At 34.5% G+C, this 144,179-nt stretch overlaps 2 protein-coding genes across 3 annotated transcripts; one reads left to right on the forward strand and one right to left on the reverse strand.

Annotated features, from left to right (window-relative positions):
* Window positions 1-28,219: 28,219 nt before the first annotated feature.
* Window positions 28,220-50,894, reverse strand: LRFN5 (leucine rich repeat and fibronectin type III domain containing 5). Of its 2 annotated transcripts, XM_033188171.1 has the most exons (6): window positions 50,816-50,894; window positions 47,872-47,950; window positions 44,349-45,753; window positions 40,824-41,536; window positions 33,814-33,857; window positions 28,220-28,618 (listed from the first exon to the last, which is right to left on the reverse strand). In XM_033188171.1, the coding sequence occupies exons 3-6, from the start codon at window positions 45,731-45,733 to the stop codon at window positions 28,601-28,603; spliced, it is 2,160 nt and encodes a 719-aa protein (XP_033044062.1). In that variant the 5' UTR covers window positions 45,734-45,753; window positions 47,872-47,950; window positions 50,816-50,894; the 3' UTR covers window positions 28,220-28,600. The 2 variants fall into 2 exon arrangements, with proteins under 2 accessions (XP_033044062.1, XP_033044063.1); XM_033188172.1 differs by lacking the exon at window positions 50,816-50,894 and having other exon boundaries at window positions 47,872-48,077.
* Window positions 50,895-76,321: 25,427 nt separating this feature from the next.
* LOC117069716 (protein FAM183BP) lies at window positions 76,322-78,155 on the forward strand. Its single transcript, XM_033188173.1, has one exon. The coding sequence runs from the start codon at window positions 76,378-76,380 to the stop codon at window positions 76,783-76,785; it is 408 nt and encodes a 135-aa protein (XP_033044064.1). The 5' UTR covers window positions 76,322-76,377; the 3' UTR covers window positions 76,786-78,155.
* Window positions 78,156-144,179: the final 66,024 nt, after the last annotated feature.

The following is a 144,179-nucleotide window of genomic DNA, read 5'->3' on the forward strand; positions in this document are numbered from 1 at the left end:
TAGAATGCAATCACACGTTCTCCTTAAAAAGAGACATACTTTTAAGATACAAAAAGTTAATTGAAATATCATAAACAACAGAATAATACTAAGTAAAAAACCTAAAAGTAAAATCCTGAGCATCACAAAAAGGGACAGGTGACCCTGGACTTTTCTTTATCTATTATTTTCATGCAGTCAATTAAACACTTATTTTTCCTTTTAAATTTTTTCCAAGTGGTTTCTCATTTTCCTCTATGACATGTATAGTCTTCTTCAATAACATATCAGATTTCTTCTTTTACGTAGCATATAATAAAAGGTCTATTAACCATTTAAAAATCCCCAAATAGATTATATTATTTTTATTAGGTTTATTCAATTAGTAGACAGCTGCTATCATTAAAATGGTTTGAAGTATGTCAAAATGCCTTTTGATCCTGAAAAGTCAGAGCAATGGTATGCTTTCCATTTATTTCCCAACTTGACCAAAGCTGACACTAAATGACATGTTGGAAAGAGCACCGTCATTACAGGGACGATTTCCTAATCAGTTGATGGTTAATGGACATTAATGAATAATTCACTGTCACATTTAATATAGGAATATTCTATTCCCATAATTCCTTCCCAAAGTTAAATGTAATTCAACTCTACATTGGCTTTACCAATGGAAAATTGCCCTAAAAATAATAACTTGCTCACTTATGTCAATTTTATTTCAGTAAGAAATTTCAAAGGCATGAGGAGAAAAAGACTCAATGTTGCGGGTAACATTTTTTGAAACATCACTTTGAAGTACATAAGACCATTTCAACACAAAAAGTAGTATATATTTCCAACATTTTAGGGTGGGGTATAAAGCCATAAAAATTTTTCTATCACAAGATTCTAGATATCCTTAGTTATTTTTAACTTATTATTTTGCCATTTACCCAATCAACATAACTGTAATATAACAATTGGAAGAAAGTTTAGACCATCAATTTTTTCCTAACCATCTATTTAAATCCTCAATTAAATTTCCTCAATGTCTCACTATATAAACATCGAACTTTTTCACTACCTTAATATCACCGATTGTTCATATTTATCTGTAGTGAAAAATATTAGAATTTTTTAGAATTCCCTTGAAGGGAAGTGTTTTGTAAGGATTTTATGGATTAAATACTGAAAGTAAAACTTGTTTTGCAATTTATACAGTGGTTCTAATGGTAAGAATGAACACCAAATGACAACGACTTGGGGATACAAAATTCTTATATAATACAGAATTATGGTTTTTATAGCTGACATAAAAGTGTAAATAAATATTAAGGCAAATTTATATCTGTAAGCCAATAATAGTCTCCCTAACTTAAACACACTACCTTTACTATTCCTTAGATTAATCACAATCTTATTTCTAAGGTAAAATCATTTTTTAGTTTTTATTGGTTTATTACTGATGAGAAGTTTTTCTTTATGTGGGACTGAGTCTACTGCACATTATACAACATATTTTAAATAGTGGATGATTTATACATATATTCCACAGTTTAATAGTGTAACTGAGAAAATTAAGTGAAAGGTGCTCTCAAATCAAATAGAAGTGATTTTTTAAAAAAGTGATTGAAACAAAGAGGCATAATTCAAGAGGAGTTTAAGGTGATTTCATTATGGTTATCACTCTTTAAATTTGAAGAGAGAAAACTAGATTCTAAGACTGTATCTTCAAAAGCATTAAGATTCCACTTGACAAATTATACTTGAAATTTACTTAAACTCGCCCTTGACTTAGTGGGTTGCCAGTTGCTTCCACAATAAATTATTTTTTAAATTGATGAGACTGTGCTGAATAACAATATGCATATAGTCAATGTTACCGTAACATACTTACTTAACAGTTTTTAAGACAATAAAGTTTATATGATTTTTAAGTACAATTTTAAAAATTGTACAAGATTTCAATGTTTGAAAATGATTTTAAAGACAGGAACAGTGTCCTGTTATTAATTACAATAATCAAACCAATAAATTCTAGATAAGGGTCATTAATGTATTGTTTAATGAATATAATTACAACACTATCTTAAGAAACACAAATGTAAATATAACCTATAAAATCAATGAGAAGTGTTGTCAATTTTAATGATTTACTTAAAAAAGATACACTCTGGTTTGATTTGAGCTTTGTATTTTATGACCTGAAACATGGAATATTTTAAGGAAAAGGAGTGTTACATTATAAACAGGACTAACAATGCTATCAACACTAATAGAAATATTTAAATTCATTAAACAAATCATAGCTTACTTGAAGATTAACCAATATCAAAATCTTTTCTTACCAAACGCTGACTATATTTATTTTGTTGTTTAGCTGTATTTGTTCACTTTTTTAATATATTGTTCTTATAAGCAGCAAATGTCTTTATTAGTTGAAATAATGTTTCTATAGCATGTTTTGAGTGTTCTGTGTGGAAAAAATACATCCGTTAATAATGACAGTGTGCTGTTTTTGTCTCTTAATGTGTTTTTCTTGGTTTCGTACACAGGCTGGAACTTCTAGTACAAAATTTATTACAGGAAACAGCAGCGAGTATCTATCTGTGTGTTTGCATGTGAGGTTTCTCTTTAAAGAATATATCTGTTCAGGTTTTTGTAATGTCAATATTCACAGTTGAAATTGGTCTGAGTTTTATTCATGTATAGTCTTCTCAGATATTGTTATTAATGTTTAATATTGATAATAATTGTACATATTTATGGGGTACATGGAAATATTTTGATACATGCATACAATGTGTAATTATGACATCAGGGTAATTAGTATAGCCATCAACTCAAGCATGTATTACATCTTTGTGCTGAAAACATTTTAAATCTTCTCTTCTAGGTATTTTTAAAATATGCAATAAATTATTTTTAACTATAGTCATCCTACTGTGCTATTGGAAACTAGAATTTACTCCTTCTCTCCCACCTGTATTTTTGTACCTAATAATAGACCTCAGAGTTACCCTTTGGCTTCATCCTCACCAGCATCTCTTAGTGATTGTCTTTCTAATAATAGCCATTTTAACTGGGGTCTGATGGTATCTCATTGTGGTTTTGATTTACATTTTTCTAATGATTAGTGATATTGAGCATTTTTTCAGATAGCTGTTGGCCATTTTATGTGTTATTTTGAGAAATGTCTATTCAGATCATGGATCCATTTTAAATTGGATTATGTTTTTTTGCTATCAAGATTTTTGTTCCTAATATATTTCGTTTATTAATCCTTTATCAGATGGATAGTTTGCAAATATTTTCTTCATTCTGTAGGCCGTCTCTTCACTTTGCTGATTATTTCCTTTGCTGTGCAGAAGCTTTTTAGCTTGATTTAATCCCATTTGTACATTTTTGCTTGTGCTGCCTAGGCTTTTGAGGCCTTGCTCAAAAATCTTTGCCCAGACCAATGGCATGTAGTGTTTTCCCCAGTGTTTTCTTCTGGTAGTTTCGTAGATTCAGATCTTACATTTAAGTCTTCAATGCATTTTGAGTTGATTTTTTTATACAGTGAGAGATTATTCCTAAATTATAAAAATGAGTGAGTTAGTTCCATTTTGTTCCATCATTTGAAAAAATTTGTATAATATTGATGATTCATTTCCCGAAAATTTGATAGAATTTTCCTAAAAACTGATGTGTGGTTCATGTGTGAAAATAATTACAGGTCTATTTTCTTTTTGTTTTATTTATTGTGTCAGTTTAGATAATTGTATGTTATGAAAGTTGTCTTAAATTAAAATTTCAATTTTAAGAACATATAATTTATTTATAGTATTAATTCATGACATTTTAAATTTCAGATATAAATAAAATTTGTAACGTTCTTCATACTTATTGATCATTCATACCAGAGGAGTTTTTTTTTGGTTGAATTACATTTACAAAGAAAATGGTTTTCTTGTCACTAATATTTTCTACTTTTTAACTTTATTAAATTCAAAATTTACATATAGTAGTCGCCTTCCACAGCTTTCTATCAATTTCTCTTGTTCTTTATGAGATTTAAAGTTGTACACATTAATAGCCATTTTTTCTTCCTTTCTAATATATAAATATATACTAAAGGTTTTCTTCTAAATGCTCTTTTAGCTGAATTTTAGACATACAACAATACTGTGTTTTTGTATTCATGTGACTAATTTGTCATATACACTTCAATGAATTATTTTGCAGTAATTTTTAAATTTCTAAAAGCAAGATGCTGAGTCTTATATCTTCATTATTGAGTTGTGATAATTGCATGTGATTACAGATTCATTTGCTAAGACCCTGCTGAGATTTCTTCTGCGACTTAATACATGGTCAATATTTCCAAGTATTCCATGAATGGCTTTAAAAAGTGTTTCTTCATATGTTCGTTAAGTCAAATTTGCTAAATACGTTAAATACAATATTTCATATCATTGCTTATTTTTGTTTATTCTATTTAACTATTGTGCAAATTACATATTATAATCTCCAATGTGATTGTGAAGCTTTTGTTGTCTACTTGTTAATGTTGAAATGTTTGCTTTATAAATTTAGTAGTTTGTTTCTAGAGATATAAAGGTTTAAAGCAGTTTTTTCTTTCTGTGGAACCACAGAAATAATATCAATAATTATCCTTTTTATTATCAATTTGCATGTATATATGCATATACACTGGTTAGCAGGTAGATATATTTACATGCAAATACATGTTTATATATAATTTTATATGGTCAATATTTTAATTTTCCTCTCCATTCTTTATTTCTAACCATATATATAGTAAATAATATGCAGTGATATATATTACAATTATATATTATAAAAAGCATGTATTATTACACATACATATATACATATATTGATAATTTCTAGTAACTTAGTTTCAACTTTGAATTTGATATACCTGTTGTTTTCCTTTTCAGCTTGCTAGGTTATTTATCATGTTCATTTCATTTTCCATTATTTCCTCTTAAATTTTTGAAAATTTGGCTTACATTTACACAACTTTTTTTGATATTAGACATTTCTTTCTTTTTGTTTGTTTTTTGTTTGTTTGTTTTTAGAGACTGGGTTTACCTCTGTTGCCCAGGCTAGAGTATAGTGGCACAGTCAGAGCTCACTGTAATCTCGAGTGCCTTGGCTTAGGCAATCCTCTCACTTCAACATCCCAAACCCTGGTATTACAGGTGTGAGCCACTGCACTCAGAACTGGAAGTTTCTTAACTTAATTGCTGTCTCTAATAGCCTCTTTCTGAAAAATATTAAGATAGAATATTTTAATTTTCATCAACCCAATCCTATCTTGTTATTATATCTATATATTCCCAATAGGTAATTATCATCATTACTATTTTTCATAGTTTATGACTGTTCAGATTTACTCATATACTTACCAATTACGTTGTGTAATGTTGCTTCTAGCATTCTCTCAACTAGATTTCATTTCACTTTTCTATGAGTGAGTGACAGAATATTTTTTCCTGAAAACAAAAATAAGCTGTTTTTGCCCTTATTCTCACATGTTAGTTGAATGGGATGTAGAAATCAGGTCGACATTTTTTACTGATCTGTTTGATTATATTATTCTATTTTCTTTGGCCTATATTTGAGGTTAAGATACCTAAATATGTATCTGATAAATGTTCTCTTGTTTGAAATTTAGTGAGCTTTTTTCTCCTTTTGTGATTATCTTTTTGCAAATATTGTTCTGTAGTTTTACTAAATGTATAAAAGTATGAGCTTATTTATTTATTTATTTATTTTTCTTTAAAGCCATTTTGTCTTTCCCAAGATTTTGCGCTTGCCTTAGCCAGAAGCTGATATGATAATAGCATCCTGGTACCATTTTTAATATTTTCTGCAGCTGAAAATTTCCCCTCCGCAAGGATTCTGAAACAGAATTTCAGTTTCTCAGGAATATCCACCCCATACCTCATCAACTGTCCCTCAAACCAGGAAGAAACAAAGTTATTTTTTCTTTTGCCTGTAACACATAGGCAGACATGTTCTGGTTCTTCCTTTCATGCTGATGTAGCCTTTCAAGCATTATGGTTCATGCAGTTTCATTTGTTGCTCTGAGTTTGGTTCAGACTCAGTCTTTTAACCTGTGATTGTATGTCTGTGAACAACGAGTTTTTACAGAACATAGTCTCATATTTATTTCACTATCTCTCCCAAAGCAGTTTAAGGTTGCAGTCTCAACAGTGGCTCCTATATTTAACATTCCTTTTTTTTTTTAAATTTGTGCCAACTTTACATTTTCTAATTATTCCTGTTATTAGTGTGAATAATTATATTAATTGTTTTATTTAAGCAAACCTAGGTCTTTTAGCTGAAGGGCATGTAGATTTTCTTAGTCATCTATTTTTGCAGAATCAAGAATAAATATTTATTCATTAAAATCTTTTGTCAGCAATATAATAAATCCCAGATCATTTCACCTTAAAGTTGTTTATGTCATTACTCAAAATACTATCTTTTTAATAAAATACAATTTATGAAGATACATTAAAACATGTGTTCTAATTTGATGTATTACTGAAAAGGCATATGATTTACATTTAACTTATAGAATAGAAATATGTATGAATAATGCAAAAATCCTTATAATCATAATGAATAAACTTTTTAACTTTGCTAAAATAATTGCTATTATAGTTTATGCTTCTTTGGCTGTCATAGATCTTTTTACCAGAATCAAATGATACTTTGACTTGTTTTGACAGGAATATTAACATTCTGAATGTCTCATGGTCTCTGATTACTACATAATTCAGTTAATTAATTTGACTAAACCCAAACACATTGGTTGTATCATTGCTTCATTTCTTCAGTATACTGACTTTCCAATTAATTGAACATTCTCACTTCATTTTAGCAGTATGATATAATGCTATTAATAATAGTTAACATCTTATATTTGAGCACTTTAAAAGATTAGGGATTATAATTGAACACTTAATAATGGTTTGGCGCTTTATAAGGCTTCTACTGTTATTAACTTACTTCTTTTTCTCAAGAAATCTCAGAATTTTTTTTTGTTAATAACTCTGTTTGATAAATGAGGAAACAGAAGTAAAGAAAGCTTAACTATCTTCCTAAGGGCACAGAGATAAGTGGTAAGGTGGGTTTGCAAATTCAGACACGTTGGGCTCCAGAGACAGGAACTTAACCACCATTCACTGCTCTGTAACTGAGAGAAACCCTTGTGGAAATTATCTTGCAATTCAAGTTGAGTGATCACTAAGTTAGAGAGAACACAGAAAAAAATAACAAAAATAATATCCTTTTCATTTTTAAGAGTTGCCCTTAAATTTAATAAGAAATAAGCAAATTTATAAGACAAAGATTATAAATCTTAACTCAGAGACAAAAGAGAAGACTTGAACAAATCATCATCATAAGATTTAAATGAGTAGATACCCTTTCTCCCTCAATTCTTTTATTAGTTCATGAAGAACAATACAAGATAATTTTAACAAATACAAATGGAAAACAAGAGTTCTAGAAGAATGTGCTTTAGTACATATATTGTATAGTTAGATAATGTTGCTTGTTAATAGAAAAATTGGTATAGCATCAGTCTGTTCGATATGATAGATTGTGTGGGAGCACTGTGTGTGTTTTTGTATGCCTGTGTGTAAACAGAATGTACTTTCTAAAGGATGATAAAGAAAATCTATAAAGAATATAAACATTATTCAACAATTAGTGCAAATAAAAAATTAAAAAATTTTAAATATTAAAAATATATTCTAGCATATATCATATAACAAATATGTACTTCAGACAGAGTAGAAATTTAAAACAACAAATAAATTCCAAATAATATAACAAACTTAAAGGAAATATTAGCTACTCTTTATTATCAAAATAGTGAAGAACTTTCTAAACATAAAAGCAACAACAATAAAAAAAAAACAGAAAAGAATCATCTAGAAATTAAAGTATGTATTTAACTACATATAAATTAAAACTCAAATATTTTCAAATATTATATGAAACTAGATAAATAAGAAGCTTGGAAAATATGTCAGTATATATCAGGATGAGTTACTGATATGTTTAATCATCCTTAACGGATAATAATTGATGTCTTTATGAAAATATGGTACTATGTATAAGAACCAACACACATGTAAAAAATGACTAAACTCTATCACTCAAGGATTTACCTACATAATTATGTTATATTTTCAAGACTAGAAATTGATGAGACTTTGTTTTCTTTAATGATAATTCCCCATGTTAGTGACAGTGTTTGGAGAGATAGGCACTTCTATGCAATACTGGTGGTGAGACAACTTAATCCAGCATTTCTCAGTGTCATATTGTTGATATGCACTAAAACCTTCAAAATAGCAGTATGCTTTTATGACTAGAAAGGGTTGTAAGAATTTCTCATAGTTGCGTTTATACCACACACAAAAAGAAAAAAAAAACTTAATATAATAGATAGGAATACAGTTTGATTAATTATAAGGCACTTATATTTTGAAAAATTGATCTTATGTAACTTTTCATATTATATTTTCAGGGTATTTAAAAGCAGAAAATGATAATTATGATTTATTTATCTGAGAGGTGAATAGGGTACTATATTACGTGCAGTAAAAAGAAAAATTTGTTTACATTATATACATATATAATATTTTTGAGAGTGATAAACATTTATTCAGTGGTGTTCACAGTGTCAGGAAGGGAGGGGGAAAACTGGAGAGTGCCTGCGCGGGTGCTGTAGGGACTCCTGAAGGCTTCTTTCTGGTGGCTGGAGGGCATAGGTTGGGGAAGTAGAGTTAAAGTGTTGTCCTGAAAGTTCTGCAGGTTGAGAATGGCTCTCAGGTGACAAGGTTTAAGAAAGACCCAGATGGTGGTGGAGTAGAGGTGCTTCCTTCAGTCAGGCCAAGCAGAGCAAAGGGCAGAGAACAGATATGGGAATGCAGACTGCAATCAAGAATGAAAAGGGTCAATTAGCCCAGTTTGGCCTAAAGGTCACCACTGGGCTTTTTCACCACCAGCTGCACATTCAGCACACTGTAGATGGGCAGCACATGTCAGATGTTCCACTCACAAGTCACTCTTCATGACGATCTTGATTTCAGTAAGTGTTCTGTTCATAACAGAGTTTGTAACAGCAAGCTTGGAAGGTCAGGAAGCCTTCCCTTATGTGTAACAGGGACATCATGATGAAAAATGAAAGAACAGAAAACAGCATCCCATAAATTAGCCGCACCTGTGCATCACCTCCTTGGGATCTCCAATTGTTCCCTGTAGTGCCATTCCTTGTATCACAGACACACTTGATTCCAGAAGGCCAAACAGGTTAAACAGGTACAGATTGTGGACAGTCATTGGAACTGCTCCTAATTGCTCCTAATGCCTATCGTTAGCCACATCTGTTATATGTATATACATGTATACACGCCCACTCAGACATACATGTCTATATACATATATAAGATGATCTGTGTGTGTTTGGGAGTCAAACACCCAAGTTTTGTTTATGACTTTAACACTTACAAACAGACTGACCTGGGCTCTTTCTTAACTGAGCCGAGCTTCAGTTTTATCACCTATAAAATAACAATAATCAAACCTAACTCCAATGTTGGTAAATTAAATAGAAGTGTACATAAAAAACAGTAAGTCCCCAATGCATTTTCATAACCACATAAAGTTATATTAAAACTAATTTTTGAAATAAAATGACTGCTTATTGTGACAAATTGTTTTTCAAAAATTAGATTCTTCACACATTACAGTTACTAGTCAAATAGCATAGTCTCATTGTTCTAACACTATTTTGTCTTGGAGACAGTATATTAATTTTAGTAATAGGGGATATGGATTGAGAGTGACAGGGTGCAGTGAGAGATTTGGAGCTTGAACTGTGCCTCTGAAACTTGTGAGCTGCGCATCCTGTGACAGTTATTTAGGTTGTTAAAACTTTCATTCACCTTTTTAAACTATGTTAACATTTATATCTAACTTATAGGATTTTTATAAGAGTGTGATTCATTAAAGAACTTAAAGTGACAGAAATTGTGCCTTCCATATAGCGACTATGTAATTTTAAATAAATTTATTATGAGTGGTACAATTTTCTGTATTAGTTGTAGTAGAAATAGTAGCAGAAGGAATGGTACTGTTTCATTTCAGTAATAGAATGCCCACCTTTGGATGATGCTGCCTCTTTGCTGTGTTACAGATTTCTGACATATTTTTTGGAGTTATTCTATAGCATTACTATAACAATCCACCTGTAAGAAAAAATGTTGCCAGGGGTTAAGATACATGTTTGGCACTTTCTTAGATTTGCACCTGTATTTAGAGATAATTAAGTAAAATTCTTACCAAGTATGTAGATTTGTGTTTACAAGTAGAATGATGAAGATTTCCATTGGATAGATTATTTAATTTAATCAAAAACCAGGTAAAGTTACTTAAAATGAAAATGCCTAGTATTATCTCATATAAGTAAATTAAGAGCATTAGAATGGTTGATTTTTTTCAATTGGTCTTTAGGCCTGATTAATGTAAGTTAAGTATTTAAGGAGAAAAGCTATTGTGATTATTTAAAAAAATCTACAAATAATAGTCTTGTTATGAATTTAATAGTTTATTTTCAATGTTTGAAATATCCCCCTCATATTTTTATTTATCCAACAAATATTTATGAACTGTGTATTATGCACACATTTATATGAGTTTTTAATCATGTGTTTAGTAAATTATATGCCCTGTTTTGACCATGTAGTGGTCACAAGTTCTCCATATGAGAAAATATGTATGCTTTATTTAAAAGTAAAATAAATAATTGACCATCAGGCTTTTTCTTTCCTCTTCACTTTAGTTAGTAACTTTGAATTCTTAAACCATTTCAGACACTTTTATGGTAGTGAGATTTTGCATTTGGACTTCAGTTTGAAGTTTGTTCAATCTGAAAGCCATTCTCTAGGAGATCCACAAAAGTTCTTGTACATGGATGTCTACTTTCTCCATCCCTTCAGTCTTGGGCTAATTATAAGCAGTTTAATACTTCTAAATTAACATAACAGCTCTTTGCATGAACTGATTGCTTAATATTTGTTGACTAATGAGAAAGTTAAGTTCAGTTAAATCTACCACTGGGATCTAGTCTACGTACAAGTGATGTTAAATGTAATTAAAAACAGTCTTTATAAGGCCACGTAAGTTTGAGTAAAACTTTTACTGAGTTTGCCAGGTAGTTTCATATCTCAAAAGCAAACTTCATAATTATTTGTTTAGGAAAACTAGAGACATTCATCATGTACCTACTAAGTGAGTTTAGTTTTCCAAGGAGATGGCTGTGGAAACAGAATATGGATTTATCTGTATTAGTTCCATCTTTGTTTTTGAGACAATTAAAATAGTCTTAATCTTATGTAATGTTCTATGAAAAACACAGCCTCCTGTCTGTGCTTTCAACAGATTGTAACCTTTGGTTCCCTCCCATAGAGAAATGTTTAATCTGCCAGAGAGCACTGGCAAGATCCTTAGTGAGGTGCCATCCAGTGGGATTTGGGGGATTTTCCAGAGATGAGAGAGCCTCTAAATTAAACTTGTCTACTTAATTTCTAATCAGGACCATGAGTATCAATGAGAATAAGTCTCAACACATCATAATAAGAACTAGATAAATGCATTATTTCCAAGTGAAACGAATATATTATAGAATTATAATGATAGAAATTATAGAAATTTAAATCTGTCTTCTAAACCACATCGTCAGCTATCTAATGCTGAATAAAGCTTTCCATCCAAGCTAGGAAAGATAGTGCTGTGTCAGCTCCTCACAATGAATCTAGAATTTTTAAGTCTTATACAGTGAAACATTCTATTTTTGAAGATGAAGCTTTCAGCTGTAATTTACTACTGAATACATTTAAAGGTGATGCTTAAATAATTCAAGCTAAGTGAATTGGACCACACTTACAACTAAAATCAATTTGTATTTGTTTGATAAAGTAGCTACTGCTCTCATTTACTTGAGTCTTAGATTGAAACCCAAAATACTACCCCATAGTTTTTAAAGTTTTATAAATTATTTCTGCGGTGTCAGGCAAAGGCCACCAAAATATGATGTAGTGGTTACATTGGAGAGTCAGAAGTCTTGAATTATATTCTCGACAATGTTAACAACTCCCCCTTTTTTTTGACACTGAGGAAATAAGTCAATTAACCAATAGCCAAAATAATTAGCTTTGAAACAGTCTGATGATATTACACTGAGGATTTTTAACTAGGGAATTTGCTTCAGCCTAACTTTAATCTTCTTCATTCTAAGGCAGCACACTTTGGCCAAGTACAGGAAAGGAAATGTAAGATTTAACAAAATTTAGAAATATAAAATATCTATTGCCATCTGACTGAGCACCAGAGCCACCTCTAGAAGACCCAGTGATGCATGTGAAATGCATCTCTATTTTAACTTTATAATGCCTTCCTTTTATTGCTTCTACCTCAAAGAACCCTGTACCATTATGCTATTGCCCTTTGGAAATTAATCACCATTCTTTATTCTCTTTCGTACTGTGCTTAGTCTCCTGACTATTAAAAATTGACTCTCTCTTATCAAAACATTAGTGTCATGTGTCATTTACTGAAAGTTATCTTGGATCTAAAAATGCATCTCATTATCTTCCTTATCTTGTTCTTTTTTTTATTAACCAATTTTTCCATTTAGGAAATTCTGACAAGTTTTCCACTCTCCACTTGACCTTAGATTCAACTTTAAATTAGTAAATATTTTCTATAGCTTCAGTCTTCGAAATTTTATTTAAGATAGCATCTCTTCCCATATCTACCTCTCTGGTCCCAGAATTTGTATACTTAACTCCATAGCTCCAATTTCCTGCCAGTCCTCTCACCTAAGGCCTCTATTATAGTTCAATTTGTTTAATTTTGACAGCCAAAATTTTATTTTCATTTATGTTTTCTAGATGACCTTTACATAGTGTCATAACTGTTATTATTTAATGTACTATATTTCATATACTTCCTCTATCTACTATGTTTATTTTTTGGATTATTGTTAAATTAGAAGAAATATTAACAATAGCAAAATAATTAATTATGATGACCATAACACTGATAGAGTTACAAAAGAGTAAACACCAAAAGAGAATCATGTAGACAACTAAGAAACAGAGAATTAAGTAATATGTAATTAGATTAAAGTTAAATATTTTGAGATTAAAATTTGAAAAAGTTGTTGAATATATAAACATAATTCAAGATAAATAGTATAATTTAAAAATAATTTTATAGGCTTTAAGGGTGGTAAAAAGTAAAATTGTAGAACATGAAGACCACACCATGTAAAGAAATAGAATAAGAGTTGAAAAAATGAAAGACAACAAAATAACTAGTGATGGCACAAACTAGATATTTATCAGAATTTAATTACCTAGTACTCCGGGCAAAGATAAGAAGTTTGTTACATTTACCTACATTAAATAATCGATATTGATTAATAATCTAATATTTTATCTTGCGGCTAACTTCAAAGGATCCCTAGAAATAAACTGCCCTGGATAGATTATCATTGTTGCGAATTAAATACATAAAGTCAATACACCAGATGCATTAAAATGTAGATTGGTCAAGCATCTAGTTGCTTCTGGAATGCAACTTGTGGGTGTATATTTTATAAAAACATAGAGGACTGTGTTACATAATAAAGTTAGCATTGCTATAAAGACATTATGTATCTTTATTGATTCAAAAGAAAAATATTAGAATAATTTGACCATTTCAACGAACTAAAAAAAAAAAAAGTTATAATTAAACTATTCCTGAATTTCTAATGAAGATTTGCTCCTTTGCATCAAGTCTTATATTAATCACAATTCTGGCAACATTTTGAGATCTCAGGAAATTTGAAATGGTAAGAAACACAATTATAGTGACTTACTTATTATTTTTTCCTTTAGAAAACTTTAATGCTACTTCCATGTATCCCTATTGTAAGCTAACATTCAGAATTGTGATAGAGGTGCTATAATAAATATCTTTATAGATAAAATAATTTTTGTCAATAGAATTTGTTTAATTTACATGAATACTAAAATTACAGAGCAACTACTTATTCTGACAACATAGATCAATTTAGCATGAGTGATAATGTAAGTAAAAATGATAAGAAAATAACTGCATTTGAAATTATATTTTAAAGATAAAAATAAACAAAAAGAGTATTCTAGTTTTCGAGTACTGTTTATTCCAGCACTTGCCAGTGAGTCAATAGAACAAACAGCAGAATGCTGTAAGGGTGCCAACAAGAAATTATTGGAAAAAAAAAAAAAAAAAACTATTGTTGAGGTTCTAAAAATGAACTTAAATTTATTTACATTTCACAATGATAATTTATTTTTTACTGATTTTAAAGAAAGTAAATAGCAAATCTAGGCTAATAAAAGAAATAAATAAAAAGCACACGATGAAGAAAACCCACAAATAACAAATAACAAAAAGTAAAGAAATGTATATGGCTAATTTTAGCTAATTTTAGCTATTCACAATTGCTAAGGCAATATCAGTTAATTCACTTGACTTGCACTTTAGCTCAGTTAGGGCAGTCATCATAGAGAATAGAGTGTTAAGCAAATTTGAAAACATAATCTAGAAAATTATTTGAATGAATCAATAATAGAGGAGATGCTAGATAAGACTGTGTGTGTGATTACTCTTCAGTACATTCAGGGTAGAAATTAAATTTGTTTCCCAGAGAAGAGCAAGAAAAGGGTGGTTAAGCACCCAAGAATGAAGGTTTAAATTTTAGTTTAATTTATATTTAGAGCTACACACATTTCCCCAGTCTCAAAGCTCTAAGTTCCTATTGCTATCATTATAAAACTTAAAATTATGCATAGTTAAATGGAAAGAACACTTTTTATTACTCATTTTTCCGTTAGTCTTGGTATTAATTACTATCTTCTCAGACACCAAACTCAGAAACATGTAATAATTAATAATCAGTATTTCTCTTTGTTTCACACAGTGTATCTATTAAGCTTACTATTGTGCATATGTTATGTCTTGTATTAAAGTTTCCTATTACTGTATTTACTTATTTTATTCCCATAAAAATTATTACTTAGTCCCATAAAAATAGGCTCTTTTAGTCTAGGAACCAAATTTTCTATGCCCATTACATTGACTACATTGACAAATTTTCTATGCCAAATTTTCTATGCCCATTACATTGACTTGATATGAACTCATGTTAGATATTCAAGAGTCACTTACGCTCACAATTCTGACAAATAAGTGTTACATAAATATGAGTTTGTTAAATATGAAAATGCAGGTTCTGTTTATACTTTCTCTATCTTGTTTCAGCTTTTCTCTATTTGTTAGCTATTACCCTAATGTAATCATAGAAAGACTTGCACATTCTTATAGCTGACTCCTAATTTGTCATTCCTTGGTTCATTCTGTACACAGCTACAGCTACAATGTATTTATATAGCAAATATATATAATCTGTCTTTCATATTTGGAACAACAAACTAAGCACTGTAGGAGATCCAAAATTTAATAAGAAATAATGACTGATATTCACAATGAGATACCATCTCACACCAGTTAGAATGGCAATCATTAAAAAGTCAGGAAACAACAGATGCTGGAGAGGATGTGGAGAAATAGGAACACTTTTACACTGTTGGTGGGACTGTAAACTAGTTCAACAATTGTGGAAGACAGTGTGACGATTCCTCAAGTATCTAGAACTAGAAATACCATTTGACCCAGCCATCCCCTTACTGGGTATACACCCAAAGGATTATAAATCATGCTGCCATAAAGACACATGCACATGTATGTTTATTGTGGCACTATTCACAATAGTAAAGACTTGGAACCACCCAAATGTCCATCAATGATAGACTGGATTAAGAAAATGTGGCACATATACACCGTGGAATACTATGCAGCCATAAAAAACGATGAGTTCATGTCCTTTGTAGGTACATGGATGAAGCTGGAAACCATCATTCCCAGCAAACTATTGCAAGGACAAAAAACTGAACACCGCATGTTCTCACTCATAGGTGGGAATTGAACAATGAGAACACTTGGACACAGGAAGGGGAACATCACACACCAGGGCCTGTTGTGGAGTGGGGGTAGGGGGAGGGATAGCATTCGGAGATATGCCTAATGTAAATGACGAGTTAATGGGTGCAGCACACCAACAGGGCACATGTATACATATGTAACAAACCTGCATGTTGTGCACATGTACCCTAGAACTTAAAGTATAATAAAAAAAGAAAAAGAAAAGAAAATGTAAACGTAGCACATGTGGCTGGTGTTGTATTTCTTCTTTTTTTTTTTTCTCTAGGTACACAGGCAATTTTATTTAAGATTGCCACAAGAATTGGCGTGTTTCCGCTACTTAGAATGGCAATCATTAAAAAGTCAGGAAACAGCAGATGCTGGAGAGAATGTGGAGAAATAGGAATGCTTTTACACTATTGGTAGGAGTATAAATTAGTTCAACCATTGTGGAAGACAGTGTGGCGATTACTCAAGGATCTAGAACTAGAAATACCATTTGACCCAGTGATCTTGTTGCTGGATATATACCCAGAGGATTATAAATCACTCTATGATAAAGACACATGCACATATATGTTTATTGTGGCACTGTTCACAATAGCAAAGACTTGGAACCAACCAAATGTCCAACAATGATAGACTGGATTAAGAAAATATGGCACTGGATTAAGAAAATGTGGCAAATATACACCATGGAATACTATGCAGCCATAAAAAAGGATGAGTTCGTGTCCTTGGTAGGGACATGGATGCAGCTGGAAACCATCATTCTCAGCAAACTATCGCAAGAACAGAAAACCAAACACTGCATGCTCTCACTCATAATTGGGAATTGAACAATGAGATCACTTGGACACTTGGACACAGGAAGGGGAACATCACACATCGGGGCCTATTGTGGGGAGGGGGGAAGGGGGAGGGATAGCATTAGGAGATATACCTAATGTAAATGACGAGTTAATGAGTGCAGCACACCAACATGGCATGTGTATACATATGTAACAAACCTGCACGTTATGCACATGTGCCCTAGAACTTAAGTATAATAATAATAATAATAATAATAATAGCAAAGCCAAAAAAAAAAAAAAGAAAATATGGCATGTATATGCCATGGAATACTATGCAGCCATAAAAAAGGATGAGTTCATGTCCTTTGCAGGGACATGTATGAAGCTGGAAACCATCATTCTAAGCAAACTATCACAAGGACAGAAAACCAAACACTGCATGTTCTCACTCACAGGTGGGAGTTGAACAATGAGAACACATGGACACGGAGCGGGGCATATCACACACCAGGGCCGGTCAGGGGGCAGGGGGCTGGGGGAGGGGTAACATTAGGAGAAATACTTAATGTAAATGATGAGTTGATGGGTGCAGCAAACCAACATGGCACATGTATACCTATGTAACAAACCTGCATGTTGTGCGCATGTACCCCAGAACATTATACTTTAATAAAATTAAAGTATAATTTTAAAAAAAGAAAAAAAATGCCTGATATCAAAGGAATTTTAAGGAGATGAAGATATATATTTCTATAAATAACACAAGGGTACATGGAGTATAGAGCTCAGGAAAAGTAGTTAGAGTTGATGTGGTAAAATACTAAGAGTGGATTCAAAATGCAAATGTAGAATCTCGTGTTTCCATAATTAGAATCATGATTTGAGGATTTTATTAAACCTTACTCATTTTAAGCAGCACCATTGTATAAACGTTTTTTCATCTTTCTTTTTCAGTGGTCATTGGGTTGATCTGTACTCTGTTTGCAAAGAGTTGTGGTCCTAAATGACATAACAATATTAATTCTTATGTAAATATATGGGTTCACACATTTAAATACCATATAGATATCAACATTTGGGAGGTCTTTGGTCTGTTATCTCTGTATTTACAAAAAGAGTATCATACCCAGGCCATATTAAATGCTTAACAAATAGTTATAGAATTGAAAATGTTTGATAAAAGAAGTCATAAATTTTGAAATATTCCGTTTAAAAATACAATAAACAGCTTTTAGGAACTGGAGATTCTTGAGGACATTTTTTAAGGCCACTCCACTCAAAAATTCATTCAAAAAATGATTCAAAAATGTTTCTAAATGTATTTAGTTAAATGTTATGTGTCTAAATTGTTAAATGTGATAACTTAAGACTTTTAATGCACCAACTTTATTAAACTGATCTGGAAAAATAATTCTGATCCACTCTATTGCTTTCATTTTTTCTAGAACTTTGCATGTCTTAAATGCTCTAAGACTTACGAAATGCTATTTTATGTCATAATAGACACACCCAATGCTCCTTTTCCTTAGAACCAACCAAACAAACAAAAAACAGTTTAAAGTAATATATCCATAGATACTTGGTGAGTCCCTATTGACCTGCATGTACGCTATAACAACATAGAGTATTAATTGTTGGCTTGTACATTAATTCACATATAAGCTATTTTACTAAAGTTTGTGAATAATTTATGCATATAGATAAATAATGCATTCTTTAGCAAAGGATTGAAGTTTAAATTTTTTGTGGTCATTTTTAATTTTTAGTCATTAAAGGGCCACTGTCATCATAGGGGCAAATAAACAATGGTCATTAACCTAGATAGAGAAAAATGTATTTACTGGTAATTCGATTACGTGACATTTTGGAATTCTGCTTTGTGGGAGTAAGGTTCCAGAAGTTAGTAATACACTAATTATAGAGAGGCTGGTATATGGGTTGGTTAAGGAGACACAGGTAAGTGATAGACATTAAGTCCTGGAACTGAATTTTAAATGTAAAAAGAGAAATAAAAAATCAGGGTCACTAAAAAATAAAAGATGAGCCATTGATAGTTTGGGCAAGAAGTAAGTGAAACACGTGGGAGAAATCACCTAACAGATAAGGCTAGTGAACTCAAAGTAAATTCATTCACTTAACAATTATGACACTCAGATTTGTGATATTGAAAACATTTTAAAATGAAAACATTCTAAAATTCTATAAACATCCTTGTTCACATCATGACCAAAATGTTTCTTATCAAGAGAGAACAAGAACCGTATAGAATGATACCAGTAGAGTAGGCAGTGCCAAACTCTTGTTATCCCATAGAAATTGTCAGAACCAACTTTGACAGAACTCTGGTAAAGAGTCAAAGATTTACCTCAACCAAATGAATGCTAAATTAAGAAACTGGCAACTTAAGATGGTAGAAAGGCGTTTGCAGCATTTTTACTTGCCTTGTCCAATCTTTCACCAGCATAACAGCAGTCTTAAAGAAGTAGCACCCTGTGTACCCAGTTCAGAATCCTGGTCCTTGACTCTGAAGAAAGTCAAATGGACCTTATTCACAAATTATTGTTTATGTCTGTTCTATTGTGTCTGGGGAATATGTGAAGAAATCATGGAAAGCAGGCATCACTGTTTTGGATCTCAGGCTAAAGAATCAGGTATTGCTCAAAAATGAGCAAGGCAGACAAACAGATGTTTGAGGTAAAAGATTACAGTCGTGACATAAAATAGACTGCTTAAGATATAGGAAGAAATTCTTTGGAAAATCAGGATATTCAAAAGCACTTGTATATACCGGGGGATTTATAAAGCCAAGCACACGACCAAGGCAAGACACATGTTAATAAACGAACAGAGAAAACTGTATTTCCACCCTGAGTTGATGCTTAGGCTCAGTGCAAGTCTGGCTAAATGATGAAAGTGCCACAGCATAGAGACAATCTCCAAATACTAAAGCTTTTTCTTTTTAAAAATATTTTCTAATATTTTATTTGCTGTGTTTTGTACTTTTGTTTTATCTTTGTTTTAGCTCCTAGACGTCAAGGAAATATCTGTCAAAACATTAGTTAGACATTAGCTGAATGAACAGATAACTTAATGGTCACACACACACACACACACACAAAACAAGCAAAAACTCTTGGCAAAAAAATAGTTTGCAGGCCGGGGGCGGTGGCTCAAGCACTTTGGGAGGCCGAGACGGGCGGATCACGAGGTCAGGAGATCGAGACCACCCTGGCTAACACGGTGAAACCCCATCTCTACTAAAAATACAAAAAACTAGCCGGGCGAAGTGGCGGGTGCCTGTAGTCCCAGCTACTTGGGAGGCTGAGGCAGGAGAATGGCGGGAACCCGGGAGGCGGAGCTTGCAGTGAGCTGAGATCCGCCACTGCACTCCAGCCCGGGCGACAGAGCAAGACTCCGTCTCAAAAAAAAAAAAAAAAAAGTTTGCAAAAGTAACTAAACAAATAGACTAGCACAGACTTCAACAATTGAAAACACAGCAAACCTTAGGGAAGGAATAGAGTTTGATTTCCAGAGTCACTGTATTATAATATGTAAATGTCCAATTTTCAGCAAAAACCCACAAGACATATAAAGTAATAGGAATGAGTAAAAAGGAAAAAAAGGTAAATTGAAATAAACCATATCAGAGGAAGTCAGGTATCACACATACTGGAAAAATATTTTTAAACAACTGTTTAAATATGTTTAAAAAGCTAAGGGAAAACATAGAGAACTACAAGAAACAAAAACAGAAAAAAGGATTTATGAAAAAATTATGATATCAGTAAAAACAGAAATTATAATAGAGAATACAACAAAAGTTATTGAAGTGAAATTATAGTAACTGAAATAAAAAATCACTAGAGGTGTTCAACAACAGATTTGATCAGGCAAAGGAAAAACAGCGTGGACTTAAACATAGGACAGGTGAAGTTACTGGGTTTAAAAAAGAAAAAGAAATAGGAAAAGTGAACAGAATGTAAAGGCTCTCTAGAAAACCATCAAGTGGATTAACATATGCATTATCTAAGTTACAGAGAAAACAGAGAAAATGGGGTTGAAATAATATTTAAAGAATATTCAACTTCTCAAACTTACCAACTTTAATGGAATACATGAATCTACAAGTCTAAAAAGCTCAACAAACTTCACGGTGGAAAATTTAATTATACGTTCAGACACATTTCACACACTGAAAAACAAAGGCAAAGAGAGGATCTCGAAAGCAACAAGAGAGAAGAAACTTATCACTAAGAAGATATCTGCAATAAGATTCATAGCCCAAATGTAATCAGAAACTATGGTGGTAAGAAGGCAAGGGAATAGCATAAAATGTTGAAACTCTTTTATTGTAAAAGAATCTTATTTGATTAGAAAAAAAGTCATCCAAAAATTCTATATCTAGCAAGATTGTAGTTAAAATTAAGAGAAGTATTCAGAAATTCTCAGATTAAAAAAAAAAAAAAAAAAAAAGGATGGAAGACTGTATTACCATCAGACCTGGCCTAGAGGAAAAGCTAAAGAGAATCCTTCCAACTGAAATGAAGGGACAGTTTACAGTATTCCAAAATCATGTAAGTAAAGGTCTTAGTAAAGGTAAAAATACACAGAACTATAAAAAACTAGCATTACTTTATTTTTGGTTTCTCACTCTATTTTGTATTTCTTAAAAAATGTGTAAAACAGAAATGCATACAATTTATAAATTTATGTTATTGGATGCACAAGGTATGAAGCTGTAGCTTTTGACGATAACATAGAATGAAGGATTATACCATTTAGGAGTAGAAATTTTGTATGCTATAGAATTTTATTCAGTGTCGATTCAAATTATGTTGTTATGCATTTAGTATGATAAATATAACTCCCATCATAAACACAAAGAAAATATTCATAGAATATACATGGAAGAAATGAAGAGAGTAAAAATGATTTATCATCAAAAATTAACTAAATACAGAAGAAGGCAAAATGAAGGAAATAAGGGACAAACAAGGCGTAAGACATACAAGAAAACACATAGCAAAATGAGAGAAGTAAGTATTTCCTTACCAGTAATTATTTCAGATGTAAATTAAATTCCCTAATCAGAGAAACAGATTGAAGACATCATGAAAACAGAATGTAAAATATCTAGTTAATATTTTATATTTGAACATAAATGTAAAATTTGAGTTTTAAATCTCAACACTATTAATGTTTCTCTGTCCTGCTTACTGATAGCTGCAATAATAGAAGTTATAACTTACTGAAAAGTCCTAATTAAAAATAATTTTTTTCATAATTTGGTGATTACATAAATTCTACTGGTAGTCAATGTCACTTCAAAGTGGAGGTCCTGGATATGTCATTGTTTTTTTGTTTTTCCTCTTTCAAGGTTTCTGAGGTTGCTCATTGATATCAATGCACTGAGTACATTATCCCAAGACATCTTATGGTTCACCAGAGAATGGAAGACTAAGTCCTTCTAGTTTTCACCAAAGAGAATATGACCATGTGGGAAAATGCCAAATATAAACAATATTGTGTGGAATCTTTTCAAGAGTAAACAAATAAACAAACAAAAAACCCAGAGATTGGTAGAATCGGTAAGAAAAATCACCCAATAATATGCTGGACACAAATATTGTGTCCAAAAACATAAATACATAGAAGGATCACTTCATCAAGAACTATAAAAATTGTAAACTTATATACAACAACAAATAAAGGCCCCCCCAAATGAGCAAACATTGACACAATCGAAGGTAAAAACAGACAATTCTACAACAATGGTTGGAGACTTCAGTACACCACAATCAGTAATCAATAGAACTGACCTTAAAGAAACAAAAATAATAAGAAAACATTACACTAGCAAGATAGACAGCCTACATGAAATTCAGAAATTCTAGAAACGCAAAAATTGCCTAACTGACTCAAGAGAAAATAGAAAATATCAGCAGGACTATAACAACAAATACAGTGAGTCACTAATCCAAAATCTTTGAAAAAAGACATGCCAGGACCACATGGCTTCACTGGGGAATTCTACCAAACTCTTAAAGATAATTCTATCAATTCTTCTCAGACAATTTAAGAAAATAAACAGAAGAGAGGAAACAGTTCTTAACCCATTCTATGGAACCAAAATAGTCCTGATACCAAAGGTAGATAAAGACACCACAAGAAAATAAAACTGCACCAATATCTATTTTATACATATTATATATATATAAAACTGTGCCAATAGTCATTATATATGTATGTGTATATATTATACATTATATATTATATATATATTAAATGAAAAAGCTATATATATACAAATCCACAACAGAATACTAGCAAAAGAAGTGCAACAGTATAGTGAAAGGCTAATACACAATGACCATGTAAGATTCATCCCAAGAATGCTATGGTAATTATAGATGAAAAATCAATGAAAACAATACAACACAATATAATAAAGGGCAACAGAGCACATATGATAAATCAAAGCAAAAAGGCATTTGATAAAATCCAACCCCTTCCTGATAAAAACACTAGAAAACCACAATGAAAGGGAACTTCCTTAACATGACAAAGCTTATTTATGAAAACTCTACCACTTACATCATACTCATCATGAAATAGGAAAACGTTTAATATCCATAACCAGACAAGGATGTAAATTTTCACCCCTGCTCTTAAACATTCTACTGGAATTCTAGCCAGAGAAATTAAAAAAGAAAAGGAAATGAAAGGCATCCAAATTGGAAAGGAAGAAGCAAAGTATTTCTATTCACAGATGACATGATTCTACATAGAGAAATTCCCAAAGAATCGACAAGAAAGCTACTAGAGCTAATCAACACAGTCAGCCATGTTAAAGGGTACAAGATCACATACAGAATCAACTATGTTTCTAAATAGCATCTAAACCTTAAAAAAATTAAAAATGGCACAAATAAATGGAAAGATATCCAACATTCATGGATTGGAGGTTTTAATATTGTTGCCATGTTGGTACTACCCAAAGCAATGTACAGGTTCAATACAGTCTCTATAAAACATTCCAACAGATTTATTGCCAAAATGAAAAACCTAAACGTCAAATGAATATGAAATTGCATGGGGCCTTCACGAGACAAAACAATCTTGAAAAAGAACAAAGTTAGTGGACTCACAATTCCTGATTTCAAGACTTACAAAGCTACAATAATCAAAACAGACAAATAGACAAATGGAATACAATAGAGATCCAAAAAATAAACCCATACATCTTTGACCAATTAATTTTTGATAAGACTGACAAATTAAATGAGAAAATAACAGTATCTTCAACAGATGATGCTGAGACAACTGGATTTCCACATCCAAAAAACAAAGTTGGACCTCTACCTCACACTATCTACAAAAATTTACTCTAAACAAATCAATCACCTAAAAATAATCACCATCGGCTTGTGCACTTAAACTGTACAACCCTTAGAGGAAAACACAGGGGTCAATCTTCATGAGCTTGAATTGGGAAACAGGTTCTTAAAATGACACCAAAAACAAGAAACAAAAGAAAAAAAATACAATCAGACACATAAAAATTTTAAAAAATCATCAAAGTATATTATTAAGAATGTGAAAAAGACAATCTACAAAATGGGAAAAATATTTGCTAATTATATATCTGATAAAAGACTAGTATCCTGAATACATAAACAACTACCAAAAGTCAACACAATTTTAAAATGGGCAAAAAGTTGAGTAGACATTTCTTAGAACATATACAAATGATCAATAAGCATATGAAATAATGCTCAGTATCATTCATTATTAGGAAAATGCAAATCAAAACCAAATCACAAAAAATTTAAAACTTGGGAGAAACTGAAACCCTAGCACCCTCAAAAATTAGTGGAAGAAATCTAAAAAAAGTGTAGCTATGGTAGAAAACACGCTGACACTTCCTCAAAAAAGTAACAAAAAACTCAAAATTAAAACTATCATATGACCTAGCAATTCCACTGCTATATATATAACCAGAAGAACTGAAAACACACAGACTCAAACAGATAGCTGTACACTGATGTTCCATGCAGCATTCCAGCATTACTCACAGTGCCCAGAGGTGGAAATAACAAAAGCGTTCACCAAAAGACAAATGGATAAACAAAATACTATATATAAAATATTATTATACCATAAGAGGAGGTGAAGATCTGAGGTGCACTTCAACATGGGTGAGACTTGGAGACATTGTAAGAAGTGGAATAAATTAGACATCAGAGGGCAAATATTTTATGATTCCACTTACATGATATATCTAGAATAGGTATATTGTAGATAAAAGGTAGATCAGAGTCTATTAAAGACAGGGAGAGAGGAGGAATGAGTATTATTTGCTACATGGGTACAGAGTTCGTGTTTGGGTCATACAAAAATCTTTAAGTGCTTTTAAGAAATATTTAAAACAGAGAGTGAGGACTGCACAATATTGTAAATGTAATTAACACTATTAGCTTGTACAGTTAAAATGGTTACAATGTCCAATTTTATGTTATATATTCTCCAAAGTAAAATCTTCTTTAAAAAAATTAGTGTAGATAGCCTCCCTGTATATAGTAATTTTATATTAAATAAAACAATCAGGTGCTGGGGACTTTTACTTGGTGCTATACTTCTACTTTTTTACTTTTACTCTTGTACACAAAAATTTGCATCTCATTTGCATTTTTAAATAATTTCAGGTGACTCAATGCACAAAAGTGCACACAATAATTAATTATTAGATCTATAAAATGTATGTGCGAATATATTTTGGAAATAGAAAAGGAAAAAATAAAACTTGAATAATTTTTTGGAACAAGTACAACAGAGTGATTGAAGAAATAACCTGAGTTTATGAGTACATTTTAGAAAAAATAAAAAAGTCCTAAAACATTCCATTTATATGAAAAGGAATATTTTGTGATTTAACTGACAATTAAAACTTGTTCAAAAACTAGCTACTGAGCTACAAAATTATACATAAAATAAAAAAGAAAAGTTATTTGAGATTTATTTCCGTGTGTTATTCGTTTCAACGTAACAGAACTTTATTTCTACAAATTGTTAGAAATATTAGAACCCTTTAGTTCTACAGATTATTCCAAATTTTAAAAATCATGATTTTAGATTTTCAAAAGAGGAACTTATAGTTTGCAGTCTACTTCCACACCTCATTAAGCTATAACTCTATTGCTATCAAAACACTTTTATTTGAAATTCTTGTGTTTGTTGTGCTTTGATGTGTTATGACACATCTAATTCACAATATACTATGAATTAGATGTGTCATAAGAAGTATGTATTTATACTTCATATTTTTAGCAGCCAGATTACTTCCAAAATTACCCAAGAATGTTGAGTAACAGGAATGATTTAAATGGTTTCCAGTCTATGTCCATTAACATTAGCATTGAGACTTGTTATCGTAGATTAGCGCATTCCTGTACCTTATAATATGTTCAGCTAAAACAAATTGCTCCTGCTTACTTTTAAAATATAATTATGCCACTTTTTGTAGAACTTTATGTTTTTATAGAACTCTATTTGTGAATGATTATTAATTTTATTTAGTTATGGGTATACACCTATGTTCTGTTAATCCTCTTAATATAAGAATTAAATTATCTCATAAAAACAATTGATTCTCACAAACCTTAGGAATCAGGGTCTGTGCCCACTCTTCCTCATAAACATTAAAAAAAAGAAAATGTGTACATTATGGGTGTGTGAGGAACGTTGTTTGATTGAATATATGCATAAATGGAAATTTTGGATTTAGATGTAGGGGATGCAGGGTAAAGACTTGAAGTGATTAACTTTCGTTTTAACTCAGTAACAATTCTGTTCCTTTGAAAACAATCGCATAAATATCCTGAATGAATGAAAAAGTAGATGACAGGACAGGTTATGAACAACACTGTTTTGTTACCACCATCAAGAAAAGAATTAGCCCCAAAAGGGTGGGAGGAGTGTAAGAATAAACACGACGATGTCCTTGAGGAACCAAGATAACTGAAAATGTCACTCTGAGCTGAGATTCAGGAAAGCCATTCCTGCTCTTGACTCTCTCTTTACATATGTACATTAGGAGAAAAGTTGTAAACAACAGCAAAGTATTTGCAGAGGCAATATTCACTCTTCAATCTGTCTCTTTTTAATCATCAAACACATTTATGTATGCATATGCACGCACACCCATAAGCAAAGTTGTTCCAGGGAGTTATAGTTGTCAAACAGAGAATTAGGTAAATTGCCCAATGTCACAACTACAAATTTAACCACGAAAATTCAATTCAAACTTGCAACTTCTGTTTCAGTCTTTCATTGTGTGTCAGGGAGTGTGTGTGTGCACGTGTGTGTACAAACAACTGTATCTAAATTGTCCAGTGTAGTTAGGTTCCTGAGCACGGCTTCCAAGTGTTCTAAATGGCTAACGTCCTGAAACCTCTCCTTGGATGATTGGATATATGTAATAATCCAAATGTGGAATAATTAACAGATTAACCTGAATTTGTTAAAAGGTAAACAGTTTTCTATCTTATTTGGTTTGAACTTAAAAAAAAAAAAACTACATATTGGTCTCAATGATAACTATCAGAATTACCAAAGAATAGAGATATTATCTATAATATCTTAGAGCGTCTGAATTCAATTGGGAGTAACAATGCTCTTACAAATATTTTTATTGAACTCATTGTTTTTGCCATGTATTCTGATAAATGTGTGTGCTTTCAAATTTTACACTAATATCTATTTTATGACAACATGGGAGACTGCTGTGCATAAGTAACCGGCCAAACTCACACAGCTGAGGCCTGCTTCACACCAGAGGCAGCTCTTACATGCTTAGCTTCAATATTGCTTAAATATGACTGCATTCTCCTGTATTAACCATCAAAAATAACTCAGTTCTACATGTGCTGGTATTAAATCAGATGCATATTCTTTGTTCTTACTCTGAACTTGTGCAAAATTGGGGAAATGTGCACTTAAGGCTTGTAATTATTAAAACCTATTTTGCCCTGGCTCTCTAGAAAAGCAATGAATCAATTTGGATTAATTATAGTATTCCTATCTTGATCATTTTGGAAGTTTTACTAGGAGAAGAGAGCCTTTATCACTTTTTATCCTATACTGAGGCATAAAATTAGTATACATTTGCTTAAATAGCTGTCCTGTTCTCCCAAAGAACTGGGTGCACCTAATCATGGAATAATAGTTCCAATATTATAAAGCCGCTTGTAATCTCTTAAGGTTTCCCATGTAAAACAGTATTATTAGTTCTTTTAATAATTATTTCACCACTCGCACTTGAAGCAATGGGTACTTTCACAAATCAGGCAATGTGCAAATTCTGTCATAGTAAAACATTTATTTGTTAAAGTGATATAGATTATTCAAGATTCTACAGTCTGTTAAATCATGGACGGCAATGTAAGATGGATTGATACAGAACTTGATGCCAATGTAGGCTTTTTTTCCTTCTGAAAATAAAAAAAAAAAAATACTTGTAGGCCAGAAGAAAAAAAATTTGGTTTTAAAAGAGGATGAACCATGGTCTGATGGAGCCAGTTCCGCCAGCATCAGAGACTTTCACCTTGGCTCCTGTAGACAGTTTCTTCTAGGACACCAGTTCAACAATTAGCCTTTGTGAATTGAAACATTTTTGAATTTTATCCAGTAAAAATATCAGTGGCAAATTTTTTCAGGAGAGAGAGGAGAAGTGGTGCTCTTCAGATTAACTCCAACCTCTGAAATGAAAGAAAAAGGAAAAGGAAAAAAAGAAAGAAAGAAAACACATAGCTAATAAGATCATTATGTTAGCAAGCTAAAAGTAACTGAAATGTAAGCACCCAAGCAGGAGTTTCTTGCCATGAAATACATCACACACGCATGAAAACTATCTAAACATGCATATTAACATATAAAATGTTGCTTGGTAACTTCAAATTGGTGACTATATAAAAAATCTTATTTTTTTAATCTAAGTATACGAAGTCTAGATAATTATGTAAAGTCAAAGCTACATTGGAAAATGTCATTTTCTCTTGCTTTGTTTTTCACATATATAATTTCAAGGTAAGATAAACAAATAATAATTGCAGCTATTAATGCATGCCACTTATAAATTTAAAAAATTCTGCTAGAAAATGTGTATCATATTAAAATTTTACAAATATTTAATTGTACATATAATGGTAGTAAATTATTCATCTTAACTAATCAGTTTTTCACCCACAAAACAAAATAAACGGAAAACTCACAATAACTCTTAAAGTAATTCCATGTTTGAATTAAATATGATTTTGAAAGAAAATAATGTAAAAGCCATTTTATAAAAATATTTAAACATACAACTGTGAAAATATTTTTCCTCTAATCAGTCTTCATGGATTTAAGATATACCTAATGAAGTCTATTTTTTATGAAAATGGAAAATAACGTTTTGAGAAATATATGCTTTCATATACACAAGCACAACTAATTTTCTCTTTTCCATTAAAAAAAACTGCATGTTTACAATTTTCTATTTGGAAATTTTAAAATGCATGGCATGAATGAATCATGAAATAGAGATTCATTTATTTCGTATTCTATATTAAAATGCTGATGTAGAATATCTTTAGATAATTTTATGTGATAAAGTTATTAAAGTATATTAAAGGTTATTTGGTAACTTTATGTGAAGGTAGGTAAAATGCTGTAAAGATAATTTATTTAAGAAAATATTTCAAAATAATTAATAACCTGAATAGTGAAATTGATTTTAGCAAAAATAATAATTTTGGAAAGCTAAAAAGAAATGCACCGTATATGTGAAGATTGTTAAGGGACTAACGTGTATGTTATTTGTAAAAAAAAGTATTAGTTTTTAAAAAGTTACTGAGATATAGATATCTTTGTCATAATTTACCTGGAATATACTAAGAAAAACATTGCAAAATCACTGTAAAAATGTAACGGTATATATTACTAAGTTCGTCTTTATTTGGTTCATTGCAGAGCTTATATCAGTAAAATTGAATATCAACATGTTTTCTCTTTGTGTATTTCAAGTGATATACTCCCTTTGACACAAAAAAAGGTGTTATGGTACTATATCAAATGTCAAGTTACAAAAAGTAATAACATAATAAAAGTTGCAATATACCTAGGAGGAAAATGACAGTGGACAAAGTAACTAGTTTAAGTTTTTAGGTAATAAATAGTTTCAGGATAGCAAATGTTAATTTAGTATCAAGTTAATGATTTTATAAGTTGACATATCTTAAAGATTTACTTAAATTTCACATTAAATAATGATATTAATGAACTGTGAAATTATGGTTTATATAAATGCTACTAATTTTGAATATTAGGAAATAACAAAAATATTGTGAAGTATAAAGTTTGTCTGCTCTGAAGATGTAGCAGTATTAAAATTATTAAATAATATGGAGCCAAATAAAAACTGCCGTTTAATAGAATATCCAAAATAACACTTTTTAATTTACATATAGGTAGCTCCTATAGTAATTCATAAATATCTATACATAAAACACAAAATTACAAGAGTATCAAACAATACAACTAATGCAGACTAAATATGGTAAAAATGTTATAAAAACTAAAAATAATCAAGTTGTAGTAGGTTTAGGATGTTTTGGTTATTTTCCTCATTTAACAGTGAGTGGATCTCATGCAAAAGTTTGTGGACAGTCTTATTAACAGTACTAAAAGATAAATAAGAAATGCAAGCTCCTTGAACATTAAGAGAAGAAAAAAATGTCCTGACATCGAATGAATTGTGGGAAAACATTTATTACTGCCCCTCTTCTCAATGTAATTAAGAACTGTGAAATATTTTGATCTTTCATAGCTAGGATGTCTAAACAAGGAGATGATTTCTAAAGGTCATTGTTGATACAAAGGCTCTCCTTTTTTTAAATTTGGTAAATGTTCAAATATATATGTTAAAATATGCCTTAATTATTAAAACAAATCCAAATGTTTCCTACATATGTGTTTATTTTATTACTCCTATTTCAGAAAATTTACTTGAAAAGAATTTCATAGGAACCTCCTCCTGCAGAAGCAAATATTTTATATTGATCACTCTCACCTGGAAATATATTGGAAGCATATTTGCATCATGTACAAAATTTGCTTTTCTCTTTGGCTCTTATTTCATGTATTTTCCTAAACCCTATGCTTTCCCATAGTTTTATCAATGTTGTTATGTATTTATAATAAATATTAGCTTTTTATTAATTTGTATATTATTTATCTAAAATAATTGCACTCATCTGGAACAGAGATTTTATTGCAAAGTTTACATTTTTGCTTGTTATTAAACGTGGACTAATGGCAAGTTAAATTTATTAAAATCAGGAAGCAATTATCTTAAAGGCCTGTGCAAGCAATCACAGAATAAGCTATAGCTCTTGTGCAAAGCTACAAACACACACACACGAACACACAATGTGTACATATTTTGTTGGTCAGAATACAGCAAACACTTCTTAAGAAATTTTATTTAAGGCATTTTAAGTATAAATGGAAACTACTCAATTATTTCTTACTTAACTGCCAAACAGCATAACTATTTTTTTACTGTGTTCATTGTAAAGATACAAATCTTGGCCAAACACAACGAAAATTTATACATAAGTGCCAATTTCCACGTAGAGTCATCACCATTAATTTTATACATCATTCCTTTCCCCTTTGCTCTCAATTCATTTTAGTGTGATTAAAATTTTATGATTATATTATAAAAGAATTGTATTATACATTATACATTAAAATATTTCAAGGCCACTCTACTTCTATATACATTCGTAAAGGCTTCTAAAAAAGGAAATTGGCATGGGGCATATTCTGAATAATGGAAATGAAGTAAGTGTTTTAACTCTCTATGCTTAGAAAAAAAATTCACCTTAACAGGTACCTCAGTATGATTGGCTACAGAAAACTCAGAGCTGAAGAGTTGCAATCACAAAGGGTCTCTGCCCGCTCTCCACCTCAGTTCATTCACACACTGACAGTGTGAAAGGCTGTGAGAAAGCTAAGAACACACAGGTCACACACTATCTTCAGTAGGAGCATCACTGTTTGCTCTGCTCACGGTGGTAGACATAGGCCCTGCTATAGCACAAATCATTTACCAAGAATCAAGAATACTTACCTCGGGGTCATACAGTAACTTAAATCTGATAATAGAAAGGTAGCAAGGAGCTGGCTAATAAGTGAATGATGTATTGCCACTGAATTTTGTTAAAACTATTATTTGTCTCTGGATTTGTTTTACTTGATAATATTTATAGAAAGAGGAACAAGGTAGCCTAAGTATGAAGGGAAGTTTTCTATAATGTTATGACAGTCATTTATTTTTAATGATATTTTCTTATTTTTTGTACTACTAATTACCTTAAGATAAAAAGTCATTATTAAAAGCCTTATGTATGTATCACATTTGCAAAATCTCATGCTATGTCTGGTAGTACAAAGACTTTCAAAGAAATTAGCTTTTTCCAAATTCCATTCCTAATAATATATGAAAATAAATACATAAGCAAAATAATATTCAATATGCCATTTCAAATGTGAATCTTTAGAAAATTCTTTAAATTGATAATTGAAAAATTACGTAGACATTTACTCACCTGCTTCCAAATTTTGATACAACCATTTAATACCATTTTGGCTTGTGTTCCTTATAGATTAATCATCTGTTTCCTGATTCTTATATAAAGGTATCCTATCCTAAATTTCAGGTTGGCTGGATATGATTTATTAAAGTTACATGATCAATGAACTTTAAAAATGAAAGAGAGAAAGAAAGAGAGCTAAAGAGGAAGAGAGAGTGGTGGGTAGAGAGAGAGACGGAAAGAGAAATAAGAAGAAAGGTTAAAAATTGAGAGAGAGAACAAAAGGGGTGATGGAGAAACAAGACACCTTCATGCAGGTCAATTCAATGCACACAATAGAACACAGACATGTGCCAGACATTGTGCTCTTGATTGTTTCAGTGTTTCCAATGAGCCATCTACTGTTTTTTGCAACATAAGAATGGGATTCTAAATTCAGTAAAGAAATGATGCACGAAAACATTTTGATTTGTGGATGGAATTCGTTAGGGAAGATCCTGAAAGATTGACAAAGTTGTTTTTCTTTTAAATATAAAATGTTAAAAACCAAGACCCTATTTTTACTACCAGCAAATAAATCAATGGCCTTTTTTTAGAACTGTTAAAAGCAGAGTTTTTTTGTGTGTGCCAAACCTCAAGCAAATGGCTGATGCTTCCAGCTGTTTGAACAGATTGCTAAAGTGCTGTTCTGCTCTGGAAACACACTCCGATCCAATTAAAATTCAAGAATCAAATACTCATTTCAAACATCCCCCCCCCAAAAAAAACACTCAAGAAGAATAATTGGTTGCTGACAAAAGTAATACCATGAATATTTCATATGCAGTCTTTTGCTCCATTTTAAAGAGGCTTCATTCATTTTAGATAACAGCAAAACGCTTCTGTTCATCTGTTTTCAATGAGGCATAATGTGTCATCTCAGCTCTTATTAGGATGTGGAGGTCAAGGATGGGAGTAAATACATTCTTATCAAGGTACTGTCTTCACATTTGGAAATATTTGTAAAAATGCACATTGTATCATGTTTGATTATAAGACTGACTCCAAAGTTGCATGCATCACTATTATTATTAACTTTATTTCTTACAGAACAAAGCAGAGATGTTTAGTTAACCCAAAATATCTCTAAATTTAGAAACTGTGAATTCACTTAAGTAAACTAAACTTCAGTCTGTACTGTTGACAATTATAAGTAAATTTTAAAAGAAAATTTCAGTAAGCTACACAAATTAGCAAACTAATTACTTAAAATTAATTTATAAAATGTGTATACTCATTTAAGTGTTGAAGTATGTTACAGGTAATAAGAATCTCACCTGTGTTTCCTGGCCAATCTGGTCAACATTAGTCAGCAAAGCATCTGGGAATAAAATGTTCAGTGTCATAAACAATTCATTTTTTTAAAGAAATAGACTTAAAAAACTTCTTACTGAAATCTTGGTAAGACTTCATACCAAGAATTAGCAAAGATTTATCTAAAGACTTTTTTTTAAAAAAACTTACCAGTTCATGGGTTAATTGCAATTGACTTTTATAATATTTCAGTTTTCTGTGACTACTTTCTTATTCCTGATGCTTAAAAACATAGTTTTCAAAAATGTTATTCTAATAACCAAAATGAGTGATTTTCAATATGGATTTGGTATTTGTGACAGAGTTCAATAAGATAATCAAGTTTCTGTTCAGTTTCTTTCTCACAGTTGACATTTCATGTTTAAAGATTTATATGAATAATATGCAAAAATACATCAAGGAAAAAAGAATTTAAAGCAGAAAATATAGTTTAACTATATGCACCACGTGGAGTATAAAATAATCATTTACAATATTAACCATCATTCAATATCCACTTCCCAAATAATAGCTAATGTTTTAATGAGTACCTGTTCATCCTTATATAAGATACTAGCAATCTCAATACAAACATCTTTCCTTTAAATGTTTATATGTAGGTTCCAATTGCCTATACAAATTTAATACCATTACATAAACCTGTGCAGCAAACATTCTATTTTTTCCAAAATGCATTATTTTCAAGCAAATACGTCTAATCATTGAGAAGTGACACATGATAGAAAACTTAAGTCCTAAGGTAAAGGTTAAGTCCTTCTTAGGATTCACAGCTGAGTGTCACGAGACTGAGACAAATTGTTTTTTACAAAACTTTCAGCACAAATATTCATGTAAATATACAGTGGCCTTTGGAGATTAGATTTTACATAAAATCAATAGCAGGAGATGTTCACATTATAGATGAAAAAATGATTACAGAATTGTATTATGGTAGAGCCAATAGCCAACATAGTATATTTCATAACCTCCTTGACTTTACTCAGATATTTACTTATTAGACATATGCCAGAGCAGAAACATATGTACATAGCCTATGTGTCAGGAAAGGTTAAATGTTCAACTATTCCAAACACAATTACTTTAAATGAAAGGGCCGTCATGGCTTATTCCTGAATGAATGTGAAAATATTTTGTTTTTGTTTTCAGACATCATGAACATAACAGTCACCAAGTTTGAAATGGATGAAAATAGGTTGTAGAGATGGTTATCATTAAAAAAATGCAGAAAATTAAATTTGTGCTTTATATTCTATTGTCACCTGATAAGTAACAGGTATAATTTTTACAGTTTTTCTGGGAGAAGTTCTCTAGCCAGTCCATTTAAATCTCTGTTTTTCATAGTAATTACAATTGAATCTATATTGTCGGACACAAAATTATGATTTTAGCTGATTGTTATGAATATAAATATTTATATGTCTATATAATACATATATAGACAGATATTTGTTGAGCACATACATATTTATACAAATGTATGTGATGTATATATTTATTCAATGTTAACTTTAGATTCTAAATTTTGACTTTGAAAGTGCTGAACATAATCAGAAGACAATGATTTTATGTGTACCGTTACACTTACCAGAGTAATCAGTGATTATTTTGTTATGTTGAGTATCTGTGTAATTTGATGAAATCCCCAATGCATTAACAGTACCTTAATGAGGTAATTTACTACTTAAATATACTCCTGGTTATACATTGTTACTTTTTATATCCCTCTTCAGATAACACCACATTTTTAGGATGGCTCAATCACAACAATATGTTTACCACTATTTATTTATTTATTTATTTAGATAGAGTCTCACTCTGTCACCAGACTGGAGTGCAGTGGCACAATCTTGGCTCACTGCAACCTCTGACTCCCGAGTTCAAATGATTCTCCTGCCTCAGCCTCCCGAATAGCTGGGATTACAGGTGCACACCACCATGCCCAGTTGATATTTTGTAATTTTAGTAGAGATGGGGGTTTCACCACGTTGGCCAGGATGGTCTCGATATTCTGACCTCGTGATCTGCCTGCCTCGGTGTCCCAAAGTGCTGGGATTACAGGCATAAGCCACTGTGCCCGGCCTACCACTCTTTTTATTTTAAGTGGTCTTCTTTACCCTGCTACATGAATTGATTGTTTCTGTGGAAAAATATAATAATAAATAAATACATAAATAATAAAGATGTGAACAAACTAATTTTATTCATAATCCCAGCATGCATTTATCTAGCATGGGAAGAAAAAGACTGGGCAATCTGTCCTTTGAAAGTAAAAATTCAAACACTAATTTTGATTATTCTTTTCTCAATGCTATTTCAAAAATGACATATTTCTTGTCTATAAATTTACTTAAATATCATTAACATTGTAAGGTAAAGTGTTATTATCAGCAACATAAGAGGATAAGAAAAATATCCTTTTCACATACAATCCACCTCTGTGCAGAAGTCCTTTCCTCAAAACACTTCACACTCACACAGAAGCATACATTGTTAAAGTAAAATCATTGGACTGTTCTTGGAACGAGGGACGGCTGAAAAGGGAAAGATAGTAGATAGTCTCCATTCTGTCTAATATAAACGAATACTGTTTTCTCAGCATTATAATTGGCAATTGGAAATCAACTATGCTGAGAAGACAATGGCTTGTATTTGCTATCTCCTTAAGAAATGTTTCATATGCTTCACAATTCTACCAAAAGATGATACTTTATATTTATGGATTTGTTAAACTGTTGGAATTTAAAAAATCATAAGTTTATTGCTATAATGAAAGAGAAAAAAATTTAAGAACTAAAAGGCAGCTGATGTAAATTTTAGGGCAACTTTTAAAGTTTTTAGCTTTATAAATGATATATTTTATTTTCAAAAATACAAGCAAATAAAATAGTAAAATTTATATTGGATGCAAGTACTTTAAATTGAAGAGAAAATACATTACAAAACTTAAAGAAAAAGATTTCTGGAGACAAATGGAACACATTTATGCTTTGTAATTGTTTACAAATTTGTGGAGAAAAGTATGCATCTTTCGAAGATTAGACTTACTATGTTTAGAGATTTCTTAGAATGGTTCAAAACTTATATTCCAAAATTTTAAGTAAAATATATCTACAAAGCAGGTAAAAACCCACTGTTTTAAAGCATGAAACAACTTACTGAGACCTCCACTGACTCCTTTAATGGTTAGAAAAAAAAAGGGGGGGGGGGAATAAATTGGCCACAGTTTGAGTGTTACTGTGTCTACTTTATTAATTAATTAATTAATTTTTTCTTTCTTTCTTTTTGAGACAGAGTCTCTCTCCATCACCCAGGCTGGAATGCAGTGACGGGATGTTGGTTCACTGCCACCTCCACCTCCCAGGCTCAGGTGATTTTTCCCACCTTTGCCTCCTGAGTAGCTGGAACTACAGACTCCAACCACGCCCCCAACTAATTTTTGTGTGTGTGTTTTTACTAGTAACAGGGTTTCACCACGTTGGCCCGGCTGTTCTCGAACTCTGACCTCAAGTGATCTGCCCATCTTGGGCCCTCAAAGTGCTGGGATTACAGTGTGAGCTACCGTGCCTAGCCACTATGTCTACTTTAAATTGTTGTATTTGATCTTTTTATGTATTTATATATTTGTAGACTAAAATAAATAATATCCATCAAACTAAAATATACTGCTTTTTAAAATGTGGGGCCACGTTAGATGCTTCATTATCCCTTTATGACACTACGGTAATAATAGCTTTGTATTTTCAATTGGGGGACAATTACTCGAAAGGAACAAAAATAACGCAGGAACAGAATTTAAAAAAACGTTTGAAGTAAACATCGTTAATACATGCATAACAGGAAACACATTATTTTGTTTGTTCTCACATTGAACAAGCTGAAACTATAATGTAAAATGACAAAAATAAAAGAAAAATAATTAAAAATGAGGAAGCAAAAATAATATATAAGTATATATAATCTTCATATAGTCAAAAACAACAAACAGCAAACCAGATGCTTCAGATCACATATATATTGACTGTTTAAATGAGAAATAAAATAATGAATGACAGAAAGCAAAACAAGAAAAGGACAGAGAATTTGTTGCTTATGGTAATATAATATTTAGATCACAAATCTGTATTGTACTAACTAATGAAAATTCTTATTTCTACACCTTCCTCCCTGGCCATATTTGTCTATTCATTTAGTCATTTATTCATCTAAGCAACAATTATGTTTCAGACATCAGGATAGGTAATATTATCCCCAACTTTTCCATAGACTTACTTTTCAGTCACTTCACACTGCAATTACTTTAAGCAAAAATTTCTTCATATGTTTATAAACAAATACAAAAAAAAATTGACCTTCTTGATAAGTCAGTCTTTTGTTAATCTCTCCAAATACAGACTTCTTGAAGGGCAAAAGCTCAGGCCAGATACTCACCTTTCTATCATTTTTAAGAACAAGTGTTCAAGCATTTGGTTTAAATATTGTAAAAATGATCATATTACAAATATATTAAATAACATTAAATGATTTTCAATGGTGTTAGTCAAACAAAATAAATCTCATATGATTAAATATCATGGAATTTAAAAAGTCTATGAGAAATGAAAGATACTTAATCAAACTTTCATTAGAAACATAAGTAGGAAATTGATTTTTAAAAATACTGGAAAATACGAAGTTCATCAGTAACTTATAGTACATATGTTAACCTTGCTGATGTTACATTATTTCAGAGCATTCTTATCTTTGATCACAACCTTCAAAATCCCAGAAATTCTTTGAAGATTCATTTCGTCAAGTCTTGAAAACTTTTGTATGTTAAATATTTTTTAATACCATGCTGATAAATCTAAGAAGGGAAAAAGTAGTATGCTTCTGCAAATCAACACCTATTGAGGAATTATGCAATTGATGTTAATTAAAAATATTTAGTTGGAATTAGAGCATTACTACATTAATAGTGCTGAAAATACATTTCACTCTGAGTGCTGTTTTTGACTTCGCAAACTACTACCACATATGATTTCATCTATTCCTTACAAGGAATAAATAACTGAGTAGTGAAGGATAATTAGACTTCGCAAATGTGAAAGGCAAATTTTTTAGAAAAAGAATCAATGCAGTGAAGGGATTTAGCAAACGTCTAAAAAAAAAAAGCCCGTTGGATAATTACTTTGAACACTGGCACTGAAAGTCATCTCTAACTACTTTAATCTTACATACTGTGGAATGGCATCATGATACATTGTGTATGAGAAGATGTGGCTTTGTCGAGTTACCAGTAACTGAAATTGCTGTATATGTTTCTAGCAGAAGGAAATTAACGATTCCACATTCCTCCCTTGTGTCTTAAGTGGTATTTCAAGTGATCTGAAAAAAGTTAATAAACTTTTGCTGTGTGTTTAACTTACTCCCAAAGAGTACTTGACATAAGATAGTAAAGCCCCTATCTTATGATATTATGGCTAAAATGTCATTTCTTTTGTGTAAAGCAATGGGTCTAAGTTCTCATGTGAGCCTTATTCTCAAAACAAAACAAAACAAAACCTCTTTGATGTTAACCTGTTTACAGATCTTTAATAAAACACCCTCAAATTATTATATAATTAAGTTTTTCAAGGAGTGAATAGAAACATTTATCTATAGACCTTAATTTCAGTAAATTGTTAATAATTCCACATTACTCAGGAGCATTATTAGTTTCTATTCAATTTAAAATCCTGTGTTAAAAAATGATGTATTCTCACTAAATGGCATGATTTCTAGTTAAATTTATCACAGTTTTTGGTTAAAATAGCAAATGTATTTACTTTAAAAGGAAAACTTTCAAATGCAAAACTATAGTGCAAAGGGGAAAAAATCCACTGTCTGTTTAATGAGCAATGACTTTATAAGACTTATAAATATAATGAGAACACGATTAGAAGTTTTTCAATTTTACTTGGTGATAAAGATAAACACCTCTTTGATAAAGGCAGTCTTGTATGTCTCCCTCTTTATCTTGCATTAAGACCAACATAAAACTCATTCATTCAGAAAATGTGTATTAAATGAACGAAAACACCTTCATATGTCCATGTAGATGCATAGGAATTTGTAGCCTGTGACTTAAACTTGATTAGAGTTTTCATAAAAGCAAAATAAATTGCACTTTCTTCTCCTTTCCACTGAAAAAGGTGTGTCGTGGAGAAGAAATATCTTACAACCATTAAGGCACCTGCACCAAGGATGTTGTTTAGAAGGGAACTAATTTTAACATTAACTCAGTATACTAATTGAATATTTTATTTTAAATAATTTAGCAACATGAAGTTGTTCTCTACAACATTTCCCTAAAAACAAAGGAAACACTATTACCATTGAAAGAAAATATACAGTCTACTTAAAAAATATCAATTATCCATAGGTGGTCCTTTGTAAAATTAGAGAACATATCACTTTTTATGCAACACTGTCTTTTTTCTACAACAATTTTCATTTTTTAAATCTGCTGTTGCTAGTCCTAGGAGCTGGTCCTAGAATAGGGAAAGGCACTGCTGCTATGTCATGCTTTTTCCCTTATTATTTTATTTATGTTTCCTTCCAGTATACATATACATAAATACATATATATAGTTATATATGTGTATGTATATATATATATATATATACTGTTTCTGAGAAGGTTGATTTATGCACAGCATCGGAATTGCAAATTCCAATTTTCTATGTGAGTTCTCAAAATGATTTTTCGTTAAAAAGAAATAATACATGACACAGAGCTTTTCAGTAGTCCCTCAGAATTTGAGAGTTGCCTTTCCACTATGACCATCAGAACAGTCAGACTGAATAAACATCACATTCATAGACATGCTTCTTTTAGAAAACAGTCCACATGTGTTCGGCGAGTTAATATAACAATAGTATTCCTTTAATTCTCCATCGAGGGAGCACTTGTGCCTTGCTCTGGATCTCTCAGCAGGCAAAGTGAGAAACTTACTTGGCTTTATATGTGCTCTTTTAGATGTGGGCCCCTCTGTGACAGAGTCGGGAGGTCGGCTAGCTAACTGCAAGGCAGTTGAGTTGTTCCTGTTAGTGTTTTGGGACTCAACATTTGTGACAGCTTCATTCTGTGGTTCGGTACTTGGCTTTGTGCCAGTCTTTCTTTTCTGCTTTTGGGACACAGAAGTGCTTGAAGTCCAGGAAGCAGGCAAAGCAGAGGTAGTGGTAGAGGAGTCCTGACTCGAACAAGTTTCTGAAGATTGAATCACATTGTCATTGGTAGCTTTACAACACTGGGCATTCTCTTCGTGTCCCACAGCTTGTTTGGACACGGACTGGGGCAGCGTTACACTACAGCCTTGTATTTGAGCCCCATTAGTTTGAGAATAAACATTGCTAACCTTGGTGACCTTGTGTTGCCCATTATTGTTGCAAACCTTATACCGGATCATCAGAATAATGATAAATACCAGCACAGATGCTACAATGATTCCACCAATAATAATAATCATGGTGCCTCCCAAAAACTGGGACTGCATGAAATGGCAACGCACATAATCCTGTTCCGTAGTAAACTGGATGCAACCCACGACTCTTGTGGCAGTGAGGGAAGTGATGCCATCATCATATATGGCCAAGACACACAAGTCATACATAGTTCCAGCAGCCAGATTATTGACCAGAAAAGTTTTGCTCGTAGGAGGTATCATTCTGAAGGACAATGGAATTTGTGTTAATATTAATAACAAAACAAAACATATACACAGAAAGTCATTATGACTTTAGTTCGGTGTCATTTTAGTATTCATTAAGGTAAGTACATTTATAATACAGGAATTATTGCAAAATGATCTAATCTCATATTTATCGAGTTAAAATGGCTAAAAGTCCTAGTCAGCATCTGCACTATATTAATTGTTCCTATCCCAAGCCTTCACAAGCTTACTAATCACAATGCTTGGCAAAGGAGAACTCCTAATAAAACACACTGCTGAAAAATCACTGATGACAAATTACTTTTGAAAGGTGTGACTGTGACATTATCTGACTGCTAAACAAATCCATTTAGCACTTACAATACCTCTATGACTAAAAGCAAGTTTGAAGGAAGGGAAAATGTTTACAATCACATTAGAAATCTAAATAGATACGCATTTCAGAGCATTTATTTTCCATTTCAGAAAAATGAAATGGCACCAGGTAAACATATATTTAATAACTAAGATTATTACTAAGATTAAAGTATTTTCTTTACAAATCTAATCCTTTTTTAATGCCGTCAACACTTGGACCCCATTATGTTTTTATCTATAAATGAAGATAATGAAAACACATAAGTAATATTATCCTGGAAACATGAACAAGGCAAGTCTGTTGACCAGAGCATAAATCCCTCATTCCATTTTATGCTACTGCAAATTTTCATCGGAGCACAATTTATAAAGTATAAGAGTTTAGGTGGTGCCCAAATCTAATATCACCTAATTCCAGTGATACTTTCACTGCTGTGGCTCATGTCTGTAATCACAGCACTTTGGGAGGCCAATGAGGGTGGATCAGTTGAGGTCAGGAGTTTGAGATCAGCCTGACCAATATGGTGAAACACCATCTCTACTAAAAATATAAAAATTAACTGGGAGTGGTGGCGGGCACCTGTAGTCCCAGCTACTCGGCAGGCTGAGACAGGAGAATTGCTTGAACCTGGGAGGCAGAGGTTGCAGTGAGCTGAGATCGTGCCACTGCACTCAAGCCTGGGCGACAGAGCAAGACCTTACCTTAAAATTAATTAATTAATTAATTAAAGAGTTTATAGACATCTTTGAATCTACTACTTTCTAAAAGTTTCTTGTTGATGTCTATTTTCCTCTGTTCCTTCAGTAGCAACTGAATATAACCTAATTTATAATTAAACAATAGGCATTACTAAGCATTTTGTATACATTAAAATTTAATCTTTACAATGACCTTATGAGACAGGCATTATCACTATTTTACAGATGACGAAAAAGGTCAGGGATTCAAGAAATTTCCTCAAGGTTTAACCAAATTTTACTTGTCATTGCAGGAGTAAAATCCCGGAATTTGGAAAATCAAATCTGGCTTATTTCACAGAGCTAATGTTTAAAATATATATAATATCCAATAGCTACAGAAAAGTGTGGGGTGGGGAGGGGTATTTGTCATCGACAGTAGTCCATGGGTTATGTGAAGAGCCTGGTATGACAAGAGCAAATTACTTAAAGTTAATATACATGTATCATAGTCCACGTCCCCATATATTTAGTGATGAAGGGATAATTTCTCACTTGTAATAATGAGGAATTGAAACTCAGCCAGGTAGAATCCTGCCCCAGGTTGATCACATGGCTAGCCAGGATAGGTTTAATTTTGCCTACTAGTCCATGCTTTAAAAAAAAAATTACTCTCATTTCCATACAGGAATGAAAATCAATTATATTGAATAATTCACCTGGGTACATAGGAACTGATCTCATCTGATTTCTGAATATCTTAAACAGTATATATATATATATATATATGTATATATAATATGTGTGTGTGTGTATATATTATATATATTTCAAAGCCATGGTTTTGCATCATTTCCCAGGGCAGAGTAAGTCTCTCACAAGTGAAATTATATGAAAGGGTAAAAATATGTCTTTTTAACAGAAAATTGGACAAGATGTGACTATAAATCAATGAGGCTGAACTTTAGAAAAACATACCAGAAATTCTTTCGTAGGTGCAAATTCCCCATCATTATCCTTACTTGGATATTACATACCTAATTCCAGTGATACTTTCACTGCTCAAATTATTTATAATGTTTCTTTTTGGAACTCTCTTAGAACCAGTACACATGAGACAACACAACCACACACACAGACACACACACACACCCCTTAATCACTCAAAAAATCAGTCTCATTATTTTATAGTTACATCCTATTTTTGACCAAAAATGGCAATACCCATCTTGATCACCCACCTTATTCACAAGACTTGACTCCAAATGGCTTTTGCTTGTTTCCAAAATTCAAATTCACCCTCAAAAGACGAAGATTTGCCACCACTGAGGATATTCAAAATAGTATGATGAAGGTTCTAAAGATAATTCCAAAAGTGCTTTGAGCAATGGCAGCATCATTGGGATAATGGTATAGCCTCCCAACATGACTTCCTTGAAGGAAAGAACACTCATGTGGATGTGTAAGTTCTGGTATGTTTTTGAATTTTTATTATAAATCAGTCTTGTTCTCTGATAGTCACATCTCTTAGATGAGGGGGAAAAAAAGTAAGTAAGCATAATATTAAATATAAGTTGAACTCTCTAAAAGTAATACCATTCAAAATATCTCCCCACTTGTATTACCACCTTTTCCAAAGCTTACACTATGCACTTTAAAATACGGAATTACAACACAGAACAGCACTGCCAATTAGAAAAAATCAGTAGTACATTAACAAGTTCTACACTAAGATGCATGGTAAGTATATAAATTTGCTTAATTTTTCTTACCTGTAAACAAGGGTGTCATCATAAGTACCATTGTACTGGATTTGAAACATACGTATTCCAGGGATATTTCTTTGAAAATTAAATTTAAGTAGTGCCGTTGATGATGTAGCTTCTGCCACCACAATTTTATCTTGACTCAATTTAGTATCACCATTACTACTGCTTGTATTAGACCCTGACTTGGTAGAAGTTGAGATATCTGAAGAACCAGGATCAGGCTCATGGATATGGTTTGTACTGTTTAGTAAGTGAGGGAGCTTAATTATATGAAGATCAACTATTTGTGTTGCTTCCCCAGCAGGATTGGAAGCAATGCAGGTAAAAGCACCTGTATCCTTTACAGTAGTTATAAGAATGTCAAGTGTTCCGTTATCATACACCAGAGATCTTGTTGCATTTGAAATAAGCTTTCCTTCAGGAGAAATCCAGTGAATTGCAGGCTCAGGGTCTCCCCTGGCTTTGCACCTCAGTGTTGCCCTTTGTCCCTCCAGGACTCTCATCTCATGTGTATGACGAGTAATGAGAGGAGGCTCACACAAAAACTCTTCTTCAGGAATTGACCAAAAGTAGCGGCCAGTTAAAAGTGGAGGAGAAGCACAGGTCTCTAAGTCATCTTCTCTGGACAGACGCCGCAACCACAACAATTCACAATTGCAGTGCAAGGGGTTTCCACCAAAACTTAATGCAAAAGTAGATGGGCTTATGATTCCTGAGGTTGCTAGTACCTGAGCTCGCTGAAAGAGAGGATCAGGTGGTAGCTTCTGCAATTTATTTGATGTCACATCTAACCGAGTCATCTTGTGCAAATGGGAGAAGGTCCCCTTAGGAATGTTATCAATCATATTGTGATCCAAACTAAGGGTATGCAAGCTAACCATCTTCTCAACAGCATCCCAAGGAATGGTTTCTAGATTATTATAGGACAGATCCAGTTCCTCAAGGGCGAAGACATCATCAAATGCTGTAGAGGAAATTAAAGTCAGCTGATTGTTATTGAGTATCAAATGATGAAGATTGGAAAGACCACTGAACATATCATTTGTAATTTTAGTCAATCTGTTGCTATTCAAATGCAAAGCCCTCAAATTTCGTAGGTCAGCGAAAGCATGAGGTGTAATAAAACTTATTGTATTCCTGGATAGAGTCAGGTCCACCAAGCTGGTCATATTGGCAAAATCTTTCCTTTTAATATTTGTAACAAAATTGTCTGCCAACCGCAGTTCCACAGTTCTTCTGTCAATGTTTGGTGGAACAAATAAAAGCCCTTTCTTGGCACAAAGGGTTGCAAGATTAGGAGACAAAATCTGACAGACACAACGCTTTGGACAGATCTGAGCTTTCACTGCTATGCCAATGAAAAACAGATAAAAAAGAATTTTTTCCATTGTAGATCAGATTTAAGAGCCTGTAACAGAAGACACAAAATAGAATGTTAGCATCCAATGATTTAATTCATATTCATATTCCTACTAAAATAATATTTGTATGCAATGTAGAATAGAGAAATAATTTCACTTGTTTGCTTAACAAATATTAATATTTATTCTGTAGTAAAGGCCATAATGGGCAATAGGGATTATTAATACACCATTGACGGTTTCATGGGATTTAAAATCAAGTGAGAAAAGCAAAGCAGTCAAAAGATTATTATAACTCTGCAAACTAAGTGCCATTTTTTAAGTATGTCCAGGGTACTCCATGGGTGAACCAAAATAGATATATGGCTGAGATTCTAGGCCTGGGAGTTTAGGAAAACATACCCTAGACCCTGAAGGACATTTTGTTACATAAAGATATCTAAAAACTTAGAGGCATATTTGAAGATTTGTAAGTAGGTCAATTCAGTAGCCTAAATGGAAACAATAAAAAAACCAATATTTTGTTAGCTTGCAGCATGACCTTGAAGACAACAAATTCTTGATTAATTTTTTTAACTTTACAAACTATCTTGACATAGATCAACCTTCACTTTTTTATTTTTTTATTATTTTATTTTATTTTATTTTATTTTATTTTTTGAGATGAGTCTTGCATTGTTGCCCAGGCTGGAGTGCAGTGGCGTGATCTTGGCTCACTGCAACTTCCACCTCCCAGGTTCAAGCGATTACCCTTCAGCCTCTCTGAGTAGCTAGGATTACAGGTGCCTGCCACCATGCCCAGCTAATTCTTGTATTTTTAGTAGAGACAAGATTTGTCATGTTGGGCAGGCTGGTTTCGAACTCCTGACCTCAGGTGTTCTGCCCACCTCAGCCTCTCAAAGTGCTGAGATTACAGGCATGAGCCACTGTGCCCAGCCAATCTTCACATCTTAACTGAAAATGCAAAAATCTTATGCTCAAAAATAACATAGTTGAATGCTTACCACAATAGCTCTGAGTTCCCTAAATATTAAAATATTTTATTCGTTATAAATGTGGATTTTTAAAGATAATTTCTGGGAAGCAGCCATCAGTGTTTTCACTTAACAGTATGTTCAACAAGATATTATATTCAGTTTTCCTTCTTTTAAAATCTTAACGAATGTATATTTATCCAAATTTAATTTTAAATAAACACTTTGACAATTTTAATTTTTCTGTTTGACCTTGTGTATATGCTATTGAAATCAATCCTCAATAATAATAATAGCATATATGTGATTAAAAGTTCTCATATGTTGCATCAAGTTTTCTTCTCTTTTTTTTTTTTTGAGGCAAAGTTTTTCTCTGTCACCCAACCTGGAGGCTGGAGTACAGTGGTGTGATCATGGCTCACTGCAGCTTCGACCTCCCCAGCTCAAAGGATCCTACCACCTCAGCCTTCTGAGTAGCTGGGACTACAGATAAGTGCCACTACCCTAGGGTAATTTTTTTTGTTTGTTTGTTTTGTTTTGTTTTGAGACAGGGTTCAAACTCCTGAGCTCAAGCAATCTTCCTGCCTCAGCCACCCAAAGTGCTGCGAGTACAGGAAGGAGCTACCTTACTCAGGCTGTTGCATGAAATTTTAAAAACCATGGGTGGCAATAGCTGTAGAAAATCATACATGTTTTCAATTTAATATAAATATGAAATCATCCTGGAAATATCATGCCTAGTTTTCTAATTAAAGCATATTTTATGACTTTTAATTATGTAATGCCTTTTGTAAGGTAAAAGCCTCTGATAGCAATAACTTAAACATATCCTTAGAATGACCCCAGATTGCAGAGGCACCTGAATGTGTGTCCTGAGCCACGGAATCCAGGAGTGGCCAGTCCCGAGATTCATTCCTTGTCTATGAGAAACATCTGAGCCCCCAACCTGTCCAATGGAACACGGGCTGTACAGGGGATTAATGCCCTGAATTTTGGGTTATGGAGGCTGCCAGGTGGAGATCGTTAAGTGGTTGGGGGGAGCTTGTTAAATGCTATATAAATTGCAAGCACTTGTGGTTTTCCTGACCAGCCTGCCACCACTGGACTGTACGTAAGGCAGATATGTTGTCCAGCCTGCGACCACTGGACTCTTCCCTGTATATAATCCCCTAATCAAACCCCATATCTCACTTGCTGGCTCTGGGTCTCTTCTTCCGCTTCTTGAACCTGGATCCTTCCTACTGAGGTTAAGAGGTGTCCGGCACAACACCTATTTGATGCCATATGAAATGTGATCTAGTTAATAAAAATGATCATTATCAACAAATAAAGATATAATCTTCTGTTCATTACTAACTGGTATTAAACTAGCCTTTCCAAAATAAGCATTAACAAATAAAATTACAAAAATATATAAAACAACAAGTTTTAGACATTGGAAATGAATAAATACAGAACCGTGATCCTGGAGATAGTGAGTTAAAAACGAATTCTATAATTATCCCTGGAGACATTTTCCAAATCACAGCACAAGAAGGGGAATCAAGGCAATGTATGAATAGTCTTGTTAAATTGAAAAGACAAAGATTGGAGAGCAGAGAGTCTCAGGTGGCTTGAATTTGTGGAGCAGTGTCCTAGTGAAAAGAGAGTTATTGAAGAAGAGCTCTGGTAATCTATGTAAGTGGAGGCAGGGTAATAGGTACAAACCATGCTGTAATACTGATAAAAAGGGATGAAAGGAAAAGGAACAAAAATCCAATGACCTGTGGAACGATGTTAAGAAGTCAAACATATACGTAATTGCAGTATCAGAAGAATGCTGTTAGTCAGAAATATATTTAAAGAAATAAAAGCAAATAATTTGTTGAATGTTATAAAAAAAATCTATAAATCCAAGCTCAACACAATGAAACGATACCAAGACACATCATCAAATTGCAGATAACCAGAGGAAAAGTAATCTTACATGTAGGCATAGAAATAAGACAGGATTACAATAAGGTAAGGTAAACAAAACAAAAGTAACTGCTGATTCCTCACTGACTTCTCATTGTAAATAAAGTGAGATGGAAGATAATGAAAAACATCTTTAAAGTGCTCCATGAAGAAAGGAAAACCTAGCAACCTAGGTAGGATTATACTTTCATAAAAGATGAAAACAAGGTAAGAAATTTTAAGAGAAACAGTTTCTTCATAAGCAAACCTGCACTTATATGAAAATGTAAAGGATAGTGTCTTTAGGTTGAAGGAAAATTACATATGATGGAAGAAACTTGAAACTTTATAAATGACTAAAGAACAACAGAAATGAACCATCTGTAGATATGTATGCAATATTTTTGTTGCATTTTAATGTGTTTATAAATAGTATTTCTGGAATAAATATAGAAAGTAATAAGAAACCATCACTGTCGTCCTAAGGAAACAAAATAAGCTGGATAAGCTACAAATCATATTTTTAAAAATAGTAACATTATAACCTTTGGAATACAAATAAACTTAAAGAATCTAACTTCCAGAGGTGACAGTCCTTGATAAAAGGGAGGAAATGGCCGGGGGTGGTGGCTCATGCCTGTAATCCCAGCACTTTGGGAAGCCTGGGGGGCGGGGGGCGGGGGTGCAGATCACGAGGTCAGGAGTTCGAGACCATCCTGGCGAATATGGTGAAAACCCGTCTCTACTAAAAATACAAAAATTAGCTGAGCGTGGTAGTGCACACCTGTAGTCCCAGTTACTGGGAAGGCTGAGGCAGGACAAGGGCATGAACCTGGGAGGTGGAGGTTTCAGTGAGTGGAGATCACGCCATTACACTCCAGCCTAGGTGACAGAGCAAGCCTCCATCTCAAAAAAAGAAAAAAAGGAAATACATAGCTGTTCTCTACTTCCCCAACCAACAAAATAGAAACTAGGACATGCTATCTATCTGACATAACTTGGGATAAAAGGAATCCTGCCTACGTTTTACCAAACTTTTAAGAATGCATTTGTGGTTGGATATAACAAAATAGAATCCACAAGAGGCCCAATAGTAACAGTGAGAAAATATTAACACCTATCTCATTCTTGTTACCTTCATGAGTAACAGGAATATTATCTTTTAAAAAATATGGGAATAGAGAGAGGATAGAGATAATTTCTCTCAGATACATGTTATTTTCAGATGAGAAAAAAATGAGGAAGGAAAGGAAAATTGAAAGAAACATTTTGGGCAAACTTGCTTTTCAGCTTGGAAAGAATGGGAAAAATGCAGAGGAACTGGAAGAAAAATACAGTACCTCAGGGATTTCATCTATCAGGATTGATGGAGGGGTGGGAGAGCTCAGTCCCCTTCATCTCCCTACAAATACTCCTGATTTTAACGACAAAATGCCTGGGTGACATTGGGCAGCTGAAAAATCCTTCCTAGAGCTTCCTAGAGGATATCTCCACCTTTTAGACTATGGGTAGCTGTAGCCAAAAGAAAAATAAAAATGCTAGGGGTGAGATTTGAGATAAAAAAGTTCTGCTAGGCCACCAAGAAATCTGGCCCCAGAGCTCTAAAGCAGGGTGGTGAGGCCTCCAGAAATTTGGAGATCAAAAGATTCATCTGTAAAATAGAGATAGATCTCCAAAACCACCGTAGGGCACAGATCTCAGGTCTTACTAAATAGGAAATTCCCAGACATGTAAGAATTCACATAAAAACTTGAAGAAGCAAGAAAAAGTGACCAACATTAAAAAGGAAGTGATTAATAGAAGCAGATCCAGAGACATCGCAGATATTACAATTACCAAAGGAAGCATAAAATTACTATAATAAAAATTCTAACACGGCTACAGGAAAAGATGAACATCACGCATGATTTGATGGGAAATTTTAGCAGAGATGTGAAAAACAATTTTTAAATGTATACGATCTAAAATACGAAAATACCTTCATAACAGAAGATTGGGCAGAGCAGAAGAAAAATATAAAAGTAACCGAAGATAAATTAATAGAAAAAAACTAAAATCAGATTTAAAAAGCCTGAAAGAACAGAACAGAAAGTATTAGATCTGAGAGAAAAATATTTGAATGATTAATATTATCTTAATTTTAATCCCTCTCAGAAAGAAAGAGAGAATGGTGCAGAATAAATAGTAGAAGTAAAAATACCTGAAAAGATTCCAGACTTGATGACATTGATAATATAAAAAGACCAATGCAGCAGACAACCACCTGGGCACAAAAGAACAAATGGCTGAAATCCAAATATAAAGATAAAAATTTATTAAAAGAGGCAGAGAAAAAGGTATTGCATGCATGGAGAATATAATTTACAACTGAATTTTCATCATAATTAAGGTCAAAAGAAAATGAAATAATATATTTAAAATTTATAAAGAATAAAAGAATATACTCTAGAAGTTATATCCAATAAAAGTATCCTTCAAAATGTATTAAAAAGTATTTACAGCTAGGCAAAATCTAAGAAAAATTTATCTCATATTCTGTGCAAGATGTAACAACAGCAGTTCACCAATATAGAAGGAAAAGAGAAATAATGAACCCAGTGGGAAAATAGAAAATCATTGCCAAAGTAGTAGACTTAATCCTAAACTACATCAAAAACTTCAAACACGAATGGGATGTAAAAGTTAAAGGCAAAGATTTTTATCCTGCCTAAAATAATCAGGCCATCCATGAAGCATTCAGAAAAATGCATGTTGAAAATAAAGATATGAACAACTAAAAGTAAAAGGCTGAAAAAGATATGTCATTAAAACACTGAACATAAAAAGCTGATGTGGCTATAAATTAGAAAAAGGCAAAAAGTATATCAGAGATAAATATGGGCATTTTATAGAGTAAAAGGATCAATTCATCAAGAAACCACGAAAACATTGAATGTACACGAACTTAGCAAAAGAGCTTCAAAATACATGAAATGACACATGACAGAAAAAAAGGGAATTTAAATCCACAGTTACAATTGGAGATACAAACTCTTCTCTTTCATTATTAATTGATAGAATAAGCTGAATGAAAAGACAGAGCTGTAGCTATAAAAGATTTACACAGCACTGTCAACAAACCTGACCTAATTTACAATTATAAAATACAACTTCAATAAACAGATAATAAACATTCTATCTAGATTCTCATAGAACTTTAGCAAGACTATTAAATTGAAATTAAATTAAAATTAAATTAAATGAAATTAATTAAGTTGAAATTAAAGTATAACAATTTATGGTATAAAATGTAGTATGTTTGAATTGTTCTGGTAATTCAGACTAAATATATTATTACAAAGAAAACATGATTTAGCCTTGTAGTATAGTTTGAAGTCAGGTAGCGTGACGCCTCCAGCTTTGTCCTTTTGACCTAGGATTGTCTTGGCAATGCGGGCTCTTTTTTGGTTCCATATGAACTTTAAAGCAGTTTTTTCCAATTCTGTGAAGAAACTCATTGGTAGCTTGATGGGGATGGCATTGAATCTATAAATAACCTTGGGCAGTATGGCCATTTTCACGATATTGATTCTTCCTATCCATGAGCATGGTATGTTCTTCCATTTGTTTGTGTCCTCTTTGATTTCACTGAGCAGTGGCTAGCCACAAGTAGAAAGCTGAAACTGGATCCTTTCCTTACCCCTTATACGAAAATTAATTCAAGATGGATTAGAGACTTAAATGTTAGACCTAATACCATAAAAACCCTAGAAGAAAATCTAGGTAGTACCATTCAGGACATAGGCATGGGGAAGGACTTCATATCTAAAACACCAAAAGCAACGGCAGCAAAAGCCAAAATTGACAAATGGGATCTCATTAAACTAAAGAGCTTTTGCACAGCAAAAGAAACTACCATCAGAGTGAACAGGCAACCTACAGAATGGGAGAAAATTTTTGCAACCTACTCATCTGACAAAGGGCTAATATCCAGAATCTACAAAGAACTCAAACAAATATACAAGAAAAAAACAAACAACCCCATCAAAAAGTGGGGAAAGGATATGAACAGACATTTCTCAAAAGAAGACATCCATACAGCCAACAGACACATGAAAAAATGCTCATCATCACTCGCCATCAGAGAAATGCAAATCAAAACCACAATGAGATACCATCTCACACCAGTTAGAATGGCAATCATTAAGAAGTCAGGAAACAATAGATGTTGGAGAGGATGTGGAGAAATAGGAACACTTTTACACTGTTGGTGGGATTGTAAACTAGTTCAACCATTCTGGAAAACAGTATGGCGATTCCTCAAGGATCTAGAACTAGATGTACCATATGACCCAGCCATCCCACTACTGGGTATATACCCAAAGGATTATAAATTACTCTACTACAAAGACACATGCACACGTATGTTCATTGCGGCACTATTCACAATAGCAAAGACTGGAATCAACCCAAATGTCCATCTGTGACAGACTGGATTAAGAAAATGTGGCACATATACACCATGGAATACTATGCAGCCATCAAAAAGGATGAGTTTGCGTCCTTTGTAGGGACATGGATGCAGCTGGAAACCATCATTCTTAGCAAACTATCACAAGAAGAGAAAACCAAACACCGCATGTTCTCACTCATAGGTGGGAACTGAACAATGAGATCACTTGGACTCGGGAAGGGGAACATCACACACTGGGGCCTATCATGGGGAGGGGGGAGGAGGGAGGGATTGCATTGGGGAGTTATACATGATATAAACGTTATGCGCATGTACCCTAGAACTTAAAGTATAATAAAAAAAAAAAAAAGAAAACATGATTTAAAATCAGTTATCTAAGCTTAATACCTAAGAAGCTAGAAAAGAAATATAAACCAGAGTAAATAGAAGAAATGAAACTATTAGAATGAGCAGAAATGTACAAAATAGAAATCAGACCAAAAAATAGAAAAAATACATAAAGTCAAAAGTTGCTTTTTAGGAAAGATTGAGGGCCAGGCACGGTGGCTCATGCCTGTAATCCCAGCACTTTGGGAGGCCAAGGTGGGCAGATCATGAGGTCAGGAAATCAAGACCATCCTGGCTAATACAGTGAAACCCCATCTCTACTAAAAATACAAAAAATTATCCAGGCGTGGTGGCGGGCGTCTGTAGTCCCAGCTACTGGGAGGCTGAGGCAGGAGAATGGTGTGAACCCAGGAGGCAGAGCTTACAGTGAGCCGAGATCTTGCCACTGCACTCCAGCCTGGGCAACAGAGTGAGACTGTCAAAAAAAAAAAAAAAAAAAAAAAAAAAAAAAAAGTTGATAAAATTGATCCCTGCAAGATAATTAAGAAAAAACGAGAGAAACCAATAATTGCCAATGAGAAGAATAAGAAAATACAAAATTCCCTGTCATACCAATATGTATATTCGATACTATAGATGAAATGGACAAATTCATTGAAAAATGCAAATTACCAAATTACTAATAGACGAAAATGTATAGGCAACAAGATATATAGAAAATATAAACAATATCACATTTGTTAAGGAAACTGAATTCAAAATCAAAATCCTCTCATAAAGGTAATTCCAGATCAAGGTGGAGATTTAATTGTCCACCTATCTATCATAATATAAACATACAATATATGATCAGGTATGTATATAATTTCAACATGTAATATATAATTTTATACATAACAATATAAATACACATATACAGAAAGAGAGAGAGAGAAATAGAAGGAGAAGATGAGGAAAGCAAAGGCGGTATCTGTGAGTATTTGGGGATCTGAGTAAAGGGTATACAGAAATTCTTCATGCTATTCTTGCCACTTTTTAGTAATTGTGAGTAGGTGATTAAACTTTTTTTTAAGAAAAGGAAGTAGTGATTTTTCATTATGTTTCTAAATATTTGTTTCAAAGGAAGAAGAATATATAAAAGGGCACATTATCTGTAGTTAATCAAAATTTAATCCAATTTTAGGAACATAAATATTCTTAATTTTGCATATATGTTCAATGAGGTGATTCCATTGCAACTTAAATTATATTTTCTATTTCATAGCTTGATTTACTTTTTATCATCAGGCAACATTTATCCATCACTACAGATATAGTAATTTAGAAAGTAAGAGTAAGTGTGGAATAAAATCTAGACAACTCCCTTAAGTCTATCTTCTATTTGAGACCTCTAAGTAATGAAAAAAAAATCATATAAATTGTGATTGATGACTTTTCACAAGTTATTTGGATAAGGTGAAGATTTCAAAGTTTATTAAAAAATAGGAGGTAAGATCTCATGTAAAGAAGCACAGTTTTCATTTCCTACAAGTTCACAAACTGATCCTTGACATATTTATTATATTAATACATAACCTCTTTAAAAAATCAATGTAAATGGAAAGTCAGAATAGCTTTCCTACTTTTCTGGAATTAATAATTTAAAAATTCATAAATATGAAACATACTATCTATATTTTTAATCTAGTTAAGTAAAGCCATTTCAAGCACGATCTGTCTATTGCTTTCTCCAAATAGTTAAATATAAGCAACATAAACAAGTTTTTGTTAAATATTCGAGTGGAACTGTAACTCGGCAAATTGTGATGCAGTTGTAGCTCTTTAGATAATATTTACATATCGTCTTATTATATGTTATTTGAAGCAAATTTTGTTCAGACAGAGTCTATTACACATAAACTGAAAAATGATTTTCCATTACTATATCCATGTTTCTGTCATGGCTATTACACAACATATGCTTAAGAGTATCAGTACTTATGGCCGGGCGCGGTGGCTCAAGCCTGTAATCCCAGCACTTTGGGAGGCCGAGACGGGCGGATCACGAGGTCAGGAGATCGAGACCAGCCTGGCTAACACGGTGAAACCCCGTCTCTACTAAAAAAAATACAAAAAACTAGCCGGGCGAGGTGGCGGGCGCCTGTAGTCCCAGCTACTCGGGAGGCTGAGGCAGGAGAATGGCGTAAACCGGGGGACGGAGCTTGCAGTGAGCTGAGATCCGGCCACTGTACTCCAGCCTGGGTGACAGAGCGAGACTCCGTCTCAAAAAAAAAAAAAAACAAAAAACAAAAAACAAAACAAACAAACAAAAAAAACAACAACAACAACAAAAAAAAGAGTATCAGTACTTATTTGGGAACCGGGATGGAATATAAAAGCAAATTTAGATTTTACAGCCAACTGAGAGTAGAGCCTATTCTCTGCAGAAATCAGTATAGTAGCAATTTATATGCTGAGTTAAAGGAAAGCTATTGGGCTTCTCCGTAGCTACCTTGCCATCATTCAGTAGAACTCTATTAATTCAATTAGTGCCCCTTTGTCTCAACTAATGCCTGGGGACAAATATTAATGTCTGTTGATATTGATGAGCTTTTGTAGGATGTGTTAAATGGCTACAGTATTGTAAAGAATATTTTTTAATATAGCTGAGATGTTGAAATGCCTTTAATAGTTTTATTTCAAATATTTTAGGTTTTCTGTCTAACTTTTTTTCTAGAGAGACTATAAATGCTAACATTTTAACTTCATTTTTCATTAAAATACATACTAATATTATTATTGAGCCTATAAAATTCAGGCCTCAAAATATTATATATATAACCTAGAACAATTACATTTTGGTATTTGATTATAATAGTCACTAGTAATATGGCTAAGTACATTGAATGTAATAAATTATTAAAATTCACCCATGCATCAATTTATTTATCCTTTCATTAATATTTTCAGGAAGATGTATTTAGCAACTGCAACATATAAATGGTGCATTGCAGGAAACTACCAAACTTAGAGAGTTAGGATCTGTGTAAAACAGGTATTTAAACAATTAAAATAGATGGCCAACTACAAAAATGTTGACTTATTATACTTTGATATTTAAATTTGCATAGTCCTAATTGGTTTCTGAGTTCTTAATATAGTATCCTGTAATTTTTGTTCTCAACATGTGCGTGTGTATATCTATACACACACACACACACACGTATTTTTACCATAATATAAATTTACATAAACATTATTTGCATAAATTAACTCCACATAAGAGACCAATTACTTATACAAACCAAACAATTTTAAAAATAATAGTTATCATTTATTGAAGATAGGTAAACACAAAGTAAGTAATAATTTCTTTATTTTATAGATGAGGAAACAAAATTTGTCATGATCATGCCCTCTCTAACCTGTGCCTTCTCTAACTTGTAGATATGCAAATATTCCAGATATTCATTGCTTTCTAAAATTGAGGTGAAGGCTGCATAAAAAGATGTTTTATGTCATTTTGACACTTTATTAGCAAGGCATAGTATTCTGCACCCGTCATCCCAGGTACTCAGGAGCCTGAAGCCACAGGATAGCTTGGGTCCAGGGGTTCGAGGCTTCAGTGAGCTTTGATCACCCCACTGCACTTCAGCCTGTGCAACAGAATGAGACCTTGACACAAAATAAAATAAAATAAAATAAAATAAAATTAAATAAACTTATTCAATATATGTTAATTTTGTTAGCTTACATTAGAAAGCTAAAATGGACTTGCTATACTATGTACTTATCCCAAATTCTATTTAATACTTGCACAACTACATATAGTTACTTTATTCCCATTTTATATGATAAAACTGAATTTAGGAAATGAAAGCGATGCTCTCACAGTCGTAAAGAAAGTAAACAAAAGGTAGTTTTAAGAGAGAGACAAACGGGTGGGGGGGGGGGGAGAGAGAGAGATCGAGATCTATTTCCCAAAGCCATGTTCTTCCTATTATGCTAGGTTGCTAGTGGTAAATATTATTTATATCGTGTTTTTCTGATTATGTAGAACTTTCATATAAAGGATTTTTAATTCTCACATTGTAAACAATGACACTTTACATTCTTTATGTCATTTACTCGTTTATTTTATTTGTCTCTCTTTAAAATCAAATTACATTTTAAAGGTGCTAGCAGATTATTGTGGTTGTTAACCAAAAAATGATTGCGATGAGTGTCTCAATTGATAGAGGTTGTTTAGCCAAAGTTTGAGGATGCTTCGGGGAAAAACACAAAGCATAGGAGCATCTGTATTGTGCACTTTTCCCAAGAGGGTATTGGAAACTTCAGTATTTAAACGAGAAAGAGCAAGCAGGAGGGATAAAAGAGAGGGCAGGTAGGTAGTAAGGAAAATGGTCACATTCTGGTGAGACTCTGATTAGTGCTCAGTAAACCTATATTTTACAAGTGAAATGGAGTAAAAGAAAAAGACAATTATGCATTCCTCTGGTGTTCAGTATGTCTACATTTTACATAAAATATAGGAAACATGAACAAATACAATAGAGAAAAAGTCAATTACGCATTCTTCTATGGGTAGGTGGAGGAATGATTTCTGATCTGCTCTTGTCCTGCACCTGTGAAGGTAAACTGGTAATTGACATAGTCAGGGTGAGATAAAACAGAACTTGGGTTTAGCACTAGTTTACAGAGGAGTATATCTCCCTTACATGTATTCATATGTATCTTTCAGGTTGCATATGTATTCTGAAAGATTTAGAAGCTTACAGGGAATTTCCTCATGAGAAATGTTTGAGGGAGGCCAGCTGGGTAAATATGTGGCCTATTGTGGGAACCTGATTTATGTATGAAGTCAGGACCCAGGGTTGTGATATAACAGCTCTCTTTTGGGGAACAAAAGGAAGACAGTATTGCACGACTCAGTTTCCAACCTTAATTTTCCCTTCAGCATTATGAGTTTGGGGTCCTAAAGACTCTTTTCTTTCACATAATAAAGACATCAGAACAATTTGGGAGGCAACCAAAATGACACACTTAACTAGAGTCATTCATTTTCCTTTGCTAAGTGAAAACATGACTGAAGTCACCCAAATACTTTAATTCACAATGCTAAGTTTTAAGTGTATAAATTCTACCTCACAGAAGAGGGTGATTTCTGTGTGTAAAGAAAGCTCAGTATTCTTTAATTGGTATGGCTTGAGTTGTCACCTATCTTGCCTACTCAGAAATCACCCTATAGAGACTCTGTGTGATATTGGGAACCCATGGATTCTACCAGTAAATACTACTAGGAACCGTAAAGGTAAATGTATTCTTTCTTGCAGAAAATGGCTTGGGGAGAAAAAGCAGCCTAGAAAAGGCCAGTGCTAAGAGGCTGTGAAGATTCCCTACAGTGCTGGAACAGCCGTAGTTTGGAGTTGAGTCAGCTGGCACAGGTGGCAATGGTTCCCTAAAATGAATTTTTGTTGATCATGAGAATTTCCTATGCATGTGCAGAAATAAGTGGGAAATATTTGGGAAAGGGGAATGATGTGTGTAGAAAAGAGGAAGATAATTTATATATAAAACTTCAATTAATTAAAACAGTAGTACCTCCAGAAGATAAGCACAATTAATCTAGGGAGTAGATGGTTATTTGTTGATATGGTTTGCCTTTGTCCCCACCCAAATCTCATCTCAATTTGCAGTTCCTACAGTCCCTACGTGTCATGGGAGGGACAAAGTGGGAAGTAATTGAATCATAGGGGCGGTTACTCTCATGTTGTTCTTGTGATAGTGAGTGAGTTCTCATGAGATCTGGTGATTTTATAAGGGGCTTTTTCCCCTTTTGCTCAGCACTTCTTGTTCCCACCATGTGAAGAAGGATGTGTTTGCTTCTTCTTCCACAATGATTGTAAGTTCTCTGAGGCCTTCCCAGCCCCACTAAACTGTGAGTCAATTAAACTTCTTTTCTTTACAAATTACCCAGTCTTGGGTATGTCTTTATTAGCAGTGTGAGAATGGACTAATATATTCATTTAGATAAATAATTTGATTATCCACTTTGTTTGTGAAAAGTACATTCCCCAGGGCATTGCTTTTGAAGGTACAATAAAATAAGGACAGTCAAATTCCTCTACTTGATAAATGAAAGTGTATTATGAGGAAGAGGGGAAAGGACTCAAGAAAGTATAGCAAAGACCAATATTCTATATTAATGTACATAGGCATGCAGCTTCAGATAAATAAGCAGAGTTGTTACCTTTCAGTTACAGACTATATTGTTGCTGTGATATTGCCCTGTTGCTCCCTATCAATGTCAAACCTGAAGATGTTCGCCTCAACATATCTGTGCCTTTTGGAAAGCATCCAAGTAAAAAGATCTTGAGTTCTACACCATTGATTAATGAGGAATCTAAATCTCAGTGAAGGTCAGAAGGCATTACTAGGTATCTAAGATTCCAACCTGAATTTAATGCCCTAGTTCTCTTTCTACTGCATCTCATTGCAGGATGATTAGGCTTCAATGGTCACAGGAATTAGGAAAGTTTCATACATTGAACATTGCCACAAATGTGAAATGCAATGAAATCATCTTGATGCTACCTCAGCACAGTAGATGACCCCTGTTTCTTCCAATTTCCGAGAATATAGTAGCCTCTTTCCCAGAATTCACCTTGATTTACGACAGCCTGACATAAAAAAGGTTATAATACAAATTTGAATGCTATTAACTGGTGTTTCAAATCTAATAAATGATTTATTACTTTATTCAGTTTTCTCTTGAAATTCTGAAAGGTGAATCTCTGAGCCATACAGATGTCATACTATCCACTGTATTTCAGTTTCCCTAGGGTATTAGCATTTTTTGTAACTATAGTCCCTGTGGTTATATCGGCTCGGTTGTGCTGTTGCCATAGCAATTAAAGAAACACAATAGTAAAGCAATGCAGAAAGAATGATCATCAGTATAGAGATGCTGTATGACAGAATTCAGACATCTAGAAATATGGAAAATTCTTCAGAAATAATTTCTTTTCATATTATTAGGGCATTGAGGTAGCCTAGTTATCACTTTCAGAAAATCAAATTGAATAGCTGAGTCTCTGTGAACATGAAAAATGGGAGAAGAAAGGCATACCCACATACAGAAGGAAGAAAAGTGAATTTACTAGGGTATAAATACTAAGTATGTGTGCGGGTGGAAAGTTCCGGCAGTACTCCTACAGAAATATTTTGACAAACTAACACCATATGGAAGATTTTATATCACTGAAAGCAATCTCTCTCTCTCTCTCTCTCTCTCTCTCTCTCTCTCTCTCTCTCTCTCTCCCTCTCTCTCTCTCTCTCCTCTCTGCTCTCTCTTACACTCCCTTCTGTCTTAGGAAAATGGAGGGTTAAGAGTATTTAGTACATTTTATTGTATTTTGGGAAGTGCACTCTGCTCTTCTACTCCTAAAGAAAAATGTAAGAAAGCTCTGCATTAATTGTGTTTCGGTGATTTGAGTTTGTGTTTCCTTCAAATCCTGCACTATGCCTGAAAATAGGATCAAGATGTAGTTTTTTCCACCTATTGTAAATATAAACTCTTTAACAAAATGCCTGGCCCAGGACAGATTCTCCTTCAGCAGCAGCAGCAGCAGCAGCAGCAGCAGCAGTCATTATTGCAGCAGTGTAGTAAGCAAGAACAATAAAAATGTGGAAACAGCCTATTACCAATTTTAGGGTGAACAATGCTACATCAACTCAAAGAATTTTAAATCAAACCATTAAAATGTTTATGACTCATAAAGAAGTGGAATTTAGACAAATGTTTAGTGGAAAAACAGAATAAACTATCATATATAATTCTTGTGTATGCAAATCTATACACACATCTGTGTGCACACTTATGTGCCTGTGTTATGTGTGTGTATGAGAAAGCACTAGTTGCATTTCCAATATCCACTTGTCCCTTCTTTATAAGAACCTAATTTTTACCTGTTGCACTGCCCAGAATGAAGTTTGTTTTGTAAATTGTGCCTTCCAATGATACATAAGTGAAAATGTTGAGAACTTCAGAACAGGCTGCTTACAAGGAGATAACTGAGATGGGATCTACCCTACTTGTCCTGTGCTGTTTGCCTTCTTTAGAATTACAGTTTAAATATAACGTGTGGAACTCTAGCAGCAAACTGGGACATTAAGGTGACCTTGAAGATGAGAGTCATGAGCAAGGATAATAAGGAGTCATTCCTAATCGTCTTGAATTTGCTCTACCAGCCCTGGATTACTCTTTAACATGTTTAAACTACTACTATTTTGAAAAGTCTGTTATTTATAGCCAAACTAATTTCACTTGGTTACAGTATGATTTTAAATCATTAAAGCATCAAATATGAATATGCTAACATGTTTAGAAAAAAACATAGCAAGCACTCAAGTCTATATGTCTATAGATACTTTAGATACTTTTTATGTGTAGATCTTTTCTGTAAAGTTTTCAAAAAGTTAAGATTAACTTGGGTTGTTTTAATATTAAATCATCCACATTAGCGATTCGGCATAGCCATAAAAGTTCTCTACTAATTGAGAAGTTTTTGACAGGTATATCTCTAAGCTGTAACGAAATTACTAAAAACAAATATTATATGATGATTACAGTGAGTAAACACATTTAGCCTACATCTGTCATCTATCAGCAGACAGGCACTGTTCATTCAGGCTCTGAAGCATTTCTTGATAGTAAGTTAGATAGTTAGGTGAAATTTTTATTTCAAGCCAGCTAAATAAATTCTTATTTAAAAAAAGCCATTGAGCCCACATTCCCTAACCATAAGAATGTAAAATAATAATAATAAAAAGCTTTCCAACCTGGTTATTGGTTACATATGTGGACTAAGCCAAGTATTGGTTAATGTCCTCATCTTTGGCTTGGGTAAAAGAGCAGGTAGAGTAATGTTAATTAGAATGTAGGAAAAAAAGTTAGAATGTGCTAAGAGATAAATTAATTGGGGTAATCTATTTTTGAAGGTAACTTTCTGGTTTAAATCAGGGTGGGAGAGTTGTTGAAATAAACAGGATACTGGTATTAAATAAAATCTGTGAGTAGAAAACCTTGGAGGATATAATGGATAGATATGGCTGCTTTGCAGACAATAAGTATGTGCCATTTAACATTTCTTGAGAGAACCCCATTGTATAAATTTGGGAATTTTTTTTTTTTTTTTTTTTTTTTTGACGGAGTTTCGCTCTTGTTGCCTAGGCTGGAGTGCAATGGTGTGATCTTGGCTTACTACAACCTCCACCTCCCGGGTTCAAGAAATTATCCTGACTCAGCCTCCCGAGTAGCTGGGATTACAGGTGCCCACCACTACACCCAACCAATTTTTGTATTTTTTAGTAGAGGTAGGGTTTTGCCATGTTGACGAGTCTGGTCCTGAACTCCTGCCCTGAGGTTATCTACCTGCCTCGGCCTCCCAAATTGCTGGGCTTACAGGCATGAGCCACTGCACCTGGCCTAAATCTGGGAGTACTTTTTACTGTTATTTGTTATTATACAAAATAATAATTACTTTTGATTTGATTACTATTTTTCATTTGTTAGTTGGCAAGGCTATTGGTGCAAGCATTTCTTTTTTAATGACATAAATCTAGTATCTACTTTTGTTCCTAGGATTTAAAAAATAGAATCAGATGGTTTTTACGTAAAGTCCCATCCCACATTTTCTTCCAGTTTTTAAAAGCACCTATTCCTAGCTGAGAATATCAAGGCCCAAATATTTATCAGATATGATTGGAATTTTTCAAACCTTAAAAACTGACATATACAACCTAAATATGTACTGGTAATCTAGTATTTAGGTGACTTATAATATACCTGGTTGGTTGTAATATAACACAGTCATAAAAAATCTTTGAGAGTTAAAAATAATGATAAAATATGTTACAATGTATGTTGGCATAATTTTAAGATGTCCTTGTTATTGCTACTCCCTGGTGTATACACTTTTGTGTAATCTTATTCCATTGAGTGTAGTTAAAAGCTTTAACTTCCAATCAATATTATATGTCAGTAAAAAAGGCAGTTTGCATATGTATGTACAACTCCTAATTATTTGACTTTGAGTTAATAAAAAGAGAGTTATTGATATGGTTTGGCTGTGTGTCCCCACCCAAATATTACCTTGAATTGTAATAATCCCCACATGTCGTGGGATAGACCCACTGGGGGTGGATTTTCCCTGTGCGGATCTCATGATAGTGAATAAGTCTCATGAAATCTGATGGTTTTGTAAAGGGGAGTTCCCCTGCACATGCTCTCTTGCCTGCTGCCATGTAAAACATGACTTTACTCCTCATTTACCTTCCGCCATGATTATGAGGCCTCCCTAGCCATGTGGAACTGTGAGTCAATTAAACCTCTTTCCTTTTAAATTACCCAGTCTGGAGTATGTCTTTATTAGCAGCAGATAAACAGACTAATACAGTTATCTTGGGAGATGTCATATTGGGCGAATCATTTGACGGAAGGTCTTTCTCCTGAAGTTAGAGACTCCAAACAGAAGATTCCCTCTCTTAATTGCTGGCTTTGAAAAAACAAGCTGTCATAATTCTATAGCAGTGAGAAAATGAATTTTACCAACAACCTGGAAGAGCTTGGAAGTGAGTTCTTCCCTACTTAGGTCTCCAAATGAAAACTCAATCAGGCCAATACATTTATCATAGCCTTGAACAGAAGACCAAGCTAAGATGGGTTTAGATTCCTACTCCATGACAACTGGAGATAATACATGTGTACTGTTTTAAAGCTTCAGTCTTTATTAATTTCACAGACACAGTAAACTAATAAAAAATATTTAGATTAAAAATTGAGCTAAAAGTCAAATGTGCACCATAGTCACAATTATTGATATGGTTTGGCTGTGTCCCCACCCAAATCTCATGTTGAATTGTAGCTCCCACAATTCCCATGTGTCATGGGAGGGACCCAGTATGAGGTAACTGAATCATGGGGTGGGTCTTTCTCTTGCTGTTCTCCTAATAGTGAATAAGTCTCACAAGTTCTGATGGTTTTATAAGGGGGCATTTCCCTGCACAAGCTCTCTCTTCTCTGCTGCCATGTAAGATGTGTCTTTAGCCTTCCACCATGATTGTGAGGCCTCCCCAGCCATGTGGAACTGTGAGTCCATTAAACCTCCTTTTCTTTATAAATTATCCAGTCTTGGGTACTTGTTTATCAGCAGTGTGAAAACAGACTAATACGACTATGTAAAAAACTAAAACTAAAATAATACTCAATGTAATTTTGATTTCAACAATGTCAGGCTAGATAATTTGGATACCTCTTTAAGCTGAATGAAATACTAATAAAAACTTTTTTTAAAACAAAGGTGCATAAAGTTGACATGATGAGGAGTAGTAGATTGACATTTAGGAAACATAAGATGCCATAGACGTAAACTTACATCTTAAAGACAATTTTGTTCTGAGAGCTTTTTCTGATCATGAAAATACACACTTCCAAACAAACCTGTGGTGTTGTACAGGTGCTCAGGAGACATGCAAAAAGTGTTTTCCTTTCAGCAGTGTCATTTGTGATAATGTCAAACTGGAAACAACCAAGCTGCCCATTCAGAGTAGAAAAGAAATATAAATTGGAGATAACAAGAAAATACTATAAAGCAATGGAAATGAACCACTCTAGCAATAACATGTTGCTTGTAAGCATAATGTTGACAAAAGAAAGACAAAATGAGTGAATACTCTAGACTCTATTTATATATAAATTTCAAAACTAAGGACATATTTAAATGGTGACAGAATCATAACTAAGAGCAAATTAAGTGATTAACATAAACGTGTGAATTATGTTTATTTGCCAGTGAATGGACGGAATGTAGTTTCCATGGGACATAAAGGATTTGAAGTTACTTGCATGTTCAATTTCTTTCTTTTTTTTTTTTTTTTGAGACAGAGTCTCGCTCTGTTGCCCCAGGCTGGAGTGCAGTGGTGCCATCTCGGTTCACTGAAAGCTCTGCCCCCCAGGTTCACGCTATTCTCCTGCCTCAGTCTCCCAAGTAGCTGGGATTACAGGCACCCGCCACTACGCCCAGCTAATTTTTTTTTTCTTTTTTTTGTATTTTTAGTAGAGACGGGGTTTCACCATGTTAGCCAGGATGGTCTCGATCTCCTGACCTCGTGATTCACCCGTCTCGGCCTCCCAAAGTGTTGAGATTACAGGCGTGAGCCACCGCACCCGGCCACCATGTTTAAGTTCTACACTGAAAAGCAGGCTGCATGGCAGTCATTTTATAATTACTGACTGTACTATACATGTGTGTTTTACGCACTTTTCGGTATGAATAATGCATTTCACAAAAATGTTTTAAATGGCTAAAAATATTGAAAAGTATTCAGTGTGTCCTGAGACTAGTAATGGCCTGTACTCAAATGCTTCTTCTCTTTTTGGCTAATTAGATACTGCTAATGCAGTGGAAGGAGTCAGGGAGGAGAGAGATGTCTTCTAAAGACATTTTATGGCCTACACTCCATTCGTACCATGCATCAGTAGGTGGTGGATTGTCGGAGAACAGGTATTCATATTTATGCACCCTCTGGAGAAGCCAAGATTTAAGTACTTATTCAGGTTTTGTTAGATGAGTAAATGACTACTAACACTATTATCACTACTAAAATTTGAAATGGAAATAGTCTGGCTACCACCATTCGTTCGTTGCTTTCTTTGTGTTGGTGCTAAGCTTGAGGGAGCATGATAATTAAAATGCTACTCAATATGGTAACTTTTTGTCCTAAAGTTCTAGTTCCTTTACATATTCCATTTTTCATTCTTTCCACTGGCCAAATATTTAGAACCTTCACATCTATTATTCAACACATAGTCAAAACCTAAAGAAAATACTAAAAAAGTAAAGAAAAGTTAACTTTTATGAGCTTTTGAAGGCCTAAGTCTTGGAGAAAATGTTTTTACTGTATCTTATCCCACCTAGTTTGCTGCTGCTTTTTGTTTGCTTTTCTCTGCCATAGAGGAGGGTGATTAAAAAATTGTGGCCTGGAGAAAAAAGTACAAAAACAACAACATACATATGGATAGCAACTCTATGGTGAATATAAGTAAAACATATTTATAAATATATAGTGAAACATTAATGCTTTCTAGGAGTCAGGAGATCTGTCCTACACTTTCTGTGTGATTTCCTGGAAGATCCCTCCCCCACAAAAGTTTTTTTTTTTTTTGCAATTATGGCAAACAGAGACAAAGAAGAAATGAAACAAATATTTCCAGGTGGCGTAAGACAAAGAGGGAGGCTATGAGAGAGGGTAGCAAGGAAGTGAGAAAAGGTGAGAAGTGACAAAAAATAAAAAGTCTGAATGATGAGATTTTTTCAGCCAATTTTTCCCTAAACAAAATGACAGAGATATGATGGAGATAAAATACATAAGCAGAATGTAATATGGAGGTCGGCTGTGAACTAAGAATCAGCTGGGATGACGTACACATTAAGCATCAACACCAGTGTAAACTAACATTTAATACATGCCACCCATCCTAACCAAAACAAAACTTGATTGGCAGTCTGGTAAAATGAGTGGAAAGAATTAAAAATCATGTTGAAATAGGTTGATATAGAGATTTGCTTTCTGTAAAACATAAATCTCTTTTCATAAGCCAGATATTTGGATTAAAACCAGGGCATTAGGATTTTAACCATGTGCACGCATGCACACACATATCCCCGCCGCCCCCCGCCACCACCCCGCACTCAGATATCTGTATGTATATAATACATCAACTAACATTTAAAATGACACTATTATGTAGATATTATAATAGCTTTAAAATATAGGTTCCAAGAGTCTAAGTAAATCACCAAGAGTCAAAGAACTATTGAAAATCATAGCCCTCTTCCAAATATACATATTTAAATCTAAAGTCTATATTCCTATCCAGTATGTTTTATTACCTTCATTGAAAATATTCTCATACTATACTTCTACTGCCTTATGGATTTAAGGAGGCTGGTCTTAAAGTAATGTATATAATTAAAGGTTATGTCAATAACCTTTTCAGTGTAGTTTTGGAAGATAGTTCTTCGTGATTTGTAGACTGTTTATCTCACTATGTAAGATAAATTACATTGACAACTACATAAATAAGAGTATGCGGTCATATAATAATATGATTCAATATTATGTAGCTAATAATAGAATCTAGGTCATATTCTGGATTCATTATTCGGAATTACTTGCGGGAGACAACACTGATACGTCTATGTTATTGTTTAGAGATTAAGTCAACTGTGTGTTAAAATCAGGTATATTCACTTTGTCTCTTAAATGCAACTTGTTAATTATGTGATGATTTAAAATTCTGTGATTTTTCTCTACAAAAGAGCTTTCCTGTTTGGTTGTTCCACATAAGGAGTGATATAAAGATAAAAATCAAACAAAATGGTACAAGGCTTTTCTCCTTTCTTATATAATAATATAAAACTTTATGAGGTTATCAGGGTGAGTTGAAGGAAAGGAAACTAAGCAATAAGACCAGGGCCGGACATTCTTAGCAAGATGGCCAAATAGGAACAGCTCCAGTCTCCAACTCCCAGCACGAGTGACACAGAAGACCGGTGATTTCTGCATTTTCGACTGAGGTACTGGGTTCATCTCACTAGGGAGTGCCAGACAATCAGTGCTGGTCAGCCGCTGCAGCCCGACCAGGGAGAGCTGAAGCAGGGTGAGGCATCCTTCACCTGGGAAGCGCAAGGGGGAAGGGAATCCCTTTTCCTAGCCAGGGGAACTGAGACCCACAACACCTGGAAAATCGGGTAACTCCCACCCCAATACTGCGCTTTAAGCAAATGGGCACACCAGGAGATTGTATCCCACACCTGGCCAGGAGGGTCCCATGCCCACGCAGCCTCCCTCATCGCTAGCACAGCAGTCTGCGATCTAACCACAAGGCAGGAGCAAGGCTGAGGAAGGGGCGCCCACCATTGCTGAGGCTTAAGTAGGTAAACAAAGCCACTGGGAAGCTCGAACTGGGTGGAGCTCATAGCAGCTCAAGGAAGCCTGCCTGTCTCTGCAGACTCCACCTCTGGGGACAGGGCACAGCTAAACAACAACAACAACAACAACAACAAAAAGCAGCAGAAACCTCTGCAGACGCAAACGACTCTGTCTGACAGCTTTGAAGAGAGCAGTGGATCTCCCAACATGGAGGTTGAGATCTGAGAACGGACAGACTGCCTGCAAAAGTGGGTCCCTGTCCCTGAGTAGCCTAACTCGGAGACATCCCCCACTAGGGGCAGACTGACACCCCACACCTCACACGGTGGAGTACACCACTGAGAGGAAGCTTCCAAAGTAAGAATCAGACAGGTACACTTGCTGTTCAGCAATATTCTATCTTCTGCAGCCTCTGCTGCTGATACCCAGGCAAACAGGGTCTGGAGTGGACCTCAAGCAATCTCCAACAGACCTACAGCTGAGGGTCCTGACTGTTAGAAGGAAAACTATCAAACAGGAAGGACACCTACACCAAAACCCCATCAGTACGCCACCATCATCAAAGATCAGAGGCAGATAAAACCACAAAGATGGGGAAGAAGCAGGGCAGAAAAGCTGGAAATTCAAAAAATAAGAGCGCATCTCCCCCTGCAAAGGAGCGCAGCTCATCGCCACCAACGGATCAAAGCTGGAAGGAGAATGACTTTGACGAGATGAGAGAAGAAGGCTTCAGTCCATCAAACTTCTCAGAGCTAAAGGAGGAATTACGTACCCAGCACAAAGAAACTAAAAATCTTGAAAAACGAGTGGAAGAATTGGTAGCTAGAATAATTAATGCAGAGAAGGTCATAAACGAAATGACAGAGATGAAAACCATGACACGAGAAATACGTGACAAATGCACAAGCTTCAGTAACCGACTCGATCAACTGGAAGAAAGAGTATCAGCGATTGAGGATCAAATGAATGAAACGAACCGAGAAGAGAAACCAAAAGAAAAAAGAAGAAAAAGAAATGAACAAAGCCTGCAAGAAGTATGGGATTATGTAAAAAGACCAAATCTATGTCTGATTGGGGTGCCTGAAAGTGAGGGGGAAAATGGAACCAACTTGGAAAACACTCTTCAGAATTTCATCCAGGAGAACTTCCCCAACCTAGTAGGGCAGGCCAACATTCAGATTCAGGAAATACAGAGAACGCCACAAAGATACTCCTCGAGAAAAGCAACTCCGAGACACATAATTGCCAGATTCACCAAAGTTGAAATGAAGGAAAAAATCTTAAGGGCAGCCAGAGAGAAAGGTCGGGTTACCCACAAAGGGAAGCCCATCAGACTAACAGCAGATCTCTCGGCAGAAACTCTACAAGCCAGAAGAGAGTGGGGGCCAATATTCAACATTCTTAAAGATAAGAATTTTCAACCCAGAATTTCATATCCAGCCAAACTAAGTTTCATAAGTGAAGGAGAAATAAAATCCTTTACAGACAAACAAATGCTTAGAGATTTTGTCACCACCAGGCCTGCCCTACAGGAGACCCTGAAGGAAGCATTAAACATGGAAAGGAACAACCGGTACAGGCCATTGCAAAAACATAGCAAAATGTAAAGACCATCGAGGCTAGGAAGAAACTGCATCAACTAACGAGCAAAATAACCAGTTAATATCATAATGGCAGGATCAAGTTCACACGTAACAATAATAACCTTAAATGTAAATGGAATAAATGCCCCAATTAAAAGACACAGACTGGCAAACTGGATAAAGAGTCAAGACCCATCAGTCTGCTGTATTCAGGAGACCCATCTCACATGCAGAGACATACATAGGCTCAAAATAAAGGGATGGAGAAAGATCTACCAAGCAAGTGGAGAACAAAAAAAAGCAGGGATTGCAATCCTAGTCTCGGATAAAACAGACTTTAAACCATCAAAGATCAAAAGAGACAAAGAAGGCCATTACATAATGGTAAAGGGATCAATTCAACAGGAAGAGCTAACTCTCCTAAATATATATGCACCCAATACAGGAGCACCCAGATTCATAAAGCAAGTCCTTAGATACTTACAAAGAGACTTAGACTCCCATACAATAATAATGGGAGACTTCAACACTCCACTGTCAATATTAGACAGATCAACGAGACAGAAAGTTAACAAGGATATCCAGGAATTGAACTCATCTCTGCAGCAAGCAGACCTAATAGACATCTATAGAACTCCCCACCCCAAATCAACAGAATATATTCTTCTCAGCACCACATCGCACTTGTTCCAAAATTGACCACATAATTGGAAGTCAAGCACTCCTTAGCAAATGTAAAAGAACAGAAATTATAACAAACTGTCTCTCAGACCACAGTGCAATCAAACTAGAACTCAGGACTAAGAAACTCAATCAAAACCGCTCAACTACATGGAAACTGAACAACCTGCTCCTGAATGACTACTGGGTACATAACAAAATGAAGGCAGAAATAAAGATGTTCTTTGAAACCAATGAGAACAAAGATACAACATACCAGAATCTCTGGGACACATTTAAAGCACTGTGTAGAGGGAAACTTATAGCACTAAATGCCCACAAGAGAAAGCTGGAAAGATCTAAAATTGACACTCTAACATCACAATTAAAAGAACTAGAGAAGCAAGAGCAAATACATTCAAAAGCTAGCAGAATGCAAGAAATAACTAAGATCAGAGCAGAACTGAAGGAGATAGAGACATAAAAAACCTTCCAAAAAATCAATGAATCCAGGAGCTGGTTTTTTGAAAAGATCAACAAAATTGACAGACCGCTAGCTAGACTAATAAAGAAGAAAAGAGAGAAGAATCAAATAGATGCAATAAAAAATGATAAAGGGGATATCACCACGGACCCCACAGAAATACAAACTACCATCAGAGAATACTATAAACACCTCTAAGCAAATCAACTAGAAAATCTAGAAGAAATGGATAATTTCCTGGACACTTACACTCTCCCAAGACTACAACAGGAAGAAGTTGAATCCCTGAATAGACCAATAGCAGGCTCTGAAATTGAGGCAATAATTAATAGCCTACCAACCAAAAAAAGTCCAGGACCAGATGGATTCACAGCTGAATTCTACCAGAGATACAAGGAGGAGCTGGTACCATTCCTTCTGAAACTATTCCAATCAATAGAAAAAGAGGGAATCCCCCTAACTCATTTTATGAGGCCAACATCATCCTGATACCAAAGCCTGGCAGAGACACAACAAAAAAGAGAATTTTAGACCAATATCCCTGATGAACATCGATGCAAAAATCCTCAATAAAATACTGGCAAACTGGATTCAGCAGCACGTCAAAAAGCTTATCCACCATGATCAAGTGGGTTTCATCCCTGGGATGCAAGGCTGGTTCAACATTCGCAAATCAATAAACGTAATCCAGCATATAAACAGAACCAAAGACAAGAACCACATGATTATCTCAATAGATGCAGAAAAGGCCTTTGACAAAATTCAACAGCCCTTCATGCTAAAAATGCTCAATAAATTCGGTATTGATGGAATGTACCTCAAAATAATAAGAGCTATTTATGACAAACCCACAGCTAATATCATACTGAATGGGCAAAAACTGGAAAAATTCCCTTTGAAATCTGGCACAAGACAGGGATGCCCTCTCTCACCACTCCTATTCAACATAGTGTTGGAAGTTCTGGCTAGGGCAATCAGGCAAGAGAAAGAAATCAAGGGTATTCAGTTAGCAAAAGAAGTCAAATTGTCCCTGTTGCAGATCACATAATTGTATATTTAGAAAACCCCATTGTCTCAGCCCAAAATCTCCTTAAGCTGATAAGCAACTTCAGCAAAGTCTCAGGATACAAAATTAATGTGCAAAAATCACAAGCATTCTTATACACCAGTAGCAGACAAACAGAGAGCCAAATCAGGAATGAACTTCCATTCACAATTGCTTCAAAGAGAATAAAATATCTAGGAATCCAATTTACAAGGGATGTGAAGGATCTCTTCAAGGAGAGCTATAAATCACTGCTCAGTGAAATAAAAGAGGACACAAACAAATGGAAGAACATACCATGCTCATGGATAGGAAGAAAATACCGTGAAAATGGTCATACTGCCAAAGGTTATTTATAGATTCAATGCCATCCCCATCAAGCTACCAATGACTTGCTTCACAGAAGTGGAAAAAACTGCTTTAAAGTTCATATGGAACCAAAAAAGAGCCCGCATTGCCAAGACAATCCTAAGTCAAAAGGACAAAGCTGGAAGCATCACGCAACCTGACTTCAAACTATACTACAAGGCTACAGTAACCAAAACAGCATGGTACTGGTACCACAACAGAGATATAGACCAATGCAACAGAACAGAGTCCTTAGAAATAATGCCACACATCTACAGCCATCTGATTTTTGACAAACCTGAGAGAAACAAGAAATGGGGAAAGGATTCCCTATTTAATAAATGGTGCTGGGAAAATTGGCTAGCCATAAGTAGAAAGCCGAAACTGGATCCTTTCCTTACCCCTTATACGAAAATTAATTCAAGATGGATTAGAGACTTAAATGTTAGACCTAATACCATAAAAACCCTAGAAGAAAATCTAGGTAGTACCATTCAGGACATAGGCATGGGCAAGGACTTCATGTCTAAAACACCAAAAGCAACGGCAGCAAAAGCCAAAGTTGACAAATGGGATCTAATTAAACTAAAGAGCTTCTGCACAGCAAAAGAAACTACCATCAGAGTGAACAGGCAACCTACAGAATGGGAGAAAATTTTTGCAATCTACTCATCTGACAAAGGGCTAATATCCAGAACCTACAAAGAACTCAAACAAATATACAAGAAAAAAACAACCCCATCAAAAAGTAGGCAAAGGATATGAACAGACATTTCTCAAAAGAAGACATTCATACAGCCAACAGACACGTGAAAAAATGCTCATCATCACTGGCCATCAGAGAAATGCAAATCAAAACCACAGTGAGATACCATCTCACACCAGTTAGAATGGCAATCATTAAAAAGTCAGGAAACAATAGGTGCTGGAGAGGATGTGGAGAAATAGGAACACTTTTACACTGTTGGTGGGATTGTAAACTAGTTCAACCATTATGGAAAACAGTATGGCGATTCCTCAAGGATCTAGAACTAGATGTACCATATGACCCAGCCATCCCGTTACTGAGTATACACCCAAAGGATCATAAATCATGCTGCTATAAAGACACATGCACACGTATGTTTATTGTGGCACTATTCACAATAGCAAAGACTTGGAATCAACCCATATGTCCATCAGTGACAGAGTGGATTAAGAAAATGTGGCACATATACACCATGGAATACTATGCAGCCATAAAAAAGGATGAGTTTGTGTCCTTTGCAGGGACATGGATGCAGCTGGAAACCATCATTCTTAGCAAACTATCACAAAAACAGAAAACCAAACACCGCATGTTCTCATTCATAGGTGGGAACTGAACAATGAGATCACTTGGACTCTGGAAGGGGAACCTCACACACCGGGGCCTATCATGGGGAGGGGGGAGGGAGGAGGGATTGCATTGGGAGTTATACCTGACGTAAATGACGAGTTGATGGGTGCTGACGAGTTGATGGGTGCAGCACACCAACATGGCACAAGTATACATATGTAACAAACCTGCATGTTATGCACATGTACCCTAGAACTTAAAGTATAATAATAATAAAAAAAGGAAAAAAAAAAAAACACATTCTTACACTGAAGTACTTTAGAGTTTGAGAGAATAAGTAGTTTCTACTTGAGATAAAAAGCAATGTCCTTAAGAGAAATCCAAGTTACAGTTAAAGCAAGGAAAGGCAAGGAACTGTCCATAAAGAAGCAGTCTATGGAAAAAGGGAAGTTTGCTAATCATGTCGCTGGACTTCCAAAGCATAACTGGAAGTTTTATGCAGCATGGGAGGAAAAGGGTGTTGGGCCAAGGGAGAAAATTCAGAATCTTATGGTGATACAAGCACGGGAGAGAAGAGGGGACCAAAGGAGCTTATGATTCGAATGGCATTCAAAGAAACCAGGAACGTTCAGCAGAGAGGGTTTCTACTTCAGACAAAAAAAGAGGGGAGGGTGCACCAGCTCCCTTCATCATCTGATGGAGTTAGGCATCTCAGGTAGTGAGCAAGGAAGTCCAAATCTAGTCACTAGGTGCTCAGGAGTGGGCAGTCATCCTGCCAGCTTGGACCCTGTGTGTCTGGTTCCAGTGAAGATTAAGTCATCAAACCAAGGGAGCACAGGGACCAAGAGGTCAAGAGGTAAGCTACAAAAACTACAGCTCTTCTCGAGACATCCCCTACAAGATCCTGTCCAGAGACACCGGAGGAGGCAATGGTGCTGGTCAGTGCTTTGTGCCATTTTGTGGCCTCTCCCACCTGCCCCCTCTTTTTGGTCCAAGTTCTTGTCCCACCTGCTTACCCACCCACTGCCTGCCTATGGTCCTTCCCTCTCTGGTCTTTAGTGTCCTCACTGGTAAAATGAACATAACATCTCTAATCATGCATATTCACGTAGTGAGGTAGATAATATGAAAGGGCTCTGAACAATGTAGTAAGGGAAAGAGACTAGGATACTGACTTCCTATTTTCCCAGTTCCTGCTTCAGAACTGCTCTCCTAGGCCCCAAGCCCCTACCTTTGTTAGCCCCTTGATCAATCTTTGTCTGCGGAGGGGCAAAACTACATGGTATCCCAAGAACAAGGACCAATATTACAGCCCCATTTCTTGTCTTTGCTATTTACCATGATCACTCTTAAACCAAGAAACTGAGATCTATTCTCTGGTTGGTGGGGCTTCCTCACTGGAACAAAGGGGAGTATGTACATTTCATAATAGAGATTCTGTGATGAAATGTCCTAAGGAGATAAATGTACATTTCATAATAGGCATTCTGTGATGGAATGTTCTGAGGGGATAAAAGCTGGAATCGGTCTCAGCACATCTCAGTTACTCATTTTGATTCGTTTGGACAAGTGAGTTACTACAGCACTTATTTGGAAAAATGACTAGAAAGCTACCTCCAATCTCTCGGCCTCAACCGCAGGCTCCATTTCTTTCTGTTCCTTCCGCTCTCGTCTTCCAGCCCTCCTTCCCCCCGTTACTCCTCAAACTTCCTGCCCTCAGCCTCCACTCCAGGGCCGTCCATCTTGTTCGATTTTCTGCCCTACCCGTTTGCCCAAGCTGACCGATGTCTCCCCTTCCCAGTACCCTACCTCAAGGAACTTTCTGCCCAGCTCTTCCTCTGTTACTACCAGGCCGTCTGTGTGCCGCCACCCTGTTCGTCTGGCACCCCTTTCCCAGTGCCCTCCTATCTTCCCCCCTCGCCCTCCTCATAGCCCTTCTTGCTAGTCTCCTGTACTCTAGTCCCCACTCCCTATCCAGCCACCCCCAACCAGACCTGACGGCTTACAAATCTCACCCTGGAGAAATGGTTTCCCTCCTACTGGGGCAGTTCTCAGGCGGTTCAGAATTGCCAGGACTGTGGATTCCCAGCGACGACCTGGCAGACACGGGGAATCCAAGACCATGGCAAGCGAATATTCAGCCTGGCCTGCGCCTTTCCTCTGCTGCCTGGGCAGCCAGACTGCACAAGCATCTGCATTTGAACTGGCTTCTCCGTGGAACTTGGTCTGTAACCACAGAGCAAACTGCAGAACCAGGGGCAGAGAAGGTAGGGGATTGAAAAGCATCGAATCTGTTCTCAAGGAGGGAGGTGATTGGCCAACGTGAGGTCCAGTTTTATGCTCATTATCTCCTGGGTTTGCCAGTTGATGGCAAGCCTTTTTCCTGGCAGTATCCAGAGGCAGTTCTAGTAAACAGGCTGGATTCGGAGAGGCCAGAGCGGTATCATACGGACGCTGTTGCCTGGAGATGGAGTGGGGTGCCGTTGCCTAGAGACTGCAGAAGGCCTGCGGCCGAGCGAGTGGTAAGAGGACGCCGAGAGAGCCCCGGACCCACCGAGCAGCTCCAAGGCCATGGCGGGACACCCGAAAGAGAGGGTGGTCACAGATGAGGTCCATCAGAACCAGATCTTGCGGGAGCTGTACCTCAAAGAGTTAAGAACCCAGAAACTCTACACGCAGTACCACGTGAATCCCCTGCGCAAGGTTCACAGGATTACAAGGAAGCCCATGTCTTGGCATGATAACCTGGAGGAACCCGCAGACGCCAGGTTTCTGAATCTCATTCACCATGCTGCCCAGGGGCCAAGGAAGAAGTACCCGGAGGCACAAACTGAAAACCAGGAAATTGGGTGGGACTCAGAGCCCTTGGTCGACCCAGAACGCAGTGACCACAGGATGAACCACTTTAGGGTCTACAATGACATCACTCTGTACAAAGCTAAAATGTGGAGCTTGGGAGAAGATGATCGCCACAAGTAGCATCTCAGCAATGGAGTCAGTTCCTGGATTTAATGTCCTAAATATCCACTGCCTAGAAGAGTACATATTACTTTAACCCCCCGTCCATAATTCATGGATAATGGCAAAAATTAGGAAGCATAAAAAATATGCGGAAGAAGGAAATAAAAATTGCCCATTATCTCATCATATGGAAGTGACTAATATTAACATTTTAAACCATTTGTTTTTAAAATTAATAAATTGCATATATTTATTGTGTTAAAAAAAAAAAAGACCAGGGCCAAGGGAGTTTACACAGTTTATTTGCACATTTTGGAGATCCTCAGGCTCCTTAGTTCAGATATAGCATAACTTGGGATGAAACTTCTCTGCCAGTGATTTTATCTCATCCTAAGAGGATTTAATAATGGCAGTATCTCTGCAGCTCTTTTAATGGTAACCTAGACTTGCTCCTTAGCTGTAACTGCCCCGAGCCTACAGAAGATGAGAAAATTCTTTAAAGGTGTTTTCTCTCTGATCTCTTTCTTAGTGTAAGAAAGCCTGTTAACACAATCTGTAATTGTCAGAATTCTCAGGAAGAAAGTAAGACGAATGATGGAGACTGAACCCATTTCCTTTACCAAACTTAATTCATAGATCCAAATGTAATATCTAATCCTATAAAACTTCTAGATAAAAACAGAGGTGTAAATTTTGTGACCTTGAAATTGGGAGTAGTTTTTTAGATATGTCACCAAATCCCAAATAATAAATGAAGCAAAATTGGTAATTGGATGTCATCAAAATTAAAACCTTTTGAGTATCAAATGACTCCATAAAGAAAATGAAATGACAACTTACAAGATGGGAAAAAGTAGTTGAAAATCATACTTATGACAAGGGTCTGGTATTCAAGAGCATATAAATGACTTTTACAACTTAATGATAGGAAGACAGATTATAATTGGGCAAAGAATTTAAATAGACATTTCTCCAAATAAGACATACAAATCACCCATAAATATATGAAAATATGTTAAATATCAAGGGAATGTAAAACAAAACAATAATGAGATACCACTTTGCACACATTAGAATGGTTATAGCCAAAGAAAAAGACAAAAGCAAGTGTTGGTGAACATGTAATGAAATTAATATCCTCATACGTTGATTCTGGAAATGCAAAAATGTGTAGCCACTTTGTAAGCAGTAAAATATAATTGCTTAAAATGTTAATTATATGGTTACCACATGACCCAACATTTCCATTCCTAATTACACACCAGAGAAATGAAAATATGGTGACGTAAAAACTTATACAAAAATTGTGAGAGCAATATTACTTATCATGGCAAAAATGTGGAAACAACCCAGATGTCTATCGGCTGATGAATGGATTAACAAAACCTGGCATATTCACACAATACTACACTGTTTGGCAATAAAAATAATGCAATACGGATATATGAAGTACCATAAATGAACCTTGAAATCATGCTTAATAAAAACAGCCTGTCAAAAAATACTGCATATGATACAATTCCATTTATATGTGATAACCAAAATCAATAGATTCATAGAGATGGAAAGTAGACTCATGGTTATATGGGGTTGGGGATGGGGCATGGGGAGTGGTTCTGATGAGTATGGGTTTTTTGTGGGGTGACGAAAGTGTTCTAAATGTGATTATGGTAATGGTGGCACAACTTTGTAAATACACTAAAAACCACTAGATTGTACAGCTTTAATGAGTAGACTGAACAGCACATGAATTATATCTCAATAAAACTGTTCTAAAATAATCACACACAAATTTAAAAAAAAGAAAAGTAAAATTCAATAAAAACAGAGAAGTTATTTTTAATGTCATGTGGTTTGCTGCCTAAAAATTGGCAAAGTAATAAACTAAGTCATCTTGTAATAAATTAAGAATACACATTATAAAATAATATAAAATAAGGTACAATGTAATAGCTGATAGAGGAGATGAATGAGAATCATAGAAATAAGCCTTTCATTATCCCCAAGGGAAAAATAATCAACCAAAAACGGAGAGATAGGCCGGGCGCGGTGGCTCAACCCTGTAATCCCAGCACTTTGGGAGGCCGAGACGGGCGGATCACGAGGTCAGGAGATCGAGACCATCCTGGCTAACACGGTGAAACCCCGTCTCTACTAAAAAAAATACAAAAAATTAGCGGGCGAGATGGCGGGCGCCTGTAGTCCCAGCTACTCGGGAGGCTGAGGCGAGAGAATGGCGTAAACCCGGGAGGCGGAGCTTGCAGTGAGCTGAGATCGGGCCACTGCACTCCAGCCTGGGCGACAGAGCAAGACTCCGTCTCAACAAAAAAAAAAAAAAAAAAAAAAAAAAAACGGAGAGAAAATAAATTACAATAGATCAGAGAAAGGGAATGTAAACACTAATGTAGTATATGTAAACAAAAATACTTCAATATCCACATGAAATATAGATGGACTATATACACACTGTTATGGGTTGCATTGTGTTCCTCCAAAAATTTGTATATTGAAGTCCTGAACTCCCAGTACCTCAGAATGTGGCCTTATTTGGTGATAAGGTTACTGCAGATGTAAATAGTTACGATAAAGTCATACTGGAGTAGGGTGGGCTCTTAATCCCATATGACTCATGTCCCTATAAAAGGGGACATTTGAAGATAGACAAATAGCACGAACAAACAATTCTCGAAGAAGACATTTATGTAACCAACAAACTTATGAAAAAAAGCTCATCATCACTGGTCATTAGAGAAACACAAATCAAAACCACAGTGAGATACCATCTCATGCCAGTTAGAATGGTAAGCATTAAAAAGTCAGGAAACAACAGATGCTGGAGAGGATTTGGAGAAATAGGAGCACTTTTACACTGTTGGTGGGAGTGTAAATTAGTTCAACCATTGTGGAAGACAGTGTAGTGATTCCTCAAAGACCTAGAAGCAGAAATACCATTTGATCCAGCAATCCCAATACTGGGTATATACCTAAAGGATTATAAATCATTCTACTATAAAGACACATGTACATGTATGTTTATTGAGGCACTATTCACAATAGCAAAGACTTGAAACCAATCCAAATGCCCATCAATGATATACTGGATAAAGAAAATGTGGCAAATATACACCATGGAATACTACGAAGCCATAAAAAAGGATGAGTTCATGTCCTCTGTAGGGACATACATAAAGCTGGAAACCATCATTCTCAGCAAACTAACACAGAAACAGAAAGCCAAACACTGCACGCTTTCACTCATAAGTGGGAGTAGAACAATGATAACACATGGATACAGGGAGAGGGACATCACATACCAGGGCCTGTTGGGGGTTGGGAGCTAGGGTAGGAATAGCATTAGGAGAAATACATAATGTAGATGACGGTTTGATGGGTGCAGAAAACCATCATGCGACATGTATACCTATGTAACAAAACTGCATGTTCTGCACATGTATCCCAGAACTTAAAGTATAATAATAATAATAAATTCTTTAAATTAAAACTAGCCTATAAAATTTCAAAGAATTGCATTTATTCAGAATAATTATTTAGACTGCAGTGCAATTAAACTAGAATTTCATAAGAAAAACATGTCTATAAAATATGCATTTCTGTAGAAATTGGCCAGTGCACTCTAAATAACCCATGGGTCAAAAGAGAAATCATGAAATAGATTAGAAAACATTCTGAATTAAATGATGATTAAAAACTCTATATATCCAGTCTTGTGGGATATTAGTAAAATCACAAATAGGTCAACGTATAATCTTAAAGACAGTTTTTGGAAAATAAGAAAGGCTGAAAGGCAATGACTACTCATCAATCTTCAAATGTTTTAAAGGGAACAACAAATTAGCCCTAAGCAAGTAAAATAGTATAATAAAGACAAGAGGAGAAATTATTGAAGTAGAAAGCAAATATAAAATAGGAAAGATCACAAACAAAAATATTATTTAAGATATCTATTAGAATTTACCACCCATTGTAAGACTGATTAAGAAGAAACTTAAACAAGCACTTCATTAAAAGTGATTATTAAAAGCCAATATACATATGAAGAGGTAGTCAACCTTACTAGTCATCAAGAAAATACAGAATAAAATAGCGCTGTGTTACTACATATATACACATCCACCAATGACCCCTCACCAAAAAAAAAAATTCTCAATTATAGTTAGAGCAACATCTATTCTCACACTCTGTCTGTAATTTGCACAATGATCATTCGGCATTTTCTACTTAATGTTGTATATGTATGTATAAATTATGATCCAGCCTTTCCACATATGGCATATATCCAACATGAGTGCATGCTCATAGGCACCAAAAGATATGTATGGGAATGTTCCTATCAGCATTATATGCCGATTTTATATGCTGATTTCATGATTATGAAAAAAACAGAAGGAATTCAAATGTCTATAAATGTTGGAATTAATATAATTGAACAACATATAAGAAAAAATTAATCAAACCCCTTTTAATATATAAAAATATAAATGAATGTCACAAGAGTAACACTGGGTAAACAAAATCACATAAAGTACTGGGTGATTCTACCATATAAGATGTAAAATCAGGCTAAAATAATTAATAACGTAGAACTCAAGATAGTGGGTTTTGTTTTGTTTGTTTGGGTTTGGTTTGCTTATTTTTAAGAGAAAACATGAGTGTATTAGTCGATTCATACAGCTATAAAGAACGACCTAAGACTTGGTAATTTATAACGAAAAGACGTTTAATTGACTCACAGTTCTGCATGGCTGGAGAGGTCTCAGAAAACACTGTGGAAGGTAAAGCATGGCACGTCTTACATGACCAACAGGAGAGAGAGGGAGAGCGGAGTAGGCAGAGGGGTACTGCTAAACATTTTTAAACCATCAGATCTCGTGAGAACTCACTCACAATCACAAGAACAGCATGGAATAAACTGCTCTCATGATCTGATCACCTCACACCAGGTCCCTCCCTCAACACATGAAGATGACAATTCGAGATAAGATTTGGGTGGGGACACAAAGCCAAACCATATCAATAGGCAGGGTATGACAGGAGTGTCTGGGCTGTTGGCAATAGTCTTTTTCTTGACCAAAGTGGTGTTTATATAAAGATTCAGTTTGTAATAATTAATAGAGCTCTACATTACCTTTTGCACCATTCCGCATATTACAATCTACTTCAATAAAGCCTTTAAAATTAAAGTAACTCACATGAGAGCTATTGCAGCCTTCCATTCACCCAACAAATGTTTGCTGATCACTACTACTATGCAAGCATTCTGTCAGACATTGGAAATACAGAGATAAACAACACAAGGTCTCTTTGCCCAGACAATTCTAGAAAAGATGGAAAATATGTAGACACTCATTAAAAATGCAGCATAATATTTGCTAAAATGAAGCTTTTAAAACCCTGATGCTTAAAGTGAGTTACATCCAATTTTAACATCAAAATACATGATAGCAATGTATTAACCTGTTTAATAACATAGGAATTCATCAATCAATACTAATAGATATAAATATACATATAAACAAGTAGTAGAGAAGGAAATGGTCTTCTTTATAGCAATAGAATGGCAACGAATAAGTAAAGAAACAATAATTGGGCTAGTAAGAATCACCATTTGTCAAAGATCATAGTAGTAACTGATTCAGGCATAAGTCAATGTTAAAATAATTTTGATGAAAAATAGGGTATTTTTACAGTCTCAAAATATCTCCTCACAATTGCTAACTCCAAAGAGAAATGTAGTTTCTTTATAGAAAAGAAACCTGGGAGATAACATATTAAATTAAAAATGTATAAACATTAATGACATTCCAAAGAACTGTTCCAGATAGATGCTAATAAACTCCGTGAAATAAATGCAACAAGTAATCCTGCATTGGACTCTGAGCAGAATTACTTTTCTTATAAGGACAATTTTGGAATAGTTGGCTTTAGAGTATTCTTTCAAAGTGCAATATGCTTTAAATGTATTTCATTTCGTTTAAATTTGCAGAGGTTTCACTTTGTAGTGGACGTCTGTAGTTTTCATTTTCCAAGTATTCCTTCCTCCTTTATCTGCTGAAGAAGTCCTATGTCTGCAGAACTGCCTCTGGCACTCCAGGGAGTTCTGGAGAAATGACTTGTTACAATTCTCTGTCTTTCTGCCCTGAACACCAGGGAAGTCATGTAAGCCAAGGGAGGCAAATCGGAGTCATTTGCATACTTATCCAAACTTGGGTGAAAATGTAAAGAAAACTTTCTCTTTCCTTTTTTAATTTTTAAATAGCAGTTTCAGATACTTGGTTCAATATAACATAGAAGTATGCTGTGAGACAGTAGAAATAATATACACTGTGTGTACTATATAATTATGTCCATGGTAAGGTGTTAAATGAAAAACGATTAGCTTCAGAATAGTCTACTTTGATGAACCAACGCATATTAAAATATTGTATATTTGGTTATATTTATTTTTGTTTATATAAGAAGATATCAAAAAGAATATAAATCTAAAACAAAACTAAGATTGGATTAAAAAGGAGAAATACTTGGGAATAGAGGGGGGTGGAGCAAGATGGCCGAATAGGAACAGCTCCAGTCTCCAACTCCCAGCGCGAGCGACACAGAAGACCGGTGATTTCTGCATTTTCAACTGAGGTACTGGGGTCATCTCTCTAGGGAGTGCCGGACAATCGGTGCTGGTCAGCTGCTGCAGCCTGACCAGCCTGAGCTGAAGCAGGGCGAGGCATCGCCTCACCTGGAAGCGCAAGGGGGAAGGAAATCCATTTTCCTAGCCAGGGGAACTGAGACACACAACACCTGGAAAATCGGGTAACTCCCACCCCAATACTGCGCTTTAAGGAAACAGGCACACCAGCACTTTGGGAGGCCGAGACGGGCGGATCACGAGGTCAGGAGATCGAGACCATCCTGGCTAACATGGTGAAACCCCGTCTCTACTAAAAATACAAAAAAAAAAAACTAGCCGGCGAGGTGGCAGGCGCCTGTAGTCCAGCTACTAGGAGGCTGAGGCAGGAGAATGGCGTAAACCCAGGAGGCGGAGCTTGCAGTGAGCTGAGATCCGGCCACTGCACTCCAGTCCGGGCGACAGAGCGAGACTCCTCCTCCTCAAAAAAAAAAAAAAAAAAAAAAAAGGAAACAGGCACACCAGGAGAATATATCCCACACCTGGCCGGGAGGGTCCCACGCCCACAGAGCCTCCTTCATTGCTAACACAGCAGTCTGCAGCGATCAATCCGCAAGGCAGCAGCGAGGCTGGGGGAGGGGCGCCCGCCATTGCTGAGGCTTAAGTAGGTAAACAAAGCCACTGGGAAGCTCCAACTGGGTGGAGCTCACAGCAGCTCAAGGAAGCCTGCCTGTCTCTGTAGACTCTACCTCTGTGGACAGCGCACAGCTGCAGTCCAATAGGGGAAAGAGAGGGCTGGTGCAGACGCGAACGACTCTGTCTGACAGCTTTGGGGAGAGCCGTGGATCTCCTAACGCGGAAGTTGAGATCCGAGAACGGACAGACTGCCTGCTCAGGTGGGTCCCTGACCCCTGAGTAGCCTAGCTGGGAGACATCCCCCACTAGGGGCAGTCTGACACCCCACACCTCACACGGTGGAGTCACCCCTGAGAGGAACCTTCCAAAGAAAGAATCAGACAGGTACACTCGCTGTTCAGCAATATTCTATCTTCGGCAACCTCTGCTGCTGATACCCAGGCAAACAGGGTCTGGAGTGGACCTCAAGCAATCTCCAACAGACCAACAGACAGTCCTTCTGACTGTCAGACGGAAAACTATCAAACAGGAAGGACACCTATACCAAAACCCCATCAGTACGTCACCATCATCAAAGACCAGAGACAGATAAAACCACAAAGATGGGGAAGAAGCAGGGCAGAAAAGCTGGAAATTCAAAAAACAAGAGCGCATCTCCCCCTGCAAAGGAGCGCAGCCCATCGCCAGCAACGGATCAAAGCTGGTCAGAGAATGACTTTGACGAGATGAGAGAATAAGGCTTCAGTCCATCAAACCTCTCAGAGCTAAAGGAGGAATTACGTACCCAGCGCAAAGAAACTAAAAATCTTGAAAAAAAAGTGGAAGAATTGACAGCTAGACTAATTAATGCAGAGAAGATCATAAACGAAATGTCAGAGATGAAAACCATGACACGAGAAATACGTGACAAATGCACAAGCTTCAGTAACCGACTCGATCAACTGGAAGAAAGAGTATCAGCGATTGAGGATCAAATGAATGAAATGAAGCGAGAAGAGAAACCAAAAGAAAAAAGAAGAAAAAGAAATGAACAAAGCCTGCAAGAAGTATGGGATTATGTAAAAAGACCAAATCTACGTCTGATTGGGGTGCCTGAAAGTGAGGGGGAAAATGGAACCAAGTTGGAAAACACTCTTCAGGATATCATCCAGGAGAACTTCCCCAACCTAGTAGGGCAGGCCAACATTCAAATTCAGGAAATACAGAGAATGCCACAAAGATACTCCTCCAGAAGAGCAACTCCAAGACACATAATTGCCAGATTCACCAAAGTTGAAATGAAGGAAAAAATCTTAAGGGCAGCCAGAGAGAAAGGTCGGGTTACCCACAAAGGGAAGCCCATCAGATAACAACAGACCTCTCGGCAGAAACTCTACAAGCCAGAAGAGAGTGGGGGCCAATATTCAACGTTCTTAAAGAAAGGAATTTTCAACCCAGAATTTCATATCCAGCCAAACTAAGTTTCATCAGTGAAGGAGAAATAAAATCCTTTACAGATAAGCAAATGCTTAGAGATTTTGTCACCACCAGGCCTGCCTTACAAGAGACCCTGAAGGAAGCCCTAAACATGGAAAGGAACAACCGGTACCAGCCATTGCAAAAACATGCCAAAATGTAAAGACCATCGAGGCTAGGAAGAAACTGCATCAACTAACGAGCAAAATAACCAGTTAATATCATAATGGCAGGATCAAGTTCACACGTAACAATAATAACCTTAAATGTCAATGGACTAAATGCTCCAATTAAAAGACACAGACTGGCAAACTGGATAAAGAGTCAAGACCCATCAGTCTGCTGTATTCAGGAGACCCATCTCACATGCAGAGACATACATAGGCTCAAAATAAAGGGATGGAGGAAGATCTACCAAGCAAATGGAGAACAAAAAAAAGCAGGGGTTGCAATCCTAGTCTCGGATAAAACAGACTTTAAACCATCAAAGATCAAAAGAGACAAAGAAGGCCATTACATAATGGTAAAGGGATCAATTCAACAGGAAGAGCTAACTCTCCTAAATATCTATGCACCCAATACAGGAGCACCCAGATTCATAAAGCAAGTCCTTAGAGACCTACAAACAGACTTAGACTCCCATACAATAATAATGGGAGACTTCAACACTCCACTGTCAACATTAGACAGATCAACGAGACAGAAAGTTAACAAGGATATCCAGGAATTGAACTCATCTCTGCACCAAGCGGACCTAATAGACATCTATAGAACTCCCCACCCCAAATCAACAGAATATACATTCTTCTCAGCACCACATCGCACTTATTCCAAAATTGACCACATAATTGGAAGTCAAGCACTCCTCAGCAAATGTACAAGAACAGAAATTATAACAAACTGTCTCTCAGACCACAGTGCAATCAAACTAGAACTCAGGACTAAGAAACTCAATCAAAACGCTCAACTACATGGAAACTGAACAACCTGCTCCTGAATGACTACTGGGTACATAACGAAATGAAAGCAGAAATAAAGATGTTCTTTGAAACCGATGAGAACAAAGATACAACATACCAGAATCTCTGGGACACATTTAAAGCAGTGTGTAGAGGGAAATTTATAGCACTAAATGCCCACAAGAGAAAGCAGGAAAGATCTAAAATTGACACTCTAACATCACAATTAAAAGCACTAGAGAGGCAAGAGCAAACACATTCAAAAGCTAGCAGAAGGCAAGAAATAACTAAGATCAGAGCAGAACTGAAGGAGATAGAGACACAAAAAACCCTCCAAAAAATCAATGAATCCAGGAGTTGGTTTTTTGAAAAGATCAACAAAATTGACAGACCGCTAGCTAGACTAATAAAGAAGAAAAGAGAGAGGAATCAAATAGACGCAATAAAAAATGATAAAGGGTATATCACCACCGACCCCACAGAAATACAAACAACCATCAGAGAATACTATAAACGCCTCTACGCAAATCAACTAGATAATCTAGAAGAAATGGATAATTTCCTGGACACTTACACTCTCCCAAGACTACAACAGGAAGAAGTTGAATCCCTGAATAGACCAATAGCAGGCTCTGAAATTGAGGCAACAATTAATAGCCTACCCACCAAAAAAAGTCCAGGACCAGATGGATTCACAGCTGAATTCTACCAGAGGTACAAGGAGGAGCTGGTACCATTCCTTCTGAAACTATTCCAATCAATAGAAAAAGAGGGAATCCTCCCTAACTCATTTTATGAGGCCAACATCATCCTGATACCAAAGCCTGGCAGAGACACAACAAAAAAAGAGAATTTTAGACCAATATCCCTGATGAACATCGATGCAAAAATCCTCAATAAAATACTGGCAAACCGGATTCAGCAGCATATCAAAAAGCTTATCCACCATGATCAAGTGGGCTTCATCCCTGGGATGCAAGGCTGGTTCAACATTCGCAAATCAATAAACGTAATCCAGCATAAACAGAACCAAAGACAAGAACCACATGATTATCTCAATAGATGCAGAAAAGGCTTTTGACAAAATTCAACAGCCCTTTATGCTAAAAACGCTCAAAAAATTCGGTATTGATGGAACGTACCTCAAAATAATAAGAGCTATTTATGACAAACCCACAGCTAATATCATACTGAATGGGCAAAAACTGGAAAAATTCCCTTTGAAATCTGGCACAAGACAGGGATGCCCTCTCTCACCACTCCTATTCAACATAGTGTTGGAAGTTCTGGCTAGGGCAATCAGGCAAGAGAAAGAAATCAAGGGTATTCAGTTAGGAAAAGAAGAAGTCAAATTGTCCCTGTTTGCAGATGACATGATTGTATATTTAGAAAACCCCATTGTCTCAGCCCAAAATCTCCTTAAGCTGATAAGCAACTTCAGCAAAGTCTCAGGATACAAAATTAATGTGCAAAAATCACAAGCATTCTTATACACCAGTAACAGACAAGCACAGAGCCAGATCAGGAATGAACTTCCATTCACAATTGCTTCAAACAGAATAAAATACCTAGGAATCCAGCTTACAAGGGATGTAAAGGACCTCTTCAAGGAGAACTACAAACCACTGCTCAGTGAAATCAAAGAGGACACAAACAAATGGAAGAACATACCATGCTCATGGATAGGAAGAATCAATATCGTGAAAATGGCCATACTGCCCAAGGTGATTTATAGATTCAATGCCATCCCCATCAAGCTACCAACGACTTTCTTCACAGAATTGGAAAAAACGGCTTTAAAGTTCATATGGAACCAAAAAAGAGCCCGCATTGCCAAGACAATCCTAAGTCTAAAGGACAAAGCTGGAGGCGTCACGCTACCTGACTTCAAACTATACTACAAGGCTACAGTAACCAAAACAGCATGGTACTGGTACCACAACAGAGATATAGACCAATGGAACAGAACAGAGTCCTCAGAAATAATACCACACATCTACAGCCATCTGATCTTTGACAAACCTGAGAGAAACAAGAAATGGGGAAAGGATTCCCTATTTAATAAATGGTGCTGGGAAAATTGGCTAGCCATAAGTAGAAAGCCGAAACTGGATCCTTTCCTTACCCCTTATACGAAAATTAATTCAAGATGGATTAGAGACTTAAATGTTAGACCTAATACCATAAAAACCCTAGAAGAAAATCTAGGTAGTACCATTCAGGACATAGGCATGGGCAAGGACTTCATGTCTAAAACACCAAAAGCAACGGCAGCAAAAGCAAAAATTGACACATGGGATCTAATTAAACTAAAGAGCTTTTGCACAGCTAAAGAAACTACCATCAGAGTGAACAGACAACCTACAGAATGGGAGAAAATTTTTGCAACCTACTCATCTGACAAAGGGCTAATAACCAGAATCTACAAAGAACTCAAACAAATATACAAGAAAAAAACAAACAACCCCATCAAAAAGTGGGGAAAGGATATGAACAGACATTTCTCAAAAGAAGACATTCATACAGCCAACAGACACATGAAAAAATGCTCATCATCACTCGCCATCAGAGAAATGCAAATCAAAACCACAATGGGATACCATCTCACACCAGTTAGAATGGCAATCATTAAGAAGTCAGGAAACAACAGGTGTTGGAGAGGATGTGAGAAATAGGAACACTTTTACACTGTTGGTGGGATTGTAAACTAGTTCAACCATTATGGAAAACAGTATGGCGATTCCTCAAGGATCTAGAACTAGATGTACCATATGACCCAGCCATCCCACTACTGGGTATATACCCAAAGGATTATAAATTACTCTACTACAAAGACACATGCACACGTATGTTTATTGCGGCACTATTCACAATAGCAAAGACTTGGAATCAACCCAAATGCCCATCCGTGACAGACTGGATTAAGAAAATGTGGCACATATACACCGTGGAATACTATGCAGCCATAAAAAAGGATGAGTTTGCGTCCTTTGTAGGGACATGGATGCAGCTGGAAACCATCATTCTTAGCAAACTATCACAAGAAGAGAAAACCAAGCACCGCACGTTCTCACTCATAGGTGGGAACTGAACAATGAGATCACTTGGACTTGGGAAGGGGAACATCACACACTGGGGCCTATCATGGGGAGGGGGGAGGAGGGAGGGATTGCTTTGGGGAGTTATACATGATATAAACGTCATGCACATGTACCCTAGAACTTAAAGTATAATATAATTAAAAAAAAAAGGAGAAATACTTTCACTTTCTAAAATCCTTTAGTGTTTGAAATAATTATCTTATAAATAAAGCAAACAAAATAAAAGCAACATTTTCTTGTTGTTTATTGCTATGTGCATAAAGTATGAAAAGATTTTTATTTTGTATGCTGAGTACCTTATTATGCTTTTAAATATCCTGGGGTGTTTTTGTTTGTTTTATTTTGTTGGTTCTCTGGACTATAGTAGGAATTCTGAACCTCACTTTTCTTCTGGATAGCTGGCATTGTGTTAAAGTGATGGCAGCAATAACTATCTGTACCCACGGTCCTTGGAACCAAGTCCAGAATATTTGGATGAAAGTTAAGTACAGGGATGCATGATGGCCACACCATTTCTAAGTATACTCCACATATCTTTGTCTGTGAACCACACTAACTGTCTCCAAAACCCAGTGTAGAAGGAAGGGTATAGTGATTAATGTGATAAATGGTTGATTATCATGTATAAGAAACCTGGCACAATTAAGGAGAAAATAATACTTTCAATGTGATCTCAACTGTGAGAGCATATTAAGGTATAACAGTAATTTTTAAAAAGATATAATATTAAAATATTCAAGACAAATAAAAAAATGTTAAAACGGTATCTTTTCTCTTAATCTGTGCCAGAATGTTCATGAATTTCTATATATTTGGAGAACGTTTGAGTGTTTTCTGTCCTGAGTTAGAAAACTTTTGTTAAACATAGCTTCTTCCAGCATTTGAACTCATTTATAGCACTACCTAAATATGGCTATAAGTAGGCACAGTGACAACTGAAGGCATCCCCCTTTGGGTTACACAATAGGTATCATCTGTAATGTCTGGCATGAGGCAAGAAGGAGTTTAGCCACTGTCTACTTGCTATAATAAAGAAAGTGTTATGACCTCACCAAACATTAGGGTTAATGGTCTTTCCTCATGAGGTTACTTCCTCTCAAACAGGTACAAATGGCTAAGGTTTTACCTGCAAAATTGTATTTAGAGATAGCTGAATTTGTAGACAAGGAACACGGAAAGTGAATAAAATTCTGGGGCTAATGAAATCATCTAGAATTGCTATGTCAAATTAGTCCTAAATATAATCTGATTTTTCATGACATGTAGCTAGAAAGTTTCTGAATCCAGTGGTATGCTGGAGATGGCTCTCAGTGGCACATGGAAGACAGTTAAATTTTCAGGAATGATGTCAGTTGGTTCACCTGACAAAGGTAGCTTGAAATTGGCTCTGTTGGGGATAATTACACCATAGAAATTCACAAATGCTACAAATCAGGATTTCTCCCACAACAACCAGCCAGCTATTAATATAAATTTTCCAAAACACTTCTGTGTAATATCCTTCCAGCCAAATGATCTTTCTCTTAATTCACACAATCATTAAGACCATATAGACCATTACTCTAGGGCAGAATTTGTATGGGAAACATTTGGAAGGAAAACTAAAGAACAATGCCACAAAGTAGGGACAGTGGGGAGTTCTAAGTAGAGCAAACCAGATGAAATGCCTGGAGAGCCCAAATAAGGTTGTGATTGAGGAATATCCACTGAAGTTCAGGGTTAATAGTTCACGATTCTTTTTGTGTATAGTGGTGGAGACAAAACAATGTGCACTAGAATGAGTAAAACCATGGGAGGACAGAGAGTGGTGAAAATGAGTTTCTTTGGAGTACACGGAAGATTCTGCTTTGAAGATAAGACTGAGAGGACAAAGATAAGAATAGCATGTGGGATCAAAGGAAGAGTTTTACTTTGTTGTTTTGCTTTGTTTAGTTTTTAGCATCGTCCATTCCCATGCAAGGCTGAGGAAAAGTCTCAAAAGAGGAAAAATAAGCCTATGGCAGAAAATAATATTTACTAGTGCAAGGCCTATGTGAGGCCAAGAGCTGATGAAATTAAGAACATAATTCCGATTGGCAGGTAGGGAAAAAAAGGATGCATTATTGGTAGAATCAGAGAAATTTTTTACTGGAAATAGGTATTTGAGAGAATGCATGTCTAAAGGCCTTTTTATCTTGGAGAAAGGGGGACTCATTCTGCAGACTTTACACAAAGGTGGCAATAACTGGGTGGTGCTTGAAGAGAGTGGTAAAAGTTTATGATAGACCCTGGGTTAGTGAGCAAGGATGCTGCCTTGCTCACTAACAGGTGAAGATAACATTGCTGAATGTGTATTTATTTGCCTTTTGTTCCTTCTCCTCCAGTCTATTCTTCCTACAGATGACTCCTTACGTTAATGTTTGAAATTAAAAACTCACAATGTCATCTCTTACTATGATAACATTTGCAAATGTACATTTATAAGATAAAATTAAACTTTCTCCAATTTAGCGCTAGCGTATTCTGTTTCCCTTATCTTTCAACATTCCCTGTTGAAACTCTACATTCCATTCACCCTGGCCAGCTTAATCTTTGTCCAATCATTTCAGTTCTTGTATTTCACATCCAGTGGAATTATCTCTTTTCCCTTCTCCTCTTAACTTATTTTCAAACTTCAAGTTTCAGCATAAATGTTCTCATCACTACGAGGTCTTCACTGGCATTTTTACTGAGCATAAATTGCTATCTTCTTATCGTCTAATAACATTTAGAGACTTGTAGTAAAGAACTTGGAAGATCGAACAGTAATTTGTTTTCAGTTGTGTGCCTCTTTCCAAATTCTGTGATGAACAAGTCCAGAGTATGTGTATTATGCATGTTTTTATCACCATGAAGGTAGTACAGGGTCAACCACAGTGTTTAGTATGTGGGACTTAAGAATGAACAAACAAATACATAAAAAGATGAGTTGCATGCAGTAGAAAAATCAGAATTATAAATAGCAGTACCACCAACTGTAAATAACCTTGCTTACTTGACAGTAGAAAAAATAAACAGCATATATACTATCGAGACAAACCATGAGGAGACAGGTTCTGGGAATTATATCATTCCATCTATTTATTTCCTAAACATTTTATCGCATAAATAACGAAATGAATGGCATCTGTCTCTTTTCTGTTTCCAAATAAACAGTATTATTAAATTAGCTACAATTGTGAGATCTGGGCCAAATTATTTGGGCTCCATCAAAGCATGGCTCTACCACGGAAAGCTGTGGAACCTTGAATATGTCACAAAATGATTTTTTCTTGAGTTTTATCTATAAAACAATAATATGAAGATTAACTTCCACTTAAGTTAATTGTGAAAATAAAACAACACTCATAAGGTTCTTAGATAAGGACTTTATACATTGTAAGTGTTATCATTGGCCATTAATAATTAGGAAATAATTACAAAATACTTAGAAGACTCTTTAACAAAACTTGTCAAGTTCAGATTCCTTATATGTATTGGGTGATCAAAACATGCTCAATAAATGGTTCAGAAAGTGAAAGTTTGAAATACTCACATTCAAGGGGGTGAACACACCCCATAGGTTTTTTCTTCCGTTATTGCCTCCACTAGGGCTTTAACTCTTTGATGGAAAAGAACAGTAGCTATGCACTATTTAAATGTCTTTCTCTAGTAGAGATAGAAGACCCTTGAAGCCCCTTGAAGGAAGGGGTTATGCACTATTTACATTTCTATGTGTAGAACACACCACGAGGCCTAATGGATAATATATATTCAAGGACTATCTGCTAAATGCATGGATCAATTACGTTAAAATCATACATTTAGTATCTAAATTTTGATCATGTGTTTATAGAAGATGATTCCCTTTGTTTACTGTCTGGATCATTAAGCATGGTCAGTAGTTTCACAAAGACAGTACATTTGCTATATTGGCTGAAAGAAAAATACTAGATAAGAGAGACAATATCTTTGTGCACGCATGTCACATTCCTCTCATGAAAAGACTACTGGAATCTGACTACTCATTGATGTTAAATTTAACTCCTTTACAACACAAAATTAACTGTCTGAAATGCCTAGATATTAGGGTACTAAAAGAGGAAACAAAAAAGGTAACAGGTTGGTTTATTAAATACTTAAAAAAAGATTTATTGATGATTATCTAAGTTGTAGCTACAAGGTCTCTATACACTAAGAGAAGAATGTCTACAGTGATACATAATTTCACAAAATAAATATCTTATTTGGTTGGATATTAAGAGGTAAAACAGTTTTGCAGTGAAAATATCTGTTTTACTGAAATTTATGTTTGGATTGTTATAGGTGAATCAAAATGTATTTTAAGCCAGTGGGACTCGTTAAACATTTATAGAAATGTTTATTCAGCTTGCTAGCATAGTCATCGAGTTTCCTTAGTAGGCAAGAACACTTTTGTCGTTACATTTTTCAGAGTGGAAATGTGCCACAGATGCTAAATGGCTAAAATATTTAGTTATATTTTAACAAGCAAAAATACACCCCTGTACCTAGGACATTCTTGTCCAACTGTATAAAAGAGCAATGCCCTCAAGTGTTGTCCTAGGCTTGGAATAGAAAAGATAATAGAAAGAAAAAAAGTGTCAACCTAAAGTGTAGCTAGATATGTTCAGTGGTATTAAAATATCATACATTCCAAATTACAAAACAGTGAGGCTCATTATCTACTTCCAAATATATTTCTCTCCTCACTCTACTGCTAAAACCCTCCCATGTCTCCTGGTTTATTACATAATAAATCTATACACAGCGTGGTATTCAAAGGCCCTTCACAATCTGTCCCTAATATCTATGTGAGTTATATCCCACTATTATAACTTTATTCATTCTACATTTAAGCCAATTCAGCTTTATTACTTCTGATCATGCCTTTCCTCACCCTGCTACATCCATCTGGATTACTCTTCACTCAAAATTTTGCCCACGAAAGTCCTACTCATTCTAAAAGTGTCCACTGAAATGAATTTTCCTCCATGAAACCTTTAAAGATCATTGGGTTTAAATGGAGACATTTTTAAGTTTGATAGAATTTTATCTTTTACCTGGAGAATTTAACTAATTCATGTCTTACTCTGCTTTCTGCAGTCACGGTTCCTTGCCAACAGATGACTCATGCCATAGATACATATAAGCGCATAATATTTATGAAGCATTTGTTTTATCGACCAGAGATGTGAATTTGTAAGTGTATTGAGTTGAAAACCTACAAGATAATTAGGCTCTCCTCCACAAATCAATCTCCTTTGATTCTCTCTTTAAACACAACAGTAACAAAAACAAACAGAAGCAATCAAAAGGGAGCTCCTCATCTTCACATGCACAAACTGCATATTCTCAATACACTGTACATTTGCTCAATTTCTTCTTTCCTCCAATTACATTAATTTACTCAAAAACCAACCTATTTTCTTGAACTTTGGATTCTGAATTTTCTTTCCTTCAGATTCTCAAGGGCATGGCTTCAGTGTTAATTCTCTTTCTTTCCTACATCAGCAATTTCTCAGTCTCTCTACCAGGTCATTTCTAATCGCACACAAATGTGTTCTGGGGCTATCTTATTAAACAAACATACAAGGAAAAATAAACTCTTCAACCCAGACAAGTCACTTTACTCTTTTGTTCCTTACTCGCCCCTTATGCCAAATGAAAGTGATAATAGTACACACAGCACATGGTTGTCATGAGAAATAAATGAGTTTTCTACAGTAGTGTAAAATGCTTAGAATACTGATTGGTTTAGAATAAGAACCCAATAAATCATAGTGGTTGCTATGACTGCTGTTGTTACTAATGCCAACACTATCCTCAGTCATCAGTTCCTCTAGCTGGTATCTAAATGTTGCTATACCACCAGAAGCCACTACTTCTTTCAGCTTCTATTCTTCTTTACCTATATTGTTATTCAAAGTAATCTCACCATTCAGCATGGTTTTAAATAATTCATATAATGTTATTTTCTCCAATTATATCTCGTGTCCTGACTTCCCCTCTGAGTTCCAGAACCTTATATCTATCTGCTTCTTAATATCTATATTTAGATATTTAATAAGTATCTCAAAAATAATATATCCAAAATGGAAACCTAATTGAATCCAAGGAACCTACTCCCTACAACCTTATTTTCCCCATCTCAGGGACTAAAAAGTTCACTTAAGAGTTACTACTGTCAGGAGATCGAGACCATCCTGGCTAACACGGTGAAACCCCGTCTCTACTAAAAATACAAAAACTAGCCGGGTGAGGTGGCGGGCGCCTGTAGTCCCAGCTACTCGGGAGGCTGAGGCAGGAGAATGGCGTAAACCCGGGAGGCGGAGCTTGCAGTGAGCTGAGATCCGGCCACTGCACTCCAGTCCGGGCGACAGAGCGAGACTCCGCCTCAAAAAAAAAAAAAAAAAAAAAAAAAAAAAAAAAAGAGTTACTACTGCGGTATTATCTTCCCCATGCGGCAACATCCAATCCCTGGTAAGTCTTATTCTATAGTCAAATATATCCTGAATCTACACACTTAACTTGATCTCCATTTCAGTTCCCTAAACCAAGACTCTATCATCTTTTGCTTGAAATGCTTAATTTTCCACTAACTGGTCTCTTTCTTGTCTACAACAATGTTCCACTAATTGTATCCAGAATAGAGCTGAGAACTATTAGCTCTAAGGGAGCACTTGTTATACAAATTAATGAATAAAATATGCATTGATCTCTCACACTTAGCAAACAACTTATTTGAAAAATTTAAATGGATTCTAAATTTTGAAAATATTTAATGGACCCATCCTAATTCTTAAATTTGGAGAGAGTAAATTCAAGAACGCTATGTCAATAGCTTTATAAACTAATTACCTACTACTTTTTATGCCTATGAGTTCCATATCTTTCTTCTAAGACTAAGTTTGCATTAAAGATAGTGTCTGTAGATAAGAGACACGTTAATGTGTTTTAATTATAATGGGACAACTTGGCAATAAGAAAACACAAAAAATTATTTTAGTTATAAAGAAAAAATACCCTCCATTTGAAGCATCTTGGTGGAATGTGACAAGGTATAAGATCAGGCAGAAGATTCATGGTACCTGTTGCAATGTGACATTTTATTACTGAAAAAGAAAGCATGCAGATAGTTTCATGATTTAGGCAGTTTTATTCAATGGAGCAATAATCTCTGAAAGAAGGATAGCATAGAAATTTTTGAAAACCTGTAAGCCAAAGATAATAAAGTTTTGGTGAGTGGCTTATAACTTAATGGGTAAAGTTAGTGCAAAGCTGAAACACTGGCTTTCAAAAAAGACAAAATAACTACAGAGTTCAGGAAAAAAAAGTATGTCAAAAAGAAGACAAGCAGTAGAAATGGGAGGAACAAAACTTTATGTCAATATGTCTTTATGTCTCCAGGTATCTGAAAGTCTGAATGCCTCTCATAATTAGCTTTAGATGTTTTGATGTTATTTAGATCAAGGAAAGAGAATAAATCTAATTTTGAACTACCTGCAAGCCAGTGAAAAGAAATCAATATATAAAAGGAAAATGTCAGTGACACGCTGAAAATGCATTTTTTATAGATAGTTAATTATTTTGCATTAAAGTTGATGGTAGTGATAAATTAGAAGGTTGTCTTCCTTTACATATGTATCTTTGATTCAAAATGCAAAAAAATAGAAGTATAGATTCATTTGATTATGTTATTTGCCAACTTCTGAGAGTGAATTAACATGATTTGATCTTGTTCATTGAATATTTTCTGATAGGATTGTGTTAACAACCTTTTTCTTTTTAACATGTTAAAAGAGGACTGAAAATGCTACATTAATTATGATCATTTACAGTAAATAGCAATTTAAGGGAGTACAGTTATATTCACAATTAGGAAATAAAATGCAATGTGAACTAAGCTGGAAAAAAAGGATGTTGTGGGTTCCACAAAGATTCTCTTTTTTTTCCCTGCATTAATTTAGAGCAAGGATTAGCACTGTCTGAGGATATACATCAAATTAGGTATGGTTTTTATATCAAAACTTGATCATTAATAAAACAGCCCGATTTCTGATTTTTCTCAAGTGCCACAGACCCAACAGACCCATTAATATTGGTTTATTAATTATGGGGAAAGGCCTGAGACTGTCAAATGCTTAGAACGAAATATGCAATACTAATAAACTGCCTATGTAATGTAAACTGATGTTTTAAAATAAGCTTTTCTATGGTATTTGGTACTTTAAGCCACCCAACCTGCTTATGAAAATTAAATTTAGATTACATGTACAGTATTTATATCAAGTAACCCTGTTTTGAACAGCTTCAGAAAAAATAAAACAACCACCAGAAGTTTCCACACTGAACGGATGTATGTGTTTAATTTAATTTATGTAAAAAGTACCTTTAGACATATTTTTAATTTTTCAAAGAATTGTGTTTCCATATTGGGGAACCCTTACATAAGCATTTTATGCAAATATCAAAACATCATATGTAACATAATCAAAAGCCAGCTTTTCACTCATTAGCTCTTATATTTGAAGTGAGAATTAGTTTTGGAATCAGTATATTATAATATCACTCTAATAATCATATTCAAAATGCTTTGCATGTAAACTGAGTAGTAAATATACCAGAATGTAATTCGTCATTTAGTACTGTAAGTCTGAAAACTCCCTAATAATTGTTTTCCAGTTTCATTGTTTTATGTAATATATATAGCATGTGTGTTCAGGTGCCAATTTCTACAGTTTAATTATAGGCAGAAGGCACACCAAAGTAGAATGTGTTATTATAACTTCTGCTAGGAGTAGTAAATATGGTGTACTACAATATTTTTACCAATGAAACAGTTATCTATTTGAAATTATATTAATTGTATTGAAGCAAGGAAGGCAAATGCATAAGATATTATGTTACACATATTTCAATAGTTTATTAATTATTACTAACCCTTTAGGCAAAAATGGTAGACATTTTTCTTACCCACTTGTTAACTGCAAAGAAATGTAGATATTGTCATTCAGGCATCCTCAAGTAACACATTCTTTTTTCTGAAATACTACAATTACATTTGAATAACAAAGTTATAAATTGTTTTGCTAATATGTAACTTTCAGGAAATAGTCTCTGGCATGGAGAGGGTGCTATATTAGACAGAGCACTATTGTACTGTACTGCAGTGTACTGCAAAAATAATGGCCAGCTGATGATCCTTTAACAGACCGAGGTCATATAAAGGTAATGAAATTGAAATTGCTCATGGATATTAATTCAGCAAAGAAAGAAAGAAAATGTATCTATAATTATCAAAGAGACACTAAACTGTTATTCTTTTTAATATGCTATTTACCTTTCTCTCTCTTTTTGTTCTCACTTTAATGAGAATAAATGCATTGGTGTGGTATGCAGTCCCGTAATTTCCACAGTTCTATGATATTTCCATAACTTGGTAGTAATAATAAGTAAGAGGTCTCAATACTGGGTGTTAAATATAGATTTTTTTGGAAAGTGACTCTGTTTCTTACACGCAGAAATGGTTCAAACAATTCATTCTTTTTTGAAGCATATTTATGTGACTGAATTTAACTTCTCTACACCTCAGCCTTGTCCTTATTCTACCTCAATCACTTTTATTAGTGACTCATTAGACCTTTAATGAGCATGTTTGTGTATGTATCAGACATATATTATGTAGGTACTTGTGTTACCTATGTGTATTCTACTTGTACATGTACTATACATGTACATACATGTGCTATGCAAGTACCATACATGTACATAATACATGTAGTATATTACACATGCACATATTATGTACATGTATAGTACTTGGAAGTGAAGATCAAAACCTGAGTAGGACAGTGTTTCTATACTAATCCTTGAAAAGTTCACCATCTAATTTGGGGCAGTGGTAGAGATGTCATTAAAAATAACTGCAAATTTAGTATGATAAAATATTTTTTATAAACAAGTTCTCTTTTAACAAAGTTGACTAATCACTATAAAAAGTCTCAAGTCTCTTAAGTATATAGAATATAATATTTACTTATGAATGGTAAATAATGACAGTAATTTAGAATTTCAGAGGGGAGGATAGACAGGAAACTATTTTAAAATGTATAAAAGTTACACATTATTTCCCTTTGAGTGAATGCATTAACTGAATTTATATCACACATGCGGTAAACCACCGAACAAGGGCAAGAGCACATGATCCCACCTAAAGGAGACAGAAACGTCTTCACAGATATGATGATGTCTGAGGTGGTTCTTAAAAATTAAATAATCATTGCAAATAGAGGGAGTAGGAGAATATATAGAAAGGCAAGGAGGTGTGAAGAAGCAGATGAGCAAATGGAGGTTCACTAGGAGGTGTCCCTGTAATTGTAGTGCAGTCTGGCAGAGTCTGAAAAGAGCCTCCCCACTTACTTTTTTTTTTTTTTTTTTTTTACCACACTAAGAAAATCTGATGCTACTTATAAAAATGTGTCGAAATGCTTAAACAAGAAAGTCAAAACTGTGTTTTGGATTCAAAATTTCACCATAGAGTAGAAGACAGTTTGGGAAGATAAAGATGAAGACCTAGGGATGGGTTAAGACCTTCTTCTTCTCAAAAGTAGAGTAATATTTTAGAAAATAAATTTCTGGATTTTGGGGGAATAATATAATTGGATTACCTCATTCTATGCAAGAGGGGTTAATAACATAAGGTTTTGTAATAGCTAACAGAAGTAAAATTTGTTACTTTATAGCATAAGAATGTATAGAATTTCATGCCACCATTTCTTAATACTGAGTCTTTAGGGGCATAAGTACAGATCACAGCACAAGTTGATTCTCATGTGCCAAATATATGTGAATTCAGCTGTTAAATTAGTCAACATTTATCTTAACATTGCTGAGAGAGACCTACTGTAAATGTGACATCCTCACACTTCCCAAATCTTTAACTCAGAAAAATCTTCTCAAAAACTTAAAGCCTAGAAGTATTCCAAAGCAAGGTTTATAGGAGTCTTTATTCTCAGGCCCACTGAATTAAACCCAGGACTAATTTCACAGTACAGGCACAAGAAGCCTGTTGTATGGCATACTCTGCCAGTACCTTGGTTTCGGGGCTCCATGGGGAATTGCATAAAGCAGAAGAGATATGATTTGAAGCCAGTCAGTCCTGTTAATCTATGAAATGCTCACTTAGAGCCAGGTTTCATAAGCTTCCAATTCTACAGCAAAACCAGGCTCTAAGTGTTTTAGAATTTCCCAATTCATAGTGTTTCTTGTCTTGATCCCATGACCAACAGCTGAAGGTTGATAAGGACTTTCCTACAGTCTAAACACAACCGGAAGCCCTCTTCATTGTTCACACTGTAACTCCTACTGCTGACAAATAGGAAAAAAATAACGCAGAGGAGATTTATGCCTTAGCCATAACTCCAGCTGTACAACTCAATTGCCCCCTTCTTTTTTACGGTTCAAAATGTACTGCTGATCTTGAGTTTGTTTTACCTTTTTCTTTTTCCTGTTAGGTTTTATTTGGGGACTTTTGGTAGTTTAAACTTTCTAACTTTTTCTTTGCTGTGTATGAGGAAAGCTAAAGGTTTTATTTGGGGACTTTTGGTAGTTTAAACTTTCTAACTTTTTCTTTGCTGTATATGAGGAAAGCTAAAGCTGTTATCAGCCTCTTATTCTACAGATACCAACACAGTTTTCAATGTTTGTTTGCTTTTATTATTAATTTATTTTGCATGATGTGAATGCCCTCTTCCATCAATATTTGTATTATGGTGCTTCATATTGGTAATGATCCTTTACAATTGGGAAGGGATTTTTAACATACTCTGATTAAACTGGGGTTCTTCCTTTGATTTTCATATTTTAAATAAAGCCGCAGTTATTTATACAAAAGAACAGCATCTGCCCCTGGGCAAATCTTTTGAGGACAGAAGTGAAAGTAAACCGCATAAGGTTTTCACATCATTTCTGCATGTGTTTGACATGTAGATCAATATCTGTACAAATTTGATCTTTTATTTTCTTGGTAACTTGTGATCATTGAGAAAGTGTTTGAAACTTCCTCATGACATGTTTATATAATGGCATGAAAAATTCCTCTGGAGAATTTTATATTCCTTTCATTTTTATCTAATTGCAAATTTTCAGCATGTATGTGAAAAGCATGAAAATTATAACTTCTGTACAAGATAAAAATAATTCACTGAATTTACCCTTTATAAAATGTTAAAATTTTTAAAAACTCTTCTTCCACCAATTACTAGCTCTAGAAATTTGGAAACATTTCTTCACTTTGATTTTCTCCTCAGAAAGAAGGGTAATAATTCTGAAAAAATAACACATATCAAACAATTAAAATATAGTGAGAGTATAATCAAAATTACTATTTGTAATAAAGCAGGAGAAAGATACTAACCACGGTGATATAATTTTAAAAATTTGAGAAGTATTAACGAGTTATGTTCAATTTTAAGACCAAGAAAAACATTACTTATGCATGATGTTAGGAACTTTTTCAGGATATTTTTGAAAAATTCCAACTATATTTTGGTAACACTGGGTTAATGCAGGCAAGTAAATTTCTTTACTGCAGAATATCTCAATCTTTCTATATTAATGCATACTATTACCCCCCATGAAGCAATATAGCATTCAGGTTTCCCAAGTTTAATTAAACATTTTTAAAGGAGGACTAGCTCACTTTTAACAGAAATCTTGCATGATCTCATGTAGTTTATTAACTTCAGGGAGCAGAAGGGCAAATAGCATGGGCCCCAATGAAGGCTCTAAAGAAAGATAATTACTCTTGAATTAGTCCTGTCTTGATATCGTTTTAAAAACACTGTCATGGAAATGTTTTATCTTTAAGTTTAATATCACGGTACACAGAAAAATTACACCTCCAAAGATGTCCAAGCCCTAATCCCTGGCTAGAATCTATGAATGTTTCTTTACACAGCAAAAAGAAGTTTGAAGATGGAAGTAAAGTTATAGAAAACATGAAGGGACTGGGCCCAACTTTGTTGCTTTGAAGTTGAAGGAAGGGGCCATAAACCAAGAATATCGGTGACACAAGAAGGTAGGAATGGCCCTGACTTGATAGCCAGCAAGGAAATGGGGATCACAGTCCTTACAGCCTCAATAAGTTGATTCTTACCAACAATCAGAATAAACAGAAGACAGATTCTGCTCTACATCCTACAGAAAGGAACACAGCATTGCTGACACCTGGAGTTTAGCTAAGTGAAATCCACATCAGACTTCTATGCTATAGAAACATACATACAGGAAAGTGCAGAAAATATAAATATGACAAAATAAATTTCCACATAAACATATTTATATAACTAGCATCCAGATTAAAAAACAGAAATTCCAGTTTTAACACTATCTAACATTATTTTGCTAGTTTTTGAATGGTGTGTATCTGGAATCATACAGTGCGTATTTTTTTGTATGTGACCTCTTTCCCTCAATAGTTTGTGAGTTTAATCCGTATTGTACTGTATTCACATTCATTGCTATACATTATTACATTATATGATCATAGCAAAATGTATTTTTTGATTCTATTGTTGGAGTTGTTTTCTAGTTTTTGATGATTTCAAATAGTGCTATTAGAGTCGTTCTTCTCATTTTGTAAATATATGCAAATATATGTTGAGTTCATACCTAGGAGTAAAATTGCCACATGGGAAAGTGTGTGTGTGTGTCTACACATATACACATCTTTGGTAAATTCTGGAAATAGTTCTCCAATATTGTTGTACCAATTAAGAAACACACTAGCAGTGTATGGGCACAATTTTCAGTTTGCTGGATTTCAGTATTTCAAGATTGCATTGACTGCCATGCAACCAGACACATGGTCATCTGTACAGCTTTCTAGTTTTATAACAATTATGGAAGGGGCTCTGAAATGGCTACAAATATTGCTGGTTATCTTTCTGAAACAGACACTTTAACAAGTGTTAGGCCCTTGAGATTCAAACTTTCCTGTTAATTTTAGTTCTGGAATGCAGGGAAAATGTCCCTCTTATTCATTACTTAATTAACTAATTTGCAGAAGTTGCTGGCAATAGTAGGCACTAAATACTTTGGCTTTATATAAGAATGCATTCATTTACAGCAGTTAGCTATATGCATATGAGCTATTTTAATACTCTTATCGTTGGGTGGTATTCAACTTTTTTTGCTGACAACTAATAAAAGTATTGTCTGTTGCTAGTTGCACCTAATAATATTGAAATTTAAAATTACATTATATGATATCCTAGAAAAGAACTAGGTCTTCTCTTCACATTTATATATGTCACAATTAGATGTCAGATTTAAAATTACAGAATAACTTGCAGTTTCCAAGGAGATGTAGACTGTTGAGAGAATAGAGGAAAACAAGAACGAAGAAAGAGAAAATTTACAAACTTCAGATAGGAAGGAAAATGCTTTTGTTTAGATACAACATGCAAATATGTAAATATACATGCATATGGCAGACTACATATAGCATTTACATTGAATGTGTATATTATATACACACAGTTGTGTAAATAATAATATGAATGACACAATAAATGCAGACATAATCTAATAAAAGGAATACATGCTGTTCGGTTGCCTCCTTTTCCAAAATGTATCCTGCAACAATTTTGTCATGCCCTTTATATAGTATTTTGAAATATTTTATATAATGCATGCTTATTAATCTATCTTCTAGCTACACCATAATTGGATTAAAATATTTATTATTATCTACTCATGTTTTCCCCCAACAGTTGCTCAAAAAAGGTAATACTTCAGTGAGCCTAGTATTAGATAAAATTTGTACATGTTCTTTTTAATTTTCTTAGGATAATCAAGAGGTATAATTTCTGTATTAAAATACAATCATGTTTTTAGATTTGATACTTATTTATAAATTGGCCTCCATAAAGCCAAAATCTTTTAATTTTATATCTGGAAAATAAGCCATATTCAAGTTCATTTCTTCTTAAAATAATTAATTATATCTGACAGATTTCTAATTTAATCTCTTGTTTAACAATTCTCAGCTATATGAAAATGATTTCAAAAAAGAATATGTATAGTGGAATTCTTGTTCTGGCTTGAATTTTCTTGCAAGAGATAACTGTGAAATTCTGTGAGTGAATTGTTAAACTGTTAATAGCTTGAAACTGACCATGGTGGGAGTACTTATATCATAAACATTGGCAAATGCTACAAATCAAGGCTTTACTTTTTCCAGAGAGTCAAATTAATAGCATACCATGGTTATGTGTGTACAGAAATCAGTGTCAGTGTAAAGTGGTAAAAGATGTGATATTTATATCACTAAACTGTCCTTTAAAATGTTGGAATGATTTTAAACTAATCAGGAGGTTGTACCAATTCCCATCTTACCACAACATCAAAATCAGTGTGAAATTTATATTTTTAAAATATTCATTCATTTGAATTGAATTGTGACATTGTTATCCTTTCCATCTCTCTAATAATTAGCATAACCAAAAATTGTTCACGAGTTTATCTCTTTTTTCTTCTGTCATGAAGTATCTCTTCACCTCCATTGTTCTTTTAGCTATTGGCCCCTACATGTATTTTTATTATTTTGCATAAGCTATTTGTATAACAGTGACCATTAAAATTTTATCTTTAAGTGCTAGTTGTTGCACATATCTTTGCATATCTTATTTTCTATATTATTACTTGTTTATGAACATGTGTTTATCTTCTCCATCTTTCCTTTGTGATTAATTCCATTTCTTTCAGGTTTGTAAAATCTATGCTTATGAAGTGATTACATACATGGACCATATATTCAGATGTAGGTGCATTTTGTTTTGACACAATATATATATATAATACGTATTTTATATATATGTATTACATATATATCAATCAAAAGCATACATATGTATGTAGGAAAGAAAGTATTAATACAATTTATCAGTAAAAAGAAGGTCTTTTTGGTAAATGGTGCTGGAGCAACAGTATATTCCTATGGTAAAAAAGAAGTCTCGAATGCTACTCACAGCATACACAAAGACTGATTTGAATTGGATCATTCACTAAAATGAGAAGCTTCTACAAAGTTTCTAGAATAAAACACAGAAGACGATCTTTATAACAGAGGGGTAGGCAATGATATGAACAGGACTCAAAAAGTCAGTAACCATTAAATAAATAATTGCTAAATATAATTTTATCACAGTTAAAGTTCTGCTTGCGAAGGATATCATTAAGAAAGTGTTTCTCACGTAAGAAATTCCAGCACTTTGAGAGCCCAAGACCAGAGGATCACTTGAGTCCAGGAGTTCATGACCACCATGGGAAACAGTGAGATCTCATCTTTACAAAAACGTTTTAGAATATAGCTGGGCATGATAGTATGCCTGCAGTACCAGCTAGCTACTTGGGAGTCTGAGATGGGAGGATCACTTGAGCCCACTAATTCAAGGTTACAGTGAGCTGTGATTACATCTCTGCACTCCATCCTGGGTGACAGAGTGAGACTCAGTATTTAAAAAAAAAAAAACGAAAAAAGAAAAAAGAAAGTTTTTAAGAAACTATAGAGTGGGAGAAAATTTACATACACCTGTATCTCAAAAAGAAATTATATGAATTACATATAAAACATTGATGTAAGTTAACTAAAAAAAAATTTTGAATGGCAAAGATCTTGATCATATGTGAGAAGCATTGCTAAGACAACATAAGTAGATGTTCAACATAATTTCCATTAGGTAATGTTGCAATCGCAGGGAATGTACTTAAAACCACATTAAAATGCCAAAAACACCAAAATGGCTACAATTTTACACTACCAACAATATTAAATGTTAGATAAGATGTAGATTAATTAAAATATTCATACACTTCTCATGGTAAAAAAAATGTTATATATCCACTGAAGAGAAACCTTCAGTAATTTGTTTCAAATTAACTGTTTTTTAAAGTTGTATGTTGTGTGGGAAATATTTAACAATCAGCACTCTGAAAATAAATGTATCCGTGTATTTAATGCTTGTAATCCACATAAGCACATATACAATTATTATAAATTTTTACGATGTAATGAAAGTGTAACCCTTAACGTACAAATACTAATAAAATATAAAATTCTATTTGCTGTAAATTATACACAACTAACATGTTTTAACAGAACATTTTTTAAAAACCTGCAGCCAACCTATGGTTGCAATTAATCAAGTATAGTTTTGACATAACTATTTGTTGATATTTGGGTTTACATTAATCAGCAAGACAAAAGTTAACCAACAAAGATGCTTGTCACTGTCTCTTTAATGATATATACAACTTATTTGCTGACTTAGATAATAGGTTTTGAATACTGAAAGAATATTTATTAATTTTGTGATAATTTCAATGCAATATCTACAAATGCAACAAATGTTTAAGTTTAACCAGCATAAGTAACATCATCTCCATTATTTTCTTAAGCCTGAAAAAGCCAAAAAGAACAAACTCAGCTATTATTTATAGCATATATCAAATCGTGTGGTATAAGTAGTCCCACCATATTCATTGTGACATCACTGAATGGAAAGCTTGGAGGAATATGTACTATAGCACATATTTATACAGGATTTTCACCATCCACATATAAAAGACATAAATACCCTCAATAGCATAGATAATAGTAAAATATAGTAGAGTAATTAGGGCATAATGAGTTTTGAGAATTTTTTAACTTTAGTTTTAATATAATTTATTTAAGTGTAAATTTATATAATTTATTTTGTTATAATGTCCATGCATAAAAACTAACCCACAAAACAACTAAACATTTAATTAGCAGATCCGATGAGCTGATATGAGATTATCCCAGCATGCCCATCTACCCTGTGAACAAAAAATCTACACTTAGTATACTCATAAAAAATGAGTACACAAATCTACAAAAACATAACAATGTTCAAAGTACTTTATTCATAATAGCCCAAAACTTGAAAAAAACATGTGAGACCATCAAGAAGAGGATTCATCAAAGAAATTCTGAAACATTCATGCAATGGAATAGTACACAACTATAAAAATAATAAATTACTGACACATACAAATCATGAACTAAAATATTTCATTGAGTAGAAGAAACCAGACACAAAATGGTGGTACAACTATCTAATGCCATCTATGAGCATTTATGTACCCATACAAACATACTTAAACCAATGAGATTTATACAATAATTCAAAGAGGAAAAAAAGGCAATTTATCTCTACAGTTGTAATTTTAGAACTAGCTATTTCCATCCAGTGAAACCATTTTACTTTTCTATTACATGAAATGTAATCCTAGAAATGTATTTTTCATTTTCAGGTTTTCTAATTAGGATAGTAACAGATAATGTCTTTATATAATTTCTATAATTGCCTGTAAAAAATATTAAAATGTGATACTAGAGTCACTGATTTATATTTAGCTCCCCTATTTAATGATTTAGTTACATATTTATGTATGATTTATATAGTTAAATAATTGCTATCGTGGAAGAAAAGTATTTTTTTCCATATTGCTACAGATACATATCATACTATTATTGATTGTGGGTTTGGATTATACACAGATCTCTTGAATACTAACATTTTTAAATAAAATCCAAATTCTGGCTACTAACATAAGTAATACATACATTGATTCTGTGTGTTTGTATAACCAAAAAAATAAAATATTACAATCCCCTGTGTAGATTCATATTTTAGTTGAATCCAAAAATAATTCTATCTCACATTTATACAACAAATAGATACCGCATTAAATCATTTAATATCAATAGGAGCTAACTGGATAAAAAATAAAGAACAATGTTTAGAATTATTTTAGTTGCCTTCCAGTCCTCTAGAGGATATGGCTCTTTTGACTCTCTCAGCTGGCCTATAAAATAATATTATGGCAAGGTTACAATTTTTCCTACTTAAGGGATGAGGGGAAAAAAGAATATTAATTATTGATGTACACAGAAAATATTTATGCCTAAGAGAGGTACACCAGAGTTCTTATCATTGTCAAAGGCTACTTTAAATTGCACTTAAGCATCAATAAAACATTTTACATTCTACTTCTGTAATTTTGATGTTTTGTGCATGTTATTACACTAAAATATTTAACAGATTTGATTAAATAATAACAGAAGTCATTCCATGGCACTGTTGCCCAAATAGCCTTCAGGAATAGCTGCTTTGAAAATAATCACAAAATACATTTCATAATAGTATTTATATTAATTTATTTTATAAGAGAACAAAGACATTTAGAGATGTGAAGTTATTAGTCTATGTATTTGCTGCCTGAATTCCTTTGTAACACTGATAGTTTTACATTGGTGAGAAAAAAAAAATATAAATATTTTGCAACTTTTGAAGGTCATATAATCAGCCCACCAGGCTGATTTTTCTACATCTTTTAGGACATTGTGGATTATTTATTAAGTGACTGGATAATTCTGTCTAACAAGAATGATCTTCTTTAATTAATGCAAATTCCCAAGTTGCCTTCCACAGTTATTGCACACATCCAAATTATCCTTCCAAATAATCATTAAATTAAATTTACAGATTGGGGTTATATGGATGAACAAAAGAGAGGAAGCATTAAGAAGAAACAGAATGCCAGGATAATGTGACTATTTATAGTACAAACAGCATGCCTGTCTTGATTTGGTGATTCTTTGGCTGTTCCCCTCTGTATTATCAAAGCTATGGATATGTGCACACAGCATGTTTTAGCAATACCCGTTGGTTTGAAATTGAATTAGCTAAAGCCGGGGAGTTCAATCGAAAGACCTCAGCAAGGGTATAGCAATAGGTTCACAGGCATTTAGATTGTGAAGAAAAAGCTGGTCGTTTTCAAGGTCCCTCCACAGAAACAGCTTTGGTGAGTTGAGCTACGTCTTTCCCACAGATTTTACAGCTAGTATTGTTATAAAGAAAATAAATGGCTCATATTTAGCTTGAGCATGTAGTCCTTCCTCCCAGAACGCATATTCTTTGATAAAATACCTGGGCTTGCTTATATGGACAGCATCAGGCAAACAATAAGATAGCTGCTACCAGGTTGCAAGGACTGGCAATAAGTATAATTAGGTGAATGCAAAAACAGAGATACTGTACAGACTGATCATGCAGTCAATATTATTGAAATTATTGTTATTGTTATGATACTATCTTAAGAATCAAATATACATTTCTGAATACCAATCATAAGTTTGAAACCAAACCACTTCATCTTTTATTAAGAAGTCCCTTCTTTAAAAAAAAAAAAAATCTACTCGTACAGTTAGTCAAAAGTAACTTGACTAGGACACCACCTGCTGAAGTACTCAGTAAATTTGTTCACTTCAGTTTCTACTCTGAGAATTATTTTGTTTATATACATAAAGGGGAGATAGCTATAATTAACAGAACTTTCTAAATCATAGAAATTATAAAAATATATGTATGACACTCTGAGTAATTTATGAAATTAAAACTCTGTTCATTGGCAGGTAGAATGCACTATCTCAGGCTACTAAAGGCCTTGAGAGGAGACAGACACAATTCAATATTGTAACCTGAAGCAATAGAAAAGCATATAATATAAAAGACATTCTCCAATAGCCAATTTCTGTCTCCATAAGGGAGAAAAAATAGAGGCTGCAATATTTTAATAATTGCTGTCCTTTAACTCTCCTTAAAATAAATAATGATTTTGGTCATATGTGTAGAGGCAATGAGCCAAGAAAATACCCACACATTCACAGCCACAAATAATTTTAACACTATCTATTTTCTAGTAAACATTCCCCCATCAGTCTAGGACAGGCTAAGTTTAATTTTCCTAGAAACATGTTAAATATTCTCATTCATATCTAAGACATCTCATTATTTAATGACTTTTTCAAAATATTGCTATAGTATTTCTGGAAATAATTGTTTCATTTAATTATTTTTGCCTTTATTTCTTTAATCCCTACACCCCCCATCTGAGTTTCTTTCAAAAACTCAAGGAGAACAAGGAGAGATCTAAGACATATCTGCCAGGAAGATGATAAACATATTGTTCCTACTCTTATGTCTGCTTAAGGTTCCTCTGTTCATAGTTATAAATGCAGAAATTAGAAACAACTTCACAACTAGGTTGTATGGTGCAGGCAGATACTAGAGAAGGGTGCTGGAGGAAAGAAGAGCATAGAACCTCTCTTCCAGAATTGCAGCTCTTATCCAAGTCCACGCAGTCCTACTTCATTAGCATCTCCCTTGGGTATGTGATAGCAATTACTGCCTATGCCATAATCATAGACTTCCCAAAATGAAAGGTTTAGCATTAAAATCTCATAATAGTTTGTATATTACGTGAAGGATCATCAAAGCAGAAAAATAGTATGTCAGAATATTTTTTCTTTAGTGTAGTCTTAGTAATAAATAATACAAAATAGAGTAACATAGTGCATATCCATGTTTTTGTAGATGTTAAAAATAGTATTACATTGATATTACACTAATGATAAGCACATTTATTTCCTTTTTACAACATTCACTGTTGTAAACACATAAATTTGGCTTTACATCTTTTCAGACCATGTACAATTTTTCCAGATACTAAATATAGTCTCATGTGGGTATGTTAATGTTGTATATGTTCATAAGCACAAGCACATACAATTCCTACATTTACAATGAGTATATTTGTGAAAAATTGGTCCATAACAGAGAATTAAATTAGAATTATGTCAACAGTTAGCTTTCCTTGGTTTGCATTACAAGTTTCAAAGCTGAATATCATTTTACAAATTCCCAGATAAATTATTTTAGCTATTTTAAAGCAGCAGCTCTTTAAACAGAATAATTCTTCTACATGACCGAGAGTTTGCACATGCAGGAAATACATTTTTTTAAAGTGCCTCTAGCAGAATAACTGAAAAAAAAAAAAAAACGATCCCTTTTCCTCTTGCTGGCCTGCCTTCTCCATCTTTATACAGCAAATATCATTCCCTATTTACTACTTTATGCAAATTTGTATTTGTCTCTAAAGTGGGTTGTTACTTTGGCCAGACTGTAAAGCTGACAGGTTGCTTTTAGTTAATAAAATTTAGTCCTTGCAGTTTAATACTACAAATTCATTTCTGATTCAGAGTTCTCTCCATGCACCATCTCAGGACAGAGTAAGGAGACTAAGGAGCCAATGGAAGTAGATTCTGTCCTCCTATGTCTTTCTCCACTGCGCTATACTAAGTCTAGCATTTCACCACAGTGGCAGAGTAGTGGGCAGGGAAAACAAATACCGATTTGTCTTAATGCTGACGTCGTTGTTCTTCTAACACTAACCTGACTGTTGATGCTCTTGATGTAACTGAGATTTATTCAAATGCTGGCATTTTTTTTTTTTTGGAGTGTGTGTGAGAGAGATAATTCTTCAAATTCCCTTTAGCACCTCCAACTTCTCAGTCTACTGATTTGGAAAACCGACTGGACTCAACCTTTTTCACCTTTCAATTCTATAGACATTCTGGCTTGACCTTCTTTCCTTTGGCGCAATCTTCCTGTGTGAGGAGGAAGAAACTGGCAAAACCACCCAAGCTTAGTCAACTTCCCAAGTAACCACTAGGCTCAAAGAAATTTCACCCGTCCCAGCCCTGTCAAACAGGGGATTACATGCTGCTCCTCTGTCATTCCCTCTCTGTGTCTTACTGCCACTGTCTTCCTCACTACTTAGGAAGGCACAGCCTGAACAGGAAAACCTCTAACTATTAAGATACTCAACAAGGAGGCTACCAAGGAGAAGGAATCCAATGCCACACTTGGAGGCATCCCTATCTCTCTGAGTGAATCTGTTTAGGTGCAGTCATACACTCATACTGAAGAAAATAGCTGCCTCACTGAATAAGCACTACAAATTCCGCAAGGCCAAAGATTGTACCAATTAACAAAAACTGGGTAATATTTGATCCAGTTGTTGCTGGATCACTTCAGAACATGAGTATATTTAGCTTCTTTTTGTCTTCAGCTTTGGGCCCCACTCCCCAAATCAAAAGCAGCAAAAAGTTATTTGTAGAGTAGAGTCCTATAAAAAATACAAACATGCATACATTATAACAAATATATACATGGATATTAACAGATACATAAGTACACATGCAAATATTATACATGCATACACCTAAACATACACATGTCTACTTATATGCATGTACATGTATATCAAGTATATGCAATTCATGCATTTTAAATTTAAATTTGAAATGAGTTTTTTTTGTTGGTAAACATATAATCTTCATTTGCTAAGACTGTCAAAGTAAAAAGCATCTCCTTTTTAGCAACACATATTTGAAAACTTTGTCAAATACTTCCCCATTTTTCCAGAGATATTCATGTTCTCAGAACAGTGGAAGCGTGACAATTTATACTTTAAATAGGATGCAAAAGCTGAAACTAAAGTTCATAGAAACATACACTAGTCCTCTTTCCCCCAAGTCCAAGTAAGCAGCATTTATTTGTAAAGGCTTTTTATATTTTTGCGATTTTTTGTAAAGGTGGAAGATCATATAATTTCTGAGCTCATCTTGAGATTTCTCTCTTTAAGAGATGGGACTATTATAGTATTTGCATTATCGTGAATTCTGAGGACAATTGAAAGCCACATTTTCCATTTTTTTTTTTAAGAAAGGAAAAAGAAAAGGAAAACGTTTTATCCTGATTAAAATCAATTTTGGTTTGCATGCTCTTTGTTTATGAACCATTACTTTCATCTAGAATTATTACTTTAAAATAAACTCCAAAGATTTGTATCTGCATTCCCAAAATCTTTTTCTCTCTACCTCATTTATTAACTCATTAGTTTTTTTTTTTTTTTTTTCGTTTGAGACAGGGTCTCACACTGTCATGCCAGGCTGGAGGAGCATGACTGTGGCTTACTGCAGCCTCTACCTCCCAGGCTCAAACGATCCTCCCACCTCAGCATCCCAGGTCGCTGTTACTGTAGGTGCATGCCACCATGCCCAACTAACTTTTGTATTTTTTGTAGATACAGAGTTTCATCATATTATCCAGGCTTACTCATTAGTTTTTAATGCTCCCTTGACTACATTTAACCCTATTGGAAGTTATGAGGTCTATTTGACTTCAAAGTACTTGACAGGTGTTCTATTTCCAAACATAAGCATCTGCTCAAATTGTTCAGACCAAAGGTTTATTTGAACCCTTGTTTACTGCACAATTTTGTGTCCTTAGGCAAGAGAGAGCATTCCATGTTTTTAGCCTATAGCCAAAGAAGCACAGACAAGCAGTGAAATACAGCAGTAAGCATTTATTTATCATGACCATCTCATCTAGTTTGCAAAAATGATGTCCTATATGTTTAATAATCCTGGACTCAATTACCTTTTTTTTTCTAAGCAGTACATTTGAAAATGGAAACTACTATATGATTTTCTGTTTAAATTTACCCCTCACTTTGTTTTTGCTTTTAAAGTCATTATATTCAAGAAATAAGAATACATAATGATGAAAAAACTTTGCTTTCACTCTTTGGGCTTCTAAGATTCTCTTCCATTTCGTGTTTTTTTTTTTTTTTTATTTGTTCTGAAATTCACTGGAGACTAACATTCAAATGTCAGTCCCAGGCTGGGTGTGGTGGCTCATGACTGTAATCCTAGCACTTTGGGAGGCTAAGGTAGGCAGATTGCTTGAGCGCAGAAGTTCAAGAGCAGCCTGGGCAACATGGCAAAACTTCATGTCCACAAAAAATACGAAAATTAGCCAGGTATGGTGGTGCATTCCTGTAGTACCAGCTACTCAGGAGGCTGAGATGGGAGGATCACTTGGTCCCAGGGAAGTTGAGGCTGAAGTAAGCCGTGACTGTACCACTGCACTCCAACCTGGGCAACAGAGTGAGAACCTGTCTCACAAACAAAACAAAACAAAACAAATAACAAAAATCCACCCACAAATATCAGTCACTTTTTGATATTTAACATGATTATCAAGTAATTAGATGAAGATACAGAGAATGTACTTTGTGAAATGTTAAGGTGAAATAAAAATATAATTAAAACATGTTATATAATTAGCAATACAGCAGATTTTGCTAGACTATGAGGACAGGTGAATGTCAATAGGATTAAATGCCCAAAGTCTAGTTGGGTTCAAAAAGTAAATACAGATCTCATTCAATATGGTGATTTGAGCCCGTGAGTTTAGCTCTAAAAAATAATGAAATGACCGAAGTGCAAGTAAGTAATTGAATAAATGAATAAACAAACACATATAAATAAAACATAAGAATAAACTTAGAAGATAACAGAACACTTTGCAAAAGATATTTAAGATTTTCAGCTAATTATTATGCAAATTGAGACCAAAATGAGATCTAAAAATACTGAGGTTCCCTGAATGCAAAATATTTTTTTTTCCTGCTAGGGAAAAAGTGGCACATACCTTCACTGGAATCTTACTGACACCCTTAGTTCACAATGTAGATCTAGAAGTAAGTACAGGCCATGCTGACACGCAAATAAAAATGTTCTTCTCTAGTTCTTCCTTGCTTTCCCTGGAAAGCAGGACACCACTGCACTAAAATAGGCAATTTATGAGCACATGCAAAACATTATCCCCTCACATATCTGGGGCATAGACTGCTGTACAAAAATCATTTCAGCTATCAGATTCCCAATAACAAATAAATATTGAACTTCACCCTGTTAAGTCTTCTCAGAGAATCAGTAGTTCAAAAGAGAAAGAGACTAATTTGGACAATCTGAGCAACTCTCTCCCTACCAAGAGATTTATGCCAAGGAAAAGGAGAAACTAGGAGATGGTTTTCATATGAAAAAATAACTTGACAAAGTTAAGACAGTAGAAAAAGTAAATAATAAATTGGATGTTCCCCAAAAGCCAATACTAAATATACACACCCTGTTCAGAGAGGTACACTAAATGTTCTTTGCACAAATATGAATAACAGCAGCTGTAGCATTAAAACATCACATAGAAGTAACATTGAAAGACAATGATGAAGGAAACTGCTCAGCAGGCAGGACTTTGAGAAGTGTACCTGGTTGCAACTTTGCCTGGAAAGAGATAAACCGAGGTGTGGATTTTCTGTAACTCATGGGTAGTGGCTAATATTTTGGCTGGATTGTTAAAGATTTGAAAGAATATAATTGGAAAACTGGTATCAAGAGATTCTATAGATGGGGGATGTGGCTAGACCTCTCTGATTGAATCCAGAGAATGAAGAAATTTGTGCCCTCAGCAGAGGATCCTAACAAACAGATGGTTAAGCCGACTTTTACTGCGGAGTGCTAATCATTTTCCTTCTGTGGCTACTCCTGTCCTTATCAATGGGCTCGTAAAAACATTGTCATAATGGTTGTAATCCAGTATGATTGAGCTTATCACGGTAAATTTCTACTTACCAAGGTTTATCTGTCTAGAGAAATTACTGAATGGACAAACTGCCAACAGCAGAGATGGATACTGAACCCCTAATATGGCGTGATTCTCTGACAGGGAGGAGTCAGCTACCTGGTTATAGGCTGAATATATAGGACCACTGGACCACATCTAAATCAGAAAAGGTCACATGTTAGTCTCCAGAAATATATATTTATTATAGATGCAGATTTGACTTCCCTTCCCACAATGTTTCTGTTAAAACCAACATCTTAACATTAAAGAAAAGAATGTACGACAATGGGCTCACACACTTGGAATTTACTGGTATTATATTTACCATTATCCTGAAACAGCTCACACAAGAGAAAAGTAGAATGGCATTTTGAAAAATTAGCAATGGTATTATCGGTGTGGTAACACATCGTGGGGCTGGGGCAATGCTTTACAGTATGTGAGAGGTCCAGATATATGTTCTGAAAAAGGGACCAATATATGGTGAACCCATAGCCAATATAAGGTTAAAGCACCACAACTAGCATTAAGTCCATGAGTCATGTTGTGCAAAGGTGAATGGCTCCTTTCATGATTACCCCAATGACCCTCTAGTGAAAATTCTGTTTGTCATTACTGCAAATCCGATAGCTCTACTAGTATAATCATCTTGGTTCCAAAGGGAAGAATATTTCCCCTTACGGGTACAAAAATGTTTTTATTAAACTAAAAGATGAAATTCCCACTGGTCGCTTTGTGCTCCTTATGCCAGTGACCGAACATAAGAATATAAAAGCTATTCTGGAATTGGGGGAAACTCTTGGGAACCTCTTACTACTTTTATATCCTGTGATTAGCCAATGGAAAATGTTCACAACCCAATACAGGCAACACTACCAATGTCACAGCCAATGCAGAAATAAAAATTTGTTCCAGAATAATGGTCTGGGTCACCACACTAGACAAGAACCCCTGACTAGCTCAGATGCTTGATGTGGACTGCTAGGGACTGAACTGTGCCTCCCCACAAAATTCATATATTGAATCCCTAACCTCCAAAGTGATCGTATTTGAAGATGGGGTTTGGAGAGGTAATTAGAGTTTGATGAGATCATGAGGGTGGGACACTTGTGATGTAATTAGTGGCTTTATAAGAAGTGGAAGAGAAAAAAGGTTAAGATTTTTTTTCTCTCTGCTATGTGAGGACATGGAGAAGGTGGACATCTGTAAGCCAGTTAGAAGGCTCTCACCCCAAACTGAACTTGTGGGCACCTTGATCTTGAACTTCCTAGCCTCCAGAATTGTAATAAATAAAAGTGTATTGTTGAAGTCACCTAGTCTTTGGTATTTCATGAGGCAGCCTGAGCTAAGACAAGAACAAAGGGAAATGGAATACATAAAAAGAGGCAAATACTACCTTGAACCATATGACTAGTGACAGAGAAAAAGGACTGTGGTAGTTGTAAAAGTATAAAGTGTAATAATATAGTAATATTTGTTTATGTGTGTATTCAACTTAAGGAAGAAATACTCATAAGGTAACAGTCTTTTTTTCTCTAACTAGCATGCACCAAGCATATATATAGAGATATGTGTATATACTTACAAACACAAACACACACACACATACATGTACATAAGTGTATAGCACATGTTGTGTGTATATATATTGCCTACATTGTATATTTATATTCTATATCTGTAGCATGTATATATGTGCATAGAGTATATGTACGGTATGTATAGAATGTGTGTATATGTCTATGTATGTACAAACAAGCATTACACATACAAAAGTATTATACTTTACTCATTCTCCTATTCATAAAATGTGTTAGTAGTGATTAAGTTATATCTCGATATTTAGGTTACAAGCTATCAAAGAATGGTATGACTCAGCTAGTAAAAAAAAAACATTATTAAAAGATGGGTAATGTAACACGTATCCTCTTTGTATTCTCTTTTGGGGAGAAGGTTAGCATGTTTTCAACTGTGTGAGGGACAACTGCATGGGCTTTTAAAATCACTTTATTCAAAATAAACAGATGATTAAGAAAATGAAATATAAATGCCAAGTTTTCAAGAGTGACAATAGTGGTGATAGATTGTATATAGTTGTAGGCTGGAATGTCTCCCAGAATTTCTAATATAAACAGTGATTGCCTAAAGATAAATTTTTGTGAGATGTAGAAGAAAGAAATGAAGTAACAGCTACTAATCTGTGAAGGCTGTTGCAGTCAGATAAGGGAAGAGACAACTCAGAGGAGCTGGCAGGTTGCAGCTCATCCTGGCTTCCCTTGTTCCATAGCCAGTTCTTTCCAACTGCTGACACTGCTGACCAATAGGCCCACCAGGAGACAGAGCAGCAGCAACCTTTCACACATGTCTCTATTAACTTCCCTTTATGGTTCCCTTCTGGCAAGTCACCATCCCCAGCTTCCCTGCAGCTCAGGTTTATCTACCTGAGCCTGCACTGCAGGAGTGCTAGTTTCTGACTCTTCTCTGACTCTCCAAGTGCTATTTCTGGACTTCATCTCCTATAATTCATTATTTATTCTTCAAAACTTATAGTAGTTCTGCTTTCCTGATCAACACTGACTGATATAGAAGGGTGTATTTATTAACATATGAGGTACACTAAAGATAAATCTTTCACAATATTCAATATATCAAACAGCAGTATTGAAATCAAAGGTAAAGCTGATGGGAAACATTAATAAAACTTTAAATATTTTATTTATAGTATTTAACAGATTGAGCTTTGATTTTTAAGGATCACATTTTTGAAAGCTAAGTTAGAATTAAAATACATGAATATTATTACATATGATCATGAAATAAGCCAGAAAGAGAAATTTTGCCATATCAAAAACAACAACAAAAAACACGAAAAGTTGTGTGGGCTTCATAACTCTACTACATTTGAAAAAAGACAGATATAAACACAAGAGATATAAACACAAGAAATATAAAACAAAGATTTATAAGTTAATACAAGTTAAAATAATTGTATGATCTAAAATAAAATGAAATTCATAATTTAAAAATATAAGATAAATAAAGCCAACAGTTAATTATGTATTAAGATACAATTAGAGATAAATCCAAAACTCTAAATAGTTTTACAGTTAAAAATGAACAAAATACAGATGAACTAAGCAGTCAGGTAAATACATTTTACAAAGAGACAAAGAAAATAATTTGAGAAAAGAATAAAATGGTTGTATAAATGTTACAGCAGAAATTTTCAGAAAGTATTGCTAAAAAAAGGTGTGGAATCAGAAAGCTCAAAAAATATCGACTTAGTAAAAAAAAGCAAATAGCTTAATAAAAAGGTAAACACATCCACAAATATACAATATTTGAAATATACAATATTTGAACAAAGGAATATAATCACTTAATGAAAGGGAATTTTATAAATAAAGATATATTTGAAGTCATTAATAAAATAATCAGATTAATTCAGAAAAAATGATAAAAATCAAGAGGAAAACCACCATTAATAGATCTGGATAATATGGTTTATAATTTACCTCATTCAAGATAGGGTCAATCAGATAAACTGACTAGCAGACAGTGTGGATGATTTGTCTGAAATTGCTCATCTCATCATAAATCTTATTTAAAAAATGAATATTTTCAAGAAATACACTTTTAAAAATAAATCAAAAGGAAGATATAACTTTTTTGTAGATTTGAATACTCATGATCACTGTTGCTCTTTTGTTAATATGGACATTTAATGTAATTATCTTCAAAAATTCATTTGTGGTTTGTGGTTTTATGTTATCTGTAAGGAAATGTAACAAAATGAGTCTACGTTCACAGGACTAATCTCTGTCTTCATGGAATGCAGAGTGTAGTGGAGATGACAAATATTAAACATGTAATTATGCAAATGACTAATATAAAGAAGAAGCCGAGTACTCTAGGATTGTAAAACTAGGAGTGATTTTATTATCAGAGAAGTAAGAAGAAGGTTTTCTGAGGAAATAAAAATTAAGCTAATAAATGAGTAATGGTTAAGTCATAAAATGTGGGAGAAGGACAAATGAAGAGAGAAGGAAGATTATCATAAGAAAATCATTATGTGTAATGTCTCATATTAGGAAAGGCTTACAGTTTTAGAACAACTGAAAAAGGATCATGAATCTGGTGCCTGTGGTAAGGAAATTGCATCAGGTAAGTCTAGAGAGGTCATAAAATAAAGTCCATGGTAAGCATTTTCAACTTTAAGAAAAATGATCTAGTAGTTAATTTGAGATTGGAGAAAGTTATAAATTATTACTCAAAGTGAGAAAGAGTAGTGCCTCTGACTATGACAGTGTTGACAATCAAGTTTGAGATTTAGTGAAGAGCTTTGGGAGTTAAAGATGGTGGAGAATCAATAGGGCTTATTTTCTTATTAGGTTTGAATAGGTAAACGACTGAACAGTTGCCATAAAGGACTTCCAGATTTCTGACTTGAGGAATACTACATGGAAAAAAGTGGGAAAAAAGGAATAGGTTTCAGAAAACGATTATGAGTTCAGTATTAAACATGTCGATTTGGATGTGCTTGTTAAAGAAACATTTATTTAGGATGTAACATTTCTTCATCAACTACTTGATCTGTTTGCTTTAGGGTAGAAGTTGTTAAGAATGCAAATAAACTTGATTCTACTTGATTTTAGCTAATCTGATGCCTACAAAATAGATGATTTGTTTGAATTTCAAGTCTTGATCTATGAATGTTATTTTTTGAGAAAACACATGTTATTAGGTTAATTAATATCCTATAATAACAGCAATAACTTAAGCAGAAGTTGTATTTAGATAAAAATAAATGAAAGAAACTATTTTGAGTTTCAAAGGTTTTCTTCATATCTAAAATCTAAAATGTACAGTCTGTTCTACTGACATAAAGTTTATGAATAGAAAAAGCTGACCTATTTCTCTTTTACTGACTTCAGTTTCATGACACAACAATACATACTTATTTTTACTGTGAACAGATATAGTCCCCTTGTGACAAGAACCAAATGCTCAACATTAAGGACAACCTTGAAGCAAGTGCAAATTTGAAGGGTAATAGTTGAAACTTTTGAGAATAAAAGCACATAATCGAGGCAACTGGTAAGGAAGATCATGTATGTTATGTTTCCTTTTACTGCTAAAATAAAGTAGGAGAACAGAAAGATGTAAACTAGAACTAGTTCCCAAATTTAGAAACATATAAGCAATGAAATGTGTTGCTACTTCAGGCAATTATAAACAAATAAAAAATTGTTAAAACAAATGGTTCTAAGTTTTAAGTTTCAAAAGATATAGTAATCTTATTCAAATATTAATTTTGCTTTAATTAGTTAAACAAGTAGCAGGTCTATGGTTTTGTTGTCATAGTTTTTGAATTTACATCAAGGGAAAATTTAAATCAGATGATGCCTAGAATTTCAGGGAATGGTTGATGAATGTGCATGTGCCATTCATTTTTTCTTTTTTTCTTTTTTTTTTTTTTTTGAGACAGAGTCTCACTCTGTTGCCCAGGTTGGAGTGCAGTGGCACTGTCTTGGCTCACTGCAACCTCTACCTCCTGGGTTCAAGCAATTCTCTGCCTCAGCCTCCCGAGTAGCTGGGATTATAGGCACCAACCACCATGCCCAGCTAATTTTTTGTAATTTTAGTAGAGACACTGTCGCCCAGGCTGGAGTGCAGTGGCGCTGTCTCGGCTCACTGCAACCTGTGCCTCCTGGGTTCAAGCAGCTCTCTGCCTCAGCCTCCCAAGTAGCTGGGATTACAGGCACCCACCACCACACCCAGCTAATTTTTTATATTTTTAGTAGCGTAGTAGTAGTATTTTCACCATCTTGGCCAGGCTGGTCTTGAACTCCTGACCTCGTGATCCACTCGCCTCGGCCTCTCAAAGTGCTGGGATTACAGGAGTGAGCCACCGCGCCTGGCCATTTTTTTCATTTTTTAAAAAATTTTCCTTTGATACTTTATGCTTCGATTATTTTTCAATGTATCTGGCTTGGTACTTTCTTTAGCTAATAAAAATATATACTTACTAAATATACATTTTTTCTAAGTAATTCAAGCAATAACTTTTGAAATATGATTCTCTTTATTCTTATGCATTCACATTTATATTCCAGCATTGCCTATAATTTACTTCTTCTTGAGAATTAGAAATAAATGTGCATATTTTTTTAAGTAGCTGAGAAATACAATAGCCATCATAAGCTTACATTATAATAGCTATGCTTTTATGTTTTGTAAAGTGCCAGTATTTTGATATAAAAAAGAAAGCTCTAAATGACCCTCAGCTTCATGATTGTGAAAGGAAACAAAGTATATGCCATTCAACACTAATTCACTTGGTATTAATCTTAATTAATTTCTATCCTTCAGGTATAGGTAATTTGTCTTAATTATATGTGGTGTAATTTCAGATTTTTGAATTAGGTAAGGCTAATTCATATTTCTGAAGTTACTTATGAGATGATAGAAAATTACCTTTGCAATGTTGAATTGATTTGATCTGTTTTAGTCAGTGTGAATCAAAATAATTACTTATTAAAACAACATTTACACAATTCTTACAACATATCAAACATATATGCCTCATGTATATTAGCTAATTTCATTCTTAAAAGCCATAGTACTTATGTACTATTATTTTCCCATATTATAAATGAAATATTAATCATTTACTTAAATAACATGTACAAAGGCATATGAGTAGGCACTGGCAGAGCTGGTATTCAAACCGAAGCAATCTGGCCTCTGGTTTCACGCTTCTAGTCAATAATCCACACTGCTTTATGATTTATGTGGCAAGAATAAACCTACAATAATGACATATATATTCAACATCAAAACATTTCTTAGTTATTACTGAGTATATATTAGACCAACAGAGAGATTGGGCATTTTCTATAATATCCCCAGATAGGTGGTGAAACTAACAGCTGAAAGTTGTGGTAAATGACTTTTCAGACGAAATGACATCTAAAATTTGGTGAGAATGAAGGCAGAGTATTAACGGAGAAAAGAAGAGCATTTCAGTTTAAAAGTACAGCATGAGAAAAGATCAAATATAAGAAAGACGTGGATGACATTTGAAGAGCTAAAGGAAGTTAACCATGATTGGAACTTCATGTGTAAGGAAAGTACGGTACAAGGCTAGTTTAAAAAGCAGAAAGTCACTTTTAAAGTATCTGCATAATCTTCACAATGTAATGAGCAACCTCTGAAGGGCTGTAAAGTATAAGTGAGTTAGCGTGAATTCTCAAAAGAATTTCCTCTCTCCACACTGCACCTCACAAAATCCTTTTAAAATGATTGCAGTGAGATCATTTCAAGATTGATGACTACGCCTATCTGATGCCAGTTCTCAGAAAGAATAATCAATGTTATAGACGAATATCGTAACTTAAACCAAATGTTGAAAGGAGAATGCTGGAGCCTGACAGAAGACTCACAGGAAGAAAATGGGGTGCTGAGAAAGAAGGAAGGAACAGTTTGGCAGAGATGGAAACTTGAAGAACTTAAAGTCCTATGGAAAAGGTAGGTGGAGTTATTGTTAGTTCACCAAGTCCCTGCAGCAGGCTGCTGGTTTCCAAACTGTTGGAGGGCTCCTCTGCCCTCATAAACCCAAGCACTGGTGTGGGCGGTGATTTGAGAACTTCTTGAGGGCATTGCACTGAGCTGCCAGCTGGCAAAGGGTAACTCACCCTACCCCCAGACCTAAGCTGAGGTGGCAGGCACTATACTGAGTATGCATCCATTATGCGCCACTGTCATGCCCAGGAAATCTCAGTCCTGGTGTATCCATATCCCTTGATCCCTGGAAATATACATGAACAACTGCTCAGGCTACAGCCTCCACAAAGGGCCAACAAGAGCCAAGGGAGCTGCATAATTACTGGTAGTCTGACCCTCAGGGCAGACAGGTCTTGGGGAAAGAGTGAGCTCAGCATTCCAAGAGAGTGCTCCTCGGGACAAAGGAAACCAAAATTCAGAATGCACGTTCTCCCGTACCAAGAGCTCCCTGAATGTGAGCTGAAGGTGATTGTTCTTCTTCCAGCAGAGATATGAGCATTTCTCTGGGCTCTGAAAGGGAGGAGTGTGGTTCTGCCCCAGCAGCCATGCAATACCAGTACTTTTCATAAACATAGAGAGGGGGGACTTCTCCCCCTCCCAACCCACTAGGGTTCCTCTCCCAGGGGTTTTTTGCAAAAGCGTCTGTGGATGGCCATTCCAGGTCTGTTCAGGGTGACGGAACCCACACTGGCAGTGTGCCCTTTGGGCCAGGGCTTGAACAGAGGGCATGGTCCTTCCCCCTTTCTACATGGAGTGGCAGAGTTCCTGCAGCAGGGATTAGGGGAGTTGTAGAGCTATCTGTTCTGCGTTGAGAAAAGAGATTCTGCCCAGGGGCCATTACAGCAGATAGCTGTGGGACAAGCATTTTCCACAGCCATTAGCTACGGTGTCGGTGTCGCATGCAAATAAATGACAGTATCTCTCTGAACTGAGAGTCAGGAATCCCAGGGCAGGGATATGATAGGGAGGTGGACATTGTTTTTGCTTGCCTGGGACTTGGAGTTACTGCAGTCCCCTCCCCCCTTGCAGAGACCACAGTGCATTTCACCACAGGTTCCATCTCCCACTTCCATAAGGCGCAGTACTAGTAATTTTGATATTTGAGAGCAGCTTTGTCCCCTCTCCAAGGCTAAGCAGGAAAATCAGGGCTTCAGGCATGCATTCCACAGAACACTGCACTGGCCGACACAACAGAGACGTCCTTCTGGTAAACAAAGATGGAACAGTATACCCATTTGCTTCTGCTACAGCTTTTACCCATAAACACCACCTACTGGCCTGAAGGCAGAACTACACAGCCCAATAAAAAGCCTGCTAACAGAAGTTCACAGTACTGGGCCGTCAGACAAGCTTCCTGAGACCTCCACAATCCTAGTCTTGTGGAAGGTAGTGAGCCTGCTCATAGAACCAGTATATCACTACTACAATTGAGATTTGAGAAGGTCACTATACAAAAGCTATCTACAACCAAGGAACTCATACTGAGCCTTAGCACCCTGAAAGCACCCAGAATAAAAGCTAAATGGTAATACAAAACATACCTTATAATTACACCCTTTGGGAGGGAGGAGGAACCACCTAACCAAAAGTAAATTGAAATCTAGGAAGTGACAGCTTCTCCAGATGATAAAACACAGTGTATCAATTCAGGCAGTGTGAAATAATAGGATGTTACAACACCTCTAAATAATCACACCAGCTCTCTAGCAATGAATTCTAACAGAAATAGAAATTCTGAAATGCCAAATAAATAATTCAAACTATGACTTGTAAGGAAGTTCAACTGGATCAGAGAGAAAGTTGAAAACCAACACGAAGAAATCAGAAAAAACAATTCAATTGTTTTTTCTGACAATATAAATGAAAAATTTCTATATATATAAATTATATAAATGAAAAATTTACTAAATTTTTATAAATGAAAAATTTACTAAAATGATTTTTAAAAATAAAGTTTCTGAAAACATTCATTGAAAGAATTACAAAGTACAGCTGAAAACTTTAATAATAGCCTAGACCAAACAAAATAAATGATTTCAGAACTTAAAGACAGGTCTTTTGAATTAACTCAGTTAGGTAAAATAAAGAAAAGAGAATTTTTAAAAATGAACAAAGTCTTAGAGAAATAAAGAATTATGTAAAGTGTTCAAAACTATGAGTCATGGGTATTTCTGAGAGAGAAGAAGAAAGAGTAAAATGTCTGGAAAATCTATTTGAGGTTTTCCTCAAATATTTCCTATTTGAGGGAATAATTGAAGAAAACTACACTAGTGCTGCTAAAGATTTAAATGTCAAGATACAAGAAACTCAAAAACCTACTGAAACATAAATTGCAAGACATACTTCACCAAGGCACACAAGTCATCAGGCTATCTAAACTGAATGTGAAAGAAAAAGTCCTGAACCAGCAACACATGAGGATGTAATTACCTATACAAGAAATCCCAAAAGACTAACAGTGAACTTCTCAGAAGAAACCTTACAAGTTTGAAGAGATTAGGGTCCTATTTTCAGTCCTCTAAAATCAAATAGATACAGATATAGATATATATCAGCCAAGGATTTTGTATCCTTCCATACTAAGCTTCATAAATGAAGGAGAAATAGTCTTCCAAACAAGCAAACGCTGAGGTAATTCATCATCGCTAGATCAGCCCTACAAGAAATGATCAAAGGATGTTTAAACATGGAAACGGAAGGTTAATAGTCACTGTCATAAAAATATATGAAAGTAGGAAACTCACAGGTCTTATAAAGCACATACACATATAAAGTAAAAAACAACTAGATAACACTTAACATTATGACAGAAACAACAAGTCACACATAAATATTAACCTTGAACACAAATGGACTACATACACCACTTAAAAGACACAGGTTAGCAGAATAGATTTTTTTAAAAAAAGATTCAACCATATGCTGCTTACAAGAAGCCCACATAAGTAGTAATGACACTTATAGACTCAAAGTAAAGAGGTGGAAAAAATATATCATACATATGGAAACCAAAAGTGAGCAGGAGTAGCTACACAGATAACACAAAACAGACTTTAAATCAGCATTATAACAAGACACGGAAGAAAATTATATAATGATGAGATCAATGCAACAAAAAGATATTTAACAACCCTAAATATATATATAACCAACACCAGAGCACCCGGATTCAAAAACAAATGTTACTAGACCTAACAAAATATGTGGAAAGCAATACAATAATAGTGGTGGACTTCAACACCCCACTGATAGCACTAGAGAGATTGTCCAGGCAAAAACTAACAAGGAAACAAAGCACTTAAATTGGATAATAGACCAAACGGATCTAACAGACATTTACAGAACATTCTTCCCAACAACAGATCAGAGATAAAGTTGAAAACCAACACGAAGAAATGAGAAAAAAACAATTCAATATATAAATGAAAAATTTACTAAAATGATTTTTAAAAAATGAACAGAGTTTCTGGAAATAAAACATTCATTGAAAGAATTATAAAGTACAATGGAAAGCTTTAATAATAGCCTAAACTAAACAAAATAAATTATTTCAGAACTTAAAGACTGGTCTTTTGAATTAACTCAGTGAGATAAAATAAAGAAAAGAGAATTTTTAAAAATGAACAAAGTCTTTTAGAAATAATTATGTAAAGTGTTCAAAACTATGAGTCATGGTATTTCTGAGAGAGAAGAAGAAAAATTAAAATGTCTGGAAAACAAGACACAGAAGATAATTATATAATGATAAAGAGATCAATGCAACAAAAATATATAACAACCCTAAATATATATGCAAACAATACCAGAGCACCCAGATTCATAAACAAATGTTACTAGACCTAATAAAATATATGGAAAACAATACAATAATAGTGGTAGACTTCAACACCCTACTGTTCTCGTCAGCATATAGAACATTTTCCAAAATAGACCATATAGTCAGCCAAAAACAAGTATCAACACATTTTAAAAAATAAAAATCATATCAACTATCTTCTTGAACCACAGTGGAATAATACTTAGAAATCAATACCAAGAGAAACAATCAAAACTATAAAAACACTTAGAAATTAAACTCCTTCTCTTGAATGATCTTTGGGTCAATGATGAAATTAAGAAGAAAATTTTAAACATGGAAACAAATAAAAATAGAAACAAAACCAAAACCTTTGGGGTATGGCAAAACCAGTGCTAAAAGGGATGTTTACAGTGATAAATGCCTACATTAAAAGGATAGAAAAGATAACAAGATAACTAGTTCAAATTATGCCTCAAGAAAATAGAAAAATAAGAACATACCAAGCCCAACATTTGCAGAAGGAAAGATATAACAAAGAACAGAGAAGAATTCAATAAAATTGAGATGAAAAATTACAAATAGTCAATAAAATGAAAAGTACGTTATTTACAAAGATAAAATTGCTAGACTGCTGACTAGATTAACCAAGAAAAAAAGGGAGAAGATTCAAATAAGCAAAATCAAAACTGAAAAAGGAGACATTACAACTCATACAATAGAAACAAAAAAGATCATCAGAGACTACTATGTGCATCTCTACATGAACAAACAAGAAAACCTAGAGGAAACTGATAAATTCCTGGAAACATCCAATCTCCCAGAACTGAACCAGAAAGAAATAGAAATATTGAATAGACAAATAATGAGTAGTAAGATGAAATCAGTAATTTAAAAAAATATATCCCACCCCCAATAAAATGTCCAGGAACACATGGATTCACAGCCAATTTCTGCAGATGTACAAAGAACTGGTACAAATCCTACTGAAACTGTTTCAAAAAGTCAAGAAAGAGGAAATCCTCCATAACTCTTTCTACAAAGCACATATCATCTTTATACTAAAGCCAGTCAATGACAACACAAAAATAAAATACTACAGGCTGGTATCCATGATGAATATAGACACAATATTTCTGAACAAAATATTAGAAAACCAAATCGAACAGCATATCAAAAGCTATTACATTATGATCAAGTGGGTTTTACTCCAGGATAATTCAATATGTACAAATAAATAAATGTGATTCAACACGTAAACATAATTAAAAACAAGTTTCATGTAATCATTTCAATAGATGCAAAAATATATATATTCAATTTAGTGCCCCTTCCTGATTAAAAAAAAAAAAAGAAAGAAAGAAAAAGAAAAAACTTTGAACAAACTAGGCATGGAAGAAACATACTTCAAAAAAATAAAAGTCATATATGACAAATCACAGCCAATATCATACTGAACAGGGAAAAGTTGAAAGCATTCCCTCTAAGAACTGGAATAAGACAAAGATGCCTGCTTTCATACTTTACATTTACAATTCATATTTTACATTGTATTGGAAAACCTAGCAAGAACAATCAGGCAAGAAAAAAATGAAAACATCCAAATTGGAAAGGAGGAGCTCAATTTGTCTCTATTCATTGATGATATAATTGTATACCTTGAAAACCCTAAAGATTCTTCTCAAAGACTTCAACATTTGAAAATTGACTTAAGTTTTATAATGCAAAGCAACATACAAAACTCAATAGCATGTCTATACACCAATGACAATCAAAGTGACAACTAAATCAATAACTCAATTCTGTTTATAACAGCTACAAAAAATAAAATATCTCAGGATATATTTAACCCAGGAGATGAAGATCTGTACAATTAAAACTATAAAACACTAGTAAAAGAAATTGGAGATGACACAAACAACTCAAAAAGCATTCCATGATCATAGAATGGAAGAATCAATATTGTTAAGATGAATGTACTACCCAAAGCAACCTACAGATCCAATGAAATTCCTCTGAAATGACCAATATAAATGCTCACAGAATTAAAAACAAAAAAAAAACAAAAAACATTCACAAGGAACCAAAAAGAGCCTAAATAGCCAAAGTAATTATAAGCAAAAAGAGCAAAGCTGGGGGCATCATGTTATCTAACTTCAAACTATACTGTAGACTACAGTAACCAAAACAGTACGGTACTGTTATAAAATAGACACATGGATCAATAGCACAGAATAGGGACCTCAGAAATAAAGCCAATATCTACAACTAACTGGTTATCAATAAAGTCAACACAAATATACCACGGGAATAGGAATCTATTCAATAAATGGTGCTAGATAATAGGATAGCCACATGCAGAAGAATAAAACTGGATCCATATCTCTCACCATATTTAAAATTTAATTAAAGATAGATTAAATATTTACATATAAGACCTGAAACTATAAAAAGCCTAGAAGAAAACCTAGAAAAAAAACTCTGGGATTTGGCCTAGGAAAATAATTTATGACTAAGACCCCAAAAGCAAATGCAACAAAAACAAAAATAGACAAATGGGTCTTAGTTAAACAAAAAATTTTTTGCACAGCACAAGACATAATCAACAGAGCATCAGACAACCTACAGAATGGGAGAACACATTTGCAAACTATGCATTCAACAAAGGACTCATTTCCAGCATCTAAAAGAATGCCAAGTAAATCAGCATGAAAAATAAAAAAAGAAAATAACCCTATCAAAAAGTGGACATTTTTCAATAACAGACATACACGTGGCCAATGAACATATGAAAAAAGGCTCAGTATCAATAGTTAATATGGTTCAGATCTGTGTCTCCAACCAAATCTCATGTAGCATTGTAAACCCTAATGTTGGAGGAGGAGCCTGGTGGATGGTGATTGGATCATGAAGGTGGTTTCCCCTGGTTTAACATCATCGTCCTTGGCACTCTCATGACGATAATGAGTTCTCATGACATGTGGTTGTTTAAAAGTGTGTGGCACCTCACCTCTCTCTGTCTCTTCCACCTGCTCTGGCCATGAGATGCCTGCTCTCACTTTACCTTCTGCCATGAGTAAAAGCTCACTGAGTCCTCCCCAGAAGACGATGCCATGCTTCCTTGACAGTCTGCAGAACTGTGACCAATTAAACCTCTTTTCTTTAAAAATTATCCAGTCTTGGGTATTTCTTTATAGCAATGCGAGAGCAGACTAATACACTAGTCATCAGAGAAATGTAAATTAAAACCAAAATGACAAAACATCTTACATGAATCAGAATGGTTATTATTAAAAAATCAAAATCAACAGATGTTAATATGAATGTAAAGGGAACACTTATACATTATTGGTTAGACAAATTAGTACAGCCTCTAAAGAAAACAATACAAAGATTTCTCAAACAACTAAAAATTGAACTACCATTTGATCCAACAATCCCACTACTGGATATATATCCAAAGGAAAATAAATAATCATATAAAAGTGACACCTGCACTCATATGTTTATCACAGCACTATTTACTATAGCAAAGTCAAACTAAATGTCCACCAATGGATGATTCGATTAAAATGTGATGCATTTATATGATGAGATACTATATGGATATACAAAAGAATAAAATCAAGCCTTTTGCAGCAATATGGACAGAACTGGAGGCTATTATCCTAAGTAAAATAAATAAAAAACACAGTCAAATACCACATATTCTCACTTATAAGTGGGAGCTAAACAATGTGCTCATGGACATACAGAGTGGAATAATAGATACTGGACACTTAAAAATGTGGGAGGTTTAGGAGGGGCATGAGGGATGAGAAATTATCTACTGAGTACAGTGTACACTATTCAGGTGATGAATACACTAAAAGACCAAACTTCACCACTTTGCAATATATCCATGTAACAAAACTGCAGTGTGCCCACAAATCTGTTTTTTTAATTATGGTAAAGAGATGAAATAAAGAAAAAGACAAAAATATTTGGAAAGATAATAGTAGATATTCCAACATATTAGTTACAATTGAAACAAGAGAAGTAGCCACAGCACACTTGAAAGATCACAAGAATATAGCTAATTAGCCCACATACAACTTAAGAAATATTGGAAATGTGATGGCATATATCACTTGAAAGAAAGGAATGTAAATGGAATCTGTATATATATTCCATATGTATATGTAAATGATATATTTAGTTACTAAATCTAAATAAAGTTTGGTTAATGGTCTCTATATAAAATAGTGAGAGAGTTTAGTCCCCCATTAAAAGCCAATATAATTAAGAACTTTGTTCCCTGTTTAAATTGATTCACAAATCAAAAATTGAAATCTATATAAAAAGCAAACTGGAAAGAATAATACCATGAATTACAATATATAAGATTAAAAGAAGAGTTGAAGATACAGTTAAGTATCTCATCCAGGAAGCAGAACGAAATGGCAATGAATGTTAAACAGGAAGGGAAGAATAAAAAAGAAAAAGGCTAAGACCCAGAGAATTAATATTCAGTTAGCATGATTTTTTGAAACAGAAATAAGTATATAAGTAATAATTTAACATTTCCAGAATTAAAGGAAATAAAATAAAGTATATGTGAATATTCCAAAACACATAGAGGAAAATTAAGTCATAGAAAAGGATTTAGAATCAAAATTGCATTGAATTTCTGGTTTCATGATGGGATGCAGAGAATCATAGCTTGCTAGAGCAGAAACCCAAGCCTGCAAACCTCAGAAGGAACCACTAACTAGAGAGGAAAACCTGAGCTATGATTGATAAATTGCTGGAGGCTCAGTATGAAGTTTGAGAGTTAAAAACTCCAAAGAGACCTAGACATCAGGGGTCCTCACTCTTTTGTATTTTACCTCCAGGAGTTCATCTAAGTTCTCATAGTAAACACTGGAGAAAACGCTCAGTGCTTCCAGCAGAAGAAGGATGGAAATAAACATTTTGAAATGTGTCAGAGCATTTGGCTCTTCTAATAAGGTCTTCTCTCAGAAGAGGGAATTTAGCCAAATCCTAACCTCTAAGTTTCATCAGCGTCTAAGTGACCTGGCGGAAGAGAAATACCCAACTGCAAACCCCTCTAGTCATCCTGTCCTATAGAGTTGCGGAAGTGAACTAAGAAGCATGTGAGAAGCTCTCAGTTCAGGTGTACAAGCTCGCAAAAGACAGTTCTTCTCTTAAGATTATAGAATGCTTCTCTACCCCATCCTCTACCATTATGTCACTAACAGTCTATTCATAGCAGTTCTATCTACCTAGCACATCATGTCCAGTTATCAAGCAAAAAGTACAAAGCTAACTAAAAGGGGAGAAAAAAAATACCTATGAAGAGTCAGAGCAAGCAGCAGAATACAATTCAAATGCCAGGCATGTTGGAATTCTCAGGCTGGGAAATTAAGACAACTATGATTAAGATGTTCAGAGCTCTAATGGACAGGCAACATGCAAGAACAGAGACAATGTAAGCAGAGATATAAAAATTTTAGTAAAGAAACAAACATAAATGCCATAAATGCTAGAGATTCAAAACATTGTAACAGAAATAAAGAATTACCTTCATGGGCTTACCCATAGACTAGACATAGCGGAGGAAAGAATCTGGGCTTGAGGTTATCTCAAAAAAAAAAAAAATTCCCACATTACAAAGCTTAGAGAAAAATAATACTTTTAAAAAGAACAAAATAACCCCAAAATGAGAAATAATTACAAACGGTATAACACGTGTCATAGGAATTCTAGAAAAACAATGAAAGAGAGAAAGAAAGATAGTAAATATTTGAAGCCATAATGACTGAGATTTTTCCCAAATTATGTTCAGACACCAAATCACAGATCCAGGAAGCTCAGAAAAAACCAAGCAGTACATATGTCAAAATCACTATACTTAGGTATATCATTTTCAAGCTACAGAAAATTTTAAAAAGAGATAACATTTGGAAAATACCAGAGGATAAAAAACATCTTACCTCTAGAAGAGGAAAGATAAGAAATGACATTTAGCTTCTCAGAAATCATGCAAACAAGAAGAAATTAAGAGAAATATGTACAGCATTGACAGAGAAAGAAAAAAACAGAATACTGTACGCTATTAAATAATACTTCAAAAATGAAGCAGAAATAAGGACTTCCTCAGACAAACAAACATTGAGGAAATTTGTTGCCAGTAGACTTTCTATAAAAGAAATATTAAAAAATAAGTTCTTTAGAGAGAAAGAAAATAATAAAGGTCAGAAACGTACATCTCCATGAAGAAGGAAACAGCACAGAAGATAAAATAAAATTTTTAATTTTTCTTATTCTTAATTGATCTTACAGATAACTTTAAAAAATAATAATAGCAAAAATCTGTTCAATATTCTATGTATATATATATATATGTGAAATGAATGACAGCAATGACGTAAGGAACAGGAGAGAAGAATTAGAATTATTTTATCATTATAAAGAACTCACAAGGGAGAGAAAATACAGGGAAGGGAGGAGAGGAGGAAGAGGAGCATGGGGGAGACGGAGGGAGGGAAGAGAGAGGGGGATGAAAATAAAAAGATAAAACTCACTCCTTGTGAAGTGGGTACAGTGTTCTGTGAAACGCTACACCAGTTTGGATTAGTTGTAAAAGTATATTGCAAACTCTAGAGAAAACTCTAAAAAATGAAAATAAAAAAGTATAACTAAAAAGGGCAACAAATAGAAAACACTAACAAATATGATAGTAATCCAAGTATAACGATACTCACACTGATCATCAATGGTCTACATGTAACCATTAGAAAACAGAAATTAACAAAGTGGATCAAGAAACAAGATCCAATTACATCTTGTCTACAGGACATCCACTTCATTTTATGTATTTATTATTTATTTATTTATTTATTTATTTATTTTTATGAGACAAGGTCTCACTTGGTCACCCAGGCTGGAGTGCAGTGGCACTCAGTGGCACTCAGGCTGGAGTGCAGCTTTGATCTCTTGCATTAAAGTGATCCTCCCACATCAGCCTCCAGAGTAGCTGGGGCCACAGGCATGCATCACCACACCTGGCTAATGATTTTTATTTTTTCTGGAGACAAAGTCTTGCTATGTTGCCCAAACCAGTCTCAAACTCCTTATTTCAAGTGATCCTCCTGCCTCAGCCTCCCAAAGCACTGGGATTATAGATGTGAGCCACCGCGTCCAGACAAGAAACTCACTTTAAATACAAAACCAGGTAAAAATTAAAAGTAAATGAGTGGAGACCCATACATCATGTTAGTACTAATCCAAAGAAAGCAAGAACAGCTATATTAATTTCAAAGAGTAAACTTCAGACCAAGGATATTAATTACATATAAAGAGGGGCATTATACAATAATAAAGGGTAAATTCTCCATGAAAAATATAACAATCATTAACTTGCATGTGCCTGAAAACAGAGCGTCTGTTTTGCAGAAACAAAAACTGATAGGATGACAAGGAGAAATATATTATTCATTATTATAGTTGGAGACTTCAACGCCTGTTTATCAGAAAGAAACAGATCCAGAAGGCAGAAAATCAGTAAGGACCTAGTTGAACTCAACACCACCATTAATCAACTGGATATAATGGACATCTGTAGACTACTTTGTTATTACTGGAATAGACTATTTTTTAGTTCTTCGAGTGCTGTCCATGCTTTTTACCATGGATGTTTTTCCATGCTGTTCTAATCTGAAATGCTCTTCTGCCCTCTCTTAACCATCAATATTCTTTCTCTTTTTTCATATCAAAGCTTAAATGTTATTCCATCTCAGAAGTGTTTCACAGTAAATGTCTCAACTATTAGATTCACCACCCACCACCTAACACTATAGATGCTGTCCAATTTGTCCATTTGTCTAATACACACCCGACAACGAAAAAGACATGTTTTGATGTTGACTGAATATGGCATTTCTGTAGGTTAGTTGTGACAAAATACAAAGTAGTGGGGAGCAGTAATTAGAAGCACGAATTGCAAAGACAGGCCCAGGAAGACAAAGATTCTCTTAACCTAACAAGACCAGGCCAGGACTAATACTCAAGAAACAGGGCCAACAGCATATTAGTAAAATAAATTGATGCTTCTTTTTACAGAATATGAGTTTAAGACATAAATTTAAACTCTCTATGTCAAGAAATTAAGGAGAAAACTGGGTAGTACCAATCTTTGTAAATAGGGTACACAGGAATCAAAGCACCTGTTATATTTCTGCCCATCTTAGAGGACCACAGCTTACCATTCTCTATGTTGGATCATATAATGTGGCTAAGGTTAAGAATTAGATATAGCAGTTAAGACACAAGAAATATTTGTACAGCGACTAATAACTCAGTTTTTTTTTCATTTGCGAAATGGCATAAAAATAATAAAACTTCCTTCCTAGAGTTGTCATGAACACCAAAATAATACATAGAGTTTATTGAATACTGCTTTATTTGCTTCCCTCAAATTCACCTAAGGCAGAAGGATTTCCAAGATACAAGGATGAGCCCAGTATTATCTATGGTCTGTCCATTTAGAAGGAATAAGATGAGTATCAGGCTAGGCAAGACTCTAAAGTTTGAGCTCTGAATGAGCACAGTAAAGACTGAGGATATTAGATTCATGTACTCCAAGTCTATACTGCCATGTTATATTTAATGTGTGGTGATATTTAGGACTAAAGCTAAAGTTTCTAAAAATCTGGGGATGAAAAGAAAGATTGCATCTTTCCTCTTGGATTATTTGGCAAAATAAATTACAGGCTACATTAAAAACTCAAACCTAGGAAAACATAGCACCAATTTTTCTCCTTTGTAGAATGAAAAAGAACACTTCTGATTCAAACATCAACTTCAGGTTGTTGAAATGCCCTCTTTGTTACATTCCCCTATCTGCTAAAATCCCACCACTACTGCAAATTCCAGATCACAAGCTATTAGATTCTCATAGTTTTTAAGTTATGAAGAAACTTAAGCAAAGTAAGACAGCTAGGAATGGAGAGTTAGAAGACCAAATTTCTGAAGGTTTTGCCACACAATACTTGAGCAATATTGATTCTGAGTGTTGATTTAATCATCAGAGAAACAGGAAAATTTTGGCTCCTAAGATTGTTAACATATTCCATTTTGTAAAACAGGCAAACATGAAGCTCAGTCAGTATGTGGTACATAGTAGGGTTTCTTTCCTAGTCTATCTGAGTCCCCATTGATTTATTCCCTCGTTGCTGAATTCCTTGAGTGCATCTAGGTTGCCCAACAACATTAATCATTTAGGAAGGTTCTGTAAATATCTTTATACAGGGTCTCCTATGTGCTTTTATTATGCCCCTAAAAGCATTATAAGCTATTTTAGGGAAAGAACTATGTTCTTTACTCAGTTGATCTTTCATACCATTTAATTAAAACCTATTGTTCAATTAGTACTTGTTGAATGCCAGCAGAAAGACCTTTTATAGTGAACTGTAGCTCCTTTTAGACCAGAATAATAAGGTCATAATAAGAAAGGATTAGAAAATTTGTTCTAAACACTGGCTTCCTAAATCCAGTACCATTCAGGATATAGGCATAAGCAAGTAACTCATGACTAAAACACCAAATGTAATTTCAACAAAAGCCAGAATTGGCAAATGGGATCTAATTAAACTGAAGAACTTCTGCACAGCAAAATAAACTATCATGAGAGTGAACAGGCAACCTATAGAATGGGAGAACATTTTTGCAATCTGTCCCTCTGACAAAGGGCTGATATCCAGAATCTCAAAGAACTTAAATTTACAAGAAAAAAACAAACCACCCCATCAAAAAGTGGGCAGAGAATATGAACATTTTTCAGAAGAAGACGTTTATGTGGCCAACAAGCATACGTAAAAAAGCTCATCATCACTGGTCATCAGAGAAATGCAAATCAAAACCACAATGAGATTGCCAACTAGAATGGCAATCATTAAAATATCAGGAAGCAACAGATGTTGGAAGGGATATGGAGACATAGGAATGCTTTTACACTGTTGGTGGGGTGTAAATTAGTTCAACCATTGTGGAAGACAGTGTAGCAATTCCTCAAGGATCTAGAACTAGAAATACCATTTGACCCAGCAATCCCATTACTGGGTATATAGCCAAAGGGTTGTAAATCATTCTACTGTAAAGACACACGCACACGTATATTTGTTGTGTCGCTATATACAATAGTAAGGCCTTGGAACCAACCCAAATATCCATCAGTGATAGACTGGATAAAGAAAATGTGGCACATATATACCATGGAATACTATGCAGCCATAAAAAGAGAATGAGTTCATGTCCTTTGCAGGGACATGGATGAAGCTGGAAACCATTGTTCTAAGCAAATTAACACAGGAACAGAAAACCAAACACCACTTGTTCTCACTCATAAATGGGAGCTGAACAATGAGAATATATGGGCACAGGGAGGGGAACATCACACACAGTGGCCACAGGGCGTTGCGGGAAAGGAGAGGGATAGCATTAGGAGAAATACCTAATGTAGATGACAGGTTGATGGTTGCAGTATATCATCATGGCACATGTATACCTATGTGACAAATCTGTACATTCTGCACATGTATCCCAGAACTTAAACTGTAATAAAAAGAGAAATCAAAGGGATGAAATTGTTAATGTAATTGTTCTCTGTAGTTAGTTGAAAACAGATTGAGTGGACAATTAAAAATGTAGTTTAGTATTCAGAGTTATCTTCAAATTATCTCTGCATATCAGTATTAGAAATACAACCATTTCAAAGGGTGGGAAACAAATTTCCTATCTATTTATCATCGTTTTCAACATATATTTTCTATGTAGTTAGCATATTTTACTTATCTTTCTCAGTTGAAAGGCATCTGCATATGTCCTTTCTCTAGTCTGGAATGTGATTACTTCTTCAAATCGACACCCCATTCCTAGATCTAGCACAATATAACCATCTTCATGAAATTTTCCATCATTATGTACAGTGCCTTGTTCTCTCTTGAACTAACTTTGATCTATGGTAATAAAATATTGCTCAGAAGGCAATAATTTAAAACATTGTTTCATTATACCAATTTTATTTAACAAATTTTATTGTTTTAAAATCATTTTGTTCAAGCAAAGAATAATACAAAATTTTAATTACAATCTCTGTCAAACAGATCTATTTGAATTTTGACTCGATAATTTATATATATATACATATTTATTTATTTCTACTTCTGACATGTGGCTGAAGTTATAAAAATAAAACTGCAAATTTTCTGTGTGCCTTTGTATATATAATAGAATAATCTGTTCATCGTTGTCCAAGTATAAACATTTTCTTACCCTCAGAAGGTACTAAGAAATTAAAAATGAATGTCTTAAAATAAAGGAGCTCTGTTCTGATTAGTTTATCACAATTCCCAGGAAACAAGAGAACTATAATATTATTAAGATGCTAGCCTTTAAAAAAACCCACAGAAATTCCTAGTTAAAAATCATTTTAATATAAAATAAATCCAAATTCTGTAAAAAATGAAGACCTGTTTTGATCATTTTGTTTTAAAACAATCTGTGTATTATTTTTCTGATATCATTTTGGAGTACATACAAGTACATGTGGATTTGTGTAAGAACTCAGTTTTATCTCTGTTAAATGAAAAATTGGTTCAGAGTATTTAATTAGTTTATAATAAGGTTATCTTCTGTGTAATGTCCTAGAGAGTAGATTCCACATTCACCAGAATAACTTTTCGTGCTTTCTGCTGACTTTTTTAAAGATGTTATGCTATGAAGAATTACTTTGAATTATCTTATACTCCATCTTTATTTCTGTAATTATTTTAGATAGATTTATTGAAATAAAAATCAATAACCATACAATTTACCCTTTTAAAGTATATAATTCAAAGCATTCTAGTGTATTAACGCAGTTGTACAATAACCACCACAATTGATTGTTGAATATTTTCATCATCTCGAAAATGAAACCCCTAGTCCATTAGCACTCACTCCCTACTTCTCCCAAGCCCTCCCACCTGACCCACCAAGTCCTAAGTAAGCACTAGTTCTTTTTTCACTGTAGATTTTTCTATTCTGGACATTTCATACAAACGGAATCTTACAATATGGAGTCTCTCTCACTGGCTTCTTTCACTTAGTGTGATGAGGATTCATGCACTTTGTAGTACATATCATCACTTCATTCTTTTTTATTAATGAACAATAGTTCATTGTGTGTATATACCATATTTATTTATGGACTTCTCAGTTGATAGTTCCCTGGGTTGTTTCATTTTTTGGCTATTATGAATTGTGCTGCTATAAACAATTGTGTACAAGTATTTATGTGGATATATGTTTTTACCTCTCTTGAGTATGTATACCCAAGGCAAGGATTGCTTGGTCATATCTAGCCATATATTTAAGAGTTTGGGAAACTACCAGCTGTTATCCAAAGTAGCTGCAATATTTTACACTCCCATCAGCAATATATGAGAATCCTAATTTCTCCACATGCTCACTAACGCTTGTTATTATCTATCTTTTTTATTGTAGTCATCTTAGTGGATGTGAAATGCTATTTTATTTGCATGTCTCTAATGGCTAATGATTTTGAATGTCATTTCATATGCTTATTGACTATTTTTATACCTTCTTTGGAGAAATGTCTGTTCAGATTATTTGCACATTTTAAAATTGAGTAATTTATCTTTTTATTATTAAGCCCTTACTGTCCATATTATGCTCATCCTCAGGAAAAACACCAATAAAATCCTTATGATATAATTCTGTATTTTAATCTAATAGATGGCTTTATTGTTCTTTACCCAGATATCGTTTTTATTTTCATAAAAAATAACCACAACCATTAAGTCTTATCATCAACATGTAGTTTCTGCTTTTCCTCCTGCTTGCCTGAAGGCTTTTCTATTAGCTGCACACTAGAAAGCGTGTTTTCAACTAAGAAGGACAGTAGAGAAAAGACAGCATTAAGGTTGGCAGGTTGTTTGGGTGTGTTATTGATATTTTAATTTTGCTTTTATTTTCTGACGAGAATGAGATGAAATATTCATACTTTCTTCCTAATACCACTTAATGATAAATATAATGCTTTTGAAAACTAAAATAAAAACTTAAAAATAGTATTTCATTTTCACTCTACCTCAGAATTTAGGAAAAGAATTTTAACCTGTATCTTTCTTTCTAATGGCCATGTAAATATTGCATAGGTCAATGAAAAACTATTCTCCTATTTTATCTGGATCTGATAGAAAAATGAGACAATCAACAATATCTTGGGTGTCATATTGAGGGTAATTCTGATTTTACTATGGATGAGAAGCCCACAATTACTACCAAGGCTTTTAGAACAGACATGAAACTAATGCCTACAAAGCTCTGAGCAAAAAACTGGCACCTCTTCTGTGTCTTAACAAGCATTCAGCCTCATAAGTAGTTATGGTCTTCCTGGTACGCCAGGAAACTTAACAAAATTTGGGGATCTCAATAAGGCAGTGATTTATCGTTAACTATAACTCTTCAGGCAAAAACTGGTGGAGATGAACTTCTTAGGTTTGGTTTTCTAAATTCTCTAGAGTAATAAAAGTCACTGAAGTAAACTACAATGGAATGTCTTAATCTGTGTGTTGGTCTACAATTATGTCATAAAGTTCAATCAACTCGGTGACTTCACAGCTTTAAAAACACTAATTAAAACGTTAACTTTTTATTATTAAAGATAAATTTGGTAGCATTTGAAAGTTGATTTTTACATTAGTATAGATTTGAGGCGACTTATTCTGCTATCCACACTTTCTGGTCATAGTTTTGGTAAATTTGGCTTCCCTTAGATCCTAAATAAACAGATTGTCAGTAATTCTCTGACATACTTACCTCTCATTCCTCTTATATTCATTACCTCTTATCTGGAAAGGACTCAAATCAGGAGTGTACAGTATTTTTAGACTAAATAAAAACATAAATGTGTGTATGTGTATCTCCCATAAATCTGTATGTGATTGTTTTCTTGATTAATATTTAAACATATTTCTTTTGTTTGCTATAATTTAAAAAACAAATATTAAATATAAAATATATAAATATGATATAAAATACACAAAAATATATTTAAAATATTAGACAAATGTAAATATAAAACAAAATGCTACCATCCAGAGGTAATATTGTTAATAATTAATAAATACCCTTAGCATCCTTACTTGGCTTATATATTTTAATTAAAATTTTGAAGAGTTTTATAAAATTAAACTTTTTCAGTTCACATCACAGCTCTGTCACTTGGAAAAATGTAATCACTAGTTGCTATACCTGTATCATTTTTTGCCACTCTCTCAATATTTCAATGTTACATTAAGAATTTTAAAAAGATAGTTTAGTAAGGTGCCTGTCTACTATTTTAGATATAACACAAATAATCAACTATGTTATTTTAAACTGCTTTTTTAACTTAATTTGTTATAGTCCCTTTTCATGAAAACACACTTAGACTGTCATTTTTATTCCATTTTATATTCACTTCATGACTATTTCATAATTGTTTAATCACTTTCCTACTAATGGACATTACCTAGTTGAATTAGCCATTTAAAACTCAGCTTCCTAAAATAGAATAATTGTGTTTCGTTATAGTAAAAAATCCAGATAACTATAGCCATATGGCACTTTGTAGTATAAAGGAAGAATAATCTGAGGATAGGAACTGTCCTCCTGCTTCGCATAACTGCAGTTCAACAGCAGGCATATTTCTGCTAAAGCTGATGGTAGTTACAATGCCAGATGAATAGAGGACTTTGTGTTTTAGAATAAATAACTGATCAAGCAAAGTGCCTAGAAACCTATACTGTGGGACAATACTATAATCAAATGCACCATGCAGGGTCGTGATTAGGAGCTGGTGCGGATTTCTTCCTGACCTAATAAGCAATCAATCGACAGTCAAAGCCTGAAAGTTATCTTGCCTTTAGCTTATGCTAATAGTGAATTTTGTTAAATGACACACATCTAATTCATTATTGAAACGTTAGAAGGAGTTTTGCTTCTTTTGATTTATCTTGTTTTAGTGTTTTTACATCTGCTTTAGTCAGGATTATTAGGTCTGGCCACAATTGGGTACACTATTGCTGATAGTAATCTCATAGGTCCTCCCTCCCTCCCTCTCTCCTTCCCTCCCTCCCTCCCTCCCTTCCTTGGCCACAGTTGGGTACACTATTGCTGAAAGTAATCTCATAGGTCGGTCCTTCCTTCCTTCCTTCCTTTCTTCCCTCCCTCCCTCCTTCCTTCCCTCCCTCCTTCCCTCCCTCCCTTCCTTCCTTCCTTGTCTGGTCACAATTGGGTATAGTATTTCCAGAACTAATCTCATAGGTCCTTTCTCCCTCCCTCTCTCGATTATTTCCCTTCCTTCTTTCTTTCCTTCCTTCCTTCCTTCCTTCCTTCCTTCCTTCCTTCTTTCCTTCCTTTCCTTCCTCCCTCCCTCCCACCCTCCCTTCCTTGTCTGGCCACAATTGGGTATACTATTTCCAGAACTAATCTCATAGGTCCTTCCTCCCTCCCTCCCTCGATTATTTCCTTCCTTCCTTCCTCCCTTCCTTCCTTCCTTCCTTCCTTCATCCCTTCCTCTCTCCCTCCCTTCCTTCCTTGTCTGGCCACAATTGGGTATACTATTTCCAGAACTAATCTCATAGGTCCTTCGTCCTTCCTCCCTCCCTCCCTCCCTCTTTTCCTCCCTCCCTCCCTCCCTCGATTATTTCCTTCCTTCTTTCCTTCCTTCTTCCTTCCTTCCTTCCTTCCTTCCTTCCTTCCTTCCTTCCTTCCTCCTTCCCTCCCTCCCTCCCTCCCTCCCTTCCTTGTCTGGCCACAATTGGTATACTATTTCCAGAACTAATCTCATAGGTCCTTCCTCCCTCCCTCCCTCCCTCCCTCCCTCATTTCCTTCCTTCCTTCCTTCCTTCCTTCCTTCCTTCTTCCTTCCTCCTTCCTTCCTTCCTCCCTCCTCCCTCCCTCTCTTCCTTCCTTGTCTGGCTATAATTGGGTATACTGTTCTGGTAACAATCTGGAACTAATCTCATAGGTCTTTCCTCCCTTCCTCCCTCCCTCGATTATTTCCCTTCCTTCCCTCCTTCCTTCCTTCCCTCCCTCCCTTCCTTCCTTCCTTCCTCCTTCCTTCCTTCCTTCCTTCCCTCCTTTCCTCTCCTTCCTCTTCTTCCTCCCTCCCTCCACTTTATTTCTACTTCTTAAAATATAACATAGAATTATACAGGTTCAAGACACAGGCACTGTCTTAAATATCCTACAGTGCAAATATGTAGACAAGCTAATCCTGGGGGTAACTTTGTTTAAGGTATCAAACTTTAAACAGCACATTTTAAATCAAATAGCTCATCTTGGTCTTACTTTGACTGATGGTCAGGACTAGACTACAAGGAGTCCTGGAGATAAACACAGTGAAAATTATTCACTTTGATAGCATTAGCCTCAAAATCATTTTTTACATTTCCAATATCAAACTGCCCAAAGTTATCCAGTATAGGAGGCCAATTATTAAAAATAAAAGGGGTGGGGGCTCAAGGTAATTTCTAATTTCATTCACATCTATGTAGCAAGGAAAATTCTTATTAACCCACTGCTGCCTATACTTTCTTTTTGTCACATGAAAAGAAAGTTTTCATCATCACACTTCCTTTTCATCACATTAGTATACATTAATCTAAAAATATACCAAAAATATTTTCATTGTCCCTCCCAGCAGACAGGCTGGTCTGTGCTTTCTAACGTTCACACATAATGCTCAGGATCTTCTTGCAAAGAGAATTCAGATCTCATTAACTCAGGTTTCAGTGCCTATATCATGGTATA

This window comes from Trachypithecus francoisi, unplaced genomic scaffold (genome assembly GCF_009764315.1).
Source record: "Trachypithecus francoisi isolate TF-2019V2 unplaced genomic scaffold, Tfra_2.0 Lachesis_group3, whole genome shotgun sequence".
NCBI classification, from domain to species: domain Eukaryota; kingdom Metazoa; phylum Chordata; class Mammalia; order Primates; family Cercopithecidae; genus Trachypithecus; species Trachypithecus francoisi.

Coding starts and splice junctions, on each gene's coding strand:
- LOC117069716 (XM_033188173.1), top strand. CDS start 76,378: ATGGCGGGACACCCGAAAGAGAGGGTGGTCACAGATGAGGTCCATCAG.
- LRFN5 (XM_033188171.1), bottom strand. CDS start 45,733: ATGGAAAAAATTCTTTTTTATCTGTTTTTCATTGGCATAGCAGTGAAA. Junction 41,537..44,348: donor GATGACACCCTTGTTTACAG/GTAAGAAAAATT, acceptor ATTGTCCTTCAG/AATGATACCTCCTACGAGCA. Junction 33,858..40,823: donor AAGAGCACATATAAAGCCAA/GTAAGTTTCTCA, acceptor TTTTATTCCCAG/ATGCTTTGCTGACTAATGTT.